The 144,179-nt window shown below is 46.4% G+C and overlaps 1 pseudogene across 1 annotated transcript; it reads left to right on the top strand.

Annotated features, from left to right (window-relative positions):
- The first annotated feature begins 28,796 nt into the window (after positions 1–28,796).
- LOC147736853 (uncharacterized) lies at positions 28,797–113,154 on the top strand (annotated as a pseudogene). Its single transcript, XR_015307586.1, has 2 exons — positions 28,797–28,931; positions 108,445–113,154. The product of XR_015307586.1 is annotated as an uncharacterized LOC147736853 (transcript).
- The last annotated feature ends 31,025 nt before the right edge of the window (positions 113,155–144,179 follow it).

Below are 144,179 nucleotides of genomic sequence, written 5' to 3'. Positions count from 1 at the left end.
TGGGGAACGATTTGGAGAGCTCCCCTTGGGAAAAGGTGGAGAAGAGTACTCACCTGGGGATGGTGGGTCTGCCTGACTGGGTGTGCGTGACCACCCGGTCAATGGCAGCCAGTAGGGGTGCTCAAGAGGTCCTGGAGCCTGAGAGAGAGGCCCAGGGACCGCATTGGAGAGAAGACGCAGGATGCGCGGGAAACCGGACCCTGTAGTTCCCACAGTCCAGGAGGAAACAGACCTTGAGGGGGATGCCCTGGAACCTACAGGGGAACAGATAGCTGAACTGGGGGACCTGCCTGAGGGGACCCATTGGCAGCAGGAAGGAGGCCCCTCCAGGGAAGAATTCTGCAGAGGGCAGAAAGAGTGTCCTTCTCTCGTGGATCTGCGGCACCAGGCTGCAGACCAGGCCAACGGTGATCAGTCTGGATCACATTTCATTTATTGGGAGAATGACCTACTGTATTCAGAGCCTAAGGTTCCTGAGCCTGGGTCAGCTCTTGCACTGGTGGTACCCCAGAGCTTCAGAGCCTTCCTACTGGGGCTGGCTCACGATGTGCCATTGGCAGGTCATTTGGGGCAGGACAAGATCTTTGAAAAGGCTTGCCACCCACTTTTACTGGCCCCTTAAGTGCAAGAGCTCAGATGTTCATTGCAGGACCTGCCAGACTTGCCAGGCAAGTGGAAAGAGTGGGAATGAAGCAGAAGGCTCCTCTCCAGTCATTTCCTGTGGTCAGTACCCAATTCCAGCTAGTGGGGATTGACATTGTGGGGCCACTGGACCCCAGGACAGCCATGGGCGACAGGTTTATCCTGGTCCTGGTAGACCATGCCACCCGGTACCGGGAAGCCATCCCTCTGAGGACAGTGACGGCCCCCGTGGTGGGACGTGCACTGATGGGAATTTTCTCCAGAGTGGGATTCCCTCTAGAGGTGGTGTCTGACCGGGGTACCAATTTCATATCCAAGTATATGAAATCCCTTTGGCAAGAGTGTGGTGTAACCTACAAGTTTACCACACCTTACCACCCCCAAGGAAATGGGTTGGTTGAGAGATTCAACCGTACCCTCAAAGGCGTGATAATGGGTCTGGAAGAACCCATGAGGCGTAAGTGGGACGTCCTCTTACCATGCCTTCTCTTTGCTTACCGTGAGGTGCAACAGAAGTCTCTAGGGTTCAGCCCGTTTGAGCTTCTGTATGGCCACCAAGTGAGAGGACCTCTAAGTCTGGTCAAAGAAGGCTGGGAGCAATCTCCCAGGAAACCTCCCCAGAATGTATATAGCTACATGCTGGGCTTCAGGAACCCGACTAGGCGTTTCAGGCAACTTTCTGAAGCAAATCTGGAAGCCAGCCAGGAGGAGATGAAGCGGTGGTACGACCAGAATGCCACTCTGGTAGAGCTTTAGCCTTGATAGAAGGTGTGGGTCTTGGCCCCCGTGGAGCCTTGTGCGCTCCAGGACAAGTGGACTGGCCCCTTTGAGGTGGTGGAGCGCAAGAGTCCTGTTACCTATTTGGTGGACTTGCGGTCTCCCAGGAACCCCTTGAGGGTCCTGCATGTCAACTGCCTGAAGCCCCACTTAGAGAGGTCTGAAGTGGGCATGCTCTTGGCAACAGATGCTGGAATGGAGGAGGAGACTGAGCCTCTTCCTGACCTCTTGGAAGCCACAGAGCAAGATGGGTCAGTGGATGGAGTTAACCTCTCTCCCACCCTGACCCCTGAGCAACAGAATGACTGCCGCCAGCTGCTGGGACAGTTTTCTGATCTGTTCTCCCTGGTTCCTAGGGTCACAGATTGGTGCGTCCATGATGTAGATACAGGAGACAGCTTACCTGTGAAGCACAAGGCTTACAGAGTAACTGACAGGGTCAGGGCTTGCATCAAAGAGGAGGTCTCAAAGATGCTTGCTCTTAGGGTGATTGAGTCCTCCAGCAGTCCTTGGGCCAGCCCAGTGGTCTGGGTCCCGAAGGCTGTAGCGCCGGGCGCCACACCCAAACTCCAGTTCTCTGTGGACTACCGAGGACTCAATTCGGTCACGTAGACTGACGCGCACCCCATCCCCAGAGCTGATGAGCTCATTGATCAGTTAGGGGCTGCACGGTACCTCAGCAGATTTGACTTGACGTCTGGGTACTGGCAGATTGCCTTGACTGACCAAAGAGAGGTCTGCATTCTCCACACCAGATGGGCATTTCCAGTTCCGGGTTATGCCATTTGGGATGAAGAATGCCCCTGCCACCTTTCAGAGGTTGGTCAACCAGGTGTTGGTTGGACTGGATGAGTTCATTGCCACCTACCTGGATGACATCGCAGTGTTCAGTGTCACATGGGAAGAACATCTGCGCCACCTCTGGGAAGTGTTGTTGGCACTGCTGAAGGCAGGCCTCATGATCAAGGCGAGTTCTGTGGTGTACTTGGGACACCAAGTTTGGAGCAGCCAGGTAGCGCCCCTTCAGCCCAAGATTGAAACCATCCTGGCTTGGGAACCCCCCAAAACCCAAACGGAGGTAAGGGCCTTTTTAGGACTCACAGGGTACTACAGGAGGTTTGTCAAGGGGTATGGCAACATTGTTGCACCCTTGACAGAGCTGACTTCCAAGAACCAGCCAAAGAAAGTAATTTGGACTGGCACCTGTCAAAAAGCTGTTGCGACCCTGAAAATTGCCATGTGCACGGCACCCGTGCTCCTGGCACCCACCTTCTCCAAAGAGTTCCTTGTGCAGACAGATGCTTCAGAGCATGGTGTAGGGGCAGTTCTCCACAGATGACTGAGGAGGGCTTTGACCAACCTGTAGCCTTCATCAGTAGGAGGTTACTTCCACGGGAACAGAGGTGGAGTGCAATTGAGCTTGAGGCATTTGCTGTGGTCTGGGCACTGAAGAAGCTATGGCCCTACCTGTTTAGGACTCACTTCCGGGTTCAGACAGAACACAGGCCACTCTGATCGTTGATGCAGATGAGGGGTGAGAATCCAAAGCTCTTGAGGTGGTCCATTTCCCTACAGCGTATGGATTTCACGTTGGAACATCGCCCTGGTACAGATCACGCCAATGCTGACGGTCTGTCCAGATTTTTCCGCCTTAGTGATGAGAACTCCCTGGGGTAGGGTAGTTCTCCACACATTTCAGCTGGAGGGGAAACGTGTTAGACCTGGCACCTTGGCGTGGGTCTCCATTGCACTTTTTGTTACTGTGCCTCATATGTTTTGCTAGTGCTAGCTGCTCAGAGCACTGTGCCACTGTCAATCAGTGCCACACTACAATTGCTCCCTTTATAAAATGTATATATTGATTGGATTCCATGATTGGCTTATTTGGTTTACTGTCAGACCCCAGTACAGTGCACCAGGAGTGCCCAGGGCTTGTAAATCCAAATGCTGCTAGTGGGCTTGCAGCACTGATTGTGCCATCCACTGAAGCAGCCTGGTAAAATGTGTCGAAGGTCTGCCATTGCAGAACCTGCATGCAGTCTGGTACCGTCATGCTGACTGGGCAAGTGCACCCACTTGCCAGTCCCTAAACCTTCCCTTTACTTCATGTGAGTCACCCCTATGGTAGGCCTAAGGGCAGGGTGCATTGTAAGTATAAGGTAGGACAAGCCCTGATGTGTGTGGCATGTCCTAATAGTGAATTACAGCTATTTTCCTTTTTCACTATTGCAAGGCTACCTGTTCTCATAGGCCAGAATGGGCTGTTAGAAATATTACATTCTATAAATCTTAGCAGACTGAGAGAACATGGTAGAAGTTCGAGTTTAGTATGCCTGAACTCAGAATAATAAAATACATCTTTTAGTAAAGTTTATTTTAATATTCTGTGTTTGCAAATACCCCTTTTAGAAAGTTGGTATTTGCTTGCCTAACCATTTCAGCCCGCCTCTGCTAGGATGTGTATCTGCTGTCTGGTTTCTGTGAGTGACAGGGCTTGGGGAATCCAGAGGGCAGGGCTAGGTAGCCCGGTGGTGAATAGAGAGATTACATCCAGATGGAGGGGAGGAGTGTTCCTGGGCTCTGAATAGGACTGTGCCCCTCCACCACAATGTCGGCTCCACCTCCTGTGGAGTGTCTGAGGTCTCTAGCCTGCTCCCTGAATTAAGAGTCAGAGTCATGTCAACAAAGTGCTCAAGAACTGGTTTTGGCTGGGCAAAGGCCCCTCTACCCCAGAGGAACAAAGGATTTAGGGGTATAAGTATTGGGACCCTGCTCCCAAGAAATTAGATCCTCATTTGACAAGAAGAAACCTCTGCCCGACGAGAAGGAACTGGGAATACTGTCCCTGACTTGGGGGATTGGCCTGCAGTGGTTGCCTTGCTGCTGAAGGAGAGGGGAAAGACTGAAAGACTTTATTTTCCACTTGTGCAAAGATCTCCAAGGGCTTGTGAGTGAGCTTGCCCCCTGACCGAAGTCCCAGGCCCAGTGGATTTCATCTGTCTCACTGGAAACGCTCTATTCTATTCAGTATCCAGCGAGGCGAGAGCTGTGTATGCCTTGTACGATCGAATCGCAGCCTGACGCACCGTACAAAGCAACGCCAACCACAAGCAACGCGACTCTGAGTTCACCGACCGGCACCAGCGCTGTCAACGAGCCGTAGCTTGCACCGCAACTGAGAGGCCCCGCAACGTACAACGCTTCACGCATCGACTCACACAGGTCGGCACGACACACACACTACTGCGAAGGTAGAGTCCGAGAATCACACGGAGTTGGGTACGCATCGCACGGCCCGACTCGCACCGCTTTCAACGACTGCACGACACCAGCTCCCAAGGTACGGCTTGTACGCCACAACATAAAGAGATCCTACCGCACCAAGCACCGTCCCCTCAAGCAACGCGGCCCGGAGTTCAACGACCCACACAGGCGCCGTCAACGAGCCGGAGCTCGCACCGCAACAGGAGGACATCGCCGCGTACAACGCTTTCTTTTGCAATGCCCTTACGTGCCGGACACCTCAAGCTAAAGGTACTGTATACGATTCGCACTGCGTTTTTGTACGCATCGGACCGGAGCGTCGGCTGCGCTTGTAAGCCTCTTTTTGGGTATTTTCATCACCGTGAGAGCCAGACAAGGAGTACGAAGCGCACAGAACTATGAGATAAGCATTTGTAACAAGAACTCTTTATTGCTGACAGTATTGTGGGCTATTTATGTCATTATTTGGTCTTGTGCTCAGTCTTATATAAAAGATAACTATTTTTGATTGTCCCAGGCTAAATGCATAAAGTCTGCAGCGTCCATACCACAGCGCTTGCAGCATGATGAGCGCCGCAGCCCATATCGGTGCAGTTGGACAGGCGTATAGTACATCTGGTGTATATACTTTTAATGAAGGAACTTAAAATTCCAATTAATCACAAAGCTCCCAGTCATTCGACAACACTCCTCCCACTCCTCATCCGTAAGAGGCTGTGGAAGACACGCATCCCACTTTGCTTTGGAGGTAACCTGCGCAGCACCCTCATCTAGCTGCGAAGTGTGATACAACCGTGAAACCAATTTCGTCTGGGTTTGTGTAGTGTAAAGTAGCTGCAAGGCCCCCACCTCCAAGGGTTCCTCAGGAAAGCATGGGTATAAGCTGCGTAAAACAGAGCGTAGCCGAGCATAAATAAATGTGGACATTGCCTCACTCGTCCCCTCTCTCATAAAATCACGGAAAGAGAGAAATTTCTCCCCTGGAAAGACATCCCCCATGGTTCGCACCCCAGCTGCCTTCAATACCTTAAGGGCACCTGCCTCACCCGTCACGGACAATGCCGCATGGTGTAGCAGAGGCATTGCCGAGGCATACAGAGGAAGCCGCCTCTCCCGCCGACCCATCAAATGCCATGCCCTTGCCGTGCATTGTACCGTATCTACCTCATCAAGTTCAATCACTGAATGTGGGTTTGTAACTATTGCCTTTAGAGGTAAGGGGTGGACCGCCCCGGCTTCAACCGCCACATGCGGCGTGAATGGCAGCGCATTCTGCCAATAAAATGCAAACTGTGCCTGAGCACAAAGATAATACAATTGTAGGTCCGATACTGCAAACCCACCCAGTATATATGGTTTCGTCAGAGTGTCCCAGCCAACGCGGGAGTTCTTGCTCCCGCAAACCAAAGTGATCAACAGTGAGTGTAAGGTAGTAAAAAAATGTTGTAATAAAGGAATAGGGACATTAGCAAACAAATATAAAAACTTTGGCAGCACTACCATTTTAATTATTGCTACTCTGTCTGCGTATGTGAGGGGTGGGCGAATCCAGCGCTACACCTGATCCTCCAATTTTGATATTGCCATTCCAAAATTGGCCCGAATGACAACCTGGGGTCCCTATGAATCCAGACCCCAAGATACTTTACGGGGTCTTCAGCCCACTCCAGGGGGTAGTTCAACACAAAGGGTTTGGTACAATCTGTAAGTGCAAATATTACCGACTTGCTCCAATTAATAGTTAATCCAGAGAACCACTCAAAACTGACATACTCCCATATGACCGGCTCAAGATGTGTCTCTGGCTCCCTCACGTACAAAACCATGTCATCAGCATACATGGACACTGCCAAAGGCCGTTGATAAAATCCCAGGCAGATCCAGCATGCCTTTGTCGCAACACACATGCGTGTGGCTCCAACACGACTACAAAAATCAAAGGCGAGAGCGGACAGCCTTGTCGTATTCCCCTCTTAATTGAAAAAAACTCTTTCGTATGACCTTTGATACGCACTTGGGCTACGGGCTCAGTATATAGCAACTTGATCCATCTGGTGAAAAAGAAGGGAACCCCCATTCAATGCAGTACAGCGAACATATACGTCCATGCCACAGAATCAAAGGCCTTGGCGGCATCCAAAAGGACTGCCGCCGCTGGCAAATTGGGCTTTAATAGGCGCAGAACCGCAAACAACGTTCTCAAATTGAGCGCACTGGAGCGGGTGGGAACAAACCCCGTCAGGAAGCACCATAACCGTTAACAACAAGCGCATCCCGGTCACCAAAACCTTCGCAAGAGCTTTTACGTCAGTGGTCATAATGGAAAGCGGCCTATATGACTCGAACTTGTCCGGTGGTTTGCCAAGCTTTAACAATGCAACAATTAGCGCTTCACGAAGGGAGTCAGGCAGCCTCTGTTGCTCAAATGCCTCATCATACATAGCCATTAAATGAGGCAAGAGGATATCAATATACTCTTTGTAAAATTCGGGCGGTAGCCCATCAGTGCCTGCTGCTTTTCCATTGGGCAAGGACGATATGGCGTCTGTCATTTCTTCGGCTGTTAGCGGTTGCATCAGGAAATCTTGTTGCCCTTTAGACAACCAAACCAACGCCACATCATCTAAATAATCCACAATTTCCTCCACACCAGCCGTCTGCCTATCCCCATACATGTCTGTATAATGCCGAACAAATTGTGCTAATATGCCAGACAAGTCCGAATAAATGGTATCGCCCTTCATAATACCCTGGACCGTACAATATCTGGTCCACGGTTGCAGAATCCTATCAAGTTCAAAAGACCTTTATTCGAATTTCATAAAATTCATAAAAGTACCGCAGTTAAAAACAACAATTAATTTACATTATTCATTGCTACATTATTACAGAAATCCCATAATTTAAAAAATGTCATAGTTTAAAATGTAATACAGTTCAGCTCTATTGTGACTAATTTCAGGGATTTACCATCATTTTGCGCACTCGTGTTACCAGTCTCAGAAAAGTACTAGTGCGGAAAATTAACTCATCAGAATCCAGGGAAACCAGCATTCTATACGACTCGTTAAGTGAGAGTGGTCTATATTTCTTAAAATAAGGAGTTAAAAACCATTTAATATATCTAAGATAAAATTTACAAAAGAATAGGAAGTGCAAATCATCCTGTAAGCTAACACTATCGCATGGGCAGGGGTTATAGTCAATGCTGTGTCAGTAACCCAATGGAAAAGACAGCAGAAATTTCACTGAACCCGCTCTTAATCGAAACAAAAGTGATCTCTCCCAGCTAGTCATGGGTAGAGAGAGATAGGGCGGGAGTGGGTGTCTACGCAGTTCATTCCCCAAGTATTTTGCGACAGTTGATTTTGATGATTCTCTTCCCATCCGTTCAAGATTATAAAGTGTATATAGTGCATTTTTAACCTCAGCATTATCCTTGGATTCCATCATAGTAGGGTCTGTAAATAGGTTACCTCTATCCACGGCGGTTAGTGTTTTAAAAACTCCTGAGAGCCATGGAATCGCCATACCATGGTCACAGTTTAAACAGTCTTTTATAATATTTTGTGTTAGGGTGGCAGCATTGTTCCTCCAGACTCTGATCCAGAAAAGTGCTGGTCTGGCTCTAATAAAGTCGCTCACATATGGGAGGTTTAATTCATTATGACAAATAAAATCAGAGGATGAGATTGGAGCGCCTAATATTTTCCTGCAAAAGCGGCTTTCTTCCCGCTGAATGCATGGGCTACTTCCCAACCCCCAGACCTCGGCTCCATATGAGGCAACAGGTGAGCACTGGAGTCTAAAAAATGTTTAAATAGCTTTAGTGGCACCTATTTTCTTCGGGCGGGGCAGGCTCAAAACAGAATTGGTGGCTTTCGAGAACTTGCTCGTGGCGTGGGCAAAATGCCCACTCCACGAGCCGTTCGCAACGAAAACCAATCCTAAATAAGGAAATGTGGGAAAAGATTCGAGTTTATCTGTGCCTATCTGTATGGTATTGAGCTTCCTTTTCCCGGGGCCACAGGACATAATAAAAGATTTTTTAAAGTTAACCCGTAGATCTAATCCCTCCATGAAATGAACAAAGCTATGGACAAGCAGACGAAGGGCATTTGGTGTGCGGGCCATAAGCACCACATCATCTGCGTATAAAAGCACTGGTAAGGGATTCCCTAGGATTATCGGGACATCAGTAGTAACTTTTTTCAGGGTATTGGATAGACCATTGATGTAAATAATGAATAACAGGGGTGCTAAAACGCACCCCTGTCTCACCCCCCTGCCTATATCGATAGCTCCAGAAACTTCACCTCCCATCCCAATTCTGACCCGTGCTTTCAGATCAGTATGGAGATAGGCCAGGAACCCAACAAGAGCATCGTCTAACCCGTTATTTAGTAGGATTGTCCAGAGTTTGGATCTATTCACTAGATCAACAGCGGATGAAAGATCCATAAAAGCAAGATAGGTGGGAGACGATCGAGCAATGCTGTACTTATCGATTATCAGTTTCAAATTCAAGCATTGCTCCACTGTTCCCACCCCGCTCCGGAATCCCTTCTGACACAGGTCCAGTAAGTCTGTATCTTCAGTCCATTCAAGTACTCTATTATAAATTACTGTTAAAGACATTAAGAAGAATTGGTGCCCATAAGTTTGAATTATACTTAATAATGTCAATGGGCAGGCCATCAGGGCCAGGCGCCTTGTTTCCAAGGCTCTCTTTTATAGCTATTTCAACTTCGTGGGCCTCAATCTGTAAACCGCGCAATTGTCCTGGGGTTGGAGTCAGCAGCTCCTCAGGTGGTGCTGCATACATTTTTGAGAAATGGGTCTCCCATGCACTGCTGGTTATGTTGCAGCTAATTGGAGTAAGCTGCTTACCCATTTCCCTTGTTTTCCTGACTGCGGACCAAAAAGGTCCGCTGCCCCCAGATTAGCGCTGGTCACCAGCAATTCCCACTGTTCAGAAAGTAATGTTGCCTTTATTTCTGCTATTTTAATTTTATAATGTTTCCTGGCATTCTGGACTGTCATTTTGCACCTAGGTTTAGTAATAAGTGCCCTTCTTAGTTCCTTATTAGCTAATGAACAGGCTGAGTCAAACCACCTTGGTTCTTTGCCTTCCTTGGGTAGCGGGACTGACAAAAGGGTTTTTATAGTTGAGCACAGTTTTTCAAAATCTGCGATTATCCTATGGTGATTGCTGTTCGTAGATGAGCAAGACTTGATCAGATGTGGGTGTATAGTTTGTACACTATCCAAGATTGACCCGCTATCAAACCCCCTCCATTTTAATCGCAGTCCGTCAGTCGAGGGTGTGATATCCCTTGCACCATTCAGATTCATATAAACGGGACTGGGTGCTAGATTCAAAGTTACTATTAATGGATTGTGATACCCGAATGATGTCACCATCACTGTAGACTTTACTATGCAATCTATTAGATGAGGTGACATAAAAATATAGTCAATAGTAGAACTGCTGTCCCTACTTGTGAACGTGGGGGCATGGGGGCGCTAGGGCTATGACCTATTCTCATAGCGTCACCAAGGGCAAATTCAGTTAGTATATTAGCTAATTTAGTGCCCCTTCGTTCCGCTTGGTCTAGGTAGGTCCTGATCCCATGATTCTTTATTAACTTTGCATTAAAGTCACCCCCAATTAAAATCCCTGACTCTACATCAGTTAATAAGCAGGATTCCAAGTTATGTAGAGCCTTTGACAATGCCTGAAAATTCTTATTCGGTACATAATAAAAATCATTATTATAAAAATTAATTAAATAAATTCTGGTCTTTTTTTTCAAAACTGGTTTTATTGAATCGCAGAAATAAACATCCACAGTACTCCGAGCCCCGGAGGGACTGTGATTACAATCATGGGTCATGTTGTGCGATACATTTAATGAAAAAGTGCCCTTCCCCTCCACCCCCCCTAACTACCAAGCCACCCTCCCCCCCCTGAAGGACTGGGTTCTTTTGGACCCAGCGGTGCCAGGGCACAACACCTGAAACCTTCGTGGGTAACCTGCTCCGGCGTACAAGTCACAGAGACACGGGACACTTCCTTCGGCGTCAAAGATTCAAGGTTTATTTGCTGCAGGGAACACAGAAGTCACAGGAAGTACATCGAGTGTAGTTCGGGGAGACTGCTTCAAATTGGTTCTGTGGATCGCTCCTTTTATACAGTTTTTACCCATAGGATAACATTGAACACAAAAGTTTACAACCCGGTTCCCACAATTAGCTCCCAGAGGGGTCGCTTTGGTCACTTTGAAACACACAAGGTCCGGAACATAAGTGCGGAAACATTTGGCGGTTCCCAACTGTAAAAACCCATCTTCCCACCATTAGCAAATTCCAATCAGCAGTAAAGTAGATCGAAATAGGAACGAAGACAGGTGCAGAGGAAGACGGAGACAGTGGGGAGATCGGAAAGGGTGTAAAAGGGGAGGTATCGAGAAACACGAGATACAGGCATCAAAGGGATGTGCCTAATGAGATGCACGGCTGAGACAATAAGTCCGTGCGGCAAGATGAGCCTCGAGCGGCGCCATCTGCCTTACAGCAGCAACCCCCTTGTCATAAAGACACTTTCAAAGAACACGTGTCTTCCGCCAATATCTTGGGAGTCCCAGGGTCGCGAAGCGGACAGCGTCCGTTCGCTGGCTACTTGAGGGCAAGAGACAAAATGGATGCCGTATCTAAGATGGAACCCGTGGGTACAGATGAAAAACCCACATAACAAACGAACGGTTTAAGTTAGCACAGCGAAACTGCGCACACTTACTAAACTCGTCATTTGCGGTTCATAGATACCAGACTCGACCATATTCGTGCGAGTCGAAAACACCACTTACAATTGTCACGGAACCTCAGACGCTCCTTTTGCCCTCAAGTAGGCAAGCACTAGTCGGAATCATATTCGATATTCATCAGACCATCGAGATGTTGTTGTAGCATAGCTCTGCCCAACCGAGTCCCCTTGGTAACAGATGGTTGTCTCATACACGTTGTAGCACAGAGGCCACATAAGGCAGGACCACACTGCACGCAAAGGCAACACGTGAACAGGAACACTACCACAACCCCGATGATCATCAGAATCTTCCAACCCCAAGTCGACATCAGGCCCCAAAACCATCCAAGTAACGTCCAATCCCCTACATCTACGTGTATGGATTCGGAGATCTTATGCAACTTCGAGATGGCTTGATAGACAGTAGGAGCATTATCTGGAATGAAAATGCAGCAGCTCGAATGGATCACTTTACATACCCCACCGCGATCTGCTAAGACGACATCTAAAACCATACGGTTTTGTAACGTCATAAGTCTCTCCGCCTGAAGTTCTGTGGTGATATTACCAAGGGCACTGGCAGTAATATTAGCTGTCGATTCTACCACTCGAGTCAACTGTCTCAGGTTCCTACTATTAACCATAGGTCCCCAAAACGGGAGGAAACCCTTGAAAAAGTCTCCTGCCTCTTGACCGGCAGTATCCTCTTCGCTGATTACGCCTCGTACAACTCTAGTCTTATGATAATCGGCATCTACAGTGAACGTCGGAGGCAACAGATTTGCAATGAAACATGAGCCCATGAAGTCTGCGGGCAACCATGTGTATGCACGATCGTAACAGATAAAGTAGGTACCCTTGGCAGCCAGAAACACAGGGGACGAGAACATTGGCAGAACGTAACTTTCAGTGCAGGCACTTGCTCCAAGTGGGGCTTGCGAACCACGACCCATAAGACAAAGATTACCAGTGTGGGGTACGACCCATATTGGAGGCGAGCTTTTAAGCTGCTTTTCACTAGTGAACATACTATATTCCCCTCTACTTAGGACCCTATAGGCTTGTACCTCTTCTTCAGGGATAAGAAAAGGATCATGGATCTCATCTTCCATATCCTCTATTGCCATCGATAGCAGCCTCTGATACGAGGTAGGACCAGAGTAGGGGGAACGTTGTTCTTGAGTGGGGTGGAAACCCAGTGCGCTTCGAAACATTGTTTGGAATGCTCGAGCTGACCCTTGGGAACTATACGGTAATACCAGATATGGAATTCCCTTACCCGTAGTATGTGGCATCAACCCACACACCCAACAATTAGTAGTGTTAACCACTAACTGATGCTGATGGAGGAGCTGAATAAAGGAATTGTTGCGGAATTCTACACGTCTAGCCTGCTCGTGTTCCGGTAACATATGAAAGGAATGAGGAGAAGCAGTAGAAGTAAGGTTAGGGTAAGGAGTAGGAGTAGGGGTAGCAAGTAAGAAGTAAGACATAGTGTAATACACCCCACCCGTCAAAAATGCAGAAGCAGTCAGAAACAACACAAACAATTGAAATATAAAACATTTGGTACGACTGAGTTGCTGCAGCTTGACTCTGTACGCCTGAGCTCCTTCCAAATCATTCAGCTTCGAAAATGCCATTCCCTACGACCGTCCGCAACGTTTCTTGACGCACTTCGTTCTGTGCAGCAATAGTCAATCCCCAGGGGTTCCTAGGAACCGACGGCCTTTAACCTAGCGTCAAGACCTACTGTCCAGAAGGAAGTACGCGCGCGGCCCTACGGCCCTCAATACACAATATGTATATATATTAGCACAATATCTCTCAGCTGTGGAAGTAAAAAGATACAAGGAAGAAGCTTGATATATGTACAAAAAACTTTCAATGATACGAATGTTCAAAATTGATCATGGGAAACGAGGATATTGCAGTTGTCAATTTCAGCAAAGCAAGAGAATTTTATTTGTCCTTAGTGTGAGATCGCAAAGAATATCGATGTTTCCCGGGACGTGTCTGCTCGTCGAACAAAGGATCCGTTGAAGAGACAGCGTCCTGCTGATCAGTTGGTTGATCTGGTCTTGAGTCTTTTGCTGACAAGTGTTCAACAGTGGCTCTCTGCTGCGCTGAGGGTTCTCCAACAAGCTGTGCGTCGCTAAAAGGTACAAACGCCGGCAATGTTTCTGTTTCTGTTGACGCAATGCCTTTCCTTACCCACGGGTCTGCCGGCAAGGGAATAGGGACTCGCTTACAATGGGTAGCATGTACCCAATTTTTCCGCCCCTCAAGACGAACGGCAGTCCTCGTGGCCAGGAGTACCTGGTAAGGTCCGACAAATCGGGGGTCCAGATTGTTCTTGCGTGAGAAGTTACGAGTAACCACCCAGTCCCCGGGCTGGAGCTGGTGGCCTGGACCCTCCGTCTGCGTCGGCAAGGCGTCGTAAACCTGTTGGTGAATTAACCTCAGTTTAGCAGTCAAGTCATGTAAGTAGTCAATCAACATCGGATACTCAAGATCAGAGAATATTCCTGGCCTAGGAACCCCCCACACATTCGCAGGACGGCCGAACACTATCTCATAGGGACTAAGCCCTATTCGGGAGTGTACAGTCGCCCTAGTTGACAGTAGTGCTAGAGGCAAAGCATCAGGCCACGAAAGTCCAGTCGTAGCCTGAATCTTCGCTAGTTTTAGTTTAAGGGTGCCATTGTACCCCTCAACCAATCCAGCTGACTGGGGATGATTGGCGCTATGGAATTTTTGATTAATTCCAAGGCCCTTACACACACTCTTCATCACACTTCCAACAAACTCACTTCCATTATCTGACCACACGACTCTAGGCATTCCATACCGAGGAAAGTATTCCTTCAGTAGGATTTTCGCAGTAGACAAAGCAGTATTGTCTTTGAGGGGATAGGCCTCGATCCATCGGGAGAATGCGCAAACCACAACCAGAACGTATTTCAGGTTATTGCATCGCTCCATATGGATGAAGTCCAATTGGATCACCTCAAAGGGATACGAAGGAGGAGCAAAACTGCCAGGGGGAGTTGGGGTTCCTTTGCCAGGATTGTACATTATACACACCATACAATTCTTCACCAGACGTTCAGCACACTTTATAATGCCATCATTCTTCCACACATCAGCCAGCAACTTGCAAATGCCTTTCGCGCTAATATGTGCTAACCCATGTGCCATTGTCACAACGGCCAGCACATACGCATCAGGCAACATCCATCTTTTCTGATCCGACAAATCAATCCAGCAACCATTCACATCCAACTTTCCCGTACTTTCTTTCCACTTCGTCTTTTCAGTGTCGGTGGCCTCATTCTGAATTGCTTTCACGCTCTCTATGGTATCTTCACACATACTCGATTCTGCAGGCCACCTAACCGAACTCGTCACATACATTCGAGTGCTAAGGTTCCGGGCAGTCTCCTTAGCAATCTCATCTGCAAACGCATTACCACGACCAACATCATCCGTCACTTTACGATGCGCACTACACTTAACAATTGCAACTTGTGCAGGCAAAGTCAATGCATCCAAAAGATCGTTCACAAGCTGGCCATGCTGTATTTTCGTGCCATGCGACGTCAAGAAACCACGCTCTCGCCACAATCGTCCAAAACTATGCGCTACACCGAAAGCGTACTGGCTATCGGTGTACACATTCACACGTTTCCCTTTTGCTAATACACATGCTCTAGTGAGAGCAATCAGCTCTGCAGCTTGGGCAGAATTCTGATTCAATCTTGCAGTCTCAACAACAGTATTCAATGTTACAACAGCATAAGCAGTAGTCACATCGCCATTCGGCAACTTAAAACATGACCCATCCACATACAGAGTGCCATCCGGGTCCTCCAATGGGGTGTTTTTAAGGTCCACACGACCTTTCGTTTCCTCTTCTGTCCGCAAGTAACAGTCATGTTCTGCTACTTCATCTGACTCTGCACTAATTGGTAACAAAGTTGCCGGATTTAGGACATTACAACGTTTTATCTGAATGTGGCTTGCCAAGAGCGTCAATTCGTACCCAGACAACCTCGCACTCGTCAAGTGCTGAGTTTTCGTTCGATTCAAAAGAGTATCGACTGCATGCGGAACCATCACCGTAAGCATATTATCCATGACCAATCCTGCTGATTGTCGGATGGAGACCGCAGCTGCCGCAGTTGCTCTCAAACAACTCGGCAATGCTCTAGCTACTGGGTCTAAGGTCGAGGAAAAATATGCACATGGACGTTGCTTACCACCAAAAGGTTGCGTTAAGACACTCAAAGCACAACCTTCCCTCTCGTGAACATATAACGTGAACGGCTTGCTGTAATCAGGGGTACCTAACACAGGAGCCGAACACAATGAATCACGTAATTCAGAAAAACTTTTCTGACATTCTTCCGTCCATGGTAAAGGAGTTGAAACATCCTTGCACGTAAGAGCCACCAATGGTTTCGCTAGTAATGAAAAATTAGGAATCCACTGCCTGCAGTACGACGTGATACCTAGAAAGGCACGCACATCTCTTTGGGTTTGTGGCACAGCCATTCGCGCAATCGCTGCAATTCTCTCTGGGGTCAATCTCCTTCCCTCCTTTGACAATAAGTGACCTAGATAGGTTACTTCTTGACAACAATATTGGAGTTTAGAAGGTGACACCTTGTGATTTAACTCACAGAGATGTTGCAGCAACAACACTGTAGCAATTTTGCAAATGTCCCGAGTATCAGCAGCCACCAATAGGTCGTCGACGTATTGGATTAAAGCCGCACCAACCGGCAACCTAAACGCATCCAGTTGACCCTTCAAGGCTTGACTGTAAATCGATGGACTTTCACAGTAGCCCTGAGGAGCGCGTTTGAACCGGAAGCTACGTCCACCAAGAGAGAAACCGAAAAGGTCCCTGCTCTCTTCGGCAATCGGGATGCTGAAAAACGCATTTTTCAAATCAATCACCGAAAACCAAGAAGCAGTAGCTGGAATCAGAGTCAGTAGCGCCGTGATGTCAGGCACAACAGGGAATTGAGGAACCACAATTTTATTTACCTCCCGTAAATCGATAACAAAACGATAAACAGGCGGTTTGGTAGGATCAGTACGTTTAAGAATGGGCAGTACAGGGCTATTGCACACGTTTCCCCGAGTTTCTTCGATGACATCTTTCTCGATCAAGTCATAGATGATCGCTAACAAAGCTCGTTCACCATCAAGGGAGATACGGTATTGGGGAATACGTGGCAATCGCACATTAGACTTCAACTGAACAACATAAGGGGAGATATCAAGTAGGCCCACATCATTTGGACCCGTCGCCCACAAAGACGCAGGAAGAGAATCCAATTCCGGTGGAAGCTTATCGAGGGACAAATACATGGGAGAGACTACCCTCTCTCCTAACGTAAGCTTTACACCCGCAGGAGAACAATACAAAGTCGCATACAAACGTTTAAGCAAATCCAGACCCAAAAGATTTTCGCCACAACCAGTAGTCAAAATCAACGGAGCTTCGAGCTCACGTGGCCCAATTTGAAGGGGCAAAGGGCGTGAAACTGGATTGCTAACGGGGGCGCCAGAGAATCCAACGGAAACATTTGTTAAGCCAGACAAAGGTGCGCCAGGGAGTTTCGAATGCATGATAGAACTTTTCGCTGCACCAGTGTCCAACAGAAAAGGCTCAACGACGCCCGATGTAGCAACTGCGACGTAAGGCCCTCTCTGATCAACCGGAACTGATACCACTCCCTCTCCTTGTCTTTGGCTGTCCTAGTAATTACTATCGTCAGTTCCCTGATCGACGTAATAATCGTCTACATTGTACTGCGCAGATCGTCCTTGCGATGATCCACGTTGATCGAAACAGTTATTAGAATTTGATGAATGGTCAGAGCGATCATTCTGAGCACCACGACCTCTACCACGTGATGCGTGCTGTGAACCACCACGGCCTCCTTTAGACGAATTACCACTATTACGTTCATTTAAAGCAGGACAATTGAATTTAATGTGTCCCTCCTGTCTACAATAAGCACATTGATTGTACCCTAATGAAGATCTTTGGAAAGAGGAATCATTACGCGGCTGCGATCGATTCGATTGCGACTGTGATCTATTCTGCTGAGGCGCATTCTGATTAGAACGCGGCGGATACGCTTGTTGTAACAACACTTTAGTTTTTAGCTCTTTCGTCTTTTTATCAGCACGGTCATTTTCCTCTTTCTCTCTATTCTCGTAATATTGTGCCGTAGCCAATATCTGAGCTGAGGTAGAAACGGCCCACGCACTTTCTGAATTCTTTAATTTATTGCTTAGATCGGGCAACAAGTTCGACACAAATTTATCCACAAACAACCTCTGTCCACCCTCAGTACCCATATCCTGTCCACTATGATCAATGAATGCTTCCTCGAACCTCGTAAAGAAATCGGAAACACTCTCATCTTTCTTCTGCTTACAGGCTGACAACTTGTCCCAATTTACCCTCATAGCTGGCATAAGCGTTTTCATTAATGCAATGATTCGCTGGGGAAGAGCAGCAATCAACTGATCGGGTTTAGTAGCAGCCACTTGTCCAGCGTCTGCCGCTGTAATGGCAGCCCAATCACCACCTAATTCATTTGCGTGATCTTGGTGACGAATCTTAGCCCATACCGGTTGCGGTACGACGTTGCCAAACAACATATCGATATCAGCAAGATTCATCACCGTAGCATCTACGAGCTGCGATAATTCCTTATAATACCCAGTAGGATTTTTACGAGGATCGGGCAAAGATTGTTTCACCTGAAGCACTTCCGATCGTTTCCATGGGAGGTGTATCCACACTCTCTCAAAATGTGCCAATACCGGAGGAGCAGCTTGTGGATCAGCTGGTATCCAAACCGGCGGAACTTCACGCATAGGATATTGGCCAGACTCGTCTTGCTTTTCAATGTCCTCAACGAACAATGCATGAGGAATAGGAGCGGGACGAAGAGATAGCAACCGCTCAATAGCACGTCGGACATTAGTGTCTACTATCAGTCCAGTTGCGAACTGAAGCCGAAGTTCGGACAGGGCGGTCAGCACCTCGTCAGGCGCATTGGCCACTATCTGATCATGAAGGAACTTGCACATTTCGTCAAACACATATCTCTGAGTCGGTATGTTGAATTGATTAAACGTTTCGAGGACAACACGAGGTGGATTTCTAAGAGGGTTTACCATCCAACCCATCGCCATATTATATAGCGCAACGCGTTCTCTGTTACCAGGAAGCTGACTACGTCTCTGAGGACCATCAGAACCAGCAGACCCAAAAACAGGTCCGAGCGACTGAAAGAAGTTTGTCGCAAGGGGAGAATTACGATTACGAGTAGAGGGAGAAGAGTAAGACACAGGACTAACAAGAGAAGGAGTAGAGACAGTAGCAACAGCAGGGGTTAACAACACAGGAGCAGTAGTGGGAGCAGGAGTATGTGGAAGCGGAGGAGCAGTAGGAATAGAAACAGACAAAGGAGGAGGAACAGTCGGAAGAGCGGGTGCAGGTTGAGGAACTGGTGGAGGAATAATAGGTGGAAGAACAGGTACGGCAGGGACCACAAGAGCTGCGGTACCCTGTACGTACGGAGGTGGCGACTTCATAAGATAGGACATTAAAGGATCCTCAACTGCCTCTTCCTTCTTATCCGACTCCGTAGGCAAAGCGGGATAGCATTTATCTATGGTCATACGCTGTAGTCTCTCAAACACTTCCTTATCCTTATCCTCCTTATCACGCTGAAACTGCTCAGCTTTCTTCACTATAGTAGCAACAGTATCTCGCTGACTACGTTTATTCTGTCTGATTTCTTTCTGTCGGGCTTCTTTGCGCCACAACCGAAAGGCATCAAACATGGCCGGCCTTGATTTACGTTCGAACAACTTTATTTCCAAATTATCTAAGATCGACGCCTCGAAGCTACCGTGAGGTGGCCAACGAAGATCGCCGTCTTTCTTTGTATATTTAATCCAATAATCGTTAAAAGCAATCGGGCCTAGCCCATGTTTGCTATATAAGTCATAAGTAGGAGTTCCAACCGGAGGTATCGGACATGAGTCCTCCAGCAGGGAATCCGCACCACAAGGTCTAAAACAACTGAACAAAGTACTGCGACCAGGCATCTTGCACACTAGCCGAGTTTCACAAACTTCAAGGGTTACGGGATTTACCAAGTCCCAGCAAAGAACAAAACCCTCGGTTTTTGGCGGCTGCAGTCGTCAAACAATACAACAACAAAGTACGCTAGCAAAGTGTCACCGACAAAAACACTCACACGGCGTTTACAACAAAGACACTCGCTAAAGTGTCAACAACCAAGAACTCTGGGAGCGACCCACAAAATACTTAACTCAAAGATCGATGGCGTCCTCAGGAAGGCCCGTCAATCGTCTCGCTATACCAAGGTCTACGCCAGGCGCCAAAACAGGTCTACAGTCAGGGCAGCAGTCCGTCGCAGCCGTCAGGAGGCGGGAATCTTCGCGGGAAAAGTCTTCGGGCCACTTATTTCGACAACAGGATCGATGAAGCGGGGTGCACCTTCCCTCGGAGATTTCACACGAAGTTCCTCACGATCGTCGGGCTTGGACCGGTACCACTGATGCAGCCCCACGTTGGGCGCCAACTGAAGGACTGGGTTCTTTTGGACCCAGCGGTGCCAGGGCACAACACCTGAAACCTTCGTGGGTAACCTGCTCCGGCGTACAAGTCACAGAGACACGGGACACTTCCTTCGGCGTCAAAGATTCAAGGTTTATTTGCTGCAGGGAACACAGAAGTCACAGGAAGTACATCGAGTGTAGTTCGGGGAGACTGCTTCAAATTGGTTCTGTGGATCGCTCCTTTTATACAGTTTTTACCCATAGGATAACATTGAACACAAAAGTTTACAACCCGGTTCCCACAATTAGCTCCCAGAGGGGTCGCTTTGGTCACTTTGAAACACACAAGGTCCGGAACATAAGTGCGGAAACATTTGGCGGTTCCCAACTGTAAAAACCCATCTTCCCACCATTAGCAAATTCCAATCAGCAGTAAAGTAGATCGAAATAGGAACGAAGACAGGTGCAGAGGAAGACGGAGACAGTGGGGAGATCGGAAAGGGTGTAAAAGGGGAGGTATCGAGAAACACGAGATACAGGCATCAAAGGGATGTGCCTAATGAGATGCACGGCTGAGACAATAAGTCCGTGCGGCAAGATGAGCCTCGAGCGGCGCCATCTGCCTTACAGCAGCAACCCCCTTGTCATAAAGACACTTTCAAAGAACACGTGTCTTCCGCCAATATCTTGGGAGTCCCAGGGTCGCGAAGCGGACAGCGTCCGTTCGCTGGCTACTTGAGGGCAAGAGACAAAATGGATGCCGTATCTAAGATGGAACCCGTGGGTACAGATGAAAAACCCACATAACAAACGAACGGTTTAAGTTAGCACAGCGAAACTGCGCACACTTACTAAACTCGTCATTTGCGGTTCATAGATACCAGACTCGACCATATTCGTGCGAGTCGAAAACACCACTTACAATTGTCACGGAACCTCACCCCGGTCCTGCAACACTCCGTCTCCCAACACTGCTATGAAGAGCATACAATCCAATATGAAAAGAGTCGAGCCTCAATATGCCCTCTACATCTGCCCCTCCTCACTCCGTGGCGGCGGCGGGGGCTCCAGCTACAATCCCCTATAGTCCGCCCACCTCTTCCATATCTTATAGTGTTTTGTGGGACAGCCCCTGGCCTCGAACACCGGCCTCTCCAGTCCCATGCAGAAGTCCAGGCCTTTCTTCCACCCGATCACCTTAGGAGCCCCAGGTTCCTTCCAGGCCTGAGCCACATCACGTTTGGCCAGCGTGAGTCCCAATAATAACAAGTGCCGTTTGTACACATTCCTACCTACCCCTTCAAGCACATGGAGCAGGCCTAATTTCGCCGTGCGAGGGAGCTCCCACCCCAGCACCTCCGACAAACAATCCCATACACCCTTCCAGAACCGCGCCAGGCCACCACATTCCCACACTGTAAGCAACAGGGTACAAAGCTCATGACCGCATCGCAAGCACGCAGGGGACTCAATCAACCCTGCCTTCCACAATCTCTCTCTGGTGTAGTATGTACGGTGCAAGTATTTGAATTGTATTACCGTAGACGGATTGCTATTGCTGCACCCCTGGGGGACTCAAGAGCCTCCCGCCAGTCCTCCTCCTCCAGTTCTCCCACGTCTCGCGCCCATCGATCTCTTAGAGGCTGTAGGTCCGATGAGCAGTGTGTCACTAATGTTTGGTATATTTTGGAAATTTTACGGTCCTCCAAGTCCCCCATAAAGACTTTTGCTTCTATCGGGCTAAATTCGGGTAGCGTGGCCAAGCCCTCCAGCGCAGGTGGCAAAGCATGTCTAAACTGTAAGTAGCGAAAAAACTGGGTGCGGGGCATATCAAATTCTGCACTAAGATCCTGAAAGGTCTTAAGCGTGGTGCCTCTAAGGACCTGGCCCATAGTGGAAATTCCTATCAAGTCCCAACTCTTGAATCCCGAAAGGGACATCAGAGCCGGCAGTTGCCCGTTATGCCAGAGCGGGGTCTCCCCAGTCAACTTACCCCACCATCCCATGCGGCGCAGCGCCTGCCGCCATATCTGGAACACCACTTGCGTTGCTCTAGGCAGTCTCTTTCGCAGCTGGGGTGAGTATAAGACCGTGTGGAGGGAATCAGGCTCCATCAGGAAGCGTTTAATTCTGGTCTTTGACTTTAACTTATATTCAAGGATTTGAACCGCCAGCCAAGCCAAGATCCTAATCCCGATGAACAGACCGCCCACTGCTCGGTCAAAACTGGGTTTAGGTGATGTTATGCTAAAACAGTGGTAACCCTCTATGTGCAAATTCCCAACAGCCCATGACTCCTGAAACATAACAATATCTATGCCATCAATTATCTTAGCCCATAGGGGGTTTGAAAGCCTAGATTCCAGCCCCGCCACATTCCAGCTAAGAATTGATAACCCACGGACACTGCGATGTCTGGTGGGCTTACTCCCAGCACTCCTCGCTGTGTCCTCAGTAATGTTGACAGCTACTGGGGGGTCGCTATTGGCATACACATCATCAGCTGTTCTATTCTGGTTTATTCTTACTTCAGCTGGTGATGAGTATCCCTTGTTTCCATTACTTGTGGCTGGGTTTCTGATGTTACTATCAACCATTTTATCCAGTCAGTCCTGCTCATCTAGATTAGAAAAATATTCAAACCGATTATGAGTTGGGATGTTAAATAGTGGCCTGACTTCATTCATCTGTATGTATTGATTAGGAGTAAATGCTGGATATGACCTTTCCCTATGGTCATAGTGGGACATGGTTGGGAATTGAGGATAATGCAGAGGGTGTGCTGGCATTGGAGCCTGATGGCGCCAAGCGGGGCCATTCAGGTAATTATAATCTTGGTTCTGGGAAAAAAGTGGAGACTTAATCCTAGCACCAAAATTCAAATCCTGGTGTGATACGGCGAAATTACTCGCCATATTTGGTTTGGGGGATATCAAATGCCTATAAAAATAACCTAATGGGAGAAGGGTGGTATTAAATTCCCATGGTGAGTGTAGTGGAGCACTAGCCAATGTTTTTTCTGCCCATTGGGGGTTCTTGAAATTTATTGTTATGCAGTCCCCCTCAAACTTTTTTCTCAGTGGGCCTATCCATCCCACTCTCTGGGTGTGAATATTCTCCCTTGCCCCTTCCATAGGGAAATTGCAATTTGCAATTAGCCAGTGTAAGATTTTATTTTTGAGCGATATAGGGGTTTCTTCTTGATCCTTCCTGAGTTTAGTAACGTTAACTAAGACCAACACATATGCCCCACATTCGGGCGGTAAATTAATAAGTGGTGGTATCTGCCTAATGGTAGTACTCTTGTTTTGGCCAGGCTGGACCGTAGGAAGATCTTTCACAGAGTTATTGGTTTGACTCATAGGAATCCCCTTGCTCTGTTCAATGTTTTGACCCTTCCCTGGCTCAAATACTGCTTTAGTGGTGTGAGAGGTACCCGTATGGCTAATGCTAGAATTTACTGCTGAATGGTTGGCAGTAATCCCTTTGTCTGAAGCCTGCTGGGTTTTAGATGTTGTGGTTATAATTGGGGCTGGAGCGTTCTTAGGTTTGGTGCCTGTGGGTTTTGAGGAGCTTAATTTAGATCCCACACCAGTGGGGGCGCCGTCTCTAGAGATAATTTTAATAGGGATACTTAATTCAGCTAGTTGCTTTTCAATACGGGTGAGCCTACTTTCTATGGGTGACAAAGAGATACTGAGAAGTTCACCCATTCTTTCCAACAAGTGATCGTTTGCAGTGTTGGCATCAAGTTTATCCTCAGTACCTAGCAGCCTCCCCTGATGCTCCTCACTATCTATCTCAGTCTCAATGGTAGCCTTTGTCCCGCCCGTACTTAAATGTGGGTTAGGATTAGCGCCTTTCCTAGGCTTTCGTTTGGGCGCGCTATATTTCCTAGTCTTAGACATACAATGCTTTAATGTGTGTTTGACTTGTTTTTGTATGGCGCCCTCCCGCCTGCCTCTTGATTGCCTCGTGTTGTCTAAGGATATTTCTTCTGGTGTAGGATTGATGGATAGGTTGGGAGTTTTTTCCAGATCCATGCTAGGTTCTAAGTCAGAGTCTATCAGGGGAATTGATGCGGATAGATTTACCTCATTTGGAATTGAATGAATATCAGCACATACTTCAGTTAGGGGTCTGCTGTTACTAGTTCTAACCTGGATAGGTGTAGTTGCTGATGCGATAAGACCAAGGGATGATCATTTAGCTAGGGCTAGGTCTTGTGAAACCCTGCGCTCCAGGAGTAGAATGCCCTAGTCGATGGCATCATTGGCCCTTGTTATAAAATTATCTATAGGGCCTATCACTGCAGCTCCCCCGGCTGCTGTTTTGCTTCGAGTGCCCCTTGTAAACATAATAGAAATATTAATATATTTATCAATTCGCAATATAAATAGTACTCTGCTCAGTCAGGACAATGAACAATGGGTACAGAGTAATATGCCGTACACCGTATAATATGATAAAGTTCGTAGATGAAATATCAAGTGGGTGCAAGGCAGCGTTTTGTCCCTCTCATAGAGTATAGAAAATAACAGTGTCCCGTAGTTCGTCCAAATGTATCAAACAATCATTCAATGTTGAAGGTCAACATACCTTTAGGGCACTTGAAATATCAATGTTAGGGGGGGAGCGCCCGGCCCGACCTCCTTGACCTCTGAGGGCCTCAGAGGGCCCGCCCTTTGCCCGGGCTTAGCCCGGCGACGCCCGCGCGCGTCCCACGATGCGAGGGCCTCTGCTGACTATAAGCGCCTCCGGGCGCGGGCAGGGCGTCGGCGGCTTCCTGGCGCAAGCACTGCTGGGACCTTTAGTCCCCCCCACTCAGCGGCCGTGCCTGATGTCAGGAGGCGAACGGCGGCGGGGAGGGACCGGTCGCGGTGCAGGGAGCCGAGTGTGGAGTGAAGCAAACCCCGTCGTCAAGCTGCAGGGCAAGGCAGAGTTCAGGTGGACAGCCTTCCACCTCGTGTGAGTTGCGCCGTCTGTAGATTATCCCCGCTCTGTCAAGGGCCTCTGCTGATTTTAAGCGCCTCCGGGCGTGGACAGGGCGTCGGCGGCTTCCTGGCGCAAGCACTGCTGGGACCTGTAGTCCCCCCCACTCAGTGGCCGTGCCTGATGTCAGGAGGCGAACGGCGGCGGGGAGGGACCGGTCGCGGTGCAGGGAGCCGAGTGTGGAGTGAAGCAAACCCCGTCGTCAAGCTGCAGGGCAAGGCAGAGTTCAGGTGGACAGCCTTCCACCTCGTGTGAGTTGCGGCGTCTGTAGATTATCCTATCAGCCAGCACCCGCCCCGGCCTGCCACGCTCACCATAATATCTAACCTTGCAGCACCTCCTGGTCTGCTAACTCATTGTATTCAGATACACCCAAACGAATAGCAGCCAGAGTGGCTCTATCATGCGTCTCCTCATACTGTCTCTCTAGCTTTTCCAGGTCCTGCTCTATTCGATGCATTGAGCTCGCAGAGATTTAAGCACTCTGTGCTTCATGGGAGCAGTCAAGCCCAAACTGCAAAGCCATGTCTTCCCTGGACCGGAAACAAGCATCTTGGGACCGGTTTCAGGTTCATAACCCTCCTCAGTCAGGTTATCTTGAATCCAGTGGCAAAGTGAGCAAGGGACTCACGTCTGAGCATACCCTGCCAACTTATGGCGAACAAAGCGATACCAAAGGGGATGATGGACGGAGCGTTTGAGCAAATCAAACACTCACCCCCAGTCAACTGATCTGGGTTTAATCCATCACCATTCTTTAGCTCAGTCCGCCACCCCACTTCAGACATGTCCATATGCAAATCAGTCTGACCCTGTGCCTCATGGGAACAGCCCAGCCCGATCTGCCAAACCATGTCTTCCCTGGACCGGAAACAAGCATCCTGGGACCGGTTTCGGGTTCATAACCCATCTCAGCCAGGCTATCTTAAATCCAGTGGCAAAGTTAGCAAGGGACTCACGTCTGAGAGTACCCTGCCAACTTATGGCGAACAAAGCTATACCAAAGGGGATGATGGACGTAGCGTTTGAGCAAATCAAACACTAACCCCCAGTCAACAGATCTTGGTTTAATCCATCACCATTCTTTAGCTCACTCGGCCACCCCAGTTCAGACATGGCCATATGCTTCACCAAAATGGCAAGTCAGGCTTCGCCAACTCTGTGTCCAGGAATCGATCCTCATCCACAATGCTGTGGTGCGAGCGGCGAAGAGGACCTGAGCTACCATTAATTTGCCCAACACATTGACAAGTGTCAGTGAACACTTCCTGAAATTTATTTATTTATTTGCGGGTTTGTATCGCGCTCGAATCGACTCCCGGAGGAGTATCTCTGCACGATAAGAAACACAGCAAAACACAGTCAGAGGGGAAGCCAGACGAAAAAAGGATTTGTTTTGAAACAGAAAGGTTTTGAGTTGCTTTCTAAACAGCAGGTGTTCTGAGCACTGTCTGAGAGCTATGGGGGGTTTGTTCCATAGAGATGGACCAACCACAGAAAGAGCTCTGCCACCGTGCCTGGCCTTCTTTGCGCGGAGCACACGTAATAGGAATTGATTACTTGACCTAAGGGAACGTGCAGGGGGTGTAGGGTATAAATTTATTTTTCAGGTATGCAGGACCTAGTCCGTTTAAGCTTTTGTGAATTAGACAACATGTCTTAAACTTCGTCCTCTGCCGGACTGACAGCCAGTGCAGTTTGTCGAGAAGAGGTTTGGACGCAGTTCTGGGGGGCGTTTAGGACCAGGCGAGCCGCAGTATTCTGGATCACTTGGAGTTTGGCTAACACTCCCTCATTTACAGATAGTAGCAAGCCGTTACAATAATCAATAATCAATAATATGCCACACACTCGCAACGCTGCAGGTAGCGTGGGCCAGCAGAACTGCAGGGTTACCCCGTGACTCAGTCCCCCACTTCTTAAAATGTCTCAAGGCTTCACAATTATATTTTAAGTATCTAAGTAGCCAAGCCATTGGGTAGTGACTCCTCAGTAATGCCGCGTTGTATCGGCCCGTGATGTGTCCAGTCCCAATACCTTGTAACAAAGTAGAGAGCTGCGAGGGGAACAGGGCGCAGCATGTATTGCCACTCAGTCATGGTGCATTATAGCAGCTGAGGAGGCGCTATAATGTGTGACTTTTGATTTCAGTGCAGTGATGCGGACCACCACACTAAAATGCGTTAATCTAATGCCTCATGCATGGTACGTGGCACGGCCGCCATACTGATGCAACTAAACTGAGGTCATGGGCATGTGGCGCGCCAGCTTACGTGGCATGTCGGAATCTCAGCTATAATGAATGATTTTTATTTTGCTTCTGTGAATTTTTAGTGAGTGTATTTTGAAATACAGCAGCCTGCCAGGCTGTGACCCAGACTACTGTTAGCTGACTATAATTATGAAGGGTGAGGCAGCAGAAATCTGTGTTGGGCCTCTTACATCCTACAAGACTGGACTCGAGAGAGAGAGAGCCACCTGGCCCATCCTCCAGCAGGTATCCGAAGCTGTGGCAACATATCCCTAGTTGAATTTCCTACTTGCCCGGGCCCCTTGGAATTGTTGCTATCACCTGGCAAAACAAGTACTTTGAAGCTGGTGACGTCCACCTGTTCAGAGAGCTCCTCTCACGTCTAGCGTGCCTCCTGATTCGAGACAGAAATCACAGCAGTCAGCATAAACCCTTATGAATTACACCATTGGTGCTGCATGTGTAATACAGAAATAGACAAACAGATTTAGCTCCATCAGTCGATATCACAGAAACAGCTTTACATCATGGCACGCATGGCAAAAAGTAATGGTGAAACCATAGGTGACACAGCTATTGCTTATGAATGGTTTTAGGAGTGTTTTAGATATTTTAACTAGTTGCAGCGGTTAACAGTAGTGTTTTGCCTCTGACTGTACAAGGGCACTAGGTTAGTGCTCTTCCATTTCTAGTGCTTGCAGCACTTACATTTTTACTGTAATTTCTGATATTTATATGCTTTCCTCTTCTTTGCTTAATTATGCTGGCCAGAAAGTGTCGCTCATAGTCATTGAAATGTCACTCATAGCAATCTAAACCTGGGCAGCTATGATAAGGAATAACCCAAAAACACAGGAAGATTAGAAAAAGTCTGTCTTATACCACACTGTATTTGGTCTGGTGTATGAAATTGCATGGTATTTTTCTCTATTTACTTTGCTATGTACCATGATGTGCATCTGAAAAACCCGATAAATAAAGAATTAACAAAAAATTCAATGAAAAATGAAGAAGCAGTCCAGTTTAATTGAACCACTATAACATATTCTCATATATTTAATGAAATATAAACTGTCTCTTCCAGGTGATAACCTTCTGTAACTACCCTTTAGTCCTCTGCATCAGTGTATTGAAGATGCTCATGTGAAGTGAAGCTGTAAATACTTTCTGAGACATCTAAAAACCCAGGCATTTCCTGTCACAAAATGCTTGTTTGTGTATATTCACTCGAGACTGGGTGAGATGGTTCTTTAAGTGGCCAGCAGAGGGCGCTCCTCGCCTGCTGATGAAATCCACTGAGCACATTCTATGAAAGGGAGAAGTGTTTCCTGTTCCTGGTCAGCGGTGGCAGAGACAGTACAAGCAGCCGATGTTGACATCATTTCCTGCCTCTCCCTCTGTGTCCAGCCTGCTGCAGAGGAGGAAGGACGCCCTGTCTGTCTGTGCAGTTATCTTCATCTTCAGACCCTCACAGCCCCCACTACCTCTCCCAGAACCCAAATCTGGACCTGCCCAACCCCAGCCATAGGAGGAGGAGAGAGCCTGGAAATGTCTGCACAGGTTTCTGCTCAGGTAGGAGATTGTCAGCGCCCTGTGTTTGTAGAAATGGACTGAATAATCCTGGAGGAAATCTCTGCCAGGAGCCAGGCTCTTCTATCCAGGGACCTCTGGGGGCCTTTCCGTCCGGCCCTGGGGGTGTTTGTGGTCTTCATATGTTTTAAGGAGAGGATCTGTGCACTGCACTGCATCTTAATGCACTGGGAGAAATATGTATACAGTGCACTGCATTTCACTGCACTATGATTGAGGAATCTGTGCACGCTGCATTGCATCTTAATGCACTGTGACAGATGTGTGCACACTGCACTTTACAGCACTATAAGGAATTTGTGTCACTGCAATGCATCTTACTGGACTGAGGAATTTATGCCACTGCACTGCATCTTACTGCACTGTGAAAAATGTGTTCACATAGCACTGCATCTTAGCGCTCTATGAGGAATCTGTCCACACTCTTTGCTCGACTCTCGCTGTTAGTTTGTTGACTTGCCCACCTGTACCCTTGTCAGAAGCATGTCCACCAGCCAGCTGACCCTCAAGGCTCCCCTGCTGCCCCATGTCCCGTTGTCCCTGTTTTTATATCTCAGTCTAAGTAAAACCTCTGTCATTGCAATAGTTTTCAGCAGCATAGGTTGGCTTATAGCATTATCTGCTGCAGAGGTTGTGTGTCTGCTGCAGTAATTGTGTGTGTGTGCACTGACCTTGAGTCTGCCAGGTAGGAAGCCTTTCAAGCAGTGGAACGTACATGTCTGTGTTTTTGATGTACAAATGCAGGTTGGATGTGTGTGTATCTGAACAGGGTAGTGTTGTCGTTGCAGGCTGTGTGTGTGTGTGTGTGTGTGTGTGTGTGTATGAGGCTCGTCTACTGTGTGTCTATTTCAAGTGTGTCTGTCTTAGCAGATGTTGCCGGAACTGTCAGTCACTCTTCTTGGCCTCTCCTCTCTGTACCGAATTATAGTTTGGAAGAATTAGGCAGCTTTGAGTGAGACTTCAGCACGACTTTCAAATATGTGAGTGCCCACAAGCATCCAGGGCTACTTATATGACAATGCTACAAGGGGTTGCTTCACTCTCTCATCAACAGTGTGTTGATGAGGATTGTGCTATGATATGAAGCCTACATGAAGGATTCCAAGAGACTCTTGAAGTCATTCTGCTCTTCGTGTCTCTTCAGCAGGAAGGGGAGAACAAGATGAGTGAGCAGAAAAAGCAAAAAGAGGCCAGATAAGACAAATAAGAGTGATACAGAGAGAAAACACACGAAGGGTGGAGAAAAGTCATTAATAGATATCGGCCAAAATGTGAAAGAAAGAAATTTGTATGGGAGGGAATGAGATTTCTAAAAGATGGCCAGGAAAAGAAATGTAATGAACATTATTTATAAATTACCAAAAGTTGAATTATATTTTAGGAAGTAAAAATGTGATTTAAGTGTGATGGGAATGTGAGTCTTCAAGTGTTGCAGGTGTAATGTGCTGTTTAATGGTACCAATACGTGAACCAACTTTATAGCTTTGGATCTGGGATTTAATCCCAATCACCGAATGGTGTTAATGAACCAAAGGGAGGGATCAATGTATTTTCGGGTTACCAATCTCAGCTCAAGTGAGATAATTAAGAGGTCCCAGGTTCCAACCGTCCTCCTTTATAAATGTGTTTATGCACACACTGCACAAATCTGTGTTACCTTTGTATCAAACATACCAATCCCAATAAAATCTGTTGGTGGTGGCCCTTTCTAGGGTGCTTTCCCTCTACTTTTTTTTTGCTTTGGTCCCTCCCGGTTTTCCTCTGATCTTTGTAATAGCCTAAGGACTTTGATCGCTTTTTACACTTCCATTCAGTGCCAAAGTGATGTGCTTGTCATATACATACTGGTGATCAGTGTATACATGATTGGATAAATTAAGTTTGCTGTGAGTCCATTGTCTAGAGGTAAGACAAGGGCATGTCTAGAGGTAAGACAAGGGCATGTAACTCAACACCTTCTCCATGGTCCTGCAGAACTGGTTGTGCCACCCACAGAGGTAGTTCTTCAAATGTGCACCAGATTTGCTATGACAGGGCCTGTGTGAGTAGGTTACTGTTACTAGGCTTGGCATTTAAGAAGACGCTTGCCAAGGTTCTGCATGTCTCTTGCTATATCTGAGTACTCCCTGGGGACAGGGTGCGATGTTGGTAAAGGGTAGGGCAGGTGCGTGTGTCTGCTACATACACTGGTAGTGAATGGCACCGAGTGGTGTGTTCGGTACAGTAGGGCCTGCTCCTCGTATTGGATTGGCCTGTGGGATCTGTGGAAAGGCCATTGATCTGGATTTCCTGCATGCAGAAGAGTATCAGTATAGTGTTTGATATCGATGAGTTTGTAATGGCGAACCTGCTCTGGTGGTGTGAGTGAATTCGACATTATGACGGTGGAAATACCACTTTGGGAAAGTGGGAATGTCTGTACTCATGGCTCTGTATTCCTATCCACCTGTCTCCAATTCACAGCTGGCTGCTGGGGGGATGACTACATCTGTGCATTTCTGATAAGATAGCCATAAACTAAGGGCTCACAGCATACTGTAGACCTCTCACTCTGAGGGGCCTTCCTGTGTTATTTAAGAGGGGGTGGAATTGGCACCTGCATTCCAAGGGGCAGGGTTGTGGCCCCACTAAAGATACAGATCAAGCCTGCCAGGGAAGGATGTCAGACATGACAACATTTAGAGAAGTCCCATGCATTTCAAAGGTGGCCTTTTGAGCTAATCTCATTTTCATAGGTCATTGTATGTGTAACCACTCAGGCTCTACCTTTAGGAGTTAGAGACGCTTTGGGGATTGGATACATACTACGCTGGTTTGATGCTAGGACATCAACAAGAAGAACTAGTTGGGCGGGGGGCTGCAACTGGATTATCTGCAAACCATCGGTGGCTGGGGCTTGTTGTGCTCTAGGACTGGGACTTTGCCTGTATGCTGCTGGTGTGCAGCAAATTGACAACTGTTGTGGCCCAGGTCCCCAACCACTCTCCAAGGGTAGTTGACTGGCCTCCTGTCCTCGAGTTCCCAGGGACAGAAAAGATCTCCCTGTTTTACAAGATCGTAAGGACCACGTGGGTTGAGGCGTAAACATGTGGAAGTGATCATCGTTTGGAACAAGGACCCTCCCGATGTGTGCAGTCATCAGAAGAGTGAGCTGGTAAAGTTTAGTGGCACACCTGGGGTGGCTATAGCGTGACAAGTTCGACGAGTACAGGGGACGTTTAATGAGTCCGAGAGGCTTGAGCTTACAGCTCGAAACCTCTGCTAGTTAGTATTCCTAAGAGTATGGTTTCTTAGCAGTGTTGAGAGAAGTTTGCATAGTCTACGATAGCCAAGCGATAGCCAAGCAGGCAGCATAGTGGGTGGCCGACCTCCATGTTGGGAGGACAACAGTGCCTCACATCGCGGCCTCAGTCTGAGGTCACTGGCTCCCTCGCCCCAGGCCCATGCCACAAGGATAGCGTGACTGAAAGGTCTTGTCGTGCCTTGTGTGCACCCACGACTTGCTCCCTGGAGCAAATGTAGCTCCCACCTCTGCCAGAGGCGAAATCATTCTCCAAATTGGGAGCATGCCAGCTACTGGTGTTGCAGTCTTTTTCCTGCGGGGAAGGCGCCACTGGGTGCCTGAGGACCTAATCTGACCTGAATGGATGAAAACATGTAACTGTTTCCTTCCGCTTTAGGTGGTCCCTTAATCTAATCAAAGTGTCGACAGCAGGGGTAATCTGTATTGTTGGCTGGTGTAGTTTGAGTGGCTGAGGGGCTAAGTCGCAAGGTGTAGAAAGAACCTGTGATTTCTTGACCATTACAAGTATATGGAGTACGCGATAATGGGAATGTTGTTGTTTATGCAAATGTGTTAGCAGAAAAGTAGAATACCTCTGAATAGCCTGGATATGTTTCTGTTGCTTTTAATGTGGAACGGATTGCTTGTATTGTGTGTATGTTGCTTACAAGGCTGAAGGGATATTGATGCAGGCGAACGCCTAGGACAATTATATATATGTTAATGCCGTTCTGCTGCTAATGGAAGAGTTTGAAAATTTTATATATAACTGTAAAGTATAAACGCAATATGGATGTCATTTTGATTTCTTAGGGGCCGATTCACAGAACTAACTTAAGACAAAATCCTAAACTTACTACTTTTTTGGTATTCACAGAATGCACTTACTACTTTTGGCATTCACAGAATGCACTTACTACTTTTGGTATTCACAGAATGAACTTACTGCTTTTGGTATTCACAGAAGTTAGGATTTTGTCTTAAGTTTGTCTTAAGACAAACTTAAGACAGTCTTAAGACAGACTTAAGTTAGGATTTTGTCATAAGTCTGTCTTAAGTCTGTCTTAAGACAAACTTAAGACAAAATCCTAACTTCTGTGAATACCAAAAGTAGTAAGTTCATTCTGTGAATGCCAAAAGTACTAAGTGTATTCTGTGAATACCAAAATAGTAGTAAGTTTAGGATTGAGTCTTAAGTTCATTCTATGAATCGGGCCCAATATGTGTGCAATACAAAGACCAGAGTTGTATACATACTGTGTGGAGTCTTTTTGTAGCATCCACAGGGTGTTGCGAGGTTGAGGGTTGTTCCAACACTTTACACTTTGACCCTGAGGATAAGCCTGACTGCTCTGTGCCAAGCTATCCAAGGGTGAGCTTAGGTTATCAGACAAGTGTATCATACTTATCCTATCCAGGACAGTGGATTCTGCCTGGCTTAGATGCATACCATCCTGAAACTGCTGGGTCTAACAAATTCCTAATAATAAATACATTGAAAACAAATTTAAGCTGCATCGATTTTGCACCCAAGACCACCTCAATCTGTCCCAGCTCTAGACATGTTTTTGAAGAGCCATGTCTTCAACTTCTTGCTTAGCTCAAGAAGTGAGGAGGAGCCTCTGATGTGTTGAGGGAAGTCGTTCCACACTTTAGGATTGATGTATGAGGAGAGTTGACCTGGATCTGTTCCTGAGTATGATTCTGGCTGAATGGAGGTGCATAGGGGTTGATGGAAGGAGATGCAGTTGTGTAGGCAGGGATTTGTTGGGCAGTGTCTTGAATGTGTGGGTAAGGAGTTTGAACTGTGGGCGCTTATGGATCTGGAGCCAGGGAGCTGTGATATGTGTTTTGAGTGGGAGATTGAGGATACGTCTGGCTGCTGCGTTTTGGGTGGTTTTCAGCCTTCTGGTGAGCTGTTTGATGATTCCTGCATAGAGTTCCTGTAGTCCAATCTACTGTTGATGAGTGTGTGGATGACAGTCTTATGGTGATTCTCGGGAGCCATTTGAAAATGTTCTTTAGGGTGTCGAAGCAGTGACGACATTGACCTGGGCGAACATGTCCACCTTTTTGTTGATGATAATTCCTAGGTTGCTGGTGCACAAGCTGGAGGTGGGAGTAGGTCATAGGTTGGATGGTGGAGTCTCATGGACAGGTGATGTTTCCAAAGATCAACACTTCTATCTTGTCAGTGTTGAGTTTGAGACAGTTAAACTTCATCCTAGCGGCTACTTCCATCATGCAGGCAGTGAACTTGTTCCTTTTGTTGTGGATTTTGTCACAGAGGGACAGTATTAGTTGTGTGTTGTCAGTGTAGGAGAGGATATTGATTTGGCGGGTATGGATGGCGTTGGCCGGTGGTGTTTTCTAAGTGTTTGGGTGTTTGGGCCAATGTCAGCGGGCTTGATAAATCTCGCCTCAGTGTCACTCTAACCATGGGTTCCACTCAGCAACTCTGGGCAATAGCTTGCTTAATCTCCACAAACGGCCCCATCAACGCCGGGGATGCCTGGCTTCACCTTGGGGGTGCCCAATAGGGACCATCTCACAGGGAAAGCCAGGACGGGGTCCCCAGTGTTATACAGCGCCAGGAAACCTACGGGTAGCAGTGCGCTTTACAAGCTCAAATATATTTACATTTACATTTACAAATAGTGTTCTGCTGAGGAGTGAACCTTGAGGTTGAGGAGATGAGATTTCTAGTTTCAGGTTGACTGTCGGAGTTCTTTTTATCTGGAAGAAGCAGATCAATTGCATGCAGGTCCTTGAATCCCGATCCTGTGAAGGCGCCTGATGAGGATGAGATGTGGTACCATGTGACACACCGCCATGAGGTTCAATAGGATGACCGCCTTACCCTCTCCTCTGTCTAGGATCATGCAAATGGTGTAGGTAGGTTCAATGGGTGCTGTTTCTGTGCTCTGGTTGGGCCTTCATTTAGACTGGATGGCATTGAGAAGCTGGTGGTTGACCAGGTAGCTGGTCAGATGCTTCTTGATGGTTTTCTCTTGGACTTTGGCCATGTATGATAGGAGGGTGATCAGTCAGTAGTTTAAGAGTTTGGTGAGGTCCACGGAGTGTTTCCTCAGCAGGGCTGTGACAGCTGCCTTACTGCGGGTTTCTGGGAAGAGGACAGCATTGATGGAGTCATTCAGGATGGGAGTGAGGACTTCACTGATGGTGGTTAGACCTTTGTTGAAAGTGTGGTGGGGGCATGGGTCTGGGGGGCCCCACAGTGGATGGTCTTCATGGTTGCAGCAGTCTCTTTTGTGGAGATGGCGTTCTACATGGTCAAGGTCCATTCTTCAGCTGAGATTGGAAGACAGGCCGCAAGGTTGCTGGAGTCAGGTTGAAAGTTGAAGTTGGCGTAGGTTGCTGTTATCTCCTTCCAAATGAAGTTACAGAGATTGTTGCATTGGGTCTTGTACGGGGAGATGTTGCTGGTGGTGGCTTTAGCACTGTGAAGTTCTGACTATGAAGAAGATTTATTTGGTGCTGTTGATGCTGGCTTCGATGCAGTTGGTGTGGGCTGTTCACTTGGCATTTCAGACATGCTGGTGGGCGCATGTCAGGGCAGATTAGAAGACATCATTCTCCACTTGCTTTCCAGTTGCTTACACAGTGCTGCATTGCCATCCTGAGTTCTTCTGTGTACCAGTTGGCTTGCTTTTGTGCTCTTGATGTTTTTTTCTGTGCTTGACAGGGCCAGGTTGTTGGTGCAGGTAGTGATCCATTCATTGAAGTTTTGCATGTCTTCCTCTAGGTTGCTGGTGTGCTTTGAGAGGCGTAGAGAGAGGGCAGAAGTCCAGTCCTTCTCTGAGAGGTTCTTGCAGCAGCAACAAACCTGTCTAGAGGTGGTGGATCTCCTGTGATCAAGGAGGGTGAGCTTGAAACTCAAAAGGGTGTTGTCAGTTCAGGTGATAGGCTTTTGTTTGTAGACCATGATGTTGTTTAATGTGGAGAACAGAGGGCCCAGGAAGTGTTTGGCAGTATCGGTGGGCCTGGTGATGTGCTGAGTAAGGTTGGGGTTCGTAAGGCTTTTGAGGAGGGTATTTGAATTTCAGTCATTACGACCCTCTAGGTGAAAGTGCGAGTCTCAAAGGAGGATACAAGTTCTGGAGTTCATGGCAATCTCAGAACTAGATTCATTCCAATTTCCAGTCTTTTTGTTACACAAAACTATATCTCTATATTATTAAAGTCAAGACAAGCCTTTACCCATTTTTCTTCTGTATTGTACTTTGGCACTGATGACTTTTGATAATTCACTGATAAAAGACATAAGTTGGTTAGTTCACTTTAATTCTTCCAAATAGTTTGAGGACACTGAATGCTTCAATCTCTGACCCAAGGAGAACCTCATTTAGTTAGTGAACATCTGAGGGAAAAAAAGAAAATGGTGGTTTTCCCCACACGGGGTTTGGTCCATGTGAAGGTCACCTTCTTCAGATAGCAACTGTTGTATCCTCTCTGGTTAATTACTTGATGTCTTGAATACTATGTGGAATAGACATCCAGTCTCCTGTGATCCCATACTCTTTACCAAGAGACTAAAAATGCCCAAAGTGTTCCCCAGTCACACTGAGAGTGGATAGTTCTCCTTCTAACAATGCTATGATGTGACTGGCGGTGATGGCGGCAGATTATTCATCTGTAATCACTTGCACTCCTAAGGGGAATGCTGCTGGCTGAGGGTGGGGAGGACAGGTATGTGTCTGTCTGTCTGGCTGTTTGCTGTTGGCTGTTTGCTGTTACATGCTGGTTTTCCTGTGTCCCTGATGTGCCTGACAACCTGACCATTTCTATTGCTTTGGCTCCCCTACCTGATACTGGAAGTAGGTGGGGAAGGTGGGGGGAAGTGGGGATCTTGAAATCCCTTTCATTGTAGGAGCACTTTTCCTCAGAGCTCAGTGAAATCCAGCTTTCCTTTTTCAGACAATTTGAGCTCTGTTACTTTATCAGTCATACACCATTTAAGAAGAAGGTGACCTAGAGCAGCTCTGACTCACCTGATCATTGAACTATTCATCCAGGAAAGGAGCCACATATGACTGGAAGAAAGCTCTGGAACATCTGCACGAGGAACTTCGTGCCTTGCGGTGGTTTGAATCGGTGAGCCACCACAAACCACAGGCTCCTTCCAGACCAGCTGGTCTCAGAACAACAACAAGCATCATCCAGGGCAATGGTGCTGTAGAAAGACATTTTCTGTTGGTTGTTCTGTGACCACAGGTGCTATGGCACCTACTGTTGCGGAAAACGGCGATCCCAAAGCCGCAGCCCGTACCCTGCACAGATGGATCACCAACAGCGCCAACACCTTAGCCCCCCTCAAGAAAAACAACAACACCCGCGCCAAGAAAGCTAGATGGTTTAGCACCGAACTTCGAGAGTCCAGACGCACCTGCCACCGCCTCGAAAAGGACTGGAGGTACACCAAATCCATAGAAGCCCACAACTACTTCAGAGCCGCCACTAAAGTCCACCACCAACTCTTCAGAAAAACAAGGAAAAAAAGCGCTCGAAGACAGAATCTCCACCCACGCACACAACAGCAAAGAACTCTTCAACATCATCAAGAAGTTCACCCAACCTACCAGCGAGTCCACCGACATCCCACCCTCACAAGACCTCTGCGACAATCTCAGCACCTTTTCCCCCCACAAAATAAGGAGCATCTACGACTACTTTGGTGAAGACAACCTACACACTGAACCCTCAACAACTATCCCCGACACCATGAAGCCAACGATTGACAACTTAACAGCCCTCACCACCGAAGACACACTGAAGACGATGAACTCAATCCACCCCGGGGCCCTTACGGACCCCTGCCCCACAACACTTTCAACAGAGCCGCCGACACCATCACACCCATGCTCTGCCACACCATCAACCGCTCCCTGGCAACCGCATCATCCCCCGATGACTGGGAACACGCCGAGATCCACCCCCTCTTCAAGAAACCCTTGGCGGACCGCACCGACCTCAAAAACTACAGACCCATCTCCCTGCTCCCCTTCCCAGCAAAAGTCATTGAGAAAGCCATCAACAGCCAACTCGCCACATTCATCGAAGGGCACAACATTCTTGAGTCCTCCCAATCCGGCTTCAGTTAAAAACACAGCATGGAAACCGCCCTCCTCGCCGCAACAGACGATATCCGCACTCTACTGGACAAAGGAAAAACAGCAGCCCTCATCTTCCTCAACACAGTCTCTCACCTAATACACAGACTCCACAACACAGGGATTCAAGACAAAGCCCTCGATTGGATCTGCTCCTTCCTCTCTGGCAGAACGCAGCGGGTCAGACTCCCTCCTTTCCTCTCGTACCCTACACCAACCACCTGCGGTGTCTCCCAGCATCTGCGCACACTCCACTGGCTCCCCATCGAAGCTAGAGTCACCTTCAAGATGCTCACTCACGCTCACAAGGCCCTCTATGACACCGGACCAGCATACCTGAACAGCCAACTCAAATTCCACGCACCCCAAATGACCCTACGATCAGCCCAGCTCTCCTACACCATGGCCCCCCGCACCAGAAAGACCAGATCAGGCGGCCGCTCCTACTCCTTCTTCGCGGCCAGAACCTGGAACGCCCTCCCTCTCCACCTCAGACAGACAACATCTCTCCCCATCTTCACAAGAAACCTCAAAACCTGGCTGTTCGACAAACCCCCTCCTTGATGGACTGGAAACTGCGAAACCCCCTTCCCCCAGCGCCTTGAGACCCTCACGGGTGAGTAGTAGTGCTTAACAAATGTGTGATTGATTGATTGATTGATTGATTGTGTCAAGGTCCTCCGTTAATAATCCCCAGGATTGTATTGATGCTGAAAGGGGGCCCACCTCTAGATCATCCCAAGTCTGGCTAGGTATAACACACAGACTTTTAAGGAGATCAAGCGGGGAAAGGAAAGGATGGGGACTGCGGGGAGGGAGATCTGAGGAAGAGACAAAACACAATATAAGTGATACTGCTCACATATATTACAATGACACAATTATATACCCGTACCTTTTCCGTCACCTGCAAAGGAAAATAAAGGTACCCTATAACAGAGAGGAGGGCAGAGGGTAATGGCAAGTTCTCATCCACATGTTCTAGTAAGTAAAACAAAAGGAAATCACCATAGCATGTTACAATAAATCAGATGGCACATAAACTTATACATCTAATAGACTGGTTGTAATGGCACCTACCCATGAGATGTAAAAATAACACTGCGCCTAGCCACCTTGGCTAATTTGCCCTCTGCACCTCTCTCCTACAGTAAAACAACAAAAGATGGAATCTTTAGTATGCGGAAACTATGAACAATAACTCTCTTGTTCATAGTGCTGCGTAGATACTCAGCAAACCATTATGTATCCAAAAGTTCGTTTCCAAAGGAAGAATCAGTGCAAAACAACTCAGCAAAGTTTAGGAAACAATAAAGGTACTCAAACTAGGGGAACCTCCCGAGTAGAGTAGTTGTAGGTACAGTACAGCAATTGCTCAAGTGAGACCCAATAAATGGCGACCGGGTATCCTGGTCACCGTTAGCACCAGCAAGGAAAACAATTGCTTCTCTGCAAGAGACTCCGAGAGGTCTCAGCCAACAGAGAAGCAACTTCACAGGAAAAGCGGTTCAGGGCAAAGAACTCCTTAGAAAGTTATAAAGGAGATCGTAACCGCAACAAACGAATCCCAACAATCAAAGAAAGGCTCTTCTTAGCCACACCAGGTAATCCAAGAGGGGAACGTGCTAGGCAGCACTCTTACCGCCATACCCATAAGATCGAGAAGCACTGCAACAGCACACCACGGCAACAGATCCAGAATTATCGGCAGCGCGTCCTCTCTGCCAGTGTTCCTTATCGGATTTCCAGGTCGTGTAGGTGTCACACGCTGTGCGACCCGCAAGTACCTCTGGGAATTGTAGTCCCGTTCTCCCGACCCCCGGACCGCTAATCACAGTCAGGCAGACAGTGATCTACCAGCGGCCGGGATAAACGTGACAGATTGATTGATTGATTGATGACACTCGGGAACCAAGAGCTTACTGATGGATCTGAAACAAACAGACAAAGCACAAGCCATCGGACTGCATGGTAGCAGAATAAAACATTGTCACAGCTCTTCTGAAACAATTATGATTTTACTGTGGGAAGGAATGAATTGAGGGGCCAAAGATAGCTGAATTTGGATGTGCTGCCTAAGTTCACCAAAAGTCCCCTGTTCACATCTAGCCTTCTGGAAGGAAAGTATGTGAACCAGGACCCGGGTGCTGGATTGCAGAAGCGGCATAGGAGTGTGAGGCACCAACATGTCAGCCAATGAGCTGGGATGCCTTTGCGCTCTGTAAAAGACCTGATGAGTAAGACAGAGAATTTTAAAGTGGATCAGTTTTTTGCCTGCAAGCCATTGAAGAAACATGATATTTCGGCATCGCTAACTCTAGCATTATTAGTATATTCTGACCACACTGTAGTCTTAGCAACATAGTTTGTAGCAAGCTAAGGTAGAAAAGAAAGGCTCTTACCTCCCCCACTTGTTTAGGGCTGTGGTGCAGTGGCAATATCATATTATGATCCACGGTTGTAAAATGCAAGAAGAGCAAACCTTTTTAATTTAAGGATGGAAACTTAAATGTGGTGACCAGGTTCTTAATCTTTTCAGGTACAACCGGCATGGGCCAGTGGTCCAACTTCCCAGCTGATGTTGTTCCACCAACGACAAGAACTTCCGTTTTATCTCTGTTCATCTGAATACATTTAGTAGTCATCAGGACATAAATGACTGTCAAGCAGACCCCCAGATGACTGATGTAATTGTCAGAATCCTAATCCAGTGTATGGAAGAGCTGTGTGTCATCGGCATAGGCTTACACTTTAAACCAAAGGAGTGGACTAACCCCTCAGTGCTGCCACAAACAGATTAAAGAGGAATGGTGAGGTAGCATAGCCCTCGAGTTGCTTAGTTATATTGCTGAGCAGAAGAGGAAAGTTCTGAGAACCCCTACACTGATAGGAGCAGAATGATTGGAAAGTCTAGTCTGCCTGCAATGCCTTCCATCGAGGGATATTCGACTAAAAGCAAGTGTTTGACAGTCTCTAAAGCAGTTTAGAGACTGGACTCAGTCCTTAAGCTTCCTGCACCACTAAAATCAGCGGTGGAACGGTAAGTTTTTAAGACACAGCAGCAGAATCCTATTCTAGTGGACTCCAAAGAGGGCACTTATTCAGCACTGCCTTTATCTCAAATTGAGTACCTTGCAGCTACCAGACCAGATGAGGTCTTAACTAGTCTAACTCCGCTCTATGTCTTGATACCAAGCACTGGGCCTTGATAAACTGAACACAGAGTGGCCAATCTGTCAAAAAAAAAGTGTAAACAAATCTAGTTAAAATGTATCTCATTTTGGTGACGTGCCATTTTCCCAATGCGTATTGTAAATTCCCCAGTTTCCTTTTGAGACACCCTTGTACAAACCACAAGTTTGGTGGGTGATCCATTTGCCTACCCACCATGGTAGGAGAGTTACCCCAGCATTCTGCTGAAGTAAAATCTAACGTTTTCCAAGTTGTCAAAAAAGTTCATATTGGAGTTCTACATATACAAACTGACAAAGCATACCACGTGTGTGTAATTCTGTGCATAGATGACTGGAAATTATACAGTGTCAAAAAATGTACACCTGCCAGGTATTTTTGGGTGGGTCGCTGTCGGGCATCAGCCGATTCATTAACTACTTTCTAACTGGACACTGGGATGCTTGGTGCCATAAAACTAACTTTGGTGGGTTCTTTTGTGTCTTAAATGTTTTTGTGGGCAAGGAAGGATTTTTTTTAATGTTTATAACTTGAAACACAGTAGCAAGGACTCTGGCTCAATGAGTTGTCCAGTTTCTATTTGGCACCAATTTCCTATTGACTAGTTTTGTTTAAAAACGTAGGAAGAGCCACTGAGTCCTAAAGACTTCTGAGAACATCCAAGCGCTATCCCCGAGGTTATCATTGGACCTGGGACTCAATGTTATTTGAGACCCAATTTGTGATCCAGCACACAGTAAATGTTTTTGACTTTGTATCTCCCCAAGAGGGTCCCGGCACCATCTGTATATTTTTTGCTGCTCCTTTTTGTACCTCTTGGAAACAGTCAAGTTCTTCTTTCACATTGTAGCTGTGGTTGGACATTGGCCTTATTGCGTGTGGTTTTCTGTGTTGTGCTGTGTACGATTTCTATTACTTAAACAAAGAGAATCCACACAGGGATGTTGCTCGAGTGGTCCCTACAATGGTGGGGAGCACACAGGGTTCTTTAAATACCCCTCACACACCAAAAGGACCCTTGGTGTCATGCTTCATCATTCGAGTCTTCACACCACTCTACGGGATGCGGCGTGCTACTAACCGACGAAATACGTGGGAGCACTAAGGTTTTGACTATGTGTGGTGTGAGGAGGGGTTATGTCATTAAGTGAGTGGTGGGTTTGAAAAAGTGTGGGTAGTAAAAAATTTAAAAGGGCCTGGCACGTGAGGTCTAATACATTTTAATGGCCTCCGTGCTAGCACTATTAAAAGGGGGGTGTCGAGGTGTATTTGCACATTAATGTACAAAACCTCATGAGTGCGTCGACATGTATCGAAGCTAGGCTTCTTCTTCAGGACGGGGTTGCACATATCCCCACCGTACTCACGTCAAGATGTCCCTTAACATCATTGTTAAACTTAATTAAGTTTAATTCGGCTATCCGAGGCTAATATGTGCCTAAATTTTTATTTCATAGATATATGAAATGTATACTTGCTGCCAAACATATTGTTAGCACCAAGAGCCTCCAAGACGGTAGGGGTGTGGTGCTTAAATAGCAACAAACAGCAGGAGAATCCCTGTCCTTGACTGTCCTTGACTGCCCCGGAGCCGCGGTCATTATTTACAATACTGATTAGCTTAAGCTCTAGCGAATTCGAAACCTATTGTATTGCAATAAAGGGCCTTTTCAACCCCTTCTTAGATTGTAAATATCTGAGCATAAGACCGTCCTGCGACGTCTTCAAAGTAGTGATAAATAGTGCAATGAAGAAGATGTGTAAGTGTTGTAAATTACACAGACACAAAGTGTGAAGTGCGAGTTGCATATGATCTGAGCCATAAATACTAACAAAGTGCTCCAACACCTTTCTCTCTGCGATTACACTTCCATGGCTCAGGAGGAAGAGCGGGACGGCTATTTCCTGCCCTCTCTGTGATTTGAGTGTGCAGTGTTGTAATGCGTAATGTCATTGCTATCTTTGGCCTATGTAGCAGGGAGGATAGGGAGTACAGCCAGACAGAAGGGATGGCCCCAAACGTGGACTGGTGGGTCACTGATATGACTGCCCCTCCCTCTTTCCATTCACATCAGAATGACTGGAGTTCGGACTCCCAGTCCCTATGGAAGGAAAACACCAACGAAGATCCGGAGGGTGCCTTTACCTGGGCGTATATCGAGGACGAGGCCACGCCCCGGAATGACGTGTACACAGCGGGATTGGCCAAAATGGAGGAAGTGAGAAGACCGGCGTGTGACGACACCGGGTGATAAAGTTCGGTGTGTAGCGGAGTTCCAATAGAGACCAGAGAAGAACGATATCGGGGAGAGGAGACAAGAGAAGGACGAGACGAGGGACGACAAGAGGAGGGTCCAGCGCCAGGAGGCCACCGTCACCGTGATTCGCCCAGCCACACTCACAGAGGAGTGTGGCTCAACCAGGTGCGGCAGCGCATATCAGGCTGGTTGGGGATGAGGGGTACTCCTTTCTCTGCTTGTCTGATTGTCGACTATATGGCCCGGTTTCCGGAGGCCTTTGCACTCCGTGCGCCTACTACCAAAAATATCGCCGAAAAAGTTTCTGGAACTCTTCTCAAGAGTGGGGTTCCCTATAGAGATTTCAACCGATCAGGGAATCCCCTTTGTGTCAAGACTGATGAGGGAGGTATGTAAGGGGTAGAGTCTGAACCAGATTCGTACCTCAGCTTACCATCCCCAGACCGACGGTCGGGTGGACATTAAAGTCCACATTGAGAAAAATGTTGTCCATAGAACACAAGGAGTGAGACCAACTTTTGCCTCTTGCTCTTTACGTGCTAAAAGCTCAGGTCCACAGTGGTAAAGGATACTCTGCTTTTGAATTACTGTACGGGAGGCAACCAAGGTCTTTACTTGAGATTACGAGGGAGGCCTGGGAAAAGGAGGAAGTAAATGCTTCCAAAACCCTCCTAGAATATATGCAACAGTTGAAAAGTAAGCTAGGGAAACTAAGGGATCTAGCATACTCCAACCTTGAAAAGAGTCAACAACGCCAAAAGGTCCACTATGATAAAGGAAAAAAATGGAGGAAAATGGTAGTGGGAGACTGGGCATTAGTCTTGTTGCCCTCTTCTTCACAGAAGTTCCAAAATGAATGGATCGGTCCTTATCCTGTCATAGAGAACCCAGGGAATACCACCTATCGGTTACAAATATCACCCACAAGAAAACAGTGTTTTCATATAAACCTCCTAAAGAAATGGTTGGGTTCCATCCCAAAGAACAACCAGTTTGGATTACCCACTGCATCAAATACAACTACCTTGGAGCAGTTGCCTGTAAACGAGGATCTATCCCCTCAAATGAAAAGTGAGCTAGCTACAATGTTACAACCATTCGCTAACATATTCTCAGACACTTCTGGGCGAACTAACCTAATCGAGCATAAAATAGAGCCCGAACCAGGAAACATGTTAAGATGAGGCCGTATAGAATACCAGAAGCCAGACGTAAGGATGTCAAACGGGAAGTGCAAGAGATGTTGCGCCTGGGGGTCATACGTCCATCCAGAAGTAGTTGGTCCTCACCGATTGTGATGGTACCGAAACCAGACGGATCAACCAGGTTCTGTATGGACTTTCGATCACTGAACGCGATATCTTCCTTTGATGCCTATCCAATTCCCCGATAAGCATGGGCGAATTTTGCGAATCTCGCGTTCGCGAATTTTGCGGATTTGCGAATTCGCAATCCGCAAAATCCGCGAATTCTCGCGAATTTGCGGATTTTTTTTTTTGTGTTCGCAAGTGTTTCTGCCAGTTCGCGAGGATTTGGTACTAGTTCGCAATTGCGAACTTACTTGTCGGCTCGCAACGGTCGCGACTATGTTGTTTCTACGTCTGGTTCATCATCACAGCCTCCCAGCACCCTCTGTTTCACCACTGGCACCGTCTCTTTGACCCATGCCACCCTCTGTTACATCAATGCCACCCTCTGGTTCATCATCACTGTAGAAGATGGGGGGGAAAAGCAAGCCCACCTGCCCTGCTTGAACTGACATGAATTAATTTGGGGTTAGTTTATTAACAACACCTGCCATGCCCCAACTGACAATAATGAATTAGGGGCTAATTAATGTGTCACTGAAGAAATTTGAAGTTCCAGCCTGGCACCTGCTTGTCTGCTCCTTTAGCTGCAAATCAGGACCTTTGTGGCATACAGTTAAGGTCAGAGCAGGGCTACACAATAGTTGCAAGCAGGCAACCGAATTCTGGAGGGCCCCCTCAGGAAGCACTACAGGGAATCGTTACAAATCATGAGGTTGACCTTTTGCACCTGCTCATTGCTTTTGCAAAAATCGTTTTTCGTTTTTTTCGCGCTATTCGCGGGGCGCGGCGTCGTGCGAAACCGACCGCGGAAGCCGCCAATTCGTGCGAATGAGCTTTTTATTTTTTTGCGGCTTGTTGTTTCGCGAGTTTTTTTGCAGTATTCGCGAGCCGCTTGCAGCGCAACACGCAAATTTACCCCAAGGTCGAGTACGGGCGCGGCCATTTTGTTTGCGTGACGTATTTCCGTTTCCGCACGCTATGTATAATCTCGCGCAGTAAGCGCATTGCGAGTAGAGGTTCGCACGAGATCGCGAGGGAAATCTAGAGGTTCGCACGAGATCACGAGGGAAATCTCGTGCGAACTTACTTTCGCGCTCGTGAACGGGCACCGGCCATCTTGTTTTTCATTCATTTCCTGTGTCTGGGCATGGTGTTTAATCCTCTTGGTATCTTTGCCCTCCTTTGCTTGTTTTCAGTTTTTTTTTTACGATTTTGCTTCTTATCTATCCCCCTCTTTTCCTAGCTGTATATTTTTGTCTTTTCTGCTATTTTTCTTTACTTTTAAACTACTTTTTTTAACTCTTTTCTTTTCTTCTTCCCTATCCTATTCTTTCTTAATTTTCTACTTCTTCCTACCTTACCTGCCCAGACCATTGTCAAGCCAGGCGCCGTGAAGCTGCCCAGGCACTTGAGGGCCGCAGCGGCGGCGGGGAGTAGTCCTGGACCCAGTGCCAGGACAGCATGCGGGAGATTGAGGGGGGAGCAGGTGACGCGACGGGAGATATTCAGCCCGGAGGAAGTGGGCGCGCTGGTCTACTTCGTCCAGCGCCGCCTGCCCAGGACCATCGCGGGAGGCGGCAGGATCGCGGCCGGCGGCTACAACATGCAGGAGCGCCGGAAGCGGTGGGAGAAGGTGTGCTGGGCCATATCCCACCTCTACGGGGTCCGGCGCACCTACAGCCAGGTCACCCATCGCTGGACGGACCTCCTGGACCGGGAGCGCGACCTGCTGGACCAGCTCGGCTTGGAGATCCCCGGGCTTGGTGAGTAGTAGTAGCCATTTCATCACTCACTACTATGATGTTTTCTCCTGCTCTGTGTTGTTGTATTGCAAATATTTGTTTTTTACATGGAGCAAGCCAATAATGCCGCTGATGACGATTACATTGTAGTTAAATTATATTTCAAAATCTTCTGTGCATTTCAGGTGCACTGCTCTCCTTCTCAGTGGCGTTGCTACTATGCTTATTTGTTTTCTATTTCGTGGTCTCATTTGCCTGAGTAACTATTATGTATGAGTGTACTTTACAGAACTGCGTAATGCTAGACACTAGGGGGCAGATTACATTTACAAGCCCCTTGCGCCACGTTTACGTTGCCTTGCGTGACGCAACAGCGGCGTAAACGTGCCGCATCCCTGTGAGTCATTTACAGCATGACGCATCTAGGGAGATGCGTCACGTTATAAAGCCATGGGCCTGCACCACAATGGGTGCGTTCCTAGTACGCAGGGTGGGCGGTCCGGCGGCTGTGCGCCTCGCAAAATTGCCTGCGTGAAATCTACAAGATTTAACGCAGGCACTTCTGCGACGCTGCTACGTCAATTCAATTCCTTATGCCTGCTTGAAGCAGGCGAAAGGACTGACACAGCATGTTAAGTATTGGGTGGCCCTGAGCATTACTGGAGTTGCATTGCGTTGGCGACGTGACTCCAGCGATGCGCTGCTCTTACGTGACGAGATGCGTCACGCAAGTGCCTACCCTTGCGCCAGGGCGCGCCGCATTGTAAATGAGGCGCATCTGCCGTGTCGTAAGGGTAGTTTTGCGTGACGCATTTGATCTGGCGCATCTCTGGAGATGCGCCAGAACGCGTAAGTAAGTATGCCCCTAAGGGGCAGAATTGCAATTACCGTCGCATCCCTGCAAAGTAGCAGGGATGCGCCATTAATTGTGCGGCCCGCTACCACCACCAAACATGGTGCGCCGTATTTGCAATGCGGCGCACCATGGGCCCAAAACGTCACCGAAGCTTTACTGCTGGAGTTGCGTCGCAACGATGGCGCAGCTCCAGCAATGCTCTGGGGTACCCTATCTCCCCAATGCTGGGTCAAGCCGTACGTCTGCTTCAAGCAGGTGCAGGGTTTGTGTGACGCATCATTGTCCTAAAGGTGACTGATTGAAATTTTGTAGATTTCCCTCAGCCACTTTTAGGATGTGTTCCAGCGCAGGAATGCCCTCCCTTGCGCCAGAACGCCCCCTGATGGCGCAGGGCTTTATAACGGGATGCATCTCCCAAATGCGTCACGTTGTTATAATATTATACGCCGCACCATGGCGCCCTTTTTTGTTTAGCTGCTGCGTCACAAAAGTCACGCAAGAACGGAGCAAAAGAGCCGCAAGGGGCTTAAATCTGCCCCTTCCTTTGTACCCCTGACAATAAGAAAAATAGTGGCGGTGGATTGATAGTTTGACTATTTAAATGACTGGTAATGTAGCAGGCAACTGTTAGTGTTGTCACTGATCTGACTGAAATCACAATTGAGTTTGTCTGTCACTTTACGTCTTGCCTGCGGACTGCTGCCTGCCAGTCCTAGGTGAACCTTTCAGTACTTTGTTTAGTGAGTTACGTAACTTTCGAAGTCACAGGTCCGCAAATAAATGAAAACTAACCCTAATCAATATAATTTTGCGGAAATATTTTGTTATTGTTCTTTTGAAATGTTTGATTTGGTTGACATTGACAAGCAACAATCATCCATGTTTTCTGTTCTTTCTTTCATGTTGTATGTCAGCTCCCCCCAGGGGCGAGAGGAGGACACAGGAGCAGCAGGCGGCGGATGCTGTTCAACAGGGCCAGGATCGGGCAGGCGAGGGCTCCTTTGCTGGCCCCAGTAAGTTTTCATTTTAGACTAGTACCTATTTTTCCTAGCGTTCCTCATTTGACTTTTTTCAAAATTGTCTTTGATCTTCTTGTAGACTGTATCTAAATTCTTATCCTGCCTCTACTATGACTCCCTGTGGTATTACTAGATTATTCCTATTAGTCTGTCTGTGTAGCTAACTAAGATTGCACGGTTGGCGAAACTCCCATGATTCTAGTCAGCAATAGCTCTATCAACTTAGTGCAGTCCTCTGGGATTGTCCATAATGTCTTTTGAAGTGTTCTATCTGGACTCATGCTTGCAAAAATTGCAAAACCTTTCGCTCAGTCACTCTAGTCTGGACCAAAAAACACAGATTGTATTTAAGTTTAAAAGCTTTATTAAAAGTAAACACATTTATTAAAATGAAGTCATAATAAAACTAAACGTTTAACTGATAATGGAAAAGTGGTTAGTGCTGACGATTAATTGAAGACATTTCTTGTGGTCGAGCCGAGCTCTCACCTGGTTTCAACTTGATCTTGTTGTTAGAAGTCCATCTTCTGTCTGTGTGGAGAAAAATGGTGCGTGTTAAAAAACCAGCCTTCATCAGTTGTGCCAAAAAGTGCAGCAAGACAACCTTCCCTGGAAAAAGGGACATTTTTTTTAACTTTAAAGTAGACAGTCACAAATTACATTCTTTTCACATGTCTTCATTCCTAGACCAAAGACTAGTGAGTGCTTTATTCTAACATTCTTAAATGTACTTTGTAGGTGGAACATCTGGTGGCGGGGCCAGCGTGGAGGTGGTGGTGCTCGACGCGGAGGGCAATTCTTCAGGGGAGGACGCGGCGGCTGTGAGAGTTGAGACGGTGGTGGTGGCGGCCAGAGGTAAGCTCTTATATATTCCTTACTTATTGAGATTGAAGACTAGCTGGGAAGGCAAGAATATGAGATGCATGGCTGGGTGAATGATGAAGCAATGATGGGTGGAAGGACAACAGCCTGGGTGGGTGACACAGAAACTATATGTGTCCATATACCTGGATCATGCTACTATCTGACTCTTAGATAGCATATGTGTATCTAGAGCAGGGGTACTCATAGTACGGCCCGCGGGCCGGTGGTGGCCCGGCAAGCCTTCCTTGGCGGTGCGCAGACCTTGCAGACAATCACTGCTCCCCCGGCCCCCACAGAGCAGAGGCTTTTTTGTATTTCACCTGTTAGAGCCCCTGCATCTCCACTCTGACAATCACTGCTCCCCCGGCCCCCACAGAGCAGAGTGGAGATGCAAGGCCACAAAGAGGTGAAATAGAACAAAGCCTCTGCTCTGTGGGGCCGGGCAAGCAGTGATTGTCAGGGTGGAGATGCAGGGGCGCTACAACAAACAAAGCCTCAATAATATGTTAATGGTCTTTTAAAGACCTGTTAAGTACTTTGGTGTTGTTGTCTGTGTGTGCGCGTTGAGGAAGCGGTCTCAACCCGGGCTGAAGGCTGACACAGATAGACACACACACAGTGAGATGACAGAGGGGGAGGGAGAGGGAGGGCAGGAGGGAGAGAGAGATGGAGAGGGAGGGCAGGAGGGAGAGCAGGAGGGAGAGAGATGTATGTAAATCCTGGGTCTGGTGGCTCAGTGGATGAAGGCATCTGCTGCAGGGACCTGTGTGCAACCTCATGGTCACAAGTTTTCGTTTTGCTTTAGCCCCGCCCCCTCTGACTCCGCCCCCACCAGTGCGGCCCTCGGCCACAAACTACACTGTAAATTTAGCCCCTGAGAGAAAGTTTGTGAGTACCCATGATCTAGAGAGAGTAGACGGTCAGTGGATGAACTAAGTGTAACTTTGAAGAGCATGTAACACTGCACCCGCACGTCCGTTCCAGTGTAGGAAAGGCAAGGAAAAGAAGTTTTAATTTTGTCCAAATACTACCATCAATAGTAGCAGTAGTTTGTATTGCAAGCACAGCATAGACCCGGTTATTACGGTGGCCACTCCCTACCTCTCTTAATAAGTTTAGTAGTACTCAGTCATTCATGTGTGGATGTATCACTGGTCACTCAATAAAAAGCAAACCACCTAAAGTCATCCCATATATAAGCAAAAACATCCCATGTGAAGTGATAGATAATCAGATTATTTATCTTCTTCAATTTTCCATTTCTAGTACTCATTTCCACTGTAGGGTGAAAGGTAAATTAATTAAGCAGTAGCCCTTGAGTTGTAACAGAGTATTCTCAGTGCCACCCGTAATAGAAAAGTAAGAGCTTCACCACCTGCATAGGTCACTCCTCATGGCGTGCGTCTCTTTTTCTCGGGTGCAAGTTTACTGCGCTGGCATTATGCCGGCTTGCAGAAGATAACGTACCAATTTTCCTAAACAAGAGACAAGAAGAAGAATAAGACTGGTGTACTTTCATAGTCGACTCCAATGGAAGTCCATAGTGCTCGTAGAATTTGTTCCTTAAACTCCCACTAATGTTAGAGCAAGGATGAAGAAGTGTGAGGTTAGATAGATACTGGCCTCAATAGTTATGTAATGCGCTTGCAAGTTGCTAGTTGTAGTGCAACACAAATTTCTGCTGAATGATTGAGTTAATCTTAAAGAGCATTGGTTACAGACTATGTCTTTCTTTCTTCATATAGGTTCTCCTTCCAAACGAACAAGGAGGAAGGAGCTGGCTAGAGCGGCCCGGCAACGGAGGATCGATGCCACTGTGGCCGAATATCGGCGGCTGGTGGCCCTGGAGGACGAAGAAAGTGTGCAGTCGACCACAACAACTACGTTGTCTGCATCGGCCTCCGTGCCCCCACGGGCTGCCAGTGCCACCCAGCACAGTGGTCCACCCAGACTGAGCCGGGCTGCCAAAGCCAAACGCCACCGCCGAGTAGCAATGACAACAGCTTCCTCTCACAGCCGTTGCACCTGCAAGGCATTGAAGGCACGCCTGCGCCGCAGTACCCTGATGGTGTCCCGCCTCCAGCAGGAGCTCCACCACTTTTCAAACGAGTTGGAGGGGCTCCGCGTAGAGCACGCCTTGCTCCGCCAGGAGCATGATGCCCTGGCCCAAAAAGTAGACAGCATCCACCCATAGTGTCCCTTGCCCCTTTTTTAGAGACTTTTGGGGGGTGGGAATTGGGAGTTGGGTTTTTGGGGACTTTTGAAGGTCAATCGTTGGGGTTAGGGAGGGTCTTGCTGGAGATTATTTTGTTAGGGATATAAATATACTTTTTCAAACTTTATCTGAGCATACCCGTTTCTTACTGCTTGCCTGGTGGGTGGGGGTTTAGAAGTGACTTTGTTTTCCTGAAAGTTTAGTTCCATTTTCTTCCTTTAAGTGTAAATGCCCAAATGTTTTCAACACTAAGTGCCTCTCACAGAGTAAGTGAAGTGAATCCAAGAGTCCTAGGACTTTAGTAGTACTACCGTCAGTCTCTCGTCTCTCCTACTAATACTCCATTATACCCCCAAACCACCAAACGCTTATCTTACCTGTAATTTGTGTTTGAAAGTAGGGCTAGACCCAGGGCTGGCTCCACGGGAAACAGCGAATAAACTTGGTAATCTTGGTCGGACAAAATTTCCTCATAGCGGTGGTACTAGTGGTGTGACACAGTGGCAGTTGCATGCCTATGAAAAAAAAGAAAATTAAATCTGGTTTGTCCTCCTGAGCAATTCAACGGTACAACTGAGAATATAGCAGGTGACAGAAGTACACTAGAACAGTGCCACATTGTAGCCTAACAAATGGTAAAGTATAACTACTAATTCGGTTGAAGTTCTTTGACATTAGCCATGGGTATTTGTCAAGCAGAGTAAGAATATATCCTCGGATTTCTTCACCAGCCTGTTGCTATCACCTTATCCTCCCAGCAAGTGTGTGGATTTATTGCTGTAATTTAGTCACACATCAATCAAAACCACACAGCCCGGGGGAAGAGGGTTAGGGTTTGAAAAATGGATGGGTACGGGGGTTTTTGGGAAAGGTTTTGGGAGACAAGAAAAAAAGCACAGCATGGACAAACAATTGTGAACATAAACAAATCTTTGGGTACAAACCTATCCATCAATCTTTGAAAGTGCATGCACTACTGCATGCATGTCAGTGAAAAGTAAGTAGTACTTTCGACAACTGTGGAAGAAAGAATGCGACAGTACAGGGCCTGTGTGGAATTATTGATAACGATATTCAACATAAGGTCTCTGTAGCCAGATACCCGAGAGCCTTGCTGGTCACTATAAATCCATTCACAACAACACTCAATGGGGTTGGTCTGGAAGGTATAGTAGATAGAAAAGGAGAAATTGCTTTTTTTCTAGGTGTCCCCTCACTCACCAGGGTTGCCCCTTGGTGACATGCTTCATCATTGGGGCCATCCCAGTCCTCTACGGGCTGGGGCGTGCTGTGACTTGCGAATTACGTAGGAGCACTTTCAAATGACTATGTGTGGTGCAGATGTGATAGTGGAGTGGACTAAGTGATGTGTTAAGGGATCAATTTAGAAGCAGAGAGAGATCCAAGAAATGCAGTCACAGTCAGAGAAAAAGGCAAGGGATACTGTATCTAAGTGGTTGTAGTTGTCCTGTTGGAAGTGGTAAGTAAGTTGCCTGCAGAAAAAAAATCCTCTTATTAGCGGCACTCCTCCATTGCAGCCGACGCTTCGTCCATCGATGTTGGTCACCAGAAGACACCCTGTAAAAAAAAGCACAGCATAGACAAACAATTGAACATAAACAATTCTTTGGGTACAAACCTATCCATCAATCTTTGAAAGTGCATGCACTACTGCATGCATGTCAGTGAAAAGTAAGTAGTACTTTCGACAACTGTGGAAGAAAGAATGCGACAGTACAGGGCCTGTGTGGAATTATTGATAACGATATTCAACATAAGGTCTCTGTAGCCAGATACCCGAGAGCCTTGCTGGTCACTATAAATCCATTCACAACAACACTCAATGGGGTTGGTCTGGAAGGTATAGTAGATAGAAAAGGAGAAAATGCTTTTTTTCTAGGTGTCCCCTCACTCACCAGGGTTGCCCCTTGGTGACATGCTTCATCATTGGGGCCATCCCAGTCCTCTACGGCCTGGGGCGTGCTGCGACTTGCGAATTATGTAGGAGCACTTACAAATGACTATGTGTGGTGCAGATGTGATAGTGGAGTGGACTAAGTGATGTGTTAAGGGATCAATTTAGAAGCAGAGAGAGATCCAAGAAATGCAGTCACAGTCAGAGAAAAAGGCAAGGGATACTGTATCTATGTGGTTGTAGTTGTCCTGTTGGAAGTGGTAAGTAATTTGCCTGCAGAAAAAAAATCCTCTTATTAGCGGCACTCCTCCATTGCAGCCGACGCTTCGTCCATCGATGTTGGTCACCAGAAGACACCCTGTAAAAAAAGCACAGCATAGACAAACAATTGAACATAAACAATTCTTTGGGTACAAACCTATCCATCAATCTTTGAAAGTGCATGCACTACTGCATGCATGTCAGTGAAAAGTAAGTAGTACTTTCGACAACTGTGGAAGAAAGAATGCGACAGTACAGGGCCTGTGTGGAATTATTGATAAAAATATTCAACATAAGGTCTCTGTAGCCAGATACCCGAGAGCCTTGCTGGTCACTATAAATCCATTCACAACAACACTCAATGGGGTTGGTCTGGAAGGTATAGTAGATAGAAAAGGAGAAATTGCTTTTTTTCTAGGTGTCCCTTCACTCACCAGGGTTGCCCCTTGGTGACATGCTTCATCATTGGGGCCATCCCAGTCCTCTACGGCCTGGGGCGTGCTGCGACTTGCGAATTACGTAGGAGCACTTACAAATGACTATGTGTGGTGCAGATGTGATAGTGGAGTGGACTAAGTGATGTGTTAAGGGATCAATTTAGAAGCAGAGAGAGATCCAAGAAATGCAGTCACAGTCAGAGAAAAAGGCAAGGGATACTGTATCTATGTGGTTGTAGTTGTCCTGTTGGAAGTGGTAAGTAAGTTGCCTGCAGAAAAAAAATCCTCTTATTAGCGGCACTCCTCCATTGCAGCCGACGCTTCGTCCATCGATGTTGGTCACCAGAAGACACCCTGTCCACTGCCTGCCTGATGCTGAATTGTGGCTCGCTACTGTGAAGCCTGACTCCATCCTTCTTTCCCCATTGCAGAGACTGAAACCCGGCCTGTAATTATTCAACGAAAAACAGGAAGTGATATAATATTACAACACCACTGATAAATAAATATAAGGTATGTAGGCTGTGGAGTGCAAAAAGTCACAATTTGATTTTCCTAGTAGACAGTACAATATTTTTGAAAGTGCGTACTCTGTCTGAGTCACCTTTTGAAGGATAAATAAGTATGAGCAAATTAATGTAGCGGATCTTTCCCCTCAAGCTAGGTGTACTGTAAACTGTGTTTTAGAACAAAATTAGATCTTCCTAGCAGTGCTCCCACCCAGACCCTTACTAAAGCCAGTCGCAAAAATGTAGAAGACCCCCAATCAAACCTCAAAAAACGAGGCCTAGCAGAAAACTGGTGACAAAACTTACTTTGAAAGTAAAAGTAGGACGAAGTACCCCCTTCCTAATTACCCCTTACCCACCGTGGATTGCATTCAAAGCACTTGCAAGCAACCAAGCAAAAGTAGCCATAGCCAGCATCGCTCCAAGACTCGAAATCCCCCCCACTCAAACACATGCAATAGAAATACTGCTATCCCTAACGAAACCTAAGTTAAGAATAGTGGCAAAGGCTTTCTTTAACTATGCCAAATCCCCCCTTTCCCACCATGGATTTTCTTCAAATGACTTGCAACCAAAATTACACATTCTCACGAGTGCTCTAAGACCCCAGAACTCAGTTGCAAAAATCTAGAACACCCCGAAACACATGCAATCCTGCTGCTAGGGCTAACCCTAACGAACCCTAAGTTACAAAAAGTGCCAAAAGGCTTTTCCGCGAGGATTTTGTCCCAACCACTTCTACCCGGTATTAGACCTTCCCAGGAATGCCCCAAGACCCGCCAACCCACCCGCCAAGAAGCATAACACCCCCAAACAGGCCAAAAGCAAAATCTCATACTTGCAATATTTCTCGGCCTTCGGTCCAAACGTGCTGCGTAGCTAGGCCATAAGTCGGGGTTGCCACGACGGATTTCCTGAAAAGCAAATGCAATCAAGATTAGAGTGTCCCAGCAGTGCTCCCAGACCACGAAACTCACCCACAAACAGACGGAACCCCCCCTAAGAGCACCTCAAAGGCAAGCAAGTCATCAAAAACACAAAAAAAATTCCGCCTGGGATTTGGTCCAAAACACTTTTATCCGGTATTAGAGCTTCCCAGCAATGGCCCCAGAGCCGTCAACCCAGGAGAAAACGAGTAGAAGACCCCCAAACAGCCAAAGAGCAAAAGTACAAAAATGGGGACTTAGTCAATTTTTCACAAATTTCCCAAATCACTCCGCGCGCGCTCTGCAGCTAGGCCCTAACTCCCCTCTGCCACCATGGATTTGCTTCAAACCTCTTGCAAAGTAAAGTATATTTAGCCAGCAGTGCTCCCAGACCACGAAACTCACCCACAAACACCAGGAAGCCCCCCAAACAGGCCCCCGAAAACGCTACATTGAGCAAAATGTCAGAAATAGCCAAAAAAAAATCGGCCTGGATTTTGTCCCAACCACTTCTACCCGGTATTAGACCTTCCCAGGAATGCCCCAAGACACGCCAACCCACCCGCCAAGAAGCATAACACCCCCAAACAGGCCAAAAGCAAAATCTCATACTTGCAATATTTCTCGGCCTTCGGTCCAAACGCGCTGCGTAGCTAGGCCATAAGTCGGGGTTGCCACGACGGATTTCCTGAAAAGCAAATGCAATCAAGATTAGAGTGTCCCAGCAGTGCTCCCAGACCACGAAACTCACCCACAAACAGACAGAACCCCCCCTAAGAGCACCTCAAAGGCAAGCAAGTCATCAAAAACACACAAAAAATTCCGCCTGGGATTTGGTCCAAAACACTTTTATCCGGTATTAGAGCTTCCCAGCAATGGCCCCAGAGCCGTCAACTCACCTGCAAAGAGGTACAACAACACCCCCACAAGTGCTGAGTCTTTCTTCATTGGGCGTAAACCAGCCCTCTGGTTTGATGGAAATAGGAGTCTGGAGGAGGAGGATAGAGGAGCATGTTCTTCTGAACTTGTGAACCTGAGGAATGCAGACTGCGGCAACTTCAAATCAATTAGCAAACCAGTGAAGACAGTTCTGCTGATGGGCTTGATTTTGTGATTATCTGATTAAAGTTTGAAATATATTAACTGTGCACAACAAAGAAAGACAGACACACAGGAATAAAAGTAAATAAGGATGAAAAAGAAAGTTATTGATTTGTTGTCTCATTTTCAGGGCTCGGTATCACGGTCCAGGAATAAGAATAAGGCTTCGTCATCATACTCTGCGAATTCAGGCAGGGTGAGCTCAGTGTCACCTGACAGAGTAGAAATTCCCTCATCTATGTTGCTGGCCACCTCCTCTTCATCCGGCACGCTTTCTCGTACTCTGAAATCTGGTGGTATGAGGTGCCGATTCATCTTGATCATTGTTAACCTCTCCACATTTTTGGGCGAGAGGCGGCTCCGTTTGGGAGTTACAATGCCACCAGCAGCACTGAAAACCCGTTCAGAAGACACGCTTGCGAGTGGGCAAGACAAGTAGTTTAAAGCCAGGTTGGTGAGCTGTGGCCACAATTCTTTTTTCCCATGCCAATACGCCAATGGGTCAGAATTAACATAGACCTCTGTTGGGTCATTCAGATAGTCCTTCACCATCGACTCAAGGTCCTCATCCAAGGTTCCTCCACTTTGCTTAGCTCTTGCTGTGCCTCTGACCTTTTGAGAACCAAACCCACGCAGAGCTAGCCAATCCTCTTCAGCCTCCAATGTTTCTGTTGTGTCTAGTGCAGATGATCCGGTTGCCGGTGTCTTTAACGGCTGAGAGGTCACTTGTGCCACAGTCACAGGTGCAGAAGTGGATTGTTTTGACTGGGGATGGCCTGCTGATGTACTGCCATTTCCTTCAATTTCCAGCCGTTCTCTTTCAAACCTCTTGGCTGACAAGGCTAGCCAACGTTTGTACTTTGGAACATGTTCATCATCAAAAGGAAAGAATGCTTAGCCTGCCAGCGCCTTTTTGTAGCGTGGATCCAGAATAGTAGCACAAATGTAATGCTCTTCTGAGTGGAACTTTTTAAGACGTTCATCACCTTGTAGGAGCTCTAATAATTTCTCAGCCAGAAGCAAAGAGTCTTGGTTTTTTTCATCTTCTTCAAACACAGAACACACCTCCTTCAGTTGGTCCTCCAGCATGTACAACAATGGGATAGCTTTTCCCAAATTAGAGTCCTCCTTGCTGACTGCACGCGTGAAGAACTCAAAAGGACGAAGCATGCGTGTCAGGCTTTGAACTATGTTCCATTGCGCCGCACCCATCCTCAGCTCCTCTGTAAGGAAATATTGATCGAGTTCCTTATACTGCTCATACAGACGCTCAAGCATGTAGAAGGTTGAGTTCCAACGTGTTACCACCTCCTGGATGAGTGCTTTCACTGGCATTTGACGTTGATATAGCAGGCTCCTCAGCTGCTTCCGGGCCTTAAAAGAATGGCTGAAATGCTTGCACATTTTTCGGCAGGTGTCCAATACACTGTACGCTGCACTGCCTTTATTACCCAAGAATTTTTGGACAACCAGGTTTATACAGTGCGCCAAACACGGCACTCTGAAATAGTCACCTTCCCTCATGGCCTTAACTATATTGGAGCCATTGTCCGTGGAAACATAACCAACCTTGCGTTTTAGTGGGGACAGCCAGTTAAGGACCTTTGTGTTAAAGACATCCAAAATGTTATCTGCTGTGTGACGTTTCTCCAAACCAAACATGGCTAGTGTTGCATGTTTCCGAGCAGCTTTAAAAACAATGTCCGCGTCAACACCTGCGTTTAGCTTTGCTTTAGCCCCTGAAAAAGAGACCCAATGTGCAGTGATGCACATGTAATCAGCGCCTGCGCCACTGGTCCACATGTCTGTTGTCAGATGTATAGTGTGAACAGCACTCTTCTGCAAAGCTGCCCCAATCACCTTCAGAACATCTTCATGTAGTGCTGGAACCGCAACTCGGGCAAAATAGAACCGGCTAGGAACCTTCCATTTAGGGCAGAGCGCTGCCACTAATTCTAGAAAACCAACCCCTTCTACAAAAGAAAAAGGGAGAAGGTCCAGAGCTAGCATTTTAGCCAGCTTAGTGTTATACAGACGTGTCAGTGGGTGGTTGCGTTCATATTGCGCTTCTGTAAACAACATCTTTTTAATGTTGCCCTGGACCAAAGATTTACGGGATGATGATGATATCTTAGACACAGTTACGCTCGCTGATGAACTTTTTCGCAATGGTGTATCACTCTCTCCTACACTCTTAGTGTGGCTCACATGGGGTGTGCTGCTGACAGGGGTACTGGGTGTAAGTGAAATGTTTGACACGTCTTCTTCCTCCTCGTCATCATCAGATGAAACATCATTACGTGCAATTCGGCCTTCCTTGATCGCCTGTAGGTGCGCAAACCATTGGACAGCGTGCTTTCTTTCAAGATGACCTCTCTGGCCTCCGGTACCATAGTTGGAACCAAACTTACCACGACTAACTGCCAACTTACAAATGCTACAAATGGCGAGGTTTTCCTTTTTTGTGGAAACACTAAAGAAGTCCCAAACTGCGGACTTGAAATGTCTTTGGGGGCCGGAGGAGGCGGCGATACTGGTGGTGGTGGTCCTGCTGCTAATGCCAGATGAAGTGGAGGATGTGGATTGCCGAACTTCAGTACGTTTTGCACTTTCACCACCACGAATTGAGGTCGAGGTGGATGGAGGTCCCTTCTGGCGACTAAGAAATATGGAAGCGGTAGGTGTTGGTGTACTAGTTAACTCCAATGATTGTGGTGTTTCTTCCATTGCCTCCTCGTCGACATCATCATCACGCTCAGCAGCTTCTCAGGATAGGGTCAAAATGTCTCTTTGCTGCATGCCCGGTGGGGCTGCAGTGACCTTTGTGATGACTGGCTCGTCGCCATCGTGAGAGGCTTCATCACCAGCAGTATCTGTCACTTCTTGTTGAGCCTCATCACAATCCATAGCTATGAGTTTTTCGACGACCTTCCTTTTACGCTTAGGTACCTTTGTCAGATCATGGTGTGCCTCACTGTCAGACCGCAGTTGTGGATGCCAAGACGCATCACTTGCATCAGAAGGAGGTGGGCTTGAAGAAGATGTAGACACCCCCCTTGATCTTTTCCTTGCTAGGGATGTGGAAGACAATGAATGATCATCAGGAGGAGTGGCTTCCAATACCTCGGCTTCATTGTCGATTTCCTGATGTGCCCCTACTTCGGGAGGAACAACTATTGTGGGCACTTGTGAACCTCCATGCACCTTTGCTTGCGCATCTCCTTTTGCTGCCTCTCCTTCCACATGTACTTGGGCGTGTACTTGCACATGGTGTTGTTGTTGCGGCTGTGGTTGTTCAACACTTGTCAGATGAGTTACAACAACCTGTGTTGATTCAGGGACATTGCTGCTACTTTCTTGCGATGAGCCAACATCACTGGTCGATGGTGATTGGAGAAGTACACTGACTGCCTCTGAAGCACTCAAGGGCTTTGACTTAAGTTGGCGTGGTGGTGGAGGCACTGAACCCAATGGAGCAGGGGTGCTGCTCCCAGCTTGGTCCCCAGCAGATCCTGCTGCTGCAGGCGTACTTTTTTTTTTGCTCCCAAAAAACGTGGCGGTTGGCACACCAGCCTCCTTGGTAACTTGCTTCTTCTGCTCCTTACTAGCAACTTTCTTGCTAGAGGAGCTACGGAGACCTTTTTTTGGGGCCATCTTCTTCAGAGCAGGTCAGACAGCAGGCCGCAGTTACACGAATTGTAGAGTTGTCTGAGGCCAGACGTGACGTCGCGTGACGTTATGCTGCACACACACACCGCTGCAGGACTTCTTCCTGGCACTGGTGGTTCTCTTGAGTCTTGTGCACCTAAAAACAATGGAAGACAGAGGAACATCAGTTCAGTTATACAGCACAAAAAAATCGAAAAACACTGCAAAATCAGCACAATCCCATTCCATCCATGCCCTCCATGATGTTTAAGTTCAAGACAGCCCACAGAAAGACTAGGCCCATGCTAGACTCAAATACCCTGCCCTGGTGAAAAGGCCACAAGTACAGCCCCAAAAAACGAAAATCACTGAAAAATCAGCACAATCCCAATCCATCCATGCCCTCCATGATGTTTAAGTTCAAGACAGCCCACAGAAAGACTAGGCCCATGCTAGACTCAAATACCCCTGGTGAAAAGGCCACAAGTACAGGCCCAAAAAACGAACATCACTGAGAAATCTGCACAATCCCAATCCATCCATGCCCTCCATGATGTTTAAATTCAAGACGACCCACAGAAAGACTAGGCCCATACAAGACTCACTACCCCTGGGCATTTATTTATTTATTTATTTAGGAGATTTGTAGAGCGCATGGCTGCCCGGGAGCGTCCCAGCGCTGACAGAATCCACTAAGTTCTCAAAAAGGATGGGCCGGGGGGTGGCATGGATCAGGGGAACAGCCATGTCTTCAGGGATTTACGGAATGTTAAGAGATTAGGTTGGGCCCGGAGGGCTGGTGGAAGAGTGTTCCACATCTTGGATGCCAAGTAGGAGAATTGCCGATCTCCGAAACGTGATTTTTTGGTTTTGGGTATTTTAGTCAGGTGGGCATTGGTAGAGCGTAGGGTTCTGGTTGTTGTGTGGGGAGTTATGAGATTTTTCAGAACCGGGGGACCTTTTCCGTGCAGGATTTTATGGGTTAGGCACATAGCCTTGAAGTGCACTCTCTGTTCCACCGGGAGCCAATGTAGTTCTTTGAGTGCGGGCTTGGCAGAGCAGCGCTTTTTGGTGCCTGATAAATAAAGGTTGAAAAGTAGGCAAAATGGTTGCAGGCCTAACAACAAAGCCTGCATTCTAAATGGCCACTTGCCTGCCAGCACATGGCCAGTGCCTGTAGCTGCACTCAAAATGGCCACCAGCCACATGGCCTGTCCCTCCCCATGAACACCCCCAAAAATCGAAAAACACTGCAAAATCAGCACAATCCCATTCCATCCATGCCCTCCATGATGTTTAAGTTCAAGACAGCCCACAGAAAGACTAGGCCCATGCTAGACTCAAATACCCCTGGTGAAAAGGCCACAAGTACAGGCCCAAAAAACGAAAATCACTGAGAAATCTGCACAATCCCAATCCATCCATGCCCTCCATGATGTTTAAATTCAAGACGACCCACAGAAAGACTAGGCCCATACAAGACTCACTACCCCTGGGCATAAATAAAGGTTGAAAAGTAGGCAAAATGGTTGCAGGCCTAACAACAAAGCCTGCATTCAAAATGGCCACTTGCCTGCCAGCACATGGCCAGTGCCTGTAGCTGCACTCAAAATGGCCACCAGACACATGGCCTGTCCCTCCCCATGAACACCCCCAAAAATCGAAAAACACTGCAAAATCAGCACAATCCCATTCCATCCATGCCCTCCATGATGTTTAAGTTCAAGACAGCCCACAGAAAGACTAGGCCCATGCTAGACTCAAATACCCCTGGTGAAAAGGCCACAAATACAGGCCCAAAAAACGAAAATCACTGAAAAATCTGCACAATCCCAATCCATCCATGCCCTCCATGATGTTTAAATTCAAGACAACCCACAGAAAGACTAGGCCCATGCAAGACTCACTACCCCTGGGCATAAATAAAGGTTGAAAAGTAGGCAAAATGGTTGCAGGCCTAACAACAAAGCCTGCATTCAAAATGGCCACTTGCCTGCCAGCACATGGCCAGTGCCTGTGGCTGCACTCAAAATGGCCACCAGCCACATGGCCTGTCCCTCCCCATGAACACCCCCAAAAATCGAAAAACACTGCAAAATCAGCACAATCCCATTCCATCCATGCCCTCCTTGATGTTTAAGTTCAAGACAGCCCACAGAAAGACTAGGCCCATGCTAGACTCAAATACCCCTGGTGAAAAGGCCACAAGTACAGGCCCAAAAAACGAAAATCACTGAAAAATCTGCACAATCCCAATCCATCCATGCCCTCCATGATGTTTAAATTCAAGACAACCCACAGAAAGACTAGGCCCATGCAAGACTCACTACCCCTGGGCATAAATAAAGGTTGAAAAGTAGGCAAAATGGTTGCAGGCCTAACAACCAAGCCTGCATTCAAAATGGCCACTTGCCTGCCAGCACATGGCCAGTGCCTGTAGCTGCACTCAAAATGGCCACCAGCCACATGGCCTGTCCCTCCCCATGAACACCCCCAAAAATCGAAAAACACTGCAAAATCAGCACAATCCCATTCCATCCATGCCCTCCATGATGTTTAAGTTCAAGACAGCCCACAGAAAGACTAGGCCCATGCTAGACTCAAATACCCCTGGTGAAAAGGCCACAAGTACAGGCCCAAAAAACGAAAATCACTGAAAAATCTGCACAATCCCAATCCATCCATGCCCTCCATGATGTTTAAATTCAAGACAACCCACAGAAAGACTAGGCCCATGCAAGACTCACTACCCCTGGGCATAAATAAAGGTTGAAAAGTAGGCAAAATGGTTGCAGGCCTAACAACAAAGCCTGCATTCAAAATGGCCACTTGCCTGCCAGCACATGGCCAGTGCCTGTAGCTGCACTCAAAATGGCCACCAGCCACATGGCCTGTCCCTCCCCATGAACACCCCCAAAAATCGAAAAACACTGCAAAATCAGCACAATCCCATTCCATCCATGCCCTCCATGATGTTTAAGTTCAAGACAGCCCACAGAAAGACTAGGCCCATGCTAGACTCAAATACCCCTGGTGAAACGGCCACAAGTACAGGCCCAAAAAACGAAAATGACTGAAAAATCAGCACAATCCCAATCCATCCATGCCCTCCATGATGTTTAAATTCAAGACAACCTACAGAAAGACTAGGCCCATGCTAGACTCAAACACCCCTGGTGAAAAGGCCACAAGTACAGCCCCAAAAATGAAAATCACTGAAAAATCAGCACAATCCCAATCCATCCATGGCCTCCATGATGTTTAAGTTCAAGACAACCCACAGAAAGACTCAGTCCACCCACCACTGAGTACCCCTGGGCAAAAGGCCCCAAAACAGCCCAGAAATCGAAAATTCCAAAATTTTAGTTGCAGCAACTGTAATGCCCCAAACAAACTTACTTGTAAAATTTCTAATCCAACAGTGATCCAAAGAAAGTCAAAAAGGCCTCAAATCCAAATATCCAGCAGCATCCACAAAAAGTAATCCTTCCAGCTCCAGATCCAAATGAAAAGTGACCAGGAGATGGACAAAGCACTGGGAGGAGCCTGCTGAACAGGAACAGGAAGTTGAAGACTGTGGGGCACTTCCTTCCTCCCACCCCCCTGCCCCCCTCCCAAAACGGACTCCTCGCTAAAAAAGTGCAGGCAAATGTCAACCTAAGGAGTTATTCAGATAAAAATCATCATTTCAAGAAGGTTTATGCTGCTTGCTGGTGGATTTCTTGTGCAGAATTGCAAATTTTATATTGTCGCTTGTGCGAGATTCTTGCTGCTCGCCGCATCTCAAATCTCGCAATTGCGAAGTACCGCGAGACGTGATCTCGCCGTACTCGCGTTGACAAACTATCGCTGGCAAGCCGCAATGACGTAATCGCGCTCGCCAATTCCCGCGGGATCACACAGCAAGATCCAAAATGGCGCAGCACTCGCAAACTATCGAGAAAAACAACCCGGCAAACGATGATAAACGCCGCGCGCCCCAAAAATTGTATCATCAACGCCGCGCGCCGCAAAAAAAATCCGCTGCGTGCGAATTTGCGGATTTTGCGGGAAATTCGCAAATCTCGCGGATTGCGGATTTCCCGAAAATCCACAAAATCCGCGAGCGTAACGGATTTTCCGCCCATGCTTATTCCCCGAGTGAATGAATTGGTTGAAAGAATAGGGGAAGCCCGTTACATAACTACACTAAACCTGACCAAGGGCTATTGGCAAGTACCTCTTCGGGAAGAAGACAGATGCAAAACTGCTTTTGTTACAGACGAAGGCCTATTTGAATTTAATGTACTTCCCTTTGGGCTCAATGGAGCGCCAGCTACATTCCAGAGGCTAATGAACGAAGTGTTAAAACCCCATAAATCCTTCTGCTCAGTCTATCTAGACGATATAGTCATTTTTAATAACTTGTCGTAGGAGCATTTATCACATTTTCAAACTGTCCTATTAGCACTAGAGTCAGCGGGGTTACACATCAATGCTAAGAAGTCAAGAGCAGCCTATTCCACAGTTAAGTACTTGGGTTATATGCTGGGGAATGGAGTAATCTCCCCTCAAGAGGAAAAGGTCAAAGCGATTCTAGGTACTATTTTACCCACTGTAGGAAGGTGGATATCTGACTATGGTTACCCCCAAACTTTTTGCCTGGTGTTTAGCTGGTTTTTGACATAGTAGGCCTGGGATCCTGCTATTCAGGGCCCCAGGCTAATTGCTCTCTCCTTAAAAAGGACTCCATGTACCCTAGGTACATACACAATTGGAACTGGTTCACCTTATAGGCCCCTGTAACAGTGTACCATAGGTACCCAGGGCATAGGTGTATCCAAGGCCTACCAGGGGCTGCAGCATGTATTGTGCCACCCCTGGCCTGGCCTCCATATTTGACACAACTGGCTGATCACTCAGCTGGGGTAAGTTGGTGTAATCACCTCTTACTTAGATATAGTATATCTATATCTAACCTAAACTGGACACATGGTTACCTATAAGTCACTCCTATGGCAGGCCTTAACAATTCTGGAGGCAGAGTGCGTGGTTTCATGTGAGATGGTGCTCTAGCATGAGCTGAGCCTGTCTGCAGCTGTCGGGAACAACTCCCTTAGCTGTTCCGGGATGTGGAGAAGTGTGGCTCACTGCTTAGAGCGGCAGTCCCTTGTGTAGAGGCCTTGCCCGGAACCAGGGTTCAAATCCCACCTCGGCTGATCTCGGCGGTTCTTGGGCTCATAATTCCTCGGACCTGATTTCCCGCCTCGGTGCCTACTCTGAGCACGAGTCCCACGCTGCAACTCTGGGCAATAGCTTGCTTAGTCTCCACAACGGCCCCCTACAGCGCTGGGGATGCCTGGTTGCAACCCGGGGATGCCCAGGAGTGGACATTTCACGGGGAAAAGCCAGGACGGGTTCTCTAGCGGTATGAGTACAGCGGCAGAACACTCCGGAGTATCAGTGCGCTCTATAAATACGCCTACGCCTACATTTACATATTGCCATACCATATACTCTTAAGTGCATTATAATCCTCGCGGTTATATGCTAACTTTGGTTTGGCTTTATCAAAACATGTCGAGTAAGGTGTCATACGATTTGGAATACTATCCCCTCGACAGTTCTGTCGACGGGGATAGCATTCCACCCTTCTAGAGGGACACGACATGTACATAACCTGAACCCCGGTTAAAGTTAACCAGAGCCTCAGCATCACAAAATGGATGCTGCCACCACAGACACAAGTCTGACCTCCTGCTGCTGGGAGTCCTTCCAGCGAGGGAGGCTTGGACAAAGGGTTTCCTGCCTTGGGAGGTGCGAGCACCACACCTGACAGGATTTTGTGTATTGGGTAGGACAGGGTTGAATAGAATCAGACATGCCCGTGGCACACAAGGTGTCCTCGTGCATAAGCCAGTCCAAACCGGTCCCGGGGCTTTCCAGCCCCAGTCCTGGTGAGGAGCCGGACAAAGGAAAGGGGGTGCAACCACCCCCCTTCCTGGTTCCACCCAGAGGAGGGACCTAGCAGGTGATCCACCCCTCAGATTGGGAATAAGAGTGGGAGCAGTGCCATAGCACTTCAGATCATCCTGAAATCAACTTAAGACTAAGAAGACGCCTGGACTTCGACATTCTGCTGCACAGAAGACTGTAGAGCATTTCCCTTGTGGCCAAGGAGTGGCCACCCTGTGAACACAGGCACCATCCAGCAACTCGACGTCTGCTTTGCCGCCACCTCCTGCCGGAGCCCGAGCCCAGAGCCCAACGAGACCCAGACTCCCAGACTTCTCACCACCCGATCCACAGTCCCTGCAAAGAAGGGACCCGTGGAGGCACCGAGAGACGTGGGACCGGACATCTCGAAAGACCCCGAGAAGCTGACTGCGCAGCACCCAAGACACCCTCGATGCTGTGCTTTGGGGTTTGAGAAGCCCCACAACCGAGCAGCATTTGCACTGAAGATCAGCCCCCCAGCATCTCCACAATCTGCGTGGGGCCCTTTTGCATCTTGCCACTCGACGCGCCCTCCCGGTCGCTTGCCACGTGGCTAGCGGCCATCTTGGCAACTAAACCGACAATCAACACTGCGGGTCTGGTTGCTCCAGACTTGCCCCCGCTCCTGTAAAAAGGAGCACCCGCTCTGACCTTGCTGGTCCGAGTGATAAGCTTTCTTCACTTCCTGCGTTGCTTGCATTAGCCAAGGCCTGTTTGCTCCAATCAAGTTGCCGACACCGTCATCAGCTAGAGCCTTTGTGCGACAGCTCGTGATCGACTCCTGGACATCCTCGACCTCTTTGTGTCCATGTGGCTGCGGAGACAAGCTGCACCTCATCGCCTGTTTGCACCCGACATCGCCTGGTTCCATCCTGGTTCCATGGTAATCACTGGCTAGTGACTTTGAACATTGTCCCCTCTGCTTTCAGGTCTTCACCACTTCAGATCCACCCTTGGATCCACCGGAACCTTCGTCAACGACCCGCCTGCAGCATCTTCAGCTCCAAGCACCATCGACCTGCGTGACGAAACCCGACACTACTTCGCACCTGTGCACCCGCTTCCTGTGGGTGAGGTAACTCAGCAACGCCGGTGTTCTTACACTGGGACACACCTCTAGTGCCTGTGTCTAAAGTTTTGTCCTTCTAGGTCAGTCGGAAGGTTCCTTAAACACTAACTTTGTAACTTTTACGCACTATTGACATTGCATTGGTGTATGCGTGCACTTTAAGCGCTGCACCCGAGTCCCGCGGGCCTTTCCTGACTTAGTCACCCTTAGTCCCGATCAGCTCCAGCGATTCTCAAGGCCCTAGGCCTACTTCTTTCCCGATTGGTGGTTCTTATACCACTATTTTAGTATATGGTTTAGGTGGCCCCTAGGGCTCATCCATATTGTGCAACTTTTGTATATTTAAACTGTGTTTTGTTTTAACGCATTTGCTACCGTGCTCATAAAGAGTATAGGGGATATTTGTAGTAAATAAATATATATATATTTTCAATATATATCTGTGTGGTGTCCTTACATTTGGTATTCAAGGGGATTGTGTATGGTAAAACAGCTTGCTTCACATGCCTTTACAGAGTTTAGCCTAAGACTGCTTTGTCCACGCTACCCCTAGGATAGCTGGTCTATAAGGTTGACTTACAACCAATCATCATAAGGGTTGCTTGGCATGGTACAAGGTGATCACTAGAACTAGTGAGCATCATATACCAGGCCAACCTCTCACACTGGTGAGCAGCGGATTGGGATTTGAGCTTGCTGTTGTTTTACCATTACAATCTTTGAGAGTATCATTTGAAAGATCATACAGGTACCTGCTAGGTACATATAAAACAAGACTAGTATACTTAAGTTCTACTGAACTTAGTTGTTGTAGAGGATAGGGAGTAGCACACCCTGACTACAACTACTAGATAGGTTTAGTAGGTAAACACCAGTGTAGGTAGATTGCAACATATCCACCCACACTAGAGCAATGTCTGGAGCAGAGGGGTCCACTGGACTTACTCCTGTTGAGAGTGACCCTCCAAGGGCACCATCCAAATTTGCTATGCTTTCCTTTAAGGAATTGAGGCAGCTTTGTGCCTCAAGAGGTCTTAAGACGGGTCCAACCCCTACTACAAACCACCTCAGAGAGCTTCTAGACCAGTCTGAAGCTCTAAAGACCTCCAAACCAGACCCCACAGGGAATGGTGAAGGAGGCTCCCCACTGAAGATGACAATACTGACACCCCTGTCCCTGTAGTCCAGATAGATGAGGAATACCAAGTCACTGGAGATACTCATCCTGATGAGGAGGAGGAAGAAGAGGAGACCGAAGGGGAGGGCAGTGATTCTGATGATGGTAGACTTAGTCAGGTGCCAGCCAACAGGCTCAGCCAGGCTAACTTAAGTGTACTTGGGACTGAGCTAAGGGTGACCTTACCCAGACCCCCAAGTGGACTCAACCAGGAGCAAAGGAGGAGAAGGAATCACTCAGGTGAATCCAATACCTCCCAAGCTTCTAGAGGCTCTCATGGCTCTCTTGGAGAAGTGTGGCTCAGGGGTTAGAGGCGGCAGACCTGGAGCTTGAGTTCGGCCCGGGACCAGGGTTCAATTCACCGCCTCGGCGGGTCTTGGGCTCAAAATTCGACGGACTCGTTAATTCTCGCTCCGGTGCCTTCTCGACTCACGGGTTCACACTCTGTGACTCTGGGCAATAGCTTGCTTAATCTCCACAACGGCCCCTCGCGGTGGGATGCCTGGCTTTCACCTTGTGGATACCCTGCCAGGGTATCTCACAGGGGAATACCAGAACGGGTTCCCTAAGCAAGCGCTGAGATGCCCCAGGGTAAGTCGTGCTCTATATAAATCTCATTCATTTCATTTCATTTCATGGTCACTCCAGAAGGGGGATGACTAGCCCTCAGAGAAGGGAACATGAGGCCAACATGAGAGAGGCTAAGCTTAGGATCCAGAAGAGGGAACTAGAGGTTGCCCTGGCCCAAGAGAAACTTGCTAGAGCAAGACAGCCTAGAGAGAGTGGGTTAATACCCACTGGTGGCAGCATTATCCAAAAGGATAAAGACAGGTCCTATGATAGTAGAAACCTGAGTAAGATTGTGCCCCCCTACAAAGCTGGGGATGATATCCACAAATGGATGACTGCACTTGAGAGAGCCTGCAGAGTACAGCAGATCCCTCAGGAGCAGTGGGCAGCAATCTTGTGGCTCTCCTTTGAAGGTAGAGGCCGAGACAGACTCCTCACACTTAGTGATGGGGATTCTAGAAACTACCTGGTCCTGAAGAGTGCTCTGATTGATGGGTTAGGCTTAACCACTGAACAGTACAGGTTAATGTTCAGAGAGACCCAGAAGACACAGACTCAGGACTGGTCTGAATTTGTTGAAAGTGCCACTAAGGCTCTGGAGGGCTGGTTACTGGGAAGTAAGGTTACAGACTATACAGGATTGTATCATTTAATTATGAGAGAGCAAATCTTAAGTAATTGTCAAAATCAGCTTCTACATCAGCACCTGGTGGACTCTGATCTGACCTCTCCACAAGAATTGGGTAAGAGGGCAGACAAATGGGTCAGAACCAGGATCAGGCCTAAGAACCAGGGTGGTGACCAAAAGAAAGAGACTACCAAGCCTCAAGAGAAAGGTGGGGATACATCCAAAGAGTAGACTTCCCCACGGCCCCAAAACTCCAAGGATGGAGGTGGGTCCCATGACACTTCCTCTACACAGAAAAAGCCTTACTGCCATGCCTGTAAACAGGTTGGGCATTGGAAATCAGACAGCTGTTGTCCAAAGAATGGTAATGAGGAAAATATACCTCCAAGTAAGGCTCCAACACCTCCTGTCACTGTTAGCAGTGGTCCCCCAGGTGGTGGGAGCACCCCCAAGAATTTGGGTTGGTTTACTTTTGGAGCTCAGGTGGATTCTGGCCTAACCAGGTCCCCTACCTCAGATACTCTTGTCTATGAAACTGGCATGGGGTTTGCCAATTTCACTGCTTGCCCAAACACTCTGCGCAAGTATAGACAGGAGCCCCTCATCAATGGTTTAAAAGTTGAGGCCTTTAGAGACACAGGGGCTAGCATCGCCATGGTGGCTGAATGCCTAGTCCCCTCAAGGCAACTTTTACCTGATGCCACATATCAGGTGACAAACATTGATGGCATAGAAACCAAACATCCCATGGCAGTAGTCAATCTTAGCTGGGAAGGTGTCACTGGCCCAAAGAAAGTGGCAGTGTCAGCAAACTTGCCTGTGGATTGCCTACTTGGTAATGATTTGGAAATCTCAGCCTGGGCTGAGGTTGAACAGCAAACCCATTCTAGAATGGTAAATCTCCATGGAAAGGTTAGTGGGGCTGTGATGGCTACAGCCTCAATCCAAGATGTCCTTCCTGAAAAGGTTGGTAGGGCTGAGCCAACTTCAGCCCCATCTTTAGCTAACTTCCCTCTTGAAAAGATTAGCAGGGCTGTGATGGTAACAGCCCATACCCAAACTGAGTCTCCTCCTGAAAAGGTTGGTGGGGCTGTGATGGCCACAGCCCAAACTCAAACTGATTCCTGTGTTGGGAAGCCTGAAATGATGGATCACTTCACACAAACAGAGAGCACTGAGGAGGAAGAAAAATCTCCCTCCCACCAGACTTTAGGAAAGGATCAGCCTCCTCAGGGAACTGATCTTACCCCTGATGAAGGAACTGTCCCAGAGGTTGTTAGGCCTGGCCTGACAGAGCCTCTGATGACAGTGGACCCTTCTCATGTGGGACCCAGTCTGGAGCAGGTAACCTGCCCCTCTCTACATTGCCTTAGTCAGCCCAGGGCTGCAGAGGACAAGAAGGACAGTGAGCCCCACAGGGCACCCTGTCAAATAAAGCACCCCCATCAGCAGATTAGGGGCACCGAAGCTAGTAGCCCTAGCCAGGTGACAACTTTAAAAACGCCTGAGGCATCCCCCTTAAAAGTAGTTAGGGACCTCCCCCAGATGGATATTGTTGGGCACAGCCAAACCTGGGACCCTAAGGGCCCAAACCTGAACTGTCCCTCCAGTAAGCCAACCAAAGGGACCCAGCCTCCAGCTTTAGGTAGCCAGAGGTTGACCCTGAGAGCACAGTGCAACTCAGTCAAAGAAAGAAGGGCACACATGGTGGAAAGTGATTGGAGGAAGCTGAGTCCTACAGAGGAATCTCACTTCAGTACTCCATCTCAACATCAGCCTTTAACTTTGCCAAGACATACCACAGGTGGAGACCCTCTCATACCCTTAGGGTGAGGGATTGCTTAGTGGACCATGAGACAGGGGGTAACCAAGCCAGAGCTGGTTCTTCCTTATATGGCCACTTAGGCAATATAGGCTTACCTGGTCAAGGATAGCCTTATCTCCTTTCGTTTGGGGGGGGGGGGGTTGTGTAGGAAGGTGGATATCTGACTATGGTTACCCCCAAACTTTTTGCCTGGTGTTTAGCTGGTTTTTCACATAGTTGGCCTGGGATCATGCTATTCAGGGCCCCAGGCTAATTGCTCTCTCCTTAAAATGGACTCCATGTACCCTAGGTACATACACAATTGGAACTGGTTCACCTTATAGGCCTCTGTAACAGTGTACCATAGGTACCCAGGGCATAGGTGTATCCAAGGCCTACCAGGGGCTGCAGCATGTATTGTGCCACCCCTGGCCTGGCCTCCATATTTGACACAACTGGCTGATCACTCAGCTGGGGTAAGTTGGTGTAATCACCTCTTACTTAGATATAGTATATCTATATCTAACCTAAACTGGACACATGGTAACCTATAAGTCACTCCTATGGCAGGCCTTAACAATCCTGGAGGCAGAGTGCGTGGTTTCATGTGAGATGGTGCTCTAGCATGAGCTGAGCCTGTCTGCAGCTGTCGGGAACAACTCCCTTAGCTGTTCCGGGATATTGCCATACCATATACTCTTAAATGCATTATAATCCTCGCGGTTATATGCTAACTTTGGTTTGGCTTTATCAAAACATGTCGAGTAAGGTGTCATACGATTTGGAATACTATCCCCTCGACAGTTCTGTCGACAGGGATAGCATTCCACCCTTCTAGATGGACACGACATGTACATAACCTGAACCCCGGTTAAAGTTAACCAGAGCCTCAACATCACAAAATGGATGCTGCCACCACAGACACAAGTCTGACCTCCTGCTGCTGGGAGTCCTTCCAGCGAGGGAGGCTTGGACAAAGGGTTTCCTGCCTTGGGAGGTGCGAGCACCATCCCAGACAGGATTTTGTGTATTGGGTAGGACAGGGCTGAATAGAATCTGACATGCCCGGGGCACACAAGGTGTCCTCGTGCATATGCCAGTCCAAACCGGTCCTGGGGCTTTCCAGCCCCAGTCCTGGCGAGGAGCTGGACAAAGGAAAGGGGGTGTAATCACCCCCCTTCCTGGTCCCACCCAGAGGAGGGACCTAGCAGGTGATCCACCCCTCAGATTGGGAATAAGAGTGGGAGCAGTGCCATAGCACCTCAGATCATCCTGAAATCAACTTAACACTAAGAAGACGCCTGGACTTCGACATTCTGCTGCACAGAAGACTGAAGAGCATCTCTCTTGTGGCCAAGGAGTGGCCACCCTGTGAACACAGGCACCATCCAGCAACTCGACGTCTGCTTTGCCGCCGCCTCCCGGAGCCTGCCGGAGCCCGAGCCCAGAGCCCGACGAGACCCAGACTCCCAGACTTCTCACCGCCCGATCCACAGTCCCTGCAAAGAAGGGACCCGTGGAGGCACCGAGAGACGTGGGACCGGACATCTTGAAAGACCCCCGAGAAGCTGACTGCGCAGCACCCGAGGAACCCTCGATGCTGTGCTTTGGGGTTTGAGAAGCCCCACAACCGAGCAGCATTTGCACCGAAGATCAGCCCCCCAGCATCTTCACGATCTGCGTGGGGCCCTTTTGCATCTTGCCACTCGACGCCCCATCCCGGTCGCTTGCCACGCGGCTAGCGGCCATCTTGGCGACTAAACCGACAATCAACACTGCGGGTCTGATTGCTCCAGACTTGCCCCCGCTCCTGTAAAAAGGAGCACCCGCTCTGACCTTGCTGGTCCGAGTGATAAGCTTTCTTCACTTACTGCGTGGCTTGCATTAGCCAAGGCCTGTTTGCTCCAATCAAGTTGCTGACACCGCCATCAGCTAGAGCCTTCGTGCGACAGCTCGTGATCGACTCCTGGACGTCCTTGACCTCTTCGTGTCCACGTGGCTGCGGAGACAAGCTGCACCTCATCGCCTGTTTGCACTCAACATCTCCTGGTTCCATCCTGGTTCCACGGTAGTCACTGGCTAGTGACTATGAACATTGTCCCCTCTGCTTTCAGGTCTTCACCACATCAGATCCACCCTTGGATCTACCGGAACCTTCGTCAACGACCCACCTGCAGCATCTTCAGCTCCAAGCACCATCGACCTGCGTGACGAAACCCGACACTACTTCGCACCTGTGCACCCGCTTCCTGTGGGTGAGGTAACTCAGCAACGCCGGTGTTCTTACACTGGTACACACCTCTAGTGCCTGTGTCTAAAGTTTTGTCCTTCTAGGTCAGTCGGAGGGTTCCTTAAACACTAACTTTGTAACTTTTACGCACCATTGACATTGCATTGGTGTATGTGTGCACTTTAAGCGCTGCACCCGAGTCCCGCGGGCCTTTCCCGACTTAGTCACTGCTAGTCCCGATCAGCTCCAGCGATTCCTAAGGCCCTAGGCCTACTTCCTTTCCGATTGGTGGTTCTTATACCACTATTTTAGTATATGGTTTAGGTGGCCCCTAGGGCTCATCCATATTGTGCAACTTTTGTATATTTAAACTGTGTTTTGTTTTAACACATTTGCTTCTGTGCTCATAAAGAGTATAGGGGATATTTGTAGTAAATAAATATATATATATATTTTCAATATATATCTGTGTGGTGTCCTTTCATTTGGTATTCAAGGGGATTGTGTATGGTAAACCAGCTTGCTTCACATGCCTTAACAGAGTTTAGCCTAAGACTGCTTTGTCCACGCTACCCCTAGGATAGCTGGTCCATAAGGTTGACTTACAACCAATCATCATAAGGGTTGCTTGGCATGGTACAAGGTGATCACTAGACTAGTGAGCATCATATACCAGGCCAACTTCTCACACCCACCACAAAAAAAGACCTAAGAGCCTTCCTCGGATTAATCAGGTACTACCGAAGGTTCATACTTAATTTTGCCGAGGCTGCCAGTCCCCTCACTAACCTACTAAAGAAAGAGGTACGACCACATCAGCTACAACAACCACCCGACACAGCAAAACAAGCATTTGAAGATCTGAAACTGGCCATAACTACCAGTCCCATTCTCATAGCCCCCAACTTCAACAACACCTTCTTTTTAGCCACAGACGCTTCAAATACGGGGATAGGGGCAGTATTATCCCAGATAGGATCAGACAATCTCGAACACCCCATCCTCTATATTAGCAACACCCCCGAGAAATGAGGTATCCAACAGTAGAACGAGAATGTCTAGCCATAAGGTGGGCAGTGGAGAAACTTAAGTATTATCTGAAGGGGAGAGCCTCTGTCCTTTATACCGACCACGCTCCACTACAGTGGATGTACAGGAATAAGTCTCACAACCCCGTGTACTCAGGTGGTTTTTATACTCCGTGTGCTCTCCTCCCCTTTCTACCCCGTATACCTAACACATCTTCTCCTCACAATCATATCACCCCGTGTAGATACTTGTTTTATACACAGGTCACTGTGTCCCAACCCCCCCCGGGAATAGCCTAAGAAGGACAATACCTAACTGGTCCTTATTTCTTCCCCACGCATGTCCTACGGTGGCGGAACCGAGGTGGAGCGGATAACAGAAGACCCAAGGGAAGACCCCAGAAGACCACAGACACGTCCCGGAGCAGTCAATACGGCAATATTAGCTCGAGAAAGACTTTCACAAAGGAAAAAGAAAACCTTCATAAAAATAAAACCGTATATACCAAGGACAAGTCTCCACGCCCTTCCTTCACCCACTTCACCCTGCAACAGCCTAATAAAAAACACTCCAGCTGTCGTAGGGCCCTGGCTTCACCTCCTGGTGCAGTTCGGGCTGTGCTTTATGGCAGGCATGGAGGGAGGGAGGGATGGTCTTGGCTGCAGCTCCGGCCTCGTACAGGGCCCTGCTATTACTAGTGAGCGAGAGGCGCTGAAATGGTGGTATTAGTACTGGTGGTGGTATTATTGGTGGTGGTATTATTGGTAGTGTTGTTGTTAATAAAACAGGCTTTTGAAAACTATTGGTCTGGTGGTTTTAATACCGATGACATGTACCACAGATGTGCTACTGTCCGTTTCCCGCACTCAGTATGGAGGGTGGGGCATTTTTTCAAGGTTAAGAAACAGAAAAAGTATATCATTACATTAAGGGAACAGCTCTTGGACTTACTGAATGAATACATTTATTTGCGTGCTTACTCAAAACCATTACAATAAAATAAAAGAGAAAAGCACTACATTTTAAAAGATAGACAGTGTAATTAAAATCAAAAGGTCTAAAATTCAAAGATCTTTAAATCTAAAATAGCTCTTTGTACTCAGCAAAACGTTGTACATGCTCCAATTAAGCTAAACAGGTAATACAAGATGATAGGTGACCTCGGCACAAGTGCTTGCCTGATCGCTTAGCAGGTAGTGTCCATCAGCTTTGTGCGAGTCTGTTGTACAAATTTGCCAAACATAGCCATGTGCTTCACTATGTCCAGAGTATAAAGTTGATGGACTGCCTCCTTTACGGTTCGAGTGCCCAAATGTAGCAAGATGGGCCTAAGTTGAATTCTGCGAGCTAAGCGCAAGGCCTGGCATCAAAATAGAATGTGGGCCAAAGACTCACGTTTATATTTACCAAGCCGGCACTCCATGATTGCCGGTCTTGTTGACCCGATGGGGTATAATTCTTTAATGGGGAGGGGGTGTAGTCTGAATGCTAAGATCCTGTGTAAGGCTTGTCTCCCCACGGCTTGCGTAAGGTGAAGATTGGAGTTATGCTCTGTATGTGGGAGGCTTTGGGACTCATGGAAGCCTCTTGTTACCAGCGATTCCATGTCCAAACGTACTTGTTTTTTTATTGTGCTTTTGATGGCAGTGTACTCGACTGTCTTGGGGTCCCAATTCTCTGTTGCAAGTTTCAAAAGGTCTTTGGCAGAAGCGAGACTGGCTGACCAAGGATTTCCGGGTTCCAAAAAAATACTTTTTAAGGCAGCCTTCATTGTGTTCTCTGGTGCGGCCAGTAAGGTAGAAGTATTTGCTCAGAGAGGCCATCTCTTCCAGTTTTTGTTGGTTGAGGTTGAATTCCAACCGAACTAGATTGTTCCTGGTGCAGGCGGGTAGGTGGAATAGCTTTTTATAGGCTGTGCAGTGGATTTTTTCTAGGTCTTTCACGAGTTTTCCTGGGAATGCCTGTTGTGCGTAGTTAAGAGATGATATTAGTTTGCCCTCACTTACTGGGAAGGGCACTTCTGACTCCATATTATTTTGGGTCAATAGCACATTTCTATCCTAAAGTTGAACCAAATGCAGGAGATTAGTAATCTATGCTTATATATGGGCTCAATGCATGTCCAGACCCAGTACTCAGTTTACATCCAAACCAATCATGCTGAAAGTTACCCAAATTTCCCAACTAAATGCGAATTTCATCATAATTTTTTTTATCAGAATATTTTCTCAAAAAAGTAGTGCTTTTTAGTGCCTTTCTCCTGACAATATACAGAGTTAAAGCGTTATTAAACCTGTGCAGAACTGATGAAGTTCACAAAGATTGCAAAGTTTCAAAGTTTGTAAAAACCTAAAGTGGTGCCGACATAAAGCCCTTGCAATGTCACGCACCTCCACACAAACAGAAAACAAACACTCAAATAATTCAAACAACATTAAGCAGTGTAATCAAAATATCTGCGGGTCTTAGCTGCTGATGTTCACCTATAATAAAAAAAAGGTGTACACAATGAATATAAAATCGCACAGTCACACTTCAAACCCATGGGCATCTCACCCAATCACTCATCACCCAATTATCCAACAGCTGTTCCTTTTCTAGTTGAAATTCTGACTTAACTGTCCACAGGCAGCAGTACTCGTCAGCTACGCACGGTGTTCAGAAATACTGTTTTTTAGAAATATCTGTGTCTCTTGGCACAGAGTTCAACAACTAGATACAAAGACATTAATAAAGATGTCAGCATATCGCCAGCAATAAGCAAAAGTAGAAACACTGACACTTGCTTAGCACTTTACTAATTTTTCATTGCCTTCATCCATACATAACTGTTGGTTTTGAATTGCTTACTTGTTTTCAACAATTTTCTAAAGCAAAAAGCAGATTCAAACTCCTAACGTATACAGTCCTTCAATGCAGGGTCATTGGGTAACAACTACTTACACATCAACAGGAAATTAAATCAGCATATTCCACAAGGCAAGCCATGGGTGTTTGCTAAGCATTTTGATACAGACTATTATACTTAAAATAGTATGGATATTTTGAGGAAACAGAAAACTAAATCCTGCAGAAATACAAGGTGCAGGAAGGCTAACACACACTCAAAAAATTTAATTAAGAAAAAACCATATTTGTGAATTCCTTTATCCTTCCAGGGTGGGTATGGTGTCAGAAACCTGTGGTCGCAATATTGTCGGACGTAAGTATTGTGCCCTGTTGATTCAAAACCATTACTACCCCAAATCTACCCCAATGGAACAATATTTTTGTAAACTATATTTAGGACAAAATGTTTGTCAGACAAAATTTCCGATTACGATATTCAGACATAGAGCCCAGAGTGGAGTGTACGAACTTGTAATTATATTATTTTCAGTTTTATATAACACCACCAAGATTGAAAAGAATTAAGATTGTTTGCTTCTTAAATGATAATATTTCAAGAAGAAAGTTGTTTTTGCAAGTCTGTAGCCCACCTAAAATATCCAATTTCTAGAACAGGTAATTGCTGGTTCTCAAAAATATGCCTGATAACTTTTTTGGGGAATTTAATATAGCTCAAACTAGACCTGAAGATATCAGAGCCCTTTACATGAGCACCAGTTGCGTACAGACAGACATATTCATTTTTGTTTTGTTATGCCTGGGGAGATTAAGTGATTTGCCCAGTATCACAAGATGTTGAACATCCCTGCTGAGACTCAAATCCAGCTTCGAACCTTCACTCTAGATGTAATTAAAGAGGCCATCCAGTGTAGCTGACAGACAAATTGCAAGTAGTACAGTACCAAAACTGTGCTTAATCACTTACCGTAGCAGCTAAATCAACAACATCCCCAGATGCATTGAAGAAGCAATTTTACATGCTTAAAAGCATATAACCATTTCACAAAAGTGAACTTTAACAATGAAAGCATTAGGCAATGAGAGCTGATGATTCTGGGGTCCCCCCTAACCTAGGGGGAGGACCAAGCAGATACCTTGAACACAAAGAGAATAAACAAAAAGCACATTTTGTTGAACTACAGTGGTGGTCCCAATCTCTTAGGAGCACCCCAAGCACAGTTATTGGCAAAAAAACAATCCAACCAAAGGCCCTGCAAAGCATTATGGGACGAGATTAGCAGTGGGCAGTGAATATTATAGTATCCAATATCAAAATAATTCTACAAAGAGCTGCAGTTCACCTAGTCGTTTCTAGATGTCCCTCACGAGTCAAATGCAAAGCATTGAAATTATTCTTACATCAAGCTGCAGTTCCACTAGTCGTTACTAGATGTTCCTCACTAGTCAAATGCAAAACCATTGAAACCCTTTCATCAAGCATTTGCATTTGACTCGCGAGGGACATCTAGTAACCAGCAGTTGCACTGAAGCTCTTTGTAGAGTTATTTTGATATTGGATACTATATAATATTCACTTCCCACTGCTAATCTCATCCCATAATGCTTTGCAGGGCCTTTGGTTGGGAATGTTTTTTTGCCAATAACTGTGCTTGGGGTGGTCCTAAGCGGATGGGACCACCACCAAATTGTTCAATAAGATGTGCTTTTTTTGTTTTTAAGGCATCTGTGTGGTACTCCACTTAGGTTAGGGAGGATCCCAAAATCATAACCTCTCTCACTGCTTGCTAATTTTTCAGTTTCACTTTTGTGACAGTTCTATATGCATTTTAGCATATAACGATAGAGATATTTATTTTCTCAAAACTGACACTGTGCAGGATGCCTTTTGCAATTATTTTGCAATTTTTGCACAGTGCAGACAAGTACACAGTGTCATCAGCTAAGCTATGCAGATTACATGTACTACGTGAAGTTTGAAGTATACTACGTGAAGCTACGTGTAGTGCTGCTACGCATACTACGCCCGTAAACAAAAGGTTCACTTTGCCCAATTCTGCATCTTTATCAATAGGCCTCCCAGAATGGTCCTTTGTTCGATGAAATCAGTTGGGGTGTGGATATCCAATGTAACATAATTCACTGAATGGCCCATTTAATGCTTAACCACACCTCACAGTTTTTGGTGGTTACAGGCGCTTCACAGCTGCTGGTTCAGAATCACAAAACAATAATCACTTCAGATGAAGCAGCCATTTAATTGGAGGGGGTGGAAACTGAAAGACAAATTATGCCACCTTAGCATTATATGTCAAACACAACAAGTTTCTGAAAGAATAAAGCGACCACCCAATTTAAATTGCATTGGCAGTCATATGGTGCCCACTTCGTTTACAACAGATGGTGAATATAGTAATTTAATTCCTAGTATGGATCGATTTTACCCCACGAAGCAAAAGTTGTTGTGGATAGCCCTGGGGTTTTTGTATTGATTGTGTGTGTGTGTGTGTGTGTGCATGTGCGTGGGTGTGTATGTGTGTAAGCAACTATATTGTTAAATGTTTTGAGATGTTTTTTGTGTGGTTTTACAGAAAACAATTACGCGCCCCCCTGCTGAAGACATCGGATCCGGGTGTGGCTGGTTGGTATTCAGAAGTCAGGGCTGGGGTGTGTGCACTGCGGGTAGGAATGTGCTGCAGGGGCAGACAGAGACTGTCTAATGCAGAGGATTTTCAGCACAGGCTGAAGACCTGTCTGCATGGCGTGCTCTTGCGCCCCCTCCATCCACATCCTTCAGTTTTTTTCTGGCTGTTCATATCAAGGCATTACTTGTCTTACTTGACTGCTTCGAAATCCTCGGCAGGTAAGATGTCCTGGAAAGCCTGCTGCTGCTGCTGTTTTTTTTGCAGGTATCGAACATGGTGACTGCTCTTTGGAACAGCCCGGGAGGGAGGCCAAAATGCAGAGCGACCTGTTCCCCGGAATCTGCGAACCCCGGGGTCCAGAGATGTTGCAGTTATGTGTTGGAGCAATAGGAGGCAGCCATTACCTTCGCGTTCCCAGCATGACCTGCACATGTGGAATGAGCACCATGATTGCTGGTTGCAGGACAACAATCTCTTTGCTCATTGGCCAAAATAGCATCAGAGGTGTGGGGAGATTAACAAGGTTGGTTGCAGGAGAGCTCTTGCCTATTGTTTACAACAACCTTTATTGAAAACTGTAGCTTTCTAATTAGGTTTTTATGTCCAACTTGGAAGCGTTTTAGTAAAGAAAAAATCTTATGTGCCAATCCTCTGTTCCATAGTACACTTTCAGCAGTAGGGTGCATTTTGGAGATCTAACGTGTAAACGCAGTGTAGACAGTATAAGTGTACCATTTGCGAGTCTATGCAAGTAAGTAAGCTGATATTTTAAATTTAACAAAATCAGTACTCGCATGCATCGGGTTCCTTGCAGCCACAGGGGCTGCTAGTCAGCTGTTGCAGGGTAGTAGGGAAGGCGGACCGGTCCGAGCCCAGCTCAGCGGCTGATCACTATGGCCGGAAGAGGCTTATGCCGCTGATAAAGATGTGTGTGGGGCTGGAGGGGGAGCAGATGCAGCTTTGAAGCTGCAAATAAAATTAAAGTGCAGCGCTTGGAAAATCGGTTGCGCCATTGTCTTAGGTGGGCACGTCGTTGTGCCTGCAGTAGGAAAAACTCATTACAGAAAATAGAGCACGCACCATGTAACAACCAAGTAAAGGTGCTAGTAGCCATGGTAGCATACAAATGGCGACATGCCTATACTAAGGAGGGACTAATAAGCCTCATGATGAATCAGATGCCAGCATTTACGAAGGACAAAGACACAAACCAATCAAAAATAAGGGCGTGGGAGTGAGTGAAGCTTCTCTCCGAACTGTACGGAACTACCATAGATCTCCGCACAGCAGTGCCTGCACGCTAGCTCCGGCTCGACCTAATAAAGGACTCTACCCATTCCAGAGAACACCCATCTAGATGGAGTGAAAAATAATTTTTACTTCCCAGTCCCACTATCATAACAAAGGTTTTCGATTGGTTAATAAGCAGACCCAGTTCAGCTTTGAAAGTTGAAGAAGAGCCAATCAAGCGCTCTAGGGCCAGGGGTGCCCTAGAGATCAAAACCGCATCATCTGCATAGAAGAGAGAAAGCAGCGATAAGCCACCTGCTGATGGAACATCTCTGCACTGCGCGGTCAAAACTTCATTACATTTATTGGTGTACAAGGGAAAAAGACAGAGGGCAAGGACACACCCCTGTCGCACCCCCTTTTCAATTTTAAATATTTCAGAACATTCCCCCTGTTTACCAAACCTGACTACTGCCCCTGCCTCTCTATACGTCTCCCTAGTAAAAAGAATTATGGAGGTGTCCACGCCCATCGACTCCAAAAGAACCTACAATTTTGAGAGGTTTACACAGCCAAAGGCCACGGGCAAGTCCACAAAAGCCATGTAAAACTGGCCCTTTTTTGCACAAATATATTTTACTGCAGGTAAGGGTGAATTTTGTCCATGGTCGATCGTACCCCTCCCCTTTCTAAATCTGTATTGTGTCTCAGCTAAAACATTATTAACAAATGCCCACTCCTCCAGTCTATTTAGGAGCAATCTCCTCATTAGTTTGACAGCAGGGAGATTGGGTATTAATTTGCCGGATTCGAGGAATCCACCTTTTTATATATGGGGATAATCACGGATTGTTTCCAAGATACTGGGGGTCCCACTTTGGAAACAGTATTAAAAACTTGGGTCAAGAGTGGAGCCCATAAATGTTTATGTACAAAGAAATATTTAGAGGAACCCCATCTGACCGTGCTGCCTTTAGGGCAGGCGATTGAGAGAGTGCAAGCTCAATTTCCTCTAATGAGAATTCCATCCTCTGATGGGCAGTCATCAAGTCCTAAGATTTTTTTGTAACGCTACCCATCTCTACTTTGCAAATGCTCTGCAAGTGAGACACCCAGGTCGATTGATCTATATGAATATCAAGAGAGGGGCCGCCCTGATCCTGCAGAAAAGGGGCAATTACCACCCTCCAGAATGCCATGCTATCTTTACTCCTCGAAGCCTCACACAAATGTACCCATGCTTCATCCCGTAACTCCTTTTTTCTCACCGCCCTAGCTGTCTCATAGTCTGCTCGTAGCTTCCTTATCAAATCTTTGTTTCTGGGGCTTGTTTTAAGAGCAGTGCCAAGATCTATGGACGCCTTTGAGCAATTTGTCTCAAACCCCCTTATCGTCGATGGAGTGTTTCTTGTAGCTGGATGTAAAGGATTCGAATTTATAGATATTAACATTTTTCTAAATGCAATTACTACTTGATGTCTATCAGTGTTGGTGTCTAAGCAGGATTCAGTGTCAGGTAACACCTCCTTTACAACCTTTGGGTGGAAGGAAATGGGGTTAATTTTCTCCCATTTAAGAGTAGATCCATTTTCCCTACTCCGCATCGGTTTTAGGGCAAATATAGAGCTTGACTTAGCAGAAAGAGGCCAAACAAAACAAAAAAATAAGGAAAGCATGATCACTGAACTCTGTCAACTCGGCTATGGAGGACTTAATGCATCTCTTAAAATTAGTCTGAATAATTGTAAAATCAGATGTCGAGGTAACTCCAGTACGTTGAAAGGTGAGGAGGGTTTGACCAGTCATGGGGTGACACAGGTTTATTATAACTAGGTCCCAGGTTAATGAAAAACTGTTTGAAATGTTTCCCTAGTAATGATGCATAAAATTGACTAGCAACGAATCATTAGCGTCAGTTACCCCACAAATACGTTGGTCCGAATTGGGGCTACAGTACACATGAAAATCCCCAGCTCAAATAAAAAAAATTGAACATGTGTGGTATGTTAACAGAGATTCCAATATTCCCGCCAACTCATTTGTCCCCTGCATAGGATTCTGAAAATTATTATTATCAAAATTAATCCATAACAAATCAATTTTTCCAGAACCTTCAGCCAAGAAAACATGAAAATGGGGCGAGTTATTGATAAAGGTCACCTCACCTAGGGTGATCGTGTTTGCTATAATTCTGAGTAAGCCCCCCTTAGATCTACCTGCTGCTGATGGAACTGCTGGCATAACAAAGGAGCTGTAGCCATTACATAGACAGACTGCTCTGCCCAATTTTCCTGAAAGCAGATAGTATCAGAATTCGTTAACACTTTATGCCAATTTTGATTATCCATTTTGTTTTTATAACCCACTCTATTCCTAGAGAGAAGCTTTATATCACTTAGGGACTCCTGCGACCGAATCGCTGTTGGTACTGGTGGGAAGGATGATGTAGGGTCAATTGGTAAGGATGTAATACTGCTTGGTGAACCTAAACTGACCAACTGAACCCTCTCCACTGGTACCAAACCAGAAACCGTTTGATAATCGTTATAAAGAACAGACTGAGAAGGCAAATGATTTAGTGGAGAGATCAGTCAATCAGATTCTCCATATAATCCAAGAATGAGTACATATTTGATAGAGCAAGGGCATCGAAAGCCACCTGCGCAGGCTTATGACCAGTTCTCACTAAAGAAAGGCCCTGAGTGAGTACGGTGGAACTACGTACTGGTGTGGACCTATAAAAAAAGCCCAACAAGACTGCATAAATTTGAGAATGGAGTGACGGGCCAACAGGTAAACTCCCTAATGGGTCTCTCACTAGCCATTCATTATCAAAGTTTAAAATAACCAGTCATTATCGGTTGTTTTTACATCAGACCCAATTCACTGCGTTCTTTTGGCCATTATCAAATGATTTTGGATGAGATGACCTTGATTAGAGTTTTGAGTCATCCAGTGTCGAGCCTTGGCCATCAGCTGAAGTGAAGATTTTCTAAGATTGGGACGTAGTAAAGGCACGCTAACTAAAATTTTAACATAGTGACAAGCTGCAGGAGGGAAGTCCATGTATTGCTGATTTGGTCTGCTATGGACCCAAGTAGATGGGGGATTTACCTTTACCTGTTGTCTTAATAAGTTGTGTGATTGCCCCTTACCCATAGAATCTTGTATCGTCACCTGCGGTGGGCAACACCTAGGGACCAAATCTACATGGTCTGGACCTATAGGATCCCTGCTGGGGGCCAAATGCTTTTCAACATAACGATGACCAATAGAGGTAGAGGGCGATTTAGCTAACTCACAACCAAGGATCATGTTTTCACAATTAAAACACAAATTATGACTTTCCCAATTATAGTTTTTTAAAGAGTTTTACAGACATCAGAGGGGATGACTTTATGTGCGATCTATAGGATCTAAACGGGCATAGATCGGTTTCAAAAGTTGTTTAAAGTTATCATAAAGATCACACCAATATGAGTGAAATGTAGTCTCTAAATGTTGCTGGCCATTCATACATGTGGAACTCGCTGGCATAGCGACCTTTCCGATCTTCTTGGCAGGTCACTTGGAGGGCAGTATCTCATAAACACCTCTTTTTCATTTACCATTTACGAAAGTAGCGTCAGTTGGTTTCCCTCTAAATGTAGAGGCAGGCTGTGAATGTTCGGGGGTTTGTGCAGAGACTGCCAGCAATTCTGGAAAAGAAACCCGATATAGTTTCGTTACAACACCCTTAGTTGGAGAAACAACTAGATTAGATGACTGCCCTGCCCCTGACCCCAACAAAAGTCTTATTTTTCTAATGCCGATGTTGCCTTGGCCAGAAAGGTATCTAAAGAGGTAACAATTACCTCCTCTGTTGCTCTCAGCTTTTTCTTGCCCATGGTGGGCATGTAACGGGGGAGTGTAGAAGTTAGAAGGGGGGCCCAGCCCAGCCCAGCCTCCGACAGGCGTGGTTGAGCCCGCCCTTAGCACTGGCGAGTCTCGTGCAGAGGTACCACGCTACTGCCTTTAAGCATCTCCAGGTGCCAGAAGAGTGATGTGGCGTGTGGTGGAGCCTGTGGGCTGTAGTCAGTGCCCAGGCTCTGCTCTGATGCGTCCCCCACAGTGAGACCTCACTGCTGCCTTTAAGCGCCTCCGGGTGCGGGAAGAGTGATGCTTTGTGCGATGGAACCTGTGGACTGTAGTCAGTGCAATGGCTCTGCTCGGATGCGTCCCCCACAGAGGGACCTCACTGCTGCCTTTAAGCTCCTCCAGGAAGAGTGATGCATTGTGTGGGGGAGCCTAGGGACTGTAGTCAGTGCCCCGGCCCTTCTCCGATGCATCCCCAGGGAATCTCTAATAGAGTGCTCTAACTTGCACTCACTTCAATTGTCCAACTTGAGATAATTGGAGACTTGAATCTTCATTATATCTAATCAACAATAAAGAAATCCAGAAGTTTACTAATTACCTGGCCACTTTCCAATTAGCTCAGTTAGTAAAACATTCAGCTATGAGGCCGTCCATCTGCTGGACCCTTTTTTTTACAACCTGGCACCCTTCAAACTGCTCCCCCTATTCCAGTGAATTGGTCAAACCATTATTTGGTGCCAATGACCATTGATACACCTATCATTGAAAAAAATATTACAGGTAACCCCATAGTGAGAAAGTAGAGGCATAAACTGGACCCATCTGCATTTTCAAGGTTTATCGAAAGGAGTGTGCCCTTTAATAGACTCCAAAATAGAACGGGTGGAGACTTCCACCAAAGCATGGCTCAATTCTGCCTTGCATCATTTTATTCCTGCCAAGCTCTATAAAAGTAGGACGCAGCCCCCCAGTTGCTTGGTTCAATGAAGCATTGCTCATAAAAGAAGCAATTCAAAGAACTAGATTGCGCGTGGCACAAATCCTATGATGCTGCAGTATGAATGCAATACTTTAATTTTTATTTTTTTTATTTATTTTAAAATCATCTCCAACAAAAAGACAAAGCATCTACATCTGAATCATAATAGAAATACTGATAAGAGTTATCACCAAGGCATCTTCAACATCAGTCTGTCGGCATTGAGAACAGCCCCCGCGAATACAAGGGGCTCCATCCACGTGATATTAAACAGGAAAACAGATGCAGAGCGGAGCAACAGAGGAAAATTTAACAGAAACCCCAGGGTGAACAGAAAAAAATAAATATAAAAATAAAAGAAATAAAAATGAAAAAGCCACAATCACAGTGCTGTGTCATTGTTAAGGTGCAATCATATTGCGATTCAACCGTCCAAGTGCTGTTACAGCAATTATCCCGTTCCCAGTATCGGACCCCACAGCCACAGACATCCTACATACCCCCCCACCGTGCGCTACTTTCAACCCGTTGTCTACTCAGAGTGTGCCAGCAAATACACCCGCAGAGGCTCCCAGATGTCCCTCGGCCTGGACGACAAGGGCAGCTCTTCAGCATATACCTTGAGGCGATCACGACAGTACACCAGATCAGTCAGCCAGGCCTTCAGGGCAGGCCGTTTTCCCCTCTCCCACGTGATCGCTACCCTCCTAGCAGCCAGAAGTAGCGCCAGGCGCACAAACCCGCCATTCGCCCCCCCTGACATGTGGTACACAACACAGAAGACACACCAGCGGCGTACAGGGAAGGCCCACGGTAACCATCTCACATAAACAACTCACCACTGCCTCCCAGAATGCTGCAACCGTCCGGCACCTCCATGCTAAATGCAGAAAGTCTGCATCATCCTGTCCTCACCTGTCACAACTCGCCGTCTCACACAATCCATAGCTATACAGTCGTGCCGGGGTATAATACACCTGATGTATATATTTAAAATGTATAATTCTGAGATTACCGTTCATACTGAGTTTCCCAGTCAATCCGCATATGTGTTTCCAGTTATCCTCAGAAATATCCTCAGACAAACACGTATTCCACTTGGCCCAGCTCCTATCCACGTCCGAAACCGTTTCGTCCTTAATCAATTTATACAATCTAGAAACTAGACTCTTAATATTGGGTACAGTAAGAACTAATTGCAAGGATCGTAGCGCCTGAGGCTCGTCTGGGAAGGAGGTATAATGCTCCCGAACAGCCTGCCGCAGTCGGTGGATCGCAAAACGGAATAACAGCGACTGATTCACAATATGGCTCAAGTCTTCCTGTGCAATAAAGGTGCCATCAGGATATACATCCCGCATGTGAGAAACACCTGCCTCTCTTAGCACCCTCATAGATGGGTCCTTGCGTGTGACCGATAGGTGCGCATGATACTCCAGTCGCATATCCGGCGCATACAGCGGTTGCTTCTGCGCTAATTTCCCTATCCGTTGCCAGGCCGAGATCGTGGCATCAACTGCATTGATCTCCCACCTCAGAGTGCCACGCGAGCAATGAGTGATCACACTGTGCAGTGGAACTGGGGCCGCATCCCCCTCTTCCACCGCGACGTGTGGCATGAAGGCATGCGGTCTGTACCAGTAATATAGATATTGCGCCTGCGCGCTCAAATAATACGCATAGAAGTCTGGTGCCGCGAATCCACCCCGCTCATAGTCCCTGGTGAGAACTGACCATTGCACTCTCGCCGCCTTGCCTCCCCATATCAGCCGGAGGAGATGGCCTCGTAGGGTCCTAAAGAAGGACAGGTTAAGCACTATGGGTATATTCACGAAGAGGTAAAGAAACCTGGGCAGCACCACCATTTTAATTAGAGCAATCCGGTCCGCCAGCGCCAGCGGCAGCAAAAGCCAAGTCTCAACCACACTCGATTTCGAACAGGCTCCGCCATAGTTCTCCCGCAGGACAACTGCTGGATCGCGGTGCACCCACACTCCTAAATATTTAACTGGGTCTACTGACCATACCAGTGGGAACTCTAGATCAGGCCGAGTGGTGCAAGACGTCAGAGGAATTATGAATGACTTCTCCCAGTTTATATACAAACCAGAAATACGGCCAAACCGCACATACTCCCTTAGCAACTGCGCCAGGTACCGAGACGGTTCACGCACGAACAGAACCATATCGTCTGCATATAATGAGATAGACACTGGACGATAATGAAAATTTTATGCAGCCTCCCTGTGGCGTTGTCGGATTACGCATGCCAACGGCTCCAGAATGACCGCGAACAGCAAGGGAGAGAGGGGACAGCTCTGCCGAGTACCACGCTCAATACAGAACGACTCAGATGCCAACCCGCCAACCCACACTCTGGCCGATGGCTTCGTGTATAGTACTGTTATCCATTAAGGAAACATTGGGGGAACCCCATGTGTCGCAAGACCCTATGCATATACTGCCATTCCACAGAGTCGAACGCTTTCGCCGCGTCTAGCATCACTGCCGCCGCCTCTATAGTGGGCTCCAGCACGTGGAACATGGAGAACAGCGTACGTAGGTTGTGCGACGTGGACCGCTCCGGCACGAAGCCCGATTGATCTGGCAGGATCAAGCCTGACATCAGGGGCTGCAACTTAGTGGCTAAAATCTTCGCTAGGATCTTGGCATCAATATTAATTAATGACAACGAGCGATACGATTCGCATCGCTCTGGGGGCTTATCCTTCTTAAGCAATGTAACAATAAGAGCCTCTCGCAATGATAGGGGGAGCATCCCGGCATCATACGCCTCAGCATAAACTTCGAGCAAGTACGGCGCTATGAGATCTGCATATTGTTTATAAAATTCCACCGAGAGTCAATCCGGGCCCAGCGATTTACCATTAGACAGCGTCGCAATTGCCAATTTAATATCTTGCTCATCAATAGGAAGGCATAGATATTTACGCTGCGCATCTGACAACCAAGCGCACGCAATGTCATCCAAATACGCCTCAAATTCCTCAGCCGGCAGCAAGCCTTGCGTACTATATAAATCCGCGTTAAACACACGGAATTGGTCCGTTATAGCCTCTGGAACGTAATGCTCAGCTCCCGAATCATCCACTATCCTATCCACTCGTTGTTGCTCAGATCTTGCCCTGATCTTGAACGCAAGCATTCGACCCGGCCTGTCTGCCTCCCCATACCTTCGGCGAGACATGTACTTAATCTCAGTCTCTGCTTGTGAGTCATATTCAGCTACCAATTCTTGAATTCTAGCTAGTTTAGTCAAATCAGGGCAAGTATCATAATCTCGTTCCAGGGTGTGTAGTTCAGTTTCAATTCTCTGCAATTGCGTTCGTATATCTTTGAGTATGCCCGCCGCCCTCCCGATGCACACCCCCCTTATGGTGACCTTAAAAACCTCCCATAGCATTGCAGCCTGGTCAACCGTGCCTTTGTTTAACGTGAAGTATTGCTCAATGGCATCACGTATGGTCCTGTCATATACTGGATCTAGCAATGCCTCGGCACGCAATCTCCACGTGAAGGGACGACGCGCCCCAGTCGGATTTCTCAAGAGCAGACGCACTGGGTTATGATCTGATAGCTTGCGAGCAAGGGGTGCCACCTCAACCACCCATTCCATTAGCTCATCATCAATCAGCCAATAGTCAAGTCTTGACCAACTCCCATGCATAGGTGTCGCATGCGTACCTTCTTGTCTCCCCGGATTTCGTATCCTCCACACATCACACAGCCCGAACTCTTCCATAGCCCGTAGCACACTCGCAGCGATTCTGGGGGTGCGTTGCGATGCGTCTCTGGATTGGATTGGATTTATCCAGTTTAACATCTAAGTACGTGTTCAGATACCCCCCCAGATAATGGGTGCAACTGGCCACTCCCGCAGTCGTTCACATATGCGGGCCACACATGCTGGGTCGTCCGCAATTGGACCGTACATATTTATAACAGTGATTAATGTCCCACACAACTTCCCGCACACCATAGCGCATCGCCCCTCATCATCTGTATACGTGTGTAGCATCCGAAAGTCCACCCCCTTTTTAACCAGAATAAGCACACCTCTCGCATAGGAGGAATACGAGGCAGCAAGCTGAAAACCACCTGCCCAGCGCCCCGCACGTCGCTCTAGGAGCTAGATGCGTCTCCTGCAATAGCGCCACCTGCACTCCATGTCTGTTTAAATATGCTAACACCTGCCGCCCTTTCTTGGGAGAGTTGAGGCCCCGGACATTCCAAGTCAACATTGCACAGTGGTCAGCTATGTACCCTACATCGTCTCAATGATAACAGCATGTGACGTAAAGCCCTCTTGGGAAACATATAGCAATTATCACACAGCACTGACCCATTATACAACAAGTGTCTCAGTTATGATTGGCTTCAATATACAGATAACTCAAAACACACAAACAATACAAAAACTCCCCCGCCTCTCTCCCACCACCCACTCCAACCTCCCAATCAGGTCGAGACCAGCCCCCCCCCACCTCCCGCCATGCAACAACCATGTGGGTAATACATGCTGGGGGAAGAAGCACAGCTGCGTGTACACACACCGAAGTGCGGTCGCCAGAACTGCATCAATCGTACGACTGCTGAGTCTCAACCAGTTAGCTATTGGAGGAGCAGCACACGACCCCGACCAGGTCCCCAATGAGAGCAACAAGCACAACAATATCCCCACCCATCCCGACATCGCAACTGCCCGACACTGTAATGTCCTGCTCAGAATTCTAGAAAGAAAGGCACATTGGCATAACAAGGTGACATTAAGCAGATTTAACAACATAGGTGCTATCAGTCTGCATCATCCAATCCGGACAGTGCCTGCTCCACATCTGCCCGCTGTCTCCCCGGCTTTGCTTTGCAGATATGCTTCGTAAACTTTAATGCAGACTTTGCATCCGTAAAGAAATGAGACTGATCCTCGTGAGTGATTTTCAGCTTCGCTGGGTACAGCATAGCGTATGGCACCGCTGCCTCCCTCAGCAGCTTCTTCACTGGGACAAACTCCCGACGTGCAGATTGAACTGCTGGGGTGTAGTCCGGGTAGAAGGACAAAGTGTCGCCTTTGTACACTACCGGTTCCTTTGCCCTCGCCTCCCTGAGGATAGTGTCCCTGTCCGCATAATTGAGCAGGCGGGCAATAATCGGCCTCAGCGGGGCTCCTGGCTTAGGTCTGGGCCCCAACGATCTATGCACCCTCTCCACAACCATCACATTGGACAGAGGAGTCCCCAAAAGTTTGCGCAGCATGCCATCAATGAAAGGTTCCATCTTGGATATAGGTGTAGTCTCTGACAGGCCAAGAATCCTAACGTTATTGCGCCTAGACCGCGCCTCCAAGTCCTCATTTTTCGCGCTGATCACCTCTAGGATCTTTTCCATTTGGAGGAGCTGCGTGCGGGTCTATGCCTGCGTATCATGGCCATCCGATACACGGTTCTCCAGCACATCCAGCCGGCGCTCATGTTTGTCAACCTTTTTCTTAACTACGTCTAGGCCAGTCGCTAAGGCATCTATTTTACTGTCTATGGACTTCATCCCCGCTCGCAGCTCCTGGAGTATCGTGCGGGTGTCATCTTCAGCATCATCATGTGTAGACGACGCGCCTTTCTCCTCGCCCTACTCACTAGATCCATCTCCCGTACGTGTCTGCCGCTTGCTCTCGAAGGCCAGCTTGGCCTGCCTGGGTTCGCTTTTGCTTATGATGTCACGAAGTGGGCCTCAGCAGCTTGGTAATAGGCACTAGACCACCTCAAGCCAGTGAGGAGCAATCAGTCGAAAAGGCTTGCCTGTAGAACACCACAGTCTCACTCTGCACGCATACACCGTGGCCAGCGTCCGGCACCCCACAGTGTCACGAGGGATGGCGGGAGGTCCTGCGCTCTTAGACAGACGTCGCTGTGTCACAGTCTAGACCAATGGCACTGTGAACCATCCCCATCGAATGCAGCAGACATCCGCGGCACTACCTAGACCCTCCACCACCCACGGCACCCGTAGAGCCCCCCTGCAGCCGCTCACTCGCCTGTGGCCAAATCTAGCACAGGAGCGCAGCGACGCAGCCAACATGCAGCACCCCACCGGCCCCGCCGACAGCGCAGCGTCCAGTCAGGTACCGCAAGTAGCACCGCCTCGACCGTAACCCCAGAGTGCCTGCCGCGCAAAAACCCGCCAGGCGCCACCACCTATCACCGGCAGCCCGACTCGCCAGGCTCACGCCGCACCACCCAGCTAGCTCAGCCACTGCAGCGCTTCACTCACCGGCACCCTACGTGTGGCAGACCGCACTCAGACCGTCACTGCTGCAGGGAGTCCAGAAGGGGCAGCCGAGTCCTCTCCGCCCATTGTCCGCCAAAGCCGGTTACCAGCAGCACTGCCAGCAAACCCGATCGAGGAGCGTGGAGTCAGGGCACAGTCCGGTCCTCTGACCGGCACTTCGCAGCTTCCCAAATAGCTCCTCAAGCAGCAGGAACCAGAGCGAGATAGCAGATACGGTCTCCAAATCCAAGTATCGGGCACTCAGAGCCAATATGCTGCACCAGCAGGTCGATAGGGTTCTTTCACTTTTCCGAGCGCCTCGCCGCCATTTTGTCTGCCACTTCCCGGTTAACAGTTCGTAAGTTTTCTTGGCACAGACGTCAGGCTTATACTTGCTGCACTTCAGCAAAATGTGCCGCCACTCTCGCAGGTTCACCAGTCGTCCTCGTATTCATTTCTCAGCAGCGTTAAGGATGGTAATTGCCCTGTAGAAAGTTCCGGCGCGCGGAGCTACCCCTCTAGGCAGCCATTCCGCTACGCGCCGTAGCCAAGCCCCCAGTATGAATGCAATACTTGAGAGCGATTAAATGCTACAAGAAACTGATTAAAACAGCCTTTGTCGAATTATTTTCAGACAAATCAAAAACAGCAGCAAGCTTTCAAAGGAAATCTTCTCTATTGCGAACAGCCTGATTAAACCCACCTCCACTCCCGGATTAGCGGAAGCTTCTAATAGCCACTGCAGCCAGCTTGGCCAGTCATATTTATCTTTACTTTAACAGGGGTGAGAAAACAGTCAAACCTGTCTCTCTTGACACAGGGACCTACCACTTGCAATGGGCTCCCTTGGACAAATTGGCTCTACTTAACATAACATATACTTTTGTATAGCGCACGTATCACCCGAAAGTCTCAAGGCACTGAATAACAGTTGTATATTGTTACCCAACTCAACTTTACTTGATACAGATTCAGATTCTATTTCCAACTTTATGCGTCAAGTGAAATCTGGATCTCCGGATGACCCATTTAAACCTGATTATATTTAAAAATTTCAAGAGATGTCACAACCATATTTCTAGAGTTACCCAAACTCTTGCTGAGCAGTGAAGAAGTATCAATATCATAGACACGCCAAGGATATCCGTCTTCTAAGAAAGCCTTTTCCACTTATCCAGAAAACTATCAACCCATTTCTCTACTGTCGTTTCTGTCCAAGGATGGGCAGAAACATGGGGGTGCTAGGTGGCGCCGGACTGCAATGGCTGCTCCGGTGTAGAGCTCCCGCTGGGCCGGGTGCTTAAAGCAGCATTACCCCCATCCTGCCATCTAATATCCTGCCTAACACATTGCCAACTGACCCCAGACGGCCTCCTGCAGCTGCGGCGTGATTTTGGAGCCGGAGCTTCGGCTCCCGCTGGAGTAAAACGCTGGTGAGAGCCGCGGCGGGAGGAAGAGGCAGACTGCGCCGGAGGGCTGCTGCGGCCGCTGAGATCACGCAAGGCCGTGGTTTAAAGGCCTGCACGCGACGTGACAGACGACACTGGGCAAGGCCGGGAGGCTTGCCAGGTCGACCCAGCAGTAATCCGACCCTTGGCGCCAACACAAGAAGGACGTTAGGGGCACTCCTATAACTTGGAGCAACTCACCCAGGATGAGCCTCCTGCAGTAAATACACGGCGGAGGAACTTGGGCCCTGTAGGGCTGAAGAGGAGAGAGCACGAGGAGGCTGGACACGGGTGGGAACTGCTGCAGAGGCAGGTCACAGGTACAGATTGAGCTTGCGAGGACACATTTGAAGGGGATAGCTAAGGCTGAATGGGACTAATGGCGACGAACGTTACACTGATAGCCGCCATTTTGCATCCAGATGCCACGCTGAGCTAAGGAGGCTGAACAGGCATACTAGTGCTGGGAGGCGGTAGATTAGACACCCTGCTGCTGCGCTGGTCCGCACACATAGTGCCTTCACCATTGCGGGCTGCGACCTCTTCCCCAGCTCAACATAGCGGAGCCGGGGCACTGTCACGGGAGCCTCTTGAGGATCAGCAGAAGGCCGCCATCTTGGAAGCGGGTGTGCCGTGGACACTAGCTGCATAGAGGGGCCTTGCACAGTGGGAAAAAGCACGGTGCTTGAGATTCTCAGGTACCCTCGGACCCGATATTGTTGCCTGCTAGTAAAGAACATTTGCGGGCTAGCCTGACCTGGGCCATTGAGGGGGTCGCCCTGATCTAAATCTGGACGGGGGCCTGGGACTGAGGGAAAGCTGACAAGGCCGGGCGCTGTAAGGTTGCCTGCCGGGAGGAAACAAGGTCTACCCTCCATTCATCAGTCGTTCTCACGCTGTGGACAACCTGCCGGCATGGGTAAGACGGAGCCAAGACAGTCGAAATTGGCGTTCGACACCCGCAAAACACCAAGCTCATCGTCCAGGGACCACGGTGACGACGACCCGCCGGAGGTGAGGGAGGAAGGCTGGAAGGCTTTGCTGGTGGGCATGCAGCAAAGTCTCACCTCCATAGACTCGAAAATAGACTCTATGAGCCACAGGCTGGACAACGTTGTAGCAAAGCTGGACAAACATGAAGAGCGGCTGAAGGAAGTTGAACATAGGGTGTCTGATCTCGAGGATGCAGCGGGGGGAGTAAACAGCATATGTTACAAATGGACAAGCTCTTGAAAGTCATTGCTGACAAGAACGAGGAGTTGGAAGCCCGCTCCAGGAGAAACAACGTTCGCATGCAAGGCCTGGCCGAGACCACCAACACGGGTAGGCTGGAAGATTTCATGGAACGCCTACTTATTGACCTATTTGGGAAGTACTCATTTTCAGCTCAACTGGTTATCGAAAGGGCTCACCGATCATTGGCAACGAGGCTACCCCCGGGCACCCCCCCCCCCCTCGCCCGGTGATAATGAGGTTCCTAAATTATCGCGACAGAGACACTTTGCTACGGCTAGCGAGAGAAAAAGGGGAAGTGAGGTACGAGAACACCACTCTATCCTTCTACCCTGACTTCACCCAAACAGTGCAGGAAGCCCGACCCGAATTTCTGGCTATGAAGAAAAAGCTGCAGTCCCAAAACATCCAGTATGCAATGCTATATCCTGCGAGACTACGGATTCACCACAGAGGAACTCAACACATCTTTAACACTCCACAACAGGAAGAGGAGTATCTCAAGCGCGACAGACGATCGTCTTCCCGAGAGGATGCCGCGAGACGCCGATCGAGATCCCACTCACCACTGTCGGAGCCTTCTTGAGGATTGAGGAGTACCTGGATCCAGGAGTTTGGCGGCCAGCAGTGGGGCTACTAAAAGGCGCTATGCTGACTGGTGATGTATAAACGCAGTTATTGCCAAGATGGCACAGATGGCCGCCTGGCCGCTCGTCTCTTTCCCGTCAGACCGACCCCTGAGGTTCAGGGGGTGCCGATGGGTGAGATAGTGAGGCTGAGTGGCGATGGCGGGTGCCCCTAGTGGCCCCCTATTGTGGGCATTCCCCGTAGTTTTCGTTTTCTTCTAAATGGTTCAAAGGTTAAGAGTGCAGCAGCTCTGTTTTGGGGAGATTAGAGGGGGGAGGGCTGTTTCTTCCTTGCGAGTTGTGGGAGCCATTGTGGGTGATTGGGGGAGGGACATGGGACGAAATAATGGGCAGGGATTCTACCGTGAGTATGTGAGTAAAAGAGGCGACCAAGACTTCACACAGCAGGCACACCCCGAGAGTCATGACTGATGTGAGCAGGGACGGTACAGATCTCAACATCATTTCCTGGAACGTGAGGGGGCTGAATGACCCTAGAAAGCGACGGCAGGTGTTAGGCTACCTGGCAGGTGTTAGGCTACCTGGTTGGCGAAAGCTGAAGGAGTGCCTCAACTTAACTCCCCAAGAATACCTCTGAGTAACTGCCCGTATCTACAGGTTACGACTGAAAAGATTTGCCAGAACTTACTGACTAGACTGAAATATTTGACTTGGGGCGACTTATACCTTGGGGGTGAATTCCGGACTAAGGAACAGTTCTTTGGGGAAGCCCAATACACATTTATGGACCTCTTCCTGTACACCAGGCTTAGGCAGAGTGTTAGGGCCAAGTCTCCGGACTTCCCAAAGGAGCCGGAGATGTTCACCTCTCTCCATTTGATACTGCAGAAGGACGCATCTGCACATGTCATATCTATGCTGTATGCTAGGGTATGCACTGCTCCTCCTAATATACAAGTCAGGGCCAGGGCAGAATGGGACAGAGACCTGGCTGATCCGCTTACCAATGATCAGTGGGAAATGGCATGTCAGCAGACGGAACTAGTATCTGGTAGTAGCAGGCTACTACTGCTGCATTTTAAATTCTTGCACCGACTATATCACACGCCAGCGCGCCTGCATAGGCTGCAACTCCGGGATGATGACAGATGCCTTAGATGTAAGCAAGGCCCTGCAGACTTCATGCATCTGGCGTGGAACTGCTCTGGAGTTGCTGAATACTGGAGGGAGGTTTTTGCGGGACTGACTGAGATGTTGGGAACCCATATTGAGCCACTCCCCACCCGGGCCCTACTGGGCCTGGTGGCAAATATTAAGACACCACATCCCAAATTTCTCACTATGGGCATTATGCTAGCTCGAAGACAAGTGGCATGTAGATGGGGCAGGGCGCCTAAATTTAAGGGATGGATACAAGATATGACCATGTGGCAGGAATATTTACAAGCCTATGAAGAACAATTACCGCTGAAGTCCCGGCCAAAGAATATTTGGGGCCCATTGATAGCTTACCTTGCAAGGCAGCAGGGAGAGGACGACACAAGCGATATGGGAGCAGAGGTGGAAGACACTGTTGCATGAGATGTGAGGATGCGCGGGGCAGGGAGGAGGATGGGGCGAGGGGAGGTAATGGAGTTATGTAGTGATGGAGGGGATAGATGCCAACTTTGGGGTGTGTGGCAACGGGTAGCCTTTATATCGAGGCTGCTGATTGCTGGTAATTAGGATAATGAAACTCACATGCTGGACTCTACTATGAACTTATTGCCGGACTTTACTCACTTAACGGAGGAATACATTCGCAGAATCTAGAATGATACAAGGGAAGGGTAAAGGTGGGGGGACGTTGGGGAGGATAGATCTGGGTTAGGGAAAGCATACATAAATATGGTATCATTGCTACAAGGATGTCCAACTTGTATGTTATTTAATGAGTTGTACTTTGGGGGAAAAAAATACAAATAAAGGTATAAAAAAAAAGGATGGGGAGAAACATGTGAACAATCTCCTAACCAAAATATTTGAACAATGTAAAATATTAGATTATTGCCAAAATAGATTTAGATCATACAGAACCGAAATTGCTCTTTTAACAGTTACTGAATCCCTTTGCAGTACTGCAGATGCTGGCAAATCCCAGGCTCTGATACTCCTAAATTTAAGTTTGGCCTTCGACACTGTCTCACATGCAATATTATTAACTCGCCACACTGACCTGGGGGTACTGGGCAAAGGTCTAGACTGGTTTACCTTCTTTTTAAAGGAGTGGTCTTTTGAAGTTATACACCCCCCCTTTCGCCTCATCACAAAGAGGACTGACTCTTGGCGTCCCTCTGGGTTCGGAGCTCAGTCCTACCCTTTTTAATATTCACACCAGACCTCTGTCGGAGGTAGTGAAACATTTTGGAATATCTCACTAGTGTAGTATGCTGATGACACTCAGCTAATTATTTCCCTGTCGGCAGAGTCGACCATCTTTTGTGTCAAATCTAAATATTGTGTATCAGCATTGGCCAAATGGATGCACGACAACTGTTTAAAGACTTAACTAAAAAAGAAAACAGTGATCCAAGGAGTACCCAGTCTAGCTGCCTGGATGTGATTTTACATACCCTCCAGAACACTACGCTCCACCAATCTAAACCTGGCCCACATCCCACGTCACAGCAGAGCCAGAGCGGGAGGTTTCTCCTTCCATGTCTTAGCTCCGATCTGATGGAATTCTATGCCTCCTAACCTTAAAAAGATTCAATATCACTTACTGTTCTGGAAACAGTGGAGAACCCAGATCTTCTCCATCTGGGCTGACGATTTTGCCTCTCTGCCGCTGTGTTTCGAGGGATCCTTTTATGTCCCTTGATGATATTGTCTGACATCTGGACCCTCACCTTCCCCTCACGGCAGGCAGCCTTCAGGTGTTGTGCTTTCTAAGGCTCTGCTCCCCTCCCCTCTTGTAAAGGGTCAAAGTGGTAACACCCTTGCAGCAAGTGCCTTTATCAGCCGCAGGATTTAGATACAGTGCACCCCAATTCCCAGCTCAGTAAAAGCCTGAAACAGACCCGAAATGGAGCATTTACATGTTCGCCTCCTCTGTTTGCACCTCATAAGTAGCTACCTGTGCACTTCCTCCGTTTGTATGCCCTGGGCGAGCTTCTCTAAAGAGGCTTTTGACCCTTCTACTGCCAACCATGGTGTTTTTCTATCAGATCATTGCCTGATATCTGCTGTGTGCTTCGAGTCACTCCCCTGCTTTAGCTGTCAATGAACCCTGCTGAGCGAGTACACAGACATAAGGGAGTATGGAAGATGATGAACAGGGATAAGGTAAAGCTGAATGTAAGAAATGTGGAGCGGTGTAAATGCTGCACTCACCCTCAAGCAACAGATATCTTGTCCCACTCTGCCAATGCTCCATCCACCGACAGAGAAGCATGCTGGCACCAAACGGAAGACATTAAGTCAGATACCCTGGTAAGGTAGAAAAAGACAAAAAGCAGACACGTACTGGCAGCAGAGATATCGCAGGTATATTACTGGTTGTGATGGAATCTCTATAATGAATGCTGTAATCTTCCAACATATGCTTGAACCATCCCTAGGAATGTGGCAAAGATAACTTAACAAACAGAAAAGTAAAGACAGGAGTTGGAACTTCAGCTGCTCCAGTGTGAATTGGAAAGTACTGTCAAGAAGAGTGTGAATGGAGCTACATTTGTTATATAATTCCTGAAGCGATACCTTTATTATATACTTCATGAAGAGTTTTCTTTGTCATGTAGCCTTGAAAGTGTTACTGCTGTTATACACTTCCTGAAACTGAAGTGACAGCAGCACATCCTGAACCATCTCTATTTACACAATCCCTTCTTGTTTAAATGAAATCTTAGCCATGTGCGTCTTCGTAAAGCTGTACTTCTAGCATGTGGGCACTTCATGTGTGCTCTTTCTGTAGTAAGTTACTGTGTAAACACCGGAAAATCACCTCCTTTTTTGAATTAAGTAAAATGTGACATGTTCTGTAGAACATTTAGTTAAATATCTTTGTATGGTGAAATATCTCTTGGTAACTTTCATAAATGGTAACGCCAGGAGCAAGTTCTCAAAGGCCACCTACCAGGAGCCAGAGGACAAGTGGGGGCAGGCTTGTGACTCCAAGCCCCAGCATCCAGCGGGGGCCACCAGCGTGAACGGCAGCCCCTCCCCTCCACCACCGGGTATTTTTGCAGCTCGCGCTTCCCGCTCCGCGGGAAACGCTTCGCCTGCCAGGAGCCAGAGGAAAGTGGGGGCAGGCTTGTGACTCCAATCCCCAGCATCCAGCGGGGGCCGCCAGCGTGAACGGCAGCCCCTCCCCCCACCACCGGGTATTTTTGCAGCTCGCGCTTCCCGCTCTGTGGGAAACTCTTCGCCTATCAGGAGCCAGAGGACAAATGGGGGCAGGCTTGTGACTCCAAGCCCCAGCATCCAGCGCGGGCCGCCAGCGGGGCCGCCAGCGTGAAGGGCAGACCCTCCCCCCCACCACCGGGTATTTTTGCAGCTGGCGCTTCCCGCTCTGCGGGAAACGCTTCGCCTACCAGGAGCTAGAGGACAAGTGGGGGCAGACTTGTGACTCCAAGCCACAGCATCCAGCGGGGGCCGCCAGCGTGAACGACAGCCCCTCCCCCCCCATTATCGTCATCAGGAGGACTTAATTGACTGTGCACTCCTGCGACGCAGGACGCGCGTGGGCGGCGCCGGGCTAAGACCGGGCAAAGGGCGGGCTGTCTGTGGCCATCCGGGGCAGACCGAGGCAGGGCAGGGCCCGGTCCCTTGAGCTATCCTTCATGAGTGGACCTATTAAAAGCCCTGGTAAGAATCTCTTTATTCGGGACGTAACAGTGGCCGCTTATTTCCATCCTATTGTTTGAAGATTTTTCTTTTCCCATTGGCAACATAGAACGTACAGTTTATTTTGATCTTTAAGACCTGTATAGTCCCTTACCAACTATGGAGAAGCGTAAGAGTACCTCGGGCACATTAGATGCTTATCTACTAAGAGCCGACTCTCTAATCAACCATGAGATACACCTAACAGAGCGTAGGCTCTCACTTGACCCCTCTCCGTTCCAACAAATTAGGGAGGAGGATCCTAACGTTTCTTTACTATTGACAAACTCTCCCTCTGTGATTTTCTCCCGCTCACCTGTGGTTTCCCCATTACTAAAATCAGATGGATCAAATGAAAGAGGTCTTTGAATTATTTTGAACTTGTTTAGAACCTCCCAACTCGACACTTAGTGTAAACAATATCATACCCCTTCAAGAGTGCCCTGCAATCAACCTAATAAACCTACTCGGCCTAGTTCCCCCACGGTTTCGCAACAAGTGAACCAAAATAATATCATTGGGGGGCCCCAACCTGAAGATTACTGATAGGGAGCAGAATCATACAAAAGGGCAGAAGAAGGCGAACTACAATCCTCCTAATAGCAGTCCCCAACCAAATAGAGATTGTCTAAATTTGCCACCTGCATCATGTCCCTATGTTTTGGTACTAACAGGTGTTCCACCTTTAAAGCAAAGAGTGTCCGAAACCTGGTTCTCTCTCCGGAACAAAGCGGTGGACTGGCTAGTAAAAAACAAGCATTTTGATCCCCAGTACTCCAACCAAATCCTCATGGTCGGGAGAGTAGGTTGGGTCGGCCCCTCCCAAAAAAGTATTCAGGGTGATTGCATTGTTATTAATTATTTAACTCTCCACGGACTGTTCGTTCACTTTTAGCCGACAAGGAGGAAACCCTGTCTCCATCAACAGCAATCCTCTCTGTCCCACTTGGCTTTTTCTATAGACCGGCCTCCAACCCAACAATGAAACCCAATGGCTCTATTTTAACACAGAATAGATTTGAACTTCTCTCACTAATAGAGGAGGTGGACTGACAACCAACCTTTCCCACAAGTTCTGTCTGGCCCAACTTAGAGAGAGTAAGAGGCGATGGGCAACGATCAGCAGCCCCCAATCCTCCTCAAGATAATTTATTCTCGGTAAACACCCTGATTTTGACTCCCCGAACTGCCCACTCCTCTGACGACCAGGCCCTAGAGATGACAATACCTAGCTGTGAATCCAAATTACTTCAACCAAACTCCCATGAAATAACTCACTTAGAATCAGCGGCAGCCCCCCCTATTAATAGCCCCCCTCAAATGAGAAAAGTCCACTAATTCTACCTCCCCAGCCAGTAGCAGAAACTCTGGGAGGGACTACCACAAAAGTAATCTTTTGGAATATTGCCGGTCTCCGATCCAAGATTAACCATGAAGGGTGGATAGCATTTGTGCGGTGCTATGACATCCTTTGTTTCCAGGAGACCTGGGCAGTATCACCCATCCACTTAAATGGCTACAAAACTTTCTTTTCTCTGGCACTCACCTCAGCCTCAGGGTGAGCTAAAGGCGGATTGGTGATCTATGTCTCTAATCTAATTCACCCTGTAGAAACTAGCTCCTTAAAAATGGAAACAAACTTCCAGATAATTCTAATAACTGTAAAAAAAATCAGCCCACATAGTGCTAGTAAACTTCTACAATAAATTGCAGGAAACAAACTTAGCGGAGACCCTGAAGGAAATACGTTACTTCCTTTTAGGCTACATCAACATTAATTACGGAAAAAAAACATAATTATGTGGTGTGGCGATTTTAATTTATCAATATGTGAGAGAAATAATAGTACCACCTGCGGCTATGTGGATTCCCAAGAGAATAACATTACTCTTTTCCCTCACTCCCTTAAAGGGGAGTGTATGAATGGGACAATGACTCTACTCCAACTGGCTTTTGCGAATGAGCTATTATCATCTGCCGTTGATTTAAGTCCCACTTTTAATGGCAGAGGAGCGTCCAGCTGTATTGATTTCATTCTCATGACCAGTGGTGTCTCGAATTTTATTACTAATTTTACTACTCATGATTGTGCATTTAGAGATCATTTTCCCATCTCTGTCACCATGCAATTGCCAGAAGTTCGGAAAAAAACAAAGACCCTATTCCGGGATGAAAACCTTACCATGAATAGATTAAATGGCTATGCAATAAAGTGGACCCACACTGACCTGTAAGGATCAACAGAGCGGCTAAGACAGTAGTTAGCCTATGTCTGGCAGAGAGTACATCCCCCCAGGAGATTATAGATCATTTTAAACTGATAACTAAATCTGTAAATGAGGCCCTAACCATCTTCCCCAAAGGAAAAAGAAACCCCAAGACCACTTGGTTTAATTCAACTTGCTCTAAAGCTTATTCTGCCCTTAAAGTAGCCCTTAAAAAATCCCCTAGAGACAGGGCCGAGGTTACCCAATTAAGAAAACTATACAACAATACACTACGACGGAGAAGGAATCAACTCAAAGAGGAACACTAGGTTGCCTTACACAATAGCTGCAATAGCAATGGCACTACAGCATTCTGGGAGGTTATCAACTCACCATTTCTCTCAGGATCAAGAGAGAAAAATAAAATAGAAGTTACAATCTCCGAAACTGATTGGATAGCCTACTTTTCCCAGATGTTCTGTTCCTCGGACCCTAATATTCAGAACCCTGGAACCCCTGGGCAAGGGTCCAAAAATCTAAATGTCCATCCTAGCGCATTAGCTTTGGATTTTACGTTGGCGGAGGTTGTCCAAGCCTTGAAGTCAAGCAGAGGAGGGAAGGCCCCGGGCCCGGACGGGGTCCCTGTGGATCTATACAAATTTAAAATGGACCTATGGGCCGCCTTATTACTGAAGGTTCTCGAAGCCACAGGAAAGGTTGGACTTGTGGACTCTTGGTCGTGGTCCATTTTGGTCCCAGTTTTTAAAAAGGGCAATTGTAACAGCCCAACGTGTTACCGACCCATTTCTTTACTTGACTCGCTGGGAAAGGTGGTGGGCCGAATCCTATTAGAACGGTTGCAGTGCTGGACCGAAGATAACAACATCATATCTGACCTCCAGTACGGCTTCAGGGAAGGTCTTGGCACTATCGAACAGGTTCTCAACCTTACCCTTATAAGAGCCAAAAACGTAAATGCAGAGGGTGGCAGATTGTACATGGCATACGTAGATCTCACCGCAGCATTTGACTGCATGGGCCATGTGAAACTCTGGGACATTCTCATAGAAATGGGGGTTGATAAGCTATTGGTCAACTACCTGCGTGCAATGTTTTCCAATGCAACTGCAAAGGTCAGATATGGTGAGGGGGGTTAGCTATCATCACTCTTCAAAGTGGAGCGTGGAGTAACACAGAACTGCGTCTTGGCTCCCTTCCTCTTTACATTATACACAAACGGATTGGAAACAGCCATGTTGGAAGGGAGCCAGGACCTCCCACTAGTACAGAACCGCCGCTTCCCCGCACTCTTATTCGCGGATGACGCGGTTATTATTGCCCGTACTCCCCGCGAACTGTAATGTTCCCTAAATCGTTATAATTTATTCATGTCACACCCAGATTTAAAAATTAATATAAAAAAGACCTTCATAATGATGTCTGGTAAGAAGCTACGAAAGGGAAACAACATACATCTAACTAATTGCAGGATTGACCACACCCCAACTTACCCCTACTTGGCAGTGGTTATATAAATGAAAAGGGCACCTGGAAAAGGGCAATAGAGGTCAGAAAACTCAAGTTTCTAAAAGCTACAACGGCCTTAGGCGGGTTTACACAGAGGCTTGCAAATAGATCTTCTAAAGAAATGCTCCAAATCTATTACGCCAAATGCGTCAGCTCTGCTATTTATGGGGCTGGGGTTTGGGGGCACTTTCAGTCTGAAACTATCCAACAGGTTGAAAATAGCTTTTTACGATTCCTACTCGCTGTACCGCAAAGTACTTCAAAATACAGCTGCCACATAGAGCTGGGCATTCCCTATATTTCGGATACCATCCGGATCCAACCAGTCCTGTTGTGGCACCGTATCTGGACATCTAACAAACTAACGCTCGCCCAGGCAATTGTGTCACATTGCCTCAAGTTAGAACACGTCCATAAGATTCTATGGCTACAGTATGTTAAGATGTTCCTTTGCGATCTGGGCCTTGAGAATTATTATTATAATCCTTTAGAAATGTCTAGAAAAGCGCTAAGGAATGTATGCTTAAACCATCTAACTGATCTCCGATTGTCTATTGAAATTAATAAACTTTCTGTGCAGCATTCATTGCTAATTCAAACAATAGATTTGATGCAGCCTTATCTAACTATGAAACTGACTAACTTCAGACTAAATATCTTTTATCGCCTTTTAACTTTTCCATCTATAAATGATTGGTCAAAGCAGTTAACTAAGTGCCCTTGTCATGGTATTTCAATGCAGTCCCTCCTTCATATAACGTTATTTTGTAAATTCTATGCTGAACCTAGGTAACGCTGGCTGACCCCAATGCTTAAAACTATGGGTTTTCGACTTTGTCGCCCCGCTCTTCTGGCCCTTCAAAGACTGGAATCAGACCGTATAACTATAAATGTGGCAAGGTTTTAAAAAATTTGTGTCGGGCACCGAACCAATTTATAGCGCGAGACCAATCCTATCCTAAAAGCACTGCCAAATGATGCTGCTAATATACCCATGAAGCATCTTAAGTTATGTGTGAGAATGTACTTTAGGAAGTAAGTTTAAACTGTATTCATTTCTTCTGAAAAATGATGTATTGGGAATTTTGTAATGTATTTTATTTTGGTTTTTAAGTGATCTACCCAGGCGATATTTGCACAGTATAATACTCAGATCATGTAGGGCTCCTTATGGCGGAATTCTGGTGAAGCCATATCTTTTATTATCATCTAAAAGTACTTGGAAGACCCCAGATCGAACTATGCACTTTATCTGATCAATTTGCACAAGAGTACCTCTGATCTGAATGTTCACTATTTCCCTAACTCGCTTGAATCTAGAACTGTTTTTTTTACTTTCTAAAGCCACATAAGAGCACTTTGATGAACCTAGAATCGAACTATGCACTTTACTTGCCCTATTTTGCACTTGAAGCCTTTTAAGAAGAATGTCTGTTATTTCCTTAACTCGTCGGATTTTGGAACTGTTTTGGATTTTTCATGATGAACTATCAGCCTGATTCATGAAAGACCCGTTTTGCGAGTCTTTAATAGCGATTCATAAGGAATCGCTATTACAGGCTCGCAAAACGGGATTCATGTAGGAATCGCAAAAAAAAATGCGATTCCTACATATTCCTTATTTGCGATTAGCAAATTGCTAATTGCAAATAATGAATTACTCCCCATTCATTCCTATGCGCCAAAAGGCCCATAGGAATAAATGGGGAGTATTCCTTATTTGCGATTAGCAATTCGCTAATCGCAAATAAGATAGCGATTTAAAGGGTGCCAGGGGTGTCCAAAGGACACCCTGTAGCACCCCTTAAAAGAAAATTTGAACAGGTGTTGCGCACACACATGTCCAAAGGACATGTGTGTGTGCAACATGCAACTTAGAAAAATGCTTTTAAAAGCATTTTTCTGAGTTTTCGCTATTTACCACGAGGTTTGACCTCGGGATAAATAGCGGCCCGAAATTGCGAATTCGCAATTTTAAAATGGATGATGAATTGCATTTAAGGAATCTCAAATAGAGATTCCTTAAATGTAATTCCTCGCAAATTTGCGAAATCGCTATTAGCGATTTTTGCATTTGGGATGATGAATTCCAAATGCAAAAATCGCACTCGCAAAGGGCCAGATTCTCAGAATCTGGCCCTTTGCGAGTGCAAATCAGATTGATGAATTAGGCTGTTAGCACTTTATCTGAGCTATTTTGCACCTGAGGCCTTCTGAGAAGAACGTTCGTTATTTCCTTAAACTCGTATGATTCTGGAACTGTTTTGGACTTTTCAGAACGAAAAAGCCAGCCTAGGCTGCAAGAGCCATATGCTTTGCTTAATTTTTAACATTTCAATAAATTTATCAATATCTATGTACTTGTGGTGTTTTTAGTGTGTGTATTTGTAACTGATTATATGGTTGTGCACTGCATACCGAATAAAGCGTATTTTGATTTGATTTGATCTTCCTCGTCCTAAGACGACGGGGCCAATTTTAGCAATTCAGAAAATTTACAAACTGCAGTGTATCCTGGTGGCCACACATGGTGCTGAGATTTGGGGCATAGCAAAAAGCTCATGTATCCAACAAGAAGAAAATAGGGTCTGTAGGAAACTGTTGGGTGTCCCAGTCTCGACCCCTCAATATATATGCCACAAGGAACTTAACATCAACTTCATTTCTGATTTTATTCGTGCCTGTCCTGCTCTTTTTTGGCTTTCAGTGTGGAAGAACCAAGCAGCTTCCCACACCCGTCAGATTAATAGCGACTATTTAAAGTGTGATAAGGGGATGCAAATCCCATGGTTAAGAGGTGTGAAACAAAGCTTGCGCAGCATTAATAAAGAATATATTTTCCTAGATCCCAGCACAGCAGAAGCAGTGCCTAAAAAGGAACTGAGGAACGCTCTTTACTCTCGCTATAATAAAGAGAGGACTGATTTAGAATCTGGGAAAACATCTGTGCGCAACTACATGTCCGCTGAACAGCCTTGTTTCCCCCTCCATACATATCTCACCTTACCTATGAGTGGTTGGGAGAGGAGCTTACTATGCCGTCTAAGAGCTGGCACCATCAGATTTGCACTTTGCTTTCCTCTTGGTTACCACTCTAATCTTAATCAAATACCCTTTCCATGTGATGAAGGAGTGGACAATCAATTATACATTTTTATTTGTTTTGTAAGTATTATATTAAATATTCGATGTGGCTTTTAAATTCTTATTTTAAAAAGAAACTTCGTATTAGTCTGGACGAGGCTTATTTGTGTATAGTAACCCTGGATAATGAGGACTTGATTTTTCACACATGCACTTTTCTTAGAATAGCAAGTCTATGAGCCCCCGATGTATTTGAGAAATGTATAATGATTTAATGGTTGTATGTCATATTTTATTATGAGCAAAATCATTATCAATTAATCAAGTAATTAATTTTATACTGTTATGTTTTTATTTGATGGTGTATTTTCTTGTATCTTTCTCTTGTACCTGATATGAATTTGTGCTTTTATGGGTACCGTGGTACCCGAATAAAGTTAAAGAACTGAACTGAACTGGTAATGACCAGATGTCTTTTACAACTAGTTAAATATTGTGTATTCACATTCTCTTACATTTCCATTTAGTGATTTTAAATCTCTTTACATCCAATAGGAAACCAGCCTTGAATGCACAAATGATCGTGAATAATGACAGTAATCGTGCAAATCTGAAAAAAGTGGTTAGAAAAAATTATCTCCAATATTTAGGAAAAGATCTGCATAGAGACTGATGAACCTGTACATAAACTGATAGATCCTGTAAGAAGCAGTCCAGAGCAATTCAGTGGATGTAAGAGTCTGAGCTGTGCACCTCCACGCAACAGGACTAAGAAATGACCTCTAGACAATTAAGGCAACAACACTGACAAACCACTTCCTGTATAAACAGGCCTCCACCACCTGCTTTGATCATGTATTCGGTATGAGGTAGATACATCATTCCTCTGCTTCCTGTAATGATGGCAGACCACCATTCAGTGCTCTAGGTGTATTGTAAACTCTTTCTGGCCAAACCGCAGGAGCAAGAAAAAAGCACAACGGAGTGGAGCCAGACAACTGAAGGGTAAAGGGAAGAGAGGGTCTCTGATCTACAACACTGTCCCAATTTGCTTCATCCAGAAGGAAGACTGATCTTCACTCATAAATATGCAAAGCCATTCCTCAATCTAAAGACATAACCACCTACAAAGAGCTTTACTTGCCACAATTATAATATATGTAGTTGGTCAGTCTTGTATTTCATTGTGAAATCTGAAATCAAGCATCCAAAATACCACAGACATACAGGGAATGTGAGAATAACACAAGTGCTTTATCAACCATGTTAACTTCTCAGGAAACGCAGTCATGGAATGCAGACAAATATAAATCTGACACAGAGACACTAACCAAGAAAGATAAATCATACACAAGTAGCAAGAGCTTTAGTTTGTCATCACTACTAAAGAGCCATCAGCAAACACACACAGGAGAAGCAACGTGCAATTGCAATGAATGTGTGAAGAACTTTAGTCAGCTAACACTCCTAAAAGATCATCAGTGAACACACATGGGGGAAAGACCGTACCATTGCACTGAATGTGTGAAGAACTTCAGTCAGTTATCACAACTCCAAGTTCATCAGCGAACACACACAGGGGAAAGACCGTACCATTGCAATGAATGTGTGAAGGCATTCAGTCAGTTATCACATCTTCAAAGACATCAGCAAACACACACAGGTGAAAAACCATACCATTGCAGTGAATGTGTGAAGAGCTTCAGTCGGTTATCACACCTACAAAGACATCAGCGAACACATACTGGGGAAAAACCGTACCATTGCACTGAATGTGTGAAGAGCTTCAGTCGGTTATCAATTCTTCAAAGTCATCAGCGAACACACACAGGAGAAAAACCATACCATTGCACTGAATGTGTGAAGAGCTTCTGTCGGTTATCAACCCTACAAAGACATCAGCGAACACATACTGGCGAAAAACCATACCATTGCAGTGAATGTGGAAGTAGTTTTAGTGATTCATCAAGTCTCAGGATTCATCAGCGAACACACACAGGGGAAAAACCATACCATTGCACTGAATGTGGAAGTAGTTTTAGTGATTCATCAAATCTCAGGATTCATCAGCGAACACATACTGGGGAAAAACCATACCATTGCAGTGAATGTGAAAGTAGTTTTAGTGATTCATCAAATCTCAGGATTCATCAGCGAACACATACTGGGGAAAAACCATACCATTGCAGTGAATGTGAAAGTAGTTTCAGTAATTCATCAAATCTCAGGATTCATCAGCGAACACACACAGGGGAAAAGCCATTACAGTGCGGTGAATGTGTGAAGAGCTTCAGTCTGCTATCACAACTCCAAACACATCAGCGAACACACACTGGGGAAAAACCATACCATTGCAATAAATGTGTGAAGAGATTCAGTATGTTATCAAATCTTCACAGACATCAACGAACACACACAGGAGAAAAACCATAGCATTGCAGTGAATGTGTGAAGAGCTTCAGTTGGTTATTGGCCTACAAAAACATAAACAAACACACACTGGGGGAAAAACATACTATTGCAATGATTGTGGAAGTAGTTTTAGTGATTCCTCAAATCTCAGGAGTCATCAGCGAACACACACAGGGGAAAAGCCATTACAGTGCCGTGAATGTATGAAGAGCATTGGTCTGTTATCAATTCTGCAGAGACATCAGCGAACACACACAGGGGAAAAACATCTGATTGCAATGAATGTGGAAATAGTTTTAGTCATTCCTCAAAATTAAGGAATAATCAGCTATCACACTCAGTGGAAAAAACAGGGAGTGTGTTAAGTGCTTTAGTCAATTATCAGAAATAAAAAGACATCAAGGAACACACACAGGTGATAAACCCCTACCACTGCAGTGAATGAGGAAGTAGATTTAGTGCCCCTTCAACATTAAGAAATCTCCAGCGAACCCACTTAGGGGAAATGCCATTCAAGTGCACTAACAAACACTAACAGGGGAGAAAACATAACATTGTGGTGGATTTGGAAGTGTTTGACAGAAGGATTTTCAGCTAACTACAGGGATTAGTGATACAACCTATAAACACAACACACTTGAATAAGTTTACCAAGCACAGACTGGAGGATATTTCTAGCTGATTTTGGTGTTTGTTCATTTTGTGCAATAACTGTTTCAATGACAGCTGCTAGAGAACAACTTCCAAAGGCACATTAAGTCAAAGTAGGAAATTGTGACTTGTAACTCTGAGAGTTAATGCTTGCAGCCTACAACATTTTCCTCTGAAGCACTGACTTGGGAGACATGATGCTCATTTCACTCATCACATGCATCTGTTATTGCACCCACCATAGTGGCACTTCCCCAGAGGTATCCAATATCAAGCTGGACCCTTGTGAAATTTGCTGGCTCACCACTGACTGTAAATGATTCACAGACAGATTAATTTTATCTGAATATATTTTAGACCTTTCTTATTTACAGAGAATCACCCAACCAACTCCTAACTGGTGAAAGGACAGAATCTGTGCATGATGACGAAAGTATTGATCGCAGAGAGAGCTGAAGAAAAGTTTAGTTCTGAATACGTTTCTTAAAGCTTGACGATTAGGTAAAGATTTAATCTTGAGTGGTAAAGAATTCAGCTCTTAGAGTCCAGAGCTATCGACTTTCTGCTTTACATTTCTTGAACTTTGTCTCTGGAAAAAAAATCTGGATTTAGAAGCAAAGGAACACAAAAGATTCAGATTTTTGACACAAATGATATTCAGGATTGTTTTTAGAAGTCAAAAGAAACTCTTGTTTTATAAACTGTCAACGAATGAATGGACATAAAAAGTATGTGCTGCCTCGTGAGCAAGCAGTGAAACTTTGTGATGCAGTTGGGATGTCTTCCGACCACAAATAAGATAGATCGTTGCATTCTGAATCATCTGTAAGGTGCTTTTGTGTTGCTGTAGCTATCAAATAAACAGTGTTCTTATAGCCCAACCTTGCCTAGAGAAAGGTGTTCACCGATGTAATATGCGCATCAGAAGAAAGGATGCATCTTCAGTAGCCAAAGATAGTAGGAACAACTGTTTTCCACCGAGTTCATTTTAACAAATTGTTGAGTCTAGGATGTTCTTTCTGCTGCCAACCATCATCATCATCACCACTACCACCACACAGCCTGAGACCCAAGTAGTTGTAATTTTTGCAAGATCTAATTTGCTGATCCCCTAGGCGCCATTGAGCTGTCTATTTTTGATGGTACTTTCCAAAGATGAGGATCTTGGTCTTGTCCTGGTTTACCAGTAGGTTGTTCTTTTGATTAAAGCTATGTAGCGCATCTAAGGCTGTCTACAAGCCAGTCCTGGTATGATCCAAAATTACAAGATCGTCGGCATATTGAAGGAATGGCAGCCTCACGTCTCCCATCTTCGGGATGACTAAGTTTGCCCCCTCCAGTGCTTGACCCAGGTCGGATGTATAGATGTTAAAAAGGAGAGGTGCAAGAACACACCCTTGTTTAAGGCCGCTGTTTGTGTGGACCTTGTTGGTCAGTGACGTTTGACTGGTCTTGATCCTTACCCAGGTCCCATCAATCTCAGGAGTCATCAGCGAACACACACAGGGGAAAAGCCATTCCAGTGCAGTGAATGTGTGAAGAAATTCAGTCAGTTATCAACCCTCCGGAGCCACTAGCGAACACACACAGGGGAAAAACCCATCACCACCCAGCCAGTGAGGAACAGCAACAAGACTGCTCTTCAGCACACCCATCCTTATACATAACACACTACAGGGGTTTGCTCCAGGGTCAAACTCACTTTACTTTCTCGTTAACAGCAACAAGTTCTAAACTGAACAAGTGGTTTGTTGGGCCATTAGTGGCATAATACATTTGAAACCCAGTACTTTATAAATCTGTATTAATAATACATAACCAAACATCAAATCACCACCCATGTATGGACATCCAAGAGCCTTTAAAAACCACACTACAGACGTGTGTACCAGGATCAAACTCAATTTACTTTAACGTTAACATTAACTAAATTATGATACAGGAATAACAGTCATGATGCTATGAAATGTACACAATGATGACTAGATTTTACATATTACTTACAAATTTATGTTTTTGATATGTAATAAAAACAAAAAAATTAATTGAATTCATGGTATTTGACTGCAGATTGTATGGAAAGAGATGTAAAATGTGATTATTTCACTAAACTATAAAGATCATTTGTGATGTCACCAAGGAGCCTAGTTTATTTGGCAAAAGAGGGGTAAAATCTCAATAGCATGACTGCTTTCAGCAGGGAGTCTGTCGTAGGTGGTATCAGAGGGAACTATTCTCGCCAGTGTGCCTTCTATCATAGTGAGAGGTGGTTCTTTGCTTGAGATGGTACTATGTCTCCTTCTGTGTTAATGAAGAGAGAAGTGCTACCAGTAATACTGTGATCTGGGCTTCACTCCTGTGTTGGGAACTTAAGTCAGTTGTTTTACCCAATAAATACCGGATTTATTTTGGAAAACGAAAAATATGGGTGTATCGTGGCACTCCTCTTGTTAATAATCTATAAAAATGCTATAGAATGCTGAGTACTTGTAAGCATTCTGCCATACTAGGGATTTAAATATGCATTTGTCAAATACAAAATGGGCTTACATTTTTATTTTAAGGTTCTTATACAGCGCTTCTTTATCTAATAATACCTGATGGGTTTTCTCCGAGAGCCCTTTCTCCTTCGGAAGGAGTTTTTCATTGACAGACCCAATGTGATCTCCAATGGAAAGATGACAGTCTTTCCAACTCTAAACAGGGCTGGTAGGTGGACCGTTGGTTTGGCTGGTATAATACTTTGTTGAATTTTTGATAGTGCCCTTTCCACCACACCCTGAATCCCGCCTGTCTTTCTTTAGTGATTTTTGTATTTTGAGTTACATTTGAAGACTGTCCCCCTAATTTATAGTTTGACAGGTAATCCACGGTCTGCCAGAGGAGCAGGCATAACAACTTCCACTAAACCGTTATATTACCGTCCACCATATTTAGCGATCTCCACCAACCTGGCTATCCCTGTGTCTTCAGAGGAGCAACAGGAGCTCCTCTAAAAGCACCTAAAGTTTTCTGAGTGGCTGCCATGTTTCACACGGGTGCCCAACAGACTCTTTTGTTTTACTCCTATAGTGAGAGTTTGCTTTTGCTTTTCTGTAAAACCAATAAATAATGTACTTGATATACTGATAGCTTTCTACAAGGGAGTCTGGGTCATTTGTTCCTAGTTTATTCTGTTTGAGAAAGCCAGTCTTTTCATAGTGTTCCTGGAGAGAAACAAGTAGTTCAGAATGCCTACCATAAGTAGGGTGGTATGTCGGTCTTTGTTGTGAGGGTTCCTGAGGTTCTGACCTCTGTTCAAACAGAGGGGAACATTCATAGCTTCTTCTCACCAACCTCCAAAATTCTCCAATTTATTTTTATAATCCGTTTAATACAATTTGCAAATGGATTATACATGAGAACCACGGCCATGCGTTCATCTCTTACTCATGCATTAGGGATCATGAGGGAGTCTCTATGATTCTTGGCCTCTTATTCGCCTGCTTTAGTCCTTCTGGGATAACCTCTTCCATCAATTTATTCTGCAAGAGTTTCTCCTAAATTGTAAAAACTGTTATATGTGAAGATTCTCCTTAGAGACCTTGATTGGAAGCTTGCAGCATTGTGTCAGCTGTTGTGTAAAAGCATTGTGTCATTCTCCAAGGCTGTGCTGTTGCACCAAATGTTGTAGCAGTGTGCCACCTTATGAGGCTGTGCTGTTGAATCAGATGATGTGTAAAAGCAGTGTGCAGCTCTCATAGGCTTCAAAAGGACATAAGTAAAGCCATTGTGTCTCCAAACACTCGCTGCTTAAAGCAACATCAGTGTCCACCTTCGACCTGGGATCCTATCTGTTTCTCACCACCATTGAGAGACGCAGGAGCTGCAGAAAGAAGGGCATGAGGATTCACGAATAATGTGTTGTTATTAAAATGTTACAGATCACAATGGCAAGTTACATTTCACTCAAACTGACACGCTCAATTAAACGCTGTGGCTCTGTCACTATTGTTGCGGCACTCGTAAGTTGGTGGCAGCAATTACGAGGTCCCACTTGAGCATTTGGGGGCAGACTGCGAGCCTTGCTGGAGGTGTGTAGCTCTTCTGCCTCCTGCCATACTGTGAATCTTTTTTAACTCGTTTTAATATTTTTTAATAACTTTGCTAATCTGGCCAAATCTTAACTGGGAAGTAGCTGTGGTGATTGACAACCCGTACCTGTGCAGAGGTGTGCTGTCCCGCCCCGTTCCACCGCGGCTATCGTGCCGATTGAGTGGAGGGCGGGCGCCATCTTGAGTGAGGACCGGATCCCGGTGGGGCCGTTTGCTGCGGTCTAGCTGGGGGTGGGGCTAAGCTACTTATTGCAAATGGCTGGCCGGTCGCGCAGCGGACGCGCAGCGGATGCGCAGCGGCCACGCCGCCTGCATGCCGAAGGCGTGCTTAAGGCAAGCCCGTCTGCGCCCGACCGCGCCCCGGTAGCGCCTAATGCCAGCCATGCTGCCCAATTGCTGCCAGATGGGGCCAATGGAAAACTCACCTACTCACGGGAAGCTTTACTGGCTAGTGATACGGCGAGTGGGCATGGGGTGGATTTTGCTAATCTAGTCGCAAAATGTCCGATTTGTGACTTCTGTCTGGCAGCCCCATTAACCCACCCTCAACCAAAACCAAGAGCGACTTAAGAATTCAGTCAGCTCTTATTAACGCTCGGTCGATGGCCAAGCATGCAGTTGATATTTTTGCGCTTGAAGCGGATGACATGCTGGATGTTCTGTTTATCACGGAGACTTGGCTCAGTGAATCGAGCGCTCCAGAAGTGGAACTCTCCATACCTAGAGGCTATAAAATCATAAGGGCGGACTGGGGCGACGGCAGAGGCGGTGGGATTGCAGTGGTGCTCAGGGAATCGTGGCGCTTCACTAGTGAAGCTATTAGAGGTGGGATGGGAGGGGAGGCTCTCGATTTCGTGCTGACCATCTCTCCCCACTGTACATTAGGGGGAACTCTGGTGTATCGCCCCCCATGTCCTCCGGGAGCTTTCCTGAAAACACTGGAGGACATCATTGTGCCACCTTCCCCCCGCTACCCTAAATACCTTCTATTAGGCGATTTTAATATTCACCTTGGTACTCCGTCTACCCCGGAGGCCAGGTCCCTTACGGATGACCTGCTCCTCACCCAGCTTACCTAACATGTTTCACTCGCGACCCATTCTGGAGGCCATCTCATCGATCTGGTTTGTTCCAATATCCCCCTATCAATTTCAGATCCTGAGCCCACATCTTGGACGGACCACTTCCTGATCAGGTTTTCTTGGGAGGATACTCTATCCGGTAGAGATGCTACACCGCCTTCTGGCCCACAGGCCAAGAAGGTTAATCTCCCTGCATTCTCGGAGTTCCTGGGTCAGTCCCGCCCCTCCCCTACTACAGATCTAGAGGCAGCTGTGGCTAGCTTCAACCACTGGATTAGCCAGTGATTTAAGTCCTGTGCCAATGTTAAACGGAGCGGCACCCAGCGCTCTCTTCCCTCGCAGCCATGGTACTCTTCCACTCTTAGGGATCTGAAACAGGGCTGCAAAAGGTTAGAGCGCTGTTGGCGACAGAACTATGATGCGTCTGCCAAGGTGGCCCTACGATCAGCACAGTCAGAATACTATACAGCCATTAGAAAGGCTAAGAGCGAGTACTTCACCGGGAGGATTATGATGGCTCGGAATAATAGCAAGGAAATCTTCGCAATTGTGCTGAGCTTTCTCTCCCCCTGTGCGGAACAAAGCACACTTCCCTTATCGAACGAGTGGTGTGAAAAGCTCTCATCCTTTTTCATTGACAAAATTGCTAAGATCCAAGTGAGTGTAGGTTCGGTGGCTAGGCCCAAAGTGATCCCCACCTGAATCCCCTGTCAACTCCCCAAGTCGGTTCTGCGGTGTTCTCATCTTTTCTACCTACAACTGAGACAGATGTACTGGCCCTTTTGCAGGCCCTCAAGTCTGGCTCCCCAGCGGACCCCTGCCCTGCGCGGGTCCTAGCGGGTGTTGCTGCCTAGTAGTGAATTTGGTCAATTCCTCACTTCAGTTGGGTCACGTTCCTACTAAATGGAAACGTGCTAAACTTCTGCCCCTCCTGAAGAAACCTACCCTTGACCCCTTGCAGCCGGTTAACTATCGACCAATATCACTGCTGCCTGCACTTACTAATGTATGTGAAAAGGTGGTCTTCCGGTAGCTTGAGGCCTTTGTTGAGTCCTCGGGGGCTCTCCATCCAGCGCAGTCAGGCTTTAGAGCCTCCTACAGCACGGAGACCGCCCTGGTGGAGATGTCGGAGGCTATCAGAGAGTGCCTAGATGGGGGCGGCAGAGCAGCCTTGATCTTACTGGACCTCTCTGCCACCTTCGATACGTTACCCCAACAGAGGCTTCTTGACAGACTCTCCGCTGTAGGAATTTCGAGCCTGGTCTGGCAATGGAGTAAATCCTTTCTGGACTCCCGCTCTCAACAGGTCTGTATGGCCCCATGTTCCTCATCCGTCAGGAATTTAGAGACAGGGGTGCCACAGGGATCAACCCTCAGCCCCCTTCTCTTTAATATCTACCTGACGTCACTTGTCTACCTGGCTGAGGAATTGGGGACCAAGGTGATTGCGTAAGCAGATGATACGCAATTACTCTTTACCTGGAATGATGCCACCTTGAACACCAACACGGCTCAACTATGCTTAGCCTCAATGGTTGGCCGAGGCTTCCCTCAAATACAATGAGGATAAGTCGGAGGTCCTTCTTTACGGCCAGTTTCCGGAGGACTTTAGAACTCGTGTGTGGCCCCCAGGCTTTCCTTGCCCGATTTCTAAATCTGGGCCAGCAAAGAACCTGGGTATCTGGTTTAGCGAGGACCTCAGCTTCTCCGACCATATAAAAAAGCTCACGGGCACTTATTTTGGGACCCTCAAAATGCTCAGGAAGTTTTTCCCCCTGCTTCCGAGGGCAGCGAAAGAGATGGTGACCCGCGCCCTGATTGTGTCTAAACTTGATTATGCCAATGCTCTGTTTCTGGGCCTGCCAGCCTTTTTGCTGCACAGGCTTCAAATTATTCAAAATGCTGCAGCTAGGCTCCTGTTCAATGCCCCAGTGCGCTCTAGTGTGCGGATGTATCTACGGGAGCTGCATTGGCTTCCGGTAGTACAGAGGGTGCAGTTCAAAGCGCTTACACTGGCCCACAGAGCGCTGCATGGCGTGGACCCCATCTACCTTAGGAAGCTCTTTGCCTTTTATGTCCCTAAACGCTTCCTGCGTTCAGCGGTCCAACGCCGGGTGGTGGTCCTTCGCTTCCGCAGAGTCCGACTGGGAGGCAAATCTCTCTCGGTCAAAGCGGCAGTAGCCTGGAATTCACTCCCCGCTGATCTCCAACAAATCACAGAGTTCCGGATCTTTAAGAAGCAGCTAAAAACGCACCTCTTCAGCATGTTTCTCTAAACTCCCTGCTGACCTCTTCTGATCTATCCTGCGCCAGGACACTCAAGAGTAATAGTGCGCGCTACAAAAACCGCTATAACATGACTATATTAAGCTACTTAGCGTCTTTATGTAAGTCTTACTGAATGGTGAAAAAACGTACATCTACCATTGCATACACCACACCTGTTGATGGGAAACCTGTGGGGGAGCATCGAGTAATTTGACTATTAAAAAGGGAATCAGGATAAGTAGACCTCCTTTGCCGAAATTTGAAATGTTATGATATGGTAATGTAGTCTTTATTGTGTTAAATGCCTGGCCTGAGAATCCCGATCTCTCTCTGATAGGTCTATCAGCAAAATGTACCATAATTTTGCATGTCCGATAGCAATCCTATGGATGTTTCGGCTAGGCAGAGTTCTCCTGGAATTCTGTTCTCAATTTCCAGCTCTACAAAACATTTTCAACACCAGTGGATTATCCTGCCTTTCATGAGCGGCCAAATCTCTGTGTAGCTAGATATCTTACAGAACAGGAAGCTTGAACATCGGCCTCAGAACGCTTGATCCTCAAATCCTTATTTACTTTAGGAAACTTCCTCTGCTACTCTTTCCAGATGGGTTACGTGTTCCATGTGTCATGTCTTTTTAGGGTAGTCCAATTATGTATCTCCCATTTTACATACATTATCCATCCACACGACTATAACGATTCTATACAGGTGGCCTTTTACCTAATAGCTTGTTCTTGTCTCTCCGACACCAGGCTCTTAGTCTTCTATCAGAATACCTGTAGCTGACGTACATAAACATGTCCCAGGCTAGGCAGATTTATTCTGTATATGGGTCACCAATTTGTTTTTCATCCTTGGCCAATACCCAGCTGTGCATAATCGCACTTTTTTTTAGAAAAGCCTTGGTGATTGTTTTCAAAACATTTATGATTGTTTTCAAAACACCCATGATTGTTTTAGAAACATATCGATTGTAGAAAAAACCCTGGATTGACCACTTATATAACAGACCCTCACCCCCCCCTACAAATTAGAGGAGAATTCCTTACAAGCTGACATGGGATACTGCATGCTGAATCTTCGACCCTCATCGGTCAGACAGCCCTTGCGGGCTCTCATCCTAAAGGCAGAGACGGAGTCCTTCATTCTCAACCATCAGGTGAGGGGCTGGATTCATCCCTAGAGGTTTCTTTACTACAGATACATTTATAGATACACATATACATATACACCTACACATCCAGGCTAGGTACACTCAGGCAAACTAATTAAGGCGCACATTTTAGGAATATGCAAGTGCTACTATTTTTATCTGAACTACTTATGTTAACCCCTTCACTGCGGGGGCTATTCCGCCGCAGTGCTAAAGGGGCGGGGCGGCCGCATGCTGGTGACGGAACCGCTCCGTCACCAGCGTCGGTTGCGCTGTGCTCATGATGGAGCGGTTCCGTCATGGCCCCGCCCGCTTAATAGAACGCTCAGCGCAGGCGCGGAATTCGCACCGCGCATGAGCGGCGGGCGGGCCATGACGGAACCGCTTCGTCATCAGCACAGCGCCACCGCAGCTGATGACGGAGCGGTTCCGTCATCAGCACTTAAGGGGTTAATATCATTAGAACTGTGGTAGAAATGTATCTATGATTTACTATATTGGTACTAGTAATCAATTTCGTTTTCTTCTGTCTCCTGATTGTTGCACCACATATGTTTTACATAAGGCTGACGCTGGACCAATAAATTCTTATTGAAACATCCTAATCGCCATCCTGTGTATTTTCTGAGAGAAAGCAAGCATTAGTATCTGAGCGAAATGTATTGTACTGCTTACCACGATCCCTGAGTTATCAGGGTTGTCATGTTCAGTGGTTGACAGAGTCTACACGATTGTAGAATACAGGGGGTTGGTAGTGACACTGTAGAGCTAGCTCGTCTAACACCTGACATATCTTATGGGTGTGTTCGAAAGCGGTTAGAACACCAAGCCCTCGGTTTAGGTCATCCAAAATGCACAGGTCCTGGGGATTCCTCGAAACTATACAACATGGTGCAGCCAACGTTGGGTTGGTCCTTATATTAACAGTATAAATCTTAGTAGTTCAGTCATGCTTTCTCAGAGAGCCCTACTCAGGCTTTTCATAGACGTCTGAAGTGGGGAGGGAATCTGCCTCAGCTGAGCAGATATACTATTTGTATTGGCTGAAGGTTTAAACCAGCCTGTTAGGATAAACAGTTCCCACATTGTATCTCTAAATGATTCCTTCTCTTAAACAAGCATTGGCATAGCCAATAGGTCTCGCCTTTGGGACCGTATAAGTGTTTAGCTAGAGATACTGACTTTGCTAATGTCTTTAAGCTATGCTGAGAGAAGTGTGACTGCTGTGCAGGATGCTGAGAAGTTATAATAAAAAAGTGTCAAGCATTTTTGTTACTTTATATATGATCAAGAAGGCATTATCTATGTTCAGCCCAATCCACTACTTTGAAACCAATAGTATTTCCATACATATTTCTTAACTACAAAATAGATGCAATTCCTGGGCCATCAGACAATGCTAATAAATTCTATATAAAGCTCGAGGTAAGGACAACCATTCCCGATGCATTAGCCGTCTCTACTAGGAGGGAAAATGCCTCAACTTGAGAGTAGCTCTGCTGCTTGTTTGAGAACATTTATAAGGATGCTTTTTATTGCCTCAGCTGCCTTCTCTGCAGGAGACCAGCTTCTTGCTTACCCTTCTAAATCCTACCCTTACAGCTTCAAATATGTATGAGATGTTAAAAAGCCATTTACAACTCTCGTGAACATTCCACCTAGTATACGGTTCACATCCAAACGACCTCACAAATAAGGGGGAAACGTGCTTAGAATGATGTGCAGTACTCTAAAAGTAAGTCAGTCCCATAGGCGCCACTAGCACTGTACTGAAAAGCAGGAAAATGGGAAGCTGTGAAGATAATCTAAAAGTGCGAAATGCGAGAGCCTGCATGTAACTTAAATAAAAATGCAAGACGAGTGAGGCGTGTTGTTAAAGTTAAATGATAGTTGTACTTGCACAATGGCCCCTTGCAGCATGCCGCTTCTGAGTCTTGCGTGCGTGCTTACGTGCGTGCGCAGTCTGCTCATTTTGGAAGCACATACTCGTGCTTGTGGCGCACCCCTGCGTGCTCCCGCAAGGTGGATGCCACCACAAGCACGAGTATGTGCTTCCTAAAAGAGCAGAACCACGGCTAAAGGTCTCCTAAGCAGCGCATGCATGCTGCGTAGGCGAGACCTAAAAACATTAACAACTTAGCAGCCACATTTTAAAAGTAACACATTCAAAACACATGTCCAGTATACTGTATCATGTATTTGAAACCAAATCCTTAACCGTGGATTCCCCCAGCAAGAATGATGAATGAAGGGTGGGGAATTACAGAGACAGCAGTTCAACAGGACAGAATTTTCTCCAGTCCATAACCGCATGCTTACCCCTAGAGTCACAAATCTTCGGGACTCTGTAAACTGCATGCATGAGTAGACCACAGAGACCAATTTGAGCTGGTTCACTAGAATAAATGATCCTGTGTTCCGTCACCAAGGCAACTCATTTTAGTAATACAGGATGTAAATACTTAAAAAATATCAGAAATTCTGAGTTGCTTTTTCACGCTCACTCTAAAAAAAGTATGTTTGTGAAAATTGGAGTGAAATATTTTTAACAACCTAAAACATTACATAATCACTTTACAATCTTGCTTATTTTTGTTTAGTTAGTTGATGGAAAGATATCAACCCTACATTAATAAATAAAACATTTTATATTATCGCACTTCACCAACTATCCACTGAAAAATACATACATTTTCTGGCTGGTATACAAAGCTTCATTTGACTAGATATGAACCTAATGAGACAAAACCACAGAGCGACTAAAACAAAAACAGCACTCGGACTCACTAAGCCCTCACTACAGCACTACAGAGACCAATAAAAATGACTCACGCCTCACGAACAGGCTCCTGGAACACACATGAACGCACCTGACTGAGAATGCAACGCGAGTACCTCAAATTCAAGAACAAAATCCCTTCTTATCAAGACAGGCTATCCATCAGGGATGCGGAACTCCACTCGATGCCGCCTCAAGGTGATCAGACTTTCTAAAGTGGAACTAAGCTCATCGTGGTAAATGGAGGCGTTGTGCCGTCCCATGTCCTCATGATGCCCATAACCGCTCTCAGGTGCCTAGCAGGATTATACAGAGCACTGCAATAAAAGGAAGAAGATAAAAAGTGAGCCAGCAACCAAACGTAATTGAAAATTTCTGTCAAACATGTTTTAAACACACCTCAGTAACTTGCGACCATTTGCACTGTAACACACAAATGAAATACGCCTGTGACATGATGCAAATGTAAAAAAAAATATTGCCCTTTTTTCGACAAAAAAGAATTCTGGGCGCTAAATTGGTGAAAATTAAACAAACACGTTTTCATTAACAAAAAAATATCAAGGCCCATTCTTGTCTCACATGTTGTTTCTTTGTCCATTTCTCAAGTGTTTCTATCAAGGTTCAAGGTTCAAAAGTACTTTATTCGGTTAAAAACAAAGAATAACCATGAAAGTAGCATGTAAAATACAGTTTACAATGGGTCGGATGACCATTATTTAAAATCACAGCAAAAAGACATAATAAAAGACATAAATACAGCATAAGAATTAATTCATACGTAGGGTTTTACGACAGTTAAAAACCAATTTAAGAAATTCGGAGAGTGACGCTACCATAAAAACAGTTTCCATTTTTTGAAACTCTAAAAACGCTAGGCGACATCTATATACATTTAGATCTTTAAGAATTGGGATGATAAGTTTTCTGCGATAATAAATATAAAATTTACAAAAAAATAAAATGTGAATGTCGGATTGCGGGGACACATCATCGCATGGACAGGGACACAAGCCTTTCAGCCAACAATTCATCTCAGGGAAAGATAGTAACCTAAAAACAATGTTGAGTCTAAACCGGGTTAAAAGGAAACGTTCATGGTTGGACATGTATAGAGATAAATATGGCTGTAGTTTCTCTCCTGTTATGATCGCCTTGTGGGCAAAGACAGTCTTTTTTTTACACCTTCTCTAGTCGTCTTTTTTCCATGAGGTGATCGATACACAAGTTTTTTAGTCCACTTCTTGAAATGTGTACCATAGATAATGGGTCCTCGAAATATTGAACACAGTTCAGGTCTTCAAGAAAATTTCTAACATAACATATCCATTTAAAATATTAATATTATCAAGTACTAGTACGTCCTTTAAGATAGCCCGGTTGACCACACAGTCATCGCTTGTCCAAACCCTGTGCCAAAGGAGAATCGGCTGGATCTTAATTGTATCAGTAATATACACCAAGCATGGCATATAAAAGTCGCAGTGCTTTCTGGGATGGACAAGATGTGCCGTAAAAACTTGTTTTCCACGGTTTGAATCGTACTGACATTAGAATAACCCCATAATCCAGAACCGTATATAGCTACCGCTATACAAGTGGCATTGTAGATGGTTAAAATTTCCCTTATGGGTTTTTCCCCCAACTTTTTTAGAAAACACTGTAGAGCCATAACAGTTTTAGAAAACAACAGTGTTCTAGCATTAATTGCACTAGTCCATGAGCCACTTTCATGAAACAAGATGCCCAGATACGGGAAAGTAGAGGTCTTCTCTAGGGGATTGGAGTTTATAAAAATAGGCTTCAAATGCCTGCTTGTTTTTGTCCCACAGTACATAGAAAATGTCTTGGAGCAATTGATTTTCAGGTCCAAGCTAAGCATGAAACTATTAAAAGATGTAACCAAAGTTTGAAGTGCCATTGGGGTGCGTGCCATCAGGACTGCATCGTCCGCATACAGTAGTGCAGGGACAGGTCTCCTTCCCACCATAGGCATATCCCTGCCCTCCTGCACAAGGCGATGCTCCAGGCCATTTATGTACACTAAAAATAAAAAGGGCGCTAAAACGCACCCTTGGCATACACCACGACCAATCCCAAAGTGTCTGCTACATTCACCCTCTTTCCCGTACCGGACCGTTGCAGTGGCCCCAGAATATAAATCTCTCAGGAAGCATATAATAGCATTATCTACCCCCAGTTCAACCATTATTTCCCACAGCTTGTTATGGGACACACAATCAAAGGCCGACGATAAGTCGACAAAAGTGAGGTATAGGCGTTGTTTTTTTACCCTTATATACTTCTGTTGCAGAATAAATAAGTTTAACCCCTGCTCTATAGTCCCCAAACCCCTTTGAAATCCGTATTGAAAATCACTTATCACCCCATTTTCTTCTGCCCAGCATTGCAGCTTAACTAAAACCACTCTCCCAAGAATTTTTATGGAGGAATCTAATAGAGAAATTGGCCTATAACATGTGCAATTCTGCCTATCTCCTTTCTTAAAAATCGGGACAATGATTGACGTAAACCAGGTAGGGATTAGGCCTTTTTCCAAAGCAACATTAAAAAGCTGGACCAACATTGGCACCCATAAATCAGTATTAGCCTTATAAAGGTCAGCTGGTATGCCATCGGGTCCAGCCGCCTTACCCCCCTTAGTTGCCTTCTGACTTGCAAGGACTTCAGGAAGGGTTACGACCAAATCTTTTGGTAGATCCATATTTGCCAACATGGGATCAGGGCCTGTATTGGGCACCAGTTCAGAAGTCATGTAAAGGGAGGAGAAGTGGGCCACCCACTCATCTTCTGTAATGGCAATTTCCATGCGTGCTTTATTGTCATAAAGGAGCGGAGTATTATAACCCTCCAAAAAGCAGCCTGATCCTTTGATTGTGACGCCGAACAAAGTTCGTCCCATGCCTCCCTTTTTATCAGATCCTTCCTGTCTTTCAGTACTGTATTGTAGATCTTCCTTAATTCTCTGATTAGAATTACATCCCGTGGTCTCTGATGAATCGCAAGTTTAAGATTTGTTAAGGCTTTAGTACACTTCTTATCAAACCATTTCTTATTAGTCTTTAGGGAATGTTTACGTGTAACCCACAAAACCTCCTTAATTGTAGTAGCAATAATTTTAAAATGAGCTAAAATGTCATTACTCTCTGCGTGTTCATCCAGGCAGATCAAAAAGCTATTCATACACTCATTCACCACTTTGGACAAAAAATCATCCGGGACCACTTTACTCCATTTAAGAGTATAACCATTTTGGGCACCTAACTTCACATCCTGCGTCATATACTTAGAGCTGGGTACATTTTGGGATGAGACAAATAGGTTCTCCATTTCTACTACCTGTGGGAAGTGATCACTTAATGCTAGGTCCATTAAGCTACAGGTAGTCAATCTTCCAGCAGAGCTATTTGTACAGAGGCTAAAATCGATGATAGTCGAGGCCCCCCGACCAACAAAAGATAGAGCAAATGACGTTGGGTGGTGGGCTATCTCATTCGTAAACCCAAAATCATAATTAAAAATCATCTCATTGACTAAATCTCCAAATAGGGTATGTTCAAAATGTGTTAAATTAATAGCCTGTTCCAACATAAGGCCGCATATACCCTTTTGACCCTTTTTGCACAATGAGCAGTTAAAGTCACCCCCCCATAATATCATTACTTCACCCCTTTTTTTATCAATGTCAGATTGTATAACTTCACTTATCATAACGAGTACTTCCTTAATCATGCTACTTGGAAGGTTATTATAGAAATTTAAAAAGACAATCCTTAGACCCTTCCTTGTATCTATCACTATTTTCTGATAATAACTGGATCCAAGGGAGAAAGAAATCTTATCATATACTAGCAAGTTAGATATATACGTTATCAGTCCTCCCTTGGGTCTTCCATATGAACCCCCCACCGCAGGGGTAAAGTAGGTTTTGTAGCCATTTAAATGTATCGGTGCAATGGCCCAAGTTTCTTGTAGGGCTAAAATGGCTACACCAGTAATTACATCATCCCAGGATGGATTGAGGATTTTTTGTTTAATGCCTGCCACATTCCAAAAGACCACCTTACAGAATTCTTCTTTAGGCAACACCTCTACAGCAACCCCTGCTTGGCCACCCAGAATCCCTTGTGGTATCATGGGCTCCACTCGAGTTTCATGTGACAAATCATGCCCTGATAAGTTAGTCTCCCCCAGGCTTACAGGAATAGGTGACTTAGAAACCTCTTCAGCCTCTGGGAGTCAATCCACCATTTCAAGACAATCAAAACGATTGTAGCATGGAGTAAGTGGTGGAGGAAATTGCTGATGTCCAAACCATCCTGGATCATGCCTTTGCGGGAAGAAATGAGGAATCCTCTCCCTACGTTTCACCACGGTCCACCCATCTTCATTCACCCCTCCCCATTGTGTATTATGCTGATTCCTGTCATATTCCACACCATTTCCGCCCCTTGGATAACGGCTGTTCCTAGTCCAGCTCCATCTGTTATCCGGATGTTCCCCATGAGAGTAGAAATAGGGTAATGACCTGGCCACAATGGACAGGCCATGGTTTCTCTGGGCCCTCGTTGTAATGTACTCCACAGTGCGGGGATTTTCAAAAGTTATCACCACACAGTCACCCTGTGCCCTTTTTCTGTTATACCCAATCCATGGTACCCTTTCTACCATTAAAATGTTGCTTTTAATAGCTGGCGGGAGAGGGTAGTTGTTGTTAAACCAATGGATAACCTTGTTTACGAGTGCCCCATTGGTTTCAGTGGATTGTGCACCCAGTTCCGGGACCCCAGTTAGAACCACAACATATGGTGATGCTCTTGGAGGTAAATTTATACTTCTACGCACATCAGTTTTAGCTGGTTGGTCTTCATCAGGTAATTGGACAGGAGTTTGTGGAGCTGATACTTCCTTGGCAGGTGGGGCTGAGCTTTTAGGTACTGATTGAGTTTTTAATAGCTGTTTACTAGGGAGTTTTCCTTTTCAGGATTAGTTGTACTTGATGAGGTGCTATTTGGGACACCCTTTGCCAATATAGGGCCAGAATTATTAGATGACGTTGCTATAGCTTTGGCCTTGAGCGCGCTTGAATCGGCTATCCGTTTGGCCAGATTCTCATACTGCATATGTGTGTCTCTCTTCAATTCTTGAATTTGTTTCTCAATCTCCTTGAGAAATTCTGTCAGTGGGGTTAATAGAGTTTTCATTAAGGTCTGCAGCATATATAGCATTGTGCTCTCTTTTCCCCTGCTAGTATTAACGCTTCCCTCTGGGGAACTATTTCTAGAGCTATTGGAGACTAAATCAGCCATTGAGTCATCCAAAATGGTGTCATCTAGAATAGCTAGGGGCAATATGTTAGGGGGCAGGCCGTCTTCTCCGTGTATATCAGTATCAGTAGCAATAAGTGCATTACTTGTATCTTTGGATAGATCTTTACCATGAGGTTTAATAGGCATATTTTGGTTCGTTCTCTTTTTAGGAATTGCCCCTTCCTTTACCCCCTGTAACACAACATTTTTATCTTTAGGTGAGGCTGCTATATGTATCAAGACACTAGTAGATGCCTGGGGGGATGGTAAGGTATGAACTAGGGGAGTCTGAGTAGGATTAGGGGTTTGAGAAACAGCTGTACTAGTCACATCCATAGATAATATATTACTCTCTCGTCTGTTAGGGTTCCGTACATTAGCAAAATGGCCCATCGAGGACCGTTTTGCAGAAGCCAAATCCTGCGATACCCTTATTTCCATCAAAGAAATCCCCTTGTCTATCAGTGTATTTGTTCTTACAATAAAATCATCTAGGGTGCCTGTTAATTTCTTCCCCCCGCTGCTGCCCTGCTTCTCGTCTCACGCATCTCCATGCTATTTATAAAGTGTCTTTTGAGATGACCGTCTCAGTAGATGCGGGCGCCTTTATAGGACAGAAAACCCTGCTCAATGAATACAATGAAATAAGCAAGATCTATTCACGCTACCCACACATTGGTGACTTATGGAAAGCCAAATGGCAGATATGTATACCTCGACAACTTTAGGTCAGGATTACTGGCCCAGTCCAGTCTCTTCTGGCCGATGAGGGCCGTAGAGAGCCCGCCCTTTGCCCAGGCTTCGCCCCGGGCGTCCCGCTTGCGTCCCGCTACGCGGAGGGCACAGTTCTTTTAAGGCCCCTCCTGTCGCTGCAATCGCGTCAGGGTAGGCGCCGCAGTAAGGGACGACGGGATCTGTAGTCCCGAGGCGGCTGGTGTGAGCGGCATGCTCGGTCGTTGGCGCTCCTGCGCTTCTCTGGTCCCGAAAATGCAAGGTCTCTCCCAGGTCTGTCTCACTGTCACTTGCGAAGCGTTACCTCCGCTCCACCGAGGGCACAGTTCTTTTAAGGCCCCTCCTGTCGCTGCAATCGCGTCAGGGTAGGCTCCGCAGCAAGGGACGACGGGATCTGTAGTCCCGAGGCGGCTGGTGTGAGCGGCGTGCTCGGTCGTTGGGGCTCCTGCGCTTCTCTGGTCCCGAAAATGCAAGGTCTCTCCCAGGTCTGTCTCACTGTCACTTGCGAAGCGTTTATATCAATAGACGATGCTTGTAAGGCACTTCTGTCAGAAAACATTTTGTCAACTTAACAGCAAACTGCTTTAAAAATAGTAGGAACTGTGCAGTCATGTTTTTGCTCAAAGGTCAAGGAAAACTACCATTTCAACTAAAGAATACACTGAGTGGTCATCTGTGCCCGCATATTCTTTAATGTGCTTTTCCAGAAGAAGGTATAGACAAACTGACAACGGTCTAGCAAAGGCAGCAATCTATGAGGAACTTCAAGATATTCTTCACTGGAGCCGGGTCTGGTGGTTCGGTAGACTAATGCGTCCATTGCAGGGTCCTGTGTTCGACCCCATGGTAACAGGTTTAAGTCCCAGTGGGTCCACTCAGCCTTTCATCCATCTGAGGTCGATAAAATGAGTACCGTTGGGTAACAATGAACATCTGTTATTCAGCGCCAAGAGACCTCTGGGTGAATGTGCGCTTTGCAAATACACATGTTATGTTTATGTTTTATGTCTATGCCTCTACATCAATTTCCTTTGCAATAAACCTCTATATACCAACATCTGCAAAACTTCTTGTCAACATGTATGCTTATATAAATATACTTATCATCCAAATACAGCCATCACTTCTTAATAAAACCAGCACATGCCTCGCTCCTCACTTACTGAAAACCATGACTTGAAGAAACCGTTTGCAACATCTCTTTCCTTCTTTCATTTAGTTGCTTCCCTGTGAAATGGATCCAAAAAAGAACCAGTGAGTGCCTCGCGCTGAAAGAGGCAGCAGGCGGAGGGGAGAAAGGAGGGGGCCGGCGGATGTTTCCCTTGCGGGAGCGAGCAGGAACCATATGTTAAAATTCCCTCCCGCAAGGGCGTCGCCAAACGTGAACGCGTTGCATTCATTTCAATGCGTGCACGTTTTTGACTGAAAAACAGAATCGATTGCAAAAGGTCTTTTTCCTATGCAGCGCAGGCAAGGCCTAAAAATGACTGACCCTATGAGTACCTCGGGGAAAGACAAATTTGCAAACCCTCTTAACATCACAGAAAACTGCAGACATGCAGTAACTATAAAATTGTTATAACACAGCGTACCTGCAACAAGTGGCTATGTTACATTTGTGATTGAGACACACGAGGTATTAGGATCAGAGGTATTCTACTCTTGGGTTCGGTTCCCACCAGCAGATCCAGACTAAATTGTTCCACACATACATTGTAGTTGAACCACCGGAAGAATACATTCCATATGAAGATATTGAAGTCCCGGAAACGTACCAGCATCACAAAAACTGGTTTACAGGCGCCCTCCCGCACACAACATCTATTGTGAGACTTGGTCCTCTCAGCATAGAAGGAACGACCTGGCCGGTTTTAGCGACATATACTACACATCCAGAGATAGATACACTATCAGTGGAAGAAGTCCATACAATATGCAAAGATATAGTCAGGCTGTACAGACACATAGTCCAGTTCGTTATGCGAACATTAACAGTCCAACCTGCGAGAAATGTTCCTGTTGGTCCACATCAGACCACACCTACAATTAACCCACAGACACTAAATCAGTAATAGAGACAATTCCTTTCAAACCAGCCAATTCCATTTTGGATAGCATAAAAAAGTTGCACAGCTGGAAGCAGTATTTCCCCATACAGGTCAGCAGGAAAATCATAGAAAGCTAACAATATGCTTAAGAGTGGGGATGGTTCCATCGATCAAGGATTGTACCACTTGGGGAACAATCTTTGCGGCCGTTTACGTCAGAGACATAGTACTCCATCCATAGCAGTTATTCCTGATGTATTAAAACAGATACAGAACGAGTATGGGACAGGACCTGCCCTGGACTTGGGAATTAATCTGGTCTCTGCAAATAAGCTGAGCAACAAAAAGGGGGGAGGCAACAGCAGTATCATGCACGGCTGCCTAAGAGAAACAGCTCCTATCAATAGGGAGCGAGAATTATCAAAAATTATCAAAGAAACTTTGTAAGAAAGTGGCTCTATATATACTCGACTAAAGTAAGGTACAGTGTGAATAGAGTCCTCAATCTCCAGAGGTATAATACAGGTTAAAGTCAGATCTGACCTTACTCTCTAAACTGGCAGTTTGGTCGAGCAGTAAGGCAGTTAAAAATCATAAACTTAAGAGGGATCCTGAAATCTCAATGTGGAGGAAGAGAGCAGGGAAAAGCACAGGATAAAGAACAGAGTCCTCCTCCATTTAATTATACTTTAGTGGGTAACTACTCAATAGATAGTTAATAGATAATCTCACATTTTATTAGTATCAAAAAGTTAGATAAGATAAACACTTAAAAGCACATTAATATTTGTTTGCTTTTTCATATGGCTATGTGAACAATACCTAAACAGAGACCCATGGTGGAAACACAAGGCAACATACACAATATTACAGTTCAGACATTAACTTAATAAACATTTTTAAACATCTAACAAAGACACACTATGTGATAATGTAATGAACAACAATACAAAAACAAGGACTATACTAGTAAAACGCCTGCGTGTGTTTCCGAACAAAAAGACAAACATACACACAGTTCCTTTTTCAGGGCGTGAACATGGTAGCAGGTGTTTCATGGGCCATCTGCATACATGTCGAGTAACCACCTGGTATGTGGTATCACAGGCTCACAGGTCGTTAATTTTAAAGAAAGAAAGCTCCAGTGTGGTCCTGGGGTCCATAGAGGTGAAAATCAGGCGAGTCAAATAGTCCACAGAAGTCACCATGCAAACCAATCACAGGTTGGCTCTATTTCCTAAACGTTTGCTGTTGATAGTGAAGCTAAAGGAGACCGTCTCCAGCCGATAAAATGAGGGGAACGGATAACCTGATGGCTGAGATGGCTGGGCGCAGGTTACAGTTTTATAAGGTCCAGGTCCACGCAAAAGGATGGAGACAGAGTGGCACAGGTCGCAACCTCAGTATGTAGCTAAAGCTGCTGGCTCTTATTAGCCATGGGGAGGCCGTAAGAAAAAATTATCATTAGAGAGAAGTGTATATCCGCGGATTACGCAGGTATAACTTCTGTTTTGACGTTCTAGAAACAAACATATCAGGGATCCATAACGGCTTCTCCGGTCCTGCCCGTACTCTCTAAAGTGGCAGTTTGTTCGAGCAGTAAGGCAGTATAAGAGGACAATGTAAAGCATTTGCTGTACACACTCAGTTGGCAAAAGGCTTCACACACTCAAGAATTGAACTCTAGGCCAATTGTTTTTATATCAAAAGATATATTTGTTTTATTTTAGAACCAACAGGTTGACGTAAATAATTAATTTACTCTCTTAATTTCTATGCAGGTAAGTACTTAATCAATGATAGCTCAATAAAAAGAAAGGAAACAGAGTCCGTGGTGTTAGAGTTTCTAAGGGTTTTATTCCTCATAAAGGAATCAGGATATCATGTTCTGACCACCGCAGGGGTGTCAGAAGGGATAGATGAGCGCGCTCTCGTTTATTGACATTACATAGCTTATATACTTGATTTACATCATAGGTTTCAATGTGAGAGGCGTAACAGCTGAGAGAAGACAAGATAACAGTATACACGTGGTACCAATACATCATCAAGAGGCGTAAATTAGGCGTGAACTAGAGGTGTGTGCTAGAAACGTCACTGATAGGTGACGCAAGTGGGTGGCACCAAGGGGTGGTGCTAACAGAATGTTGCAATGTCAGCAGAAATCGGAAACTTGGATGCGCGCGCAGCTGCATGACGTGTGACTAACGTAAACAGGAGGGTGCAGGGGTCTTGACATTTACACTGACGGAAAGAGACAGAAGTCTGGCATGTCAGATCAACTTGTACTTCTATCATATCTGATATCTGATGTTTAGGAACTATACTATCTGGGCGGAAAGGTCTCTAGGGTAGAAGCTATTCTATGCTAACTGTGGATGCGTGTATAAGCGCCTGAGTGTCTACATGTGAAGCGTGGGGGCACGGGGCCTTCCATGGAAGCATGGCAACGGAGGCTATGAATTACTTGCATTAAGACAGGTCGGCCTTTTGGCTCTGCAGCTGGAGAGGATGTTTACAGAATCTAGTAGGCAGGAATGTATTCTCGGGGAACGGAACAGATAACTCGAAGGTTATAGTCAGTCTTGGCAGAAAGCAGGCTTGAGCTGAGCACGAGGGGCCGCGCTGAATATAGGGCATAGTTCATGAGTACAGAGGTAGCCTGGGCAGAGCCAGGAGCCACAAAAGAGGTTCAGATGGCAGGAATTCAGGGCCTACTCTGGCTAGAGCAGGAAAAAGCGAAAAGTGTACTACAAAAAGACGTTGGCATAGCATACTTAGGAACGGACTATATAATCCATTCATGGTGCGTCTGAAAGAGGACAAGTTGACGGTGGACGCAAATGTATTTGCGTCTTCATAGCTGGCACAGGAGGGAAGTTACATGCACTTTAAGCTGGTACATGGAGTCGGTGGGGTACGCGCTAGGGAACACAACATGGCCAAAATTTAATTTTCCTCATTCCCTCCTTGTTCCCTACGGACCCTTCATGAAATATCGATCCTCATGAATCGATCAGTCTGTTCTTGTAACATCATTTGTTCTTCTTTCTTTCTGTTACGTTTTGAGTGAAAACTGGAATGTTCAATACAAGAAGTGGCACACAGTCCACAAATCGCTGGCCCACACTGTAGGCACAGACAGCAACTGAATACTAGGACTAGGCCAATGCCTAGGAAGGATAGGATTTTCCATCCCCAAGCTGTTAACGTTGTCCAGAACCAACCGGACCAAGTCCAGGTGCCTGGATTCTGATGTATCTGATTTGCAATTTTATGAAGACGGGTGATAGCTTGATATACAGATGGTGCATTCTGTGGAATGAAAACACAGCAGCTTGACCCGATGACCTTACAAGCTCCACCTCTATCTGCCAAGATGACGTCAATTACAAGACGGTTCTGAAGGACAACAACCCGCATAGCGGACTGCTCCTCTGTTAAGTTTCCTAAGGCGGAGGTAGTTTCATTTACTACAGCTTCAAGTGTTCTAGTTAATCTGCGTATTAATTTACTATTCTGGACAGGGCCTAAGAAGAAAAAGAATCCTTTATTAAAATCAGTGTACTGTTCCCATGCCGTTTCTGTGTAGTCGACAAGGGGGGCATCTCTTCTGGGTCTATTCTTTACTAGATTGCTATTTCTATGGTAATCAGAAGGAGCTAGAAAAACGGGTGGCAGAAGGAATGCAATGTAACAGGTACCATCCCAATCTGGAGGTAGACGAATGTATGCGGTATGACCACACACAAAGTAAGAATGACTGATAGCTTTGAAGGATGACTTTCCATCATCACTGAATTCGACCACAGTAGTGCATTTGCTATGACCTAAGTGTACGGAACCTTTCTTCTTGATACATAATTCACCAGTGACTGGCAGTACTGACATAATAGGTAGAACTGGTGCAGCTTCGGATTCGACGGTAAGAATCATAAGGCTAATTGTGTAATTACCTAATCCATATACTTCATTTTCTAGATCAGTTCCTATTCTAATGGGGAGTCCCTCCTTATCCGGGTGACAGACGTTTAGTAGGACCAAGTTCAGGTTTCCCCAAACCCAACCCCCATCGAAAACAGCAGTGTCGGGATCTAGAGAATTAATTATCTTAAACCATGCTCCGCAGGAGCCATTATGAGTGAACGGGTACGGAAAGAGAGGCAAGGCTCCCTTGTAGTTCTGGTAGGGAGGGAGTCGACCACATATCCAGCAATTTGTAGCATTGTTAGTTTGATGAGAATGATGTAACATACTAATGAATGTATTGTTGCGCAGCGCAAGTCTGTAGGAAAGCTCATGAGGAGGTAACTCACTAAAAGTGTGTTCAGCAGAGACATTGTAAGCAGATTGTTCACGCTTGAAGATAGGAAAGTATATGGGTAATAAGATGCTGGCAATAATTATTAGTATACTTAGAATAAACATAATTATTAGTGTCACTATGCAGTGACTACGAAGTGATTTGCAATATGTTCTTTTCTTTTCCTCTCTCTCTCTAACTCGATCTAGGGGATACATGTCAGAAACTATTTAACCGATTCACCTAGGGAAGGACTTAAACAATTAAACTGTCTGACTTGCTAGATCGTAACTTCATACGATATTGTTCTTGAGGAGTTTTTTCTCGTTTGCATTCGGAAAAGTCTTTCGTATCAGAGTCTTTGGTGGGGGTGGGTGTGTCTTGGTCCGGTTTCAGTCCTGGGAATGTTTTGATATGGCTTAGGTGAACCCACCCCTTTCTTCCTTCCAATTTGACTGCAGTCTTTGTTGTTAATAGAACGGTCTTCGGAGATTTCCAGCGGGGCTCCAACGGACTTTTCCTGTCGAAGTTGCGGATTAAAACAACGTCACCGGGGCGGACATCATGCTCCTTTACATCGGTGTTGTCAGGGAAGGCTGCGGCAACCTGTGAACGACATGATTGGAGTGCAGACATCAAGGAGGCAAGGTAATCTGTCAACATATTAGAATCAACATCGGTTATCTTTTTCGGAATGGGCGTCCCCCACATATTCGGTGGTCTGCCAAAGACCACTTCGTACGGAGATAGCCCTGATCTCGAATGGGCGACCATTCTCATATAGAATAGTGCCACCGGCAGGGCGACTATCCAGTCGACCCCTTTGTCCTGACATATTTTGGCAAGGCGAATCTTTAATGTCTGATTATGCCTTTCTACAAGGCCTGCTGCTTCTGGATGTCGGACACAATGGAACTTCCACTGGTATCCCAATAACAAGGAAACTTCTTTCATTAGGGCAGACGAGAATGGCTGACCGTTATCTGAGTACACAACACGAGGCAAGCCGTACCGTGGGAAAAATTCACGAACCAACTGTTTGGCAGTGGTCGGAGCAGTGTAATCTGGGACTGGGTAAGCTTCGGTCCAGCGGGACAGAGCACAGACAACTACGAGAACATATTTGAATCCTCGACAACGGTCCATCTGGATATAATCCATCTGGAGGACTTCAAAAGGGTGATCAGGAGGATGAAATCCACCTTGCTCTACAGGGACGCTTTTACCTGGATTGAACTGACAACAGATCATGCAAGTACGCACTTTCTGTTTTGCGGCTGCTCGTAAGTGTTTATTGTTCCAGAGATTTTGCAAACTGTCTAACATGGCTTTCTCTCCCAGGTGGGCAGGACTATGTGCTGTATTTATCATGACTTGAACCATAGAGTCAGGGAGAAACCATGTAGATTTTCCCTTCGTCATCCAACCCTGATCTGTCTGGATCCCTCCTAGTTCGATCCATTTCTTTATTTCGTCTGCAGTAGCATGTGTCTGAATGTCAATAACATCTAGTGTGGGATCTCTGACTGTCATGCAGTTTGTCGGATCTGTTGTCTTGATCGTGTCAGCTGTCTGAGTGTGAGTCAGTGCTTCTGATCTGCCAGGTCGTTACCCTGGGAAACAGAATCTGTGGCTTTAGTATGTGCTTTACACTTCATGACTGATATGGCTGAAGGCAGATGTATTGCTTCTAACAGTGCTTGAATGAGAGGACCGTGCTGAATCTTGGTACCATGAGAGGTCAGGAAACCTCGTTCCTGCCAGAGCATACCAAAGTCGTGTACGACTCCGAACGCATAACGGGAATCTGTGTATATGTTAACATTTCTGTTCTTTGCTAGAATACAGGCTTGGGTCAGAGCGATGAGCTCTGCCGCTTGAGCAGACAGTGTATCAATACGATGTGTTTCTTTAACTTCAGTTTCAGTGGTCACGGCATATGCGGCCACTAACTCTCCTGTACTTGTTCTCATGCATGAACCATCCACATAAAGTGTCAGGTCTGGATTTGTCAACGGAACATCTGTTAAATCTCGTCTGGGCTTTGTTACTGCATTAATAATCTCTATACAATCATGTGGGGCTGGATCTGTCATAACTGTAGGTAACAATGTTGCTGGGTTCAAGATACTGCAGCGTCTGATTTCTATGTGTGGCTGGAATAATGTCAATTCATAACCTGTCAGTCGTGCTATAGTTAAGTGTTGAGTCTGGGTTCTGTTTAATAGAACCTCTACAGAATGTGGAACTTGTACTGTTAACTGATGACCTAAAACAATTGAATCGCTTTGTCTGATTGCTAACGCTGTTGCGGCTACTGACTTTAAGCATGCAGGGAGTGCCTGAGCTACTGAATCCAATGTACTTGAAAAATAAGCACAAGGCTTATGTGAACCTGCTTGATCTTGAGTGAGGACAGACAATGCTGTACCATCACGTTCTGTAACAAAAAGTGTAAACGGTTTGCTGTAACATGGTGTCGCTAAAACTGGTGCTTGGCATAAAGCTTTCTTTAATTCCTCAAAGGCTTGTGTGTGTTCCTGAGTCCAAGGAAGGACAGTCGAAGTCGCTGCCTCCTGTGTCGTTAACTGGATGAGTGGTTTAGCTAGAAATGCATATTGAGGAATCCATTGTCTGCAGTACGAGGTGAGGCCTATGAAGGCCCGCACTTCTTTTTGTGACTGGGGTCGGGACATGTTTACTATTAACTGAATGCGATCGGGAGTGAGCTGTCTCCCCACTTTGGACAGCAAGTGACCCAAGTACACAACTTGCTGAACACAGAATTGTAGCTTCGAAGGAGACACCTTGTGTCCCTTGTCGGCCAGAAAGTGCAAAACTATCAGAGATGCTTGTTCACATTCGGGCTCACTTCGTGCGGTGATCAGCAGATCATCGACGTACTGTAGTAAAGCTGTATTAACTGGCATTTGGATACAATCTAGTTGTCTTTTCAGTGCTTGACTATAGATGCTGGGGCTTTCTGTAAATCCTTGAGGTGCGCGGGAAAATTTGAAACTTCGTCCATTTAAACTGAATCCGAAGAGATATTGGCTCTCCGGGTCAATGGGTACACTGAAGAAGGCGTTCTTGAGATCGATTACAGTAAAGAACGTTGCTTCTGAATCAATAGCAGTTAACAAGGTGGAGATATCGGGGACCACAGGATACTGTGGTACAATACATTTGTTCAGTTCTCGAAGATCAATCACCAACCGATATACTGGCGGTGCATTGCGGTCTGTACGTTTAAGAATTGGAATGATAGGCGAATTACAGATATTGGAGTCGGTCTCTACGACCACTCCTTGGGCGATAAGCTCTTCAATGATTTTCAGTAAGGCCACTACAGCATCGGGTGGTAACTTGTATTGTCTGATTCTCGGTAGAACAACACCTGTCTTGAGTGTAACACGATATGGTGTGATATGCATACAACCTACATCAGCTGGGCCTTTTGCCCATAAGTGATCTGGTACATTCTTCAATCTGACATCAAAGTCACGTAGGACATAATGTCCCTTGAAATCCCGTAGAAAGAGTCTGACTCCCTCCGGGGAACAGCAAATTATCGCTCCTAGAGCCTTCAGTGTTTTAATTCCTAACAGATTTTCGGGACATGACTTCGTAAGTAACAAGTCTGTAACTCGGGATAATGGACCCACAGCTAGTGGTACTGGTTCTGATACTTCATTTACAATAGGCTGTCCTGAAAAACCAAGGGAAACATTCTGTGAGCCTGAGAGGGGTGCCCCTGGAACTTCATTGTGACTGATAGTAGTGCGACTTGCCCCTGTGTCAATTAAAAACTTTCTGTCTTTTCCTAATACGTGACTATGTACATAAGGACCTTCTTGATCTACAGGAATTTCAATAAGAGGCAAATCACTTTCCCTCCCTAGGCTGTTTCATGTGTAACGCTGATAGTCCGGATATGCCGACTGGGCATACTGGTACATCTGTTGTGAGACTTCTCTAGTTGCAGCAGCGGGCTGTGTCTGAGCATGCTGTGGCTGCGGTACTGCTACGGTCTGTGCTGTGTGGGACTGATCATGCATAGGCTGTGTATTCTGCATTGGCTGTTCGTTCTGCGAGGTCTGTTGATGACCCTGTTCATGTCTAGGCGGACGCGGTCTTTCTTTAGTTTTACCTGTCTCGATGTTATGTTTCAGGACTGGACATTCATGTACGTAGTGACCTGGCTGCTTGCAATAATTACATGTCCCTTTAACGGGAGCAGCAGAATGATGTGTCTGGGCCCCACCTTTCCTATGACCCTCGGCTGGAATTGTCTGAGCTACTAACATTTTCATTTTCGTGTCTTTCATACGTTTCTGTTCCTGCTCTTGTTCTTCCCTAATTCTATTCTGGTGATATTGTAACATTTGTAACATCTGTGATGGCGTATTTGCCTGCCAAGTACTTTCAACCTTGTACACTCTATTTTTAACCAGTGGTAGGGCGTTCTCTACTAATTTCGTTACAAAAAGGTGTGGATATGACTCGCTACTTGTTTTTAGACCACTATTGATAATGAAACATTTCTCGAATCTTGAATAAAAGTCACTAGTATCTTCATCTTGTTTCTGTTTGCAGGACGAGATCGCGTCCCAATCTTCCTTTCTAGTTGTCAATAATCTTGGCAGAACCTGTACTATTAAACCTGGTAATGCTTTAGTCAGATCCCCAAGGCCTAACCCTGGGACTCGTTTCTTTTCTTCGTCTTCTATCTCCGCCCATGCTATCTTTGACTCTCCCACTTCCCAATCCTTCTCCTTTAATTTCTCGTAAATGCCCGTGGGCAACAGTACTTTCAACATTTTCATAATATCATCATACGTGTAATCTCCCATTAATAACATGTCTTTAAGCTCTCTGTGAAAACCTGCAGGGTCTTTATCATGGCACGGAACTAATTTCTTCATTTCTAATAGTTCTAACTTAGTCAGTGGTGTGTGAACATACACACGTTTCAGACGTTGGTCCGCACCCATAACTGGATGTACTTCTCGTAAGGGATTCTGACTTTCAATGCCGCCACCGCATTGCATGTGGTACATTTTTCTTTCTGGAGGCGGGGCAGGAACATATTCAGAGCTCAGGAAAGTGTTATACTTACGTCGTTGTTCTAGAATTATTTGTATTAATTTGGTACTAAAACCTCTCCATCTATCCATGATTAGTGCTTCTAATGTTTCGTGTAAGGGACCTGGATCAGAATGATGGTTTCTGAACTTGATAAGGAGGTGCTGAATCATGTATACACCTGCTATTTTCTGCTCTTCCGGGGAAAGGTTCAAGAATGTCTGCACTAACGTGTCATCATTATATATATCTGCGTTTTCTGCCCACAACACGGCGGACCGGGCTAGTTCCTGTTCATCCATAGAATTGAGTATATGGTACCCTACTCGATCTCGAAGCCTTTTATCAGTTTCCTGGAACTGATGTTCAGAAGAATTCGGATTTGTTAAAGCGGAGAAAAGAACTCTCTTGCTCTCCGGACGGACACCTTTCCTAAGGTAGTTTCCCCTACCTACATACGCTATGGTATCTGTAGATTTTTCTGATGTTTCATCTTCATCTTCCTCCCCAGAGGAGGTTTTATCTGTATCTTCCTGATGTGCAGTTAATACTGCCTTTCTAATTTTCTGGGACATAGTGGCTATGCTATTCCCCTTGTCATGTTTTGCTTCTGCTATATTTTGGCCCCACTTGTTCAATGCGTCTAATTCACTCTGATCTGTCCCGGGCCTGTCTCGTTCTCTTATCACACAATTAATAAAGAATCGTAATATCTGTTTTTGGACGTCAACTTTCTGTTTATACATGGCAGCTTTGATACTGTCAGGGTCTTTCCCTGTCTGTACGAATTTGTATATTCTGTCGAGAGCTTCCTGCATTCCTACACAGCATAGCAAGCTATCGGTGGCAGATCTCAAGCGTAGTGATGCTAATACCATCAGATCGTCTGTTCCGGGTACTGGATCATATCTGCAGAATGACATCCTATCTTTGAGTGCGTCAAGCCGGGCTGAATAAGGAGACTGGAAAGGATTCTGTGTGTCCTTTAAATGTAATCTGTGTGTCGGTGGAGGGGTCTGTAGACCCGCCGTCGCACCTCCTGAGGCCGATGCTTGGGCATTATCTCTCCGCGGAGTCTGTATCTGAACTTGAATCTGTCTTTTAGTAAGATCAGGTAGTACTGGTTTCGGTAGATCCGTTTTAAGAACGGGGAGTGGCGGAGCTGGGGGAGCGGGAGAGGTCTGTTGCGGTACCGGCGGAGCTGGATCTGGGGGCGTAGTACCACCTCCATCCCTGTCAGTAGGCAGGGCACGAACAGGCAGATTGGTGTAAGCTGGTGCTACATCCTCTAGATATGAATTCAGGAATATGTCTTTAGTAGTTTTATGCATTACTTTAGTTGGGACTAATGGTGTCTGTAAGTTTTTCGGTATTTCTGATTCAGTTTCGGATGGGCCATCTGCTGCGAGGTACATACCGTTTACAAGATTATTTCGGGCACGGTCTATTTGTTCTGTTTTTACTCGAATCCCTTCAGTAACTAATTCGTTTTCTCGTTCTTTATCTGATTCTTTAAGTCTGTCTTCTCTACGGAGTGCTTTGTCAGCACGCTTACGTGATTCCTTACGCCAAAATTCTATGGCGTCCTTCTGAGATTGCCTAGCTTTCTTTTTCCATAATGCTTCTTCTACCCTCATGATGCACTCGGCATCCCACGTTCCGGTAACAGGCCATCTGTGTCTCTCGTCTAGGTGTTTGGTGTAATCGGCCCATAAATCTAGATATAATATGGCATCTATGCCGTGCTTCTGATACATAAAATTGCCTGGAGTGTCCCTAGGGGGGATAGGAATTTCTTCCTCTAGTAACCCTTTCCTAGTTCCTATCTGTTTTAACTTGCTGAGGAACGGCATCTTGTTTACTTATTACTTGAACGCTAGATCTTTATTCCTTGATACGAGTTGCTAGTTGATACAAGAAATACAATAATACACTGAAAAACAGTCACATTCATACCACGACATTAATCACATGAAAACATTAAAGACATCGTTAACCACCCCCTACACTGAATGTACCGCTCAACGGTACGGATACACTGCTGTAACAGTGCAGAAATTCGGAATACTTTATATACTGCTAAACAGTACAGATACACTGCCTAAAAACAGTGCAGACCGGACTTGCGTACCCAAACCCGTCTAGATACGACCCAGCAATGGTACTCACCGGGAAGCACGGAAACAGAAGGCCTCGGAAAACTCGACTGGACTCGACTCGGAACTTCGGAAAACTTCGGAAAAACTTCGGAAAACTTCGGAAAACTGGTGGGCCTCTTCACACCTCGGACCTTGCTTCTTTCGGCTGGGCTCTGGTCGGGATCCTCCGCACTCCTCACCGCCTCGTCTGGGCACTGATCGCAGTCTTCGTCACCTCCGTGTGTCAGAGGGGGGTGCAGGAAATCCTGCCAGTACACGTGTTGTCCGTCTAACTGATGGCAGGGGACACGGATTGCAACGCACCTTCCGGCGCGTGAGGTGGGGGAGGGGTCCCTGTTCGGGCGCCAAAATGACGTAAATAATTAATTTACTCTCTTAATTTCTATGCAGGTAAGTACTTAATCAATGATAGCTCAATAAAAAGAAAGGAAACAGAGTCCGTGGTGTTAGAGTTTCTAAGGGTTTTATTCCTCATAAAGGAATCAGGATATCATGTTCTGACCACCGCAGGGGTGTCAGAAGGGATAGATGAGCGCGCTCTCGTTTATTGACATTACATAGCTTATATACTTGATTTACATCATAGGTTTCAATGTGAGAGGCGTAACAGCTGAGAGAAGACAAGATAACAGTATACACGTGGTACCAATACATCATCAAGAGGCGTAAATTAGGCGTGAACTAGAGGTGTGTGCTAGAAACGTCACTGATAGGTGACGCAAGTGGGTGGCACCAAGGGGTGGTGCTAACAGAATGTTGCAATGTCAGCAGAAATCGGAAACTTGGATGCGCGCGCAGCTGCATGACGTGTGACTAACGTAAACAGGAGGGTGCAGGGGTCTTGACATTTACACTGACGGAAAGAGACAGAAGTCTGGCATGTCAGATCAACTTGTACTTCTATCATATCTGATATCTGATGTTTAGGAACTATACTATCTGGGCGGAAAGGTCTCTAGGGTAGAAGCTATTCTATGCTAACTGTGGATGCGTGTATAAGCGCCTGAGTGTCTACATGTGAAGCGTGGGGGCACGGGGCCTTCCATGGAAGCATGGCAACGGAGGCTATGAATTACTTGCATTAAGACAGGTCGGCCTTTTGGCTCTGCAGCTGGAGAGGATGTTTACAGAATCTAGTAGGCAGGAATGTATTCTCGGGGAACGGAACAGATAACTCGAAGGTTATAGTCAGTCTTGGCAGAAAGCAGGCTTGAGCTGAGCACGAGGGGCCGCGCTGAATATAGGGCATAGTTCATGAGTACAGAGGTAGCCTGGGCAGAGCCAGGAGCCACAAAAGAGGTTCAGATGGCAGGAATTCAGGGCCTACTCTGGCTAGAGCAGGAAAAAGCGAAAAGTGTACTACAAAAAGACGTTGGCATAGCATACTTAGGAACGGACTATATAATCCATTCATGGTGCGTCTGAAAGAGGACAAGTTGACGGTGGACGCAAATGTATTTGCGTCTTCATAGCTGGCACAGGAGGGAAGTTACATGCACTTTAAGCTGGTACATGGAGTCGGTGGGGTACGCGCTAGGGAACACAACATGGCCAAAATTTAATTTTCCTCAAGGTATCAAAATACACTTTTTTCAACATGAGTGACTTTGGGTAATTACTTTGCAGAGAGCCAATAGACTTGGTAAGTACAATAGTTACTGAGGTTGCAATAGGCAACACAATTCTAAACACAATTTAAAATTGAGCTCAATTGGTTTTTCTATAAAAATGCAATTGATTACTTTCATGATTACTTTGCTAACCACAGGACTTGATCCTGGATTCAGTCCCAGGACCTAAGCTGTAAACAGTTAAGTAAAAGCGTTTTGGTTACAGTTGTAATTTTTAAAAGATATGAATGTATTTTTAAATTTCATTACAAGACAGGAGGCTAACATTATGCATTAATCCTTTAATGCAGCTCACAAACACAGCCGCTACATCACAAAGGTAAGAATAAGAATTAGGTGACATCACAGTATCCATAAAGGCCAGGTGCCAAGGGAGATCAGCCTCTTTTAAAATGGCTCGAGTGACAGGAGAAGTTGAAACAAAGGAGTAGAACATTTGCTCCCGCATTAGAGGAATGACCCTCGGCAACGGTGGCGTCGCGCACCCTGCCTCCCAAGGGTCATTCCTCTTCTCATTCCTCTTCTCCTTCTGGCTGCCTCTCTCGAGTGCGTCCGTTGCT

This window comes from Lissotriton vulgaris, chromosome 1_2 (genome assembly GCF_964263255.1).
Source record: "Lissotriton vulgaris chromosome 1_2, aLisVul1.2, whole genome shotgun sequence".
In the NCBI taxonomy this organism is placed as follows: domain Eukaryota; kingdom Metazoa; phylum Chordata; class Amphibia; order Caudata; family Salamandridae; genus Lissotriton; species Lissotriton vulgaris.
The sequence above is the reverse complement of the archived record's forward strand: the minus strand, read 5'-3'. Positions and strand labels throughout refer to the sequence as shown.